Source organism: Vulpes vulpes, chromosome 16 (assembly GCF_048418805.1).
Source record: "Vulpes vulpes isolate BD-2025 chromosome 16, VulVul3, whole genome shotgun sequence".
In the NCBI taxonomy this organism is placed as follows: Eukaryota; Metazoa; Chordata; class Mammalia; order Carnivora; family Canidae; genus Vulpes; species Vulpes vulpes.
Window position 1 is genome coordinate 68,816,812 of NC_132795.1, and position 144,179 is coordinate 68,960,990.

A 144,179-nucleotide genomic window follows, 5' to 3' on the forward strand; every position below is an offset into this window, starting at 1 on the left:
GCCAGGAAACCTGGGTGGCTCAGCGTTTGAGCATCTGCCTTCCGCTCAGGGTGTGATCCTGGAGTCCCAGGATCAAGTCCTACATCAGGCTCCCTGCATGGAGCCTGGTTCTCCCTCTGTGTATGTCTCTGCCTCTCTCTCTCTCTTTCTCTCTCTCTCTCTCTCTCTCTGTGTGTGTGTGTGTGTGTGTGTCTCACGAATGAATAAATTAAAAAATCTTTAAAAAAAAAAAAATCAGAATGCCTAGCCAGGGCAGTAATGTGCAAGACGCCAAAGCCCAGGCTGGGTGGGTCAAGAGTTATGCCTGCAATAAACAGAAGGGGCTGAAATCAATGGTTCTGGCTGCAGAGTCACCTGCCCTAGACCTCTAGGACCAGACTCCAAAGTGCCCCAGCGTTGAGAGTCCCTGGGTTGTTAGATCATGAAGGGCCTCATGTACCATGCTCAGGAGTGAGCTCTTACTCTCACGGGTGAGGGGGAACCACAGAGGAATTCATTATGGAGAATGTTGGACTTTATGTTAAAGATCCCTCGAGGGCAGTAATCTAAAAGGAATGTGAGGGAGAAGTCATGCACACTAAGGGAATCAGGGCACAAAAATCTGAAAGGCCTGTTCACTATCAGGTTAGCTGGTGATGAGTGTCGAGACATCCTGCCCTATCTGTGTTAACTGGCCGAGAACAATGTGGGCATTTATGGGAATTTGGGCTCTGCATATTCAAATCATTAAGACACCTTTTCCTGAGGACACTTCTTTAAGAAATTTAGACATCTGTGGGGAGAGAGAAGTCAACCCACTTAGGGGAAATTTCAGGCATTTGGGAACTGATTAGAGAGGATAACTTTTTATTTGGAATGTATAGTAAAAGCCAGCATGGTGATTCTGGTGCCCTATTCCCCCTGGAAACCTTAGCCGTTAAGGAGTCTCTGAAATAAGGTTACCACAGCTCTAGCCAGGATGATGTACAGTGTGGCTCTTCTCAGAACAGGGTAATGGACTGAAAAAATCATTTTTCTGTCCTAAATTTTTATTTTTCCTGAAGAACTTGCTAGTTACATGGTAATAATTTTATTTAGCAATACAATCCCTTTAAAGTTATAATGAGGTGCTATCATTTATTCTGATTGTAGTTTTTGGGAGCTATTGCTATATCCTGATGTATATGTTAGGTCAGAGTCCAGAAGCACTTGAAAATGTTAACCTTCAGTTATGCTTACAACACATTCTTGTAAGAACAAGAAGCTCTTGGCTTTTCAAACCATATGCTAAAGCCAAATGTATACATAATCTGAAATTTATTGCACATCTTTGGCAAGCAAATCATTTTAAGATGACATCTCATCAGTACGATTTATTTTTTATCAAGTACACAAATACCAACTTATTTTATTTATTTTTTTTTAATTTTTTTTTTAATTTTTTTATTTATTTATGATAGTCACAGAGAGAGAGAGAGAGGCAGAGACACAGGCGGAGGGAGAAGCAGGCTCCATGCACCGGGAGCCTGATGTGGGATTCGATCCCGGGTCTCCAGGATCGCGCCCTGGGCCAAAGGCAGGCGCCAAACCGCTGCGCCACCCAGGGATCCCCCAACTTATTTTAAAACATTATTTTACTTTAGATTTCTCATTTTTCCCAGATCGCCTAGACGCACCACTTTACAGACAGGTGTGCATGAAGACAATATAGACAATTTTTGTTTTCCTGATTCAGTACATTTTAAGAAATAATGCTGATTTTAATTTGGAATTGGATACTCTTAAACAGCTTGTGCTGTTCCTCAAGGGGAAAAGATAATTATAAACATTAAGGAAGGAGGTATTAATTATTATCAGTAATTATATAGCATAAATTATAGCATAAAAGTGGACTATAGGGATCTTGTTAGAATAAAAAATTGTATTTTGATCAGTCTTGATTTAAACTATACTATATCCTGATAAATAAAAATCCTTTTTCAAAAGCATATACTATGGGGGAAAAAAGTAGTTAAAATACCTATTAATAGTTGTAGTTTACAACACTGAATAGGAAATGACCTTTCTTTGGGCTTATCAAAGAATCTCTTCCAGTTTGAATCGCTGGAACTCAGGTGCTTCCCCAGACTGAGAATTATTTTTTTTTCTGAGAATTATTTTATTGTGTGATACCTTAGACCCACCTAAACCTATCCTGAGTTTTCCTAATGGAACTAAAACCACATGAACTATCCAGAATGAACTGATATAATAAATGCATTTGCTGCTGACTATGGAGTCTGGCCCCTGTGGGTCTGACGGCACGTGAATGGGTACGTGTCCTGGGCTTGCTTTGGTCTGTGCTGCCGGCTGAAACACAGGCCTGGGCATCACGAAGCCAATTTCTGACAGAGTCAGGCGGTCATGACAGGGTTAAGGGTGAGCATTTTCTCCTGGCCACCTTCAAAGCACCTTCACTGTGCCATCTTTTTGGAATGAACAAAACAATCAAGTATGCCAAGTTGTAGCACATTCAGAATAACCTTCCAGCTAAAGGTAAGAACTTAAACTGGATGCCCAACAGTCAGATACTTATAGTAGCAAATACAGTAAACAGTTTTGAGCATTATCTCAGAATCCTGCATAATGTTTAAAAGCCATTTGGTAAAGACAGTGGATGAAAATAATTTGTCTTGCTTGGGTTGGCTTGGGAAGGCAGCACTTAATATTCCAGAGCATGCATTATCTTTGAACCCTTTACAAGAGTCTGTTTACATGTAGAATATTAATGGACCAGTTATAATCTTCATTAAGTTTCTTTAACACAGTAACAGTGTTTACCCTGTTTGAAATATTATGTGTATTTGAAGCTAAGGCACCTGAAATTTTTAATACTTTTAAATTCTTACCTTTCACTAATTCCAGCTATATGACCCCAATTTTAGCACAAATGAGAATGGTTTTGATATATAAATGTAAAAACTGGAATTGGGGGCTGTCCTGGTTTCTTGTGATGCATTATCCATAGTGATTAAATATTTTCATCTATGTTTATTCCATTAAATGTTTCCACTCCACACTGATTTAACACTTAGACTTTTGTACATTTCACAGAAACCAAGAAAAATTCTTTGTTGGTATACATATATAAAATTTCTGTTTGGCAATCCAAACTCTGGACGCGGAGAGCCTCATTTAAATTACAAATTTTGTTACCACATGTACTGATGACATAACAGGACCCAGTGAAATAAAAAAAGAAAAGGGAGAAAAACATTTGCATATTTAATTCAGGGTGTTTTGTTACAGTAGTGAAAATCAGAAAAGTCACCGCCGATGTGTCTGGCATCCTGTCTACTGGCCATCTCATGGAGGGACATTTCCATATCGTACAAGGATAACAGATCCCCATGAAACATCTGTGACATAAAAGCCCTGAAGTAGGTTCTGAGCCGTTCAAAATCATCAATATGCTCTGCAGATTGAAAATCTGATAATCCATTTACAGTAGATACATTAACTCTACACATAGAAACACTTCTTTCTCTGACCGGACAGGTAAGAGAACTGACCACCATTATCGACTATTTTTAGAGGTAGTAAAATAGAATTTTCTTTGAAAAAAATTGTAGAAAGAAGACAAAAGGGATCAAAAAACTATGTACCATTACAACAGTAGAGACGTTCAAAACTAATCATGTGGGTGCTTCGTCTGCACATCTGTAGTGGGTGACCACGTTTAAGGATGTCAAGCCACATGGAGTGAATGACATTGGAAAAAAATTCTGAAGGGAGGTGTCATTTCTCTTGAACAAAGAGCTGTGGTCACAGCCAGGCATCAGTTACCCAAATGGGCTCTCACTGCCTTACAAATAGACTGAAGAAAGGACCTGGTTAAAATGTCAGATATAAAGTAACAGCAAGCTACACATTTTGCTCTAAAAGTTAAGCACACACATACACACGCAAAATCTCAGATCATCAGACAGTTGAGTCATAAGCCTTTCTCGTTCATCTTGACAAAGGGAATCAACATACAATGTTCAGGCTTGGGCAGATAATGCCAATAGCTACTTCAACCAGACAAAGAAATCTTTTTAATCACTCTTCAGAGAAGAAAGTCAAGTGTGAACTTTGAACTATCAAAATATTACAATTCTCACACTTGTTTATAAAATGCCAGTTTTAACATAAACATGACTTGGGTAGTGCAACAAATGGAAAACATACTGAGACATGTAATAAATAACTTCTCTATGCTTTTTACATAAATAAACATTCCCCTTACCCACCACGAAAATTAGTAAAAGCCAAGGGAATTTTGTCCCAGATATTCTGGGGTCTTATCCACAAAACGCACATTTTTTAAAAAGTATCGAGCTTTGGAGTCAATTTCTAGTTGTTTGCTAACTGGCCTAACTGTTCCCAACAATCAGCCCTTAGCATTACAGGTAAAGAAATAAGCCTACACTTTGCAATTGCAGGTAGTTCAAGTCAAAATTGTTAAATACCAAAGACCCATCAAAATTCTATAGTCACACTGGAACTTTGGTTGGATCAAGTATTGCTTGCATTAGCGAGTCATTTACAAAGGGTCAGGGATGGGTCTCTACCACAGAATATTGAGACTGTTTCAATATTTAAGGGTTTCATATGCTCTCCTGTAGTGTCTAGAACTTAATAATTTTATGAGAAAAAAAGTATGGAGAAAAAACAAAATGAAGTCCCATTTATTTTTCATTGCTTTTGTCATTCAAAAATACAAAAATCGTTAAACTGATAATGACATAAGTGCTTTTTTAAATTTACACCATGTCCACCAGATTCTTTATTGACTTTTAATCAGTGTAAGCTAAATTTGGTATACCTGTTTAACAAGAAATGTAAAAAGATTTTCATATTTTCTTCTTCGGTTCCAGAAAATTAGACTTATTATAATATTCAGTATTCTAGGACACCAGAAAAAAATCAGGAACTTTATTTTTAAGGTCATTTTACTTTAACCTTTCTTTTCAGATTTCATTAAGTTCTAAAAATTTACTCTTGGCATTCTCAAAAATATACATCCCATCTCTTGATGAATCACATTCCTATAATAAAATTCTAAGTTAAAAGTCATTTTAATTTCTTTTCAGCAGATGAAATATATATATTTTTAATATAAATATTTTCAGTTAAAATTAAGATATTTGGCACAGAATCCTAAGCTTACAGTTTTCAAAGGTGTCTATACTGCTTTCCACTTATCAACGTGGAAGAGTTTGGGAAGGAAATTGTACCTTGTATGTTTATCTTTTCCTCTGCCTCACACCCAACAATCTTAGCACTATTCCAAGACTGTAGAAGATAAGAGAAAGGGTAAAAGATTTATTTCTCCACATTGGTGGGGGTAGAGGAGGGAGATAAGAGAAGCACTGCTGGGGATTTCTGAGTCCTGAATCTTCCTGTTTAATTTATTCATGTTTTCCCACTAACAATCCAATGGTCGTTTGTATCCTTTGCTGCACCTCTAATGTGCTCTCAGTAGACTATCGTGTGGCCTCATTTATATTTAAACCCAGACATTTAGAGTCTCATTCCAGTCCAGTTTTAAGGAGTTTTTCAGGGGTTAAAAAAAAAAAAGGCCAATAAAATCTACAGCTTGAGACAAAAATTCAAATATTACTCTTTAATGATTATATTCCACTTCTTGTCTTTCTGTTGTACTTTTAAAAAGTACTCAGATGAGTAGAATCCATTTTTATATGAAGAATTTGTCACTACTTTATTGAGGGGCAAGAAGTAACAAATTACAGACTAGTGCAAAAAATTAAAAAAAAGAACTCCTACATTCTCCAAAGTACTTCCTGAATAAATTTCAAAACCCGAACTCTCACCAGTTTATTAAACATTGGACTATGTTTATCTAAATGGTCTGCTTGGAGCTTCTGACCTGTATTCAAAGTTCTAGAACGTTCTAAGAAAAATTCTAAAGCCGGTAGTCATAGATGGGCATGAAAGGGAATCTCCTGCATCCTCTTCCCAGTATTGCACAATATAAAACCTGCCAACAAAATGTAAGCAGGTGTCTCCCCACATATACCATGAGGCCCACATGCTGGAACTTCGTCCAAAGCTGCCACCAAGTCTGTCACCCATCATGTCACCCACACAGTCTTTCTCTTTGCACCATTCAAACACAAACAAGAGATGGAATCTATATGTTACCCTCAAACGTACAGTAACAAATAAATTAAATCCAGTAGACTCATTATTTATGGGAATCTGCGCTATGGGAGCCAGGCCTCCTCATCTGCCTAGATGTTCTGACTCCCTCCCCAGCCTGAGTTCACCAAGAATCCCTGCTCCATGCTGTGCTCGTCCTTTACCAAGTGGTCAGCAGCTCAAGATGGGGAAACACCTTGACTCTGAGCAGATGGCCCACCATCCTCCGGGAGCTACCCTTTACACCTTGGAGAGATGTTGAGTATTTTTAGCGCCCTTCGCTTAAAAACTGATTACAGATATCCATAGGTTTTCATAAATAAAATGTGAGGCATATATGTATATATTAAAATTTTCACCAGCACAGGTGTGTTAAAAACTTCAAGTTCTGTCATTCAAGTTCAATAAAGGCACACAATTTTCTTTCTTTAGGCTTGTGAAGAATACAACTGCTAGCAAAAAGTCATAAAAGGCATTTTATAGGGCTTTTTTTTCTTTGATTTTTCCTCTTCTTGGGTTAAGCATCCATCCCATAAATCAATGGTATGACTCTTCTACCCATAGAAAGGATTTAGATGCATAGAGGGTATGAAATGGATCCCACTGTTGTGTCAGGTTTCAGAGTAACCAACGCCAGGGGTGCTGGGTCAGTCACCCCAGGTCTGCTTTGGCCATTTCCATTAAGGCTTCTCACTTCCAAATCGCGCTTTCCGGTTGCCAGGCTCCGATGCCCTCCGGACCAGCCTGGGTGGCGGCTTGGGTCGGATACCTTCAGTCACACTGTCTTCCTGCACTGGGCCAAACTGGCCTTTGGAGAGAAGGGGCTGCCGGAGCATGCCTGGGGTCTGGGTGCCCCCCTCTTTGCTGTGGGGAGCTGCGGGGGTACAAGGCTGCCCCTGTCCCGAATCAACGTCTACCTCATTCTTCCATTCCATTTTACAGGACTGCGGGGCTTTCTTTGAGAACTGTTCTGGCAAGAAGCGCCTTGCTCGGGGCTGCAAATTGAGGACAGTGGTCCCGACATCTGTGTCTGAGTCACTGCTATTGCCACCTACCACAGAGCAAAAGAAGGACAACATGGGCATGCGTTTGAGAGAGAAGGGATTGTAAATGACTCGCAATGCATGATTGGGGCCAACACCTGCTGAGAATTGGGCAGTGGAGAGTCAGAGGGCTCACTCTCTCTAGCCCACCAAACCTGGGCATAAGACATCATCTCTGTGGGCCTTAATGTTGAATGTTCACACACTGAAGAGTTCACTGTGCCAGACAACTGTCCTAAGCACTGTTAAACTCATTAACCTATTTAATCCTCATAGTTACCCATCTGACAGGTGGAGTAACTGAAGTTCAAGAGACAGTATAAGTGGTGGAGCTGGCTATCAAAGTGAGGTGCTCTGGCGGTGGCAGCTGTGTTCCCACTTGCCCCATCAGAACAATCCCAGGAGGGCTCAGCTCTGTGTCTGGCACACAGAAAGCAAACCAGCACTTGGCTGCTATTAGGAAATTCTTGTCTTGATCTGGAATCTCAGAGACAACCTTCTTTATCTCCTTTATATTTTCATAAAAGGGCTGTAGTACCAATATGCACCCTCCAAACAATGGGGAGATACATGATCAGATCTAGCTGGTTGTCAGAATTCAAGTCCTAGAGAACTGGGTAGGACAGCTGGTGGGAGCTGAGATTCTTGGGGCAAAAAGAATGTTCTGGTGGACACACGGTGGTGACAAGGCCCACTGCTCTAAACATTCAGGCCTCCCTTCTCATTTCTCATCTCACCAGTCATCACCACCAGCTGTCATTTGACTTTCCTCTTCTTGGTTAATTAAATAAACAAGCAAAAATAAAGGGGTAGGGGAGGTAATTGTTACATCCCACATTTTAATAACATGGTACCTAACATACTTCCTCTGGGGTTCACAGTAGATGGCTTGGAGTCTATGCAAAGATTATCATTAAATAAAGAGATATGAGACTTTATGTCAAAGCCTTAATGATTTCAGGCAGTAAAATTTATGGCTGCCTTTATGAAAATATATGGAAATTGCAAAAATTTAAATACACCTTTGCAAATTTACAACTTGCTGTTTACCTGCTCACTAACCACAGGTGACAGCATTTGCTTTTGCTATATCAAATAGAATCATTATAGAAAATAATGAACTCATTCATAATGTGTACAGCAGCTCCATCCAAAAAGCTTATAATGCTAATAATAAGTCACCATATTATTATTTTAGACTTGCAAACTATTAAACTCATTGTCCTCAATGAAGAAAAAGAATGGGGAAATTTCTCTACTTTATGAATATTAGGAAATAAACTTACTCATTCTGCTCCAACTGAAATCATTACCTGTATTGGAAATATTCTTTTTCTTTTGTAGCTTTTCTGGAAGCTTTGTATTTTTTGGTAAGGATAAATATCGAGAGGCTGAAGTGGAAGCCTGTGGAAAACATGGAAAATCTTATTTAGACTATGCAGAGGTCAGTTACTGTATATCAGAAATTTAAAATTTTACATCAAACCCAGATGTTAAAAATTAAAATTGTACTTCTCTATTATAAAATTACTGTGTGAGGGGCTGTGGGGATGGTGAATAAAGTTCTGAGCAATAATTATTTCACTTAAAACAACTAAATCTCTTCTAAAATGTAACCAAAATCAGTATTAAGGAAAATGAAAATAAAGTGGGACCGTTAGAAATAAGAATAATGAAATAATAATGAAAACCATTGAGTCTTCTTAAAGAGAAGCTATGGAAATACCTATTAATAAGAGTACTACTAAAAAAGTAGAACCTATACATATGGAAAGAAAATATATGAAAAATGTAGCATATTTAACTTTTAGTTACTTTAGTAAGTCTTGAAATGATAGAATGAAAAGTATTACCATAGCTAATTGGCTGACAATTCAATTGTGTCATACTTTAACTTTTAATCAGGGCTGCCACATTTTCACATTTAAAAAAAAAAAAAGATAATCTACCTGTTTACATATTACCATTTTAGTCTCTGATGACCAACACAGAATATTACTAAAAATGAGATGCAATCCTAAAACTAATGCAACCTTGTATGTCTGTTATACTCACAAAAATAATACTAAGATGCAAATACTGCTGTGAAGTCAATCAATTGTAATGTCATTTAAAAATGATTTTCCTTATCTTGTTGACAATGCCTTGGGCCAAGTGAGAAGGTGAACATTCACACCCCCCAACTGCTGTGATTTTGCAGTTCTAGTAGCTGCAGCTTGCCTATCTTCTGGCTACAACCTCTCCCCAGAGAGATCCAACGTGACTCATCAAATGAAGCATGGTCCAGCCATGCTGTTTAAATTTGTAACTTGACCCTTCCTTGTACCCCCAGTCTCCTTCTCCAAGCACTGTTTTTCTCCACAGCACTCCCTGTCTACTAACATAATAGATAATTTACTCGATTGCTGGGCATCTTCTCCCCACTAGGATATGAATTCTACAAGCAAAGATATCTTGGTCACTTTCATTCACCAACATATACCAAGTGCCTAGAACAGTGCCCAGACACAATAGGTGTTGTAGAAACATCCGGAAAGACTTTACAATTAATTCCATCCCAGAATTCCTATGAATCAACCCTCAGTGGCCATCCGGTCACATGAGCCTCTGGAATGGCTGCTGACTCTACTCCTGGAACCCTTCCTCACCGCAGACAAATGGTTAACAAACGCCAGTTACCCTGCGCTCATGGTTCAAGCTGCTGTCTTTCCTGATGCTTTCTCGCAAACTGTGCCTTCGTCGAATCAGAATCTCTTTAGCTTGTCGCTCACTTGTGTCGGTCGTCAGATTGTGTCTGTTGTAAGACAAAGTCTGAAATCAAAACACAAGAGACATCTTACAAGAAAAACTGATTGCTACCCCAGAGATTCCCAAACTTTACTGTGCTGCTTTGGCTCTCTGTACCTCAGCGAGGCACTTAACAACCAACATGCAGAGCAGAAAAATAAATTTTAAAAAACTATAAAAATTAATGTGTATGGGAGATGAAAAAAAAAGGTTAACAATTGTTCAAAACTTGAAAGCATTTGTCTTCTAATAGAAGTTTGCCAGTTATCTTTCATTGAGAAGTGCGATCTTCATAAATCAGAATATGATGGAATTCATCATCATTCATACTTTGTCTACCTTGAAGTACTCTGTATGTATTTAGCCATCATTAGCAGCTGGGGAAGAAATACAATTCATCTTTACACATTCTTTACTGAATAGGAATTACCAGTACAAAAACAAACCACTTTGAGCCACTTGGTGGTGCCATGTCCTTTCGATTAAGAACACTTCCTTTCAACTGGGTTGTCAAATTGAAAAGGCTGTTGCTAGAACACACATTAACCATGTGCTAGACAGTAAAATTTCTAAACCAAGCCTCTGAGTGACATACATTTTTAGTTTTATAAGTTTCCTATAATGAATTGCAATTAGTAATTAGGTTCATTTTCTGATAGAATTAATATATATTTCTTGGGAATATTCCTGTGTCCTGAACTATATTAAATTTCAAAGAAATATGAGAAAATGTTAGAGAAGAGGGCTCAAGCCTGCCTCGAGAAATCTGCTAGCTAGATGGACCTCAAAGGCTTACGAAATAATACAAATCATGAAGTGCTAAAACTGTGTGGTATGGTGTGCACTCCGAGGGCTATCCCATTTAAAGACAGGTCTGGGGATAATATGGAAGTTGTTAAGGAAACCTTAAAAATTGGAGGATGTGGAACAACTAACAGGAACCAGTGGGACGTTCCACGTAGAGACAGAAAAGAGAGGAACCCAGGCCAAGGAAGGAAGACAGAACCTGGGCATTTGGGGAGGGAAGGGAGATGTGAGGTCAGACACAGCAGAACTGAGAATTAGAGATCCTGAATTCTGAAAGAATAATTTAGCCTATAAGCCACAACTGTTGCTTGTTTCATTTTAAATAAGAGAATGCTGCCATTAAAGGTGCTGTGAAGAAGGCGGCGGAGCAACCATAACTCAGGAGGGACTGGGGATCGCATCTGGGGAGACCAGCTAAGAAGGCACAGAAATGACCCCAACATGAGTGAGGAAGGTTTCTGACCAGCTATGTGGTCTGTGTGCCACCTCCCCTCCCAGTACTTTAATTGATTCATCTATAAAGTGGAAACAGTAGTAACACCACTTGGAAGACTGAGTTAATATATGCTGAAATGGGGCATGGCCAATTGTATGCATCCTGGAAATGTTAGCTATGTTGTTAGCCAATTGTTAGAAGGAGGTATTAACAATGGAACAGCACTTAGGAGATACATTAAAGGAAGAAACTATAGTACTTTATGAGTAATGAAAATTAAATACGTTTTAATAAGTTTTCTTAAAGCTCTTAAGTTTTCTTTAAGCTCTAAAGAGATTTTATTTATAAAAAAAAAATTAAATGAGAGCCACAACTAACTAACTCAGATGCTTTTATCTCCAAATCCACAGTAGCAGAACTCCTGGGGACTCCCACACTTTCCCCATGGTGTCTGAGAGGGAGTGTACCCTAATAAGATAGGACTCTCAAAGAAGAGAAGATGCCTGATGTGCAACATGCAAAAGGCTGGCATAAATGGTTGGGCAATCTCTGCTACACCAGAGTAGCACGAAATGAGAAGGCATATTTTTAGCCAAAGGCAAGGAAACATTTTGCTAATAAATTATTCTCACTCGCTGACGGATTTGATAGAGATTTCTGGATAATATTTCTCGAATTTCATCCATTTCACCAGGTGTGAGCTTCCTTATTTTTTCTTCCCGGCAATCACTGTGAAAGGTTAGAAAAAGAATATATTTTACTATTCAACAGATATTGAAATCATATTTTTTCCTTTTTGGAGATACAATATCATTTAAGAAGAATCTTAACTTAAAGAATAACACTTAGGGAGTATTCAATATTTTTAAATAACTCCAGGGACACCTGGGTGGCTCAGTGGTTGAGTGTCTGCTTTCCGCTCAGGTCGTGATCCCGGGGGCCTGGGATCGACTCCCACATCGGGCTCCCGAGAGGGAGCCTGCTTCTCCCTCTATCTTTGTCCCTGCCTCTATCTCTGTGTCTCTCATGAATAAATAAAAACTCTTTTTAAAAAGTCTAAAAAGTAAAATAACTCCAAATTCTAAAACTTTTCAGTGTCAAAATTATTCAAAACGAGTTTAATCATGCACAAGTTTTCAGAGTCTGTTCACGCAATTACTTCTTTTTTTTCCACGCAAATATTTTTTAAGGAAGAAAAACTGTAGTAGCTTATAATGCTGTCACTTTATTATTTTTAATACTCTCTAATAAGGTAATATATAATTGGGTTTGTTCTAACAGAAACTCAATTACCTACATTTTGCTATCAAGGCCTAGTCTTTTAAACACTTCATTAGAAATATTTGCAAAGACACCATTTATAATATGTACGTATATACAATCAATCATCATTATTCAAGGATTTCATATTTGCAAAGTCACCTAAACATGGTGTCAGTACACATGATACTTTTTCATAAACATGCACTAAGTGGGGGAAAATTTGAGTTCCCCAGTGCACAGGTTCCTAGATGAGGCTAAATATGATGATGCTCTGCCTTCCTGTTTCAGCACCTTCCTCTACTGTAAACAAATATCCTTTTCACAGTCTATTTAATGACACATTTTTCATATTTCCGTGCTGTTGGTGACTTCACTATTTTAAATGGCCCCCAAGCATAGGTCCGAAGTGCTGCTGAATGTTCCTAAGCAAAAGAAAGCTGTGATGTGCCTTCCAGAGAAAAGTCATGTCACATGAGCTTTGTTCAAGCATGAGTTATGGTGCTGTTGGCCATGAGTGGAACGTTAATGAAACAATAAATATTAAATAAGGTGTCTTTATTTTTTTTAAAATAAGGTGTCTTTAAATAGAAGCACACATAAAATAAGGTTATGTATCAATTGGTTGATGAAAATGTTGTGACCAGAGGCTCACCAAGAACCTAACCCTGTATTTCCCTTAGAAGCAAGGGTTCAGTATTCACAAATCAGCATTCAGGGCAATTTTATAGAACATAACTACTGCAACAATGAGAACCAACTGTATTTGTACAGTTTTATCCTAACTTCTTCAAAAAGGCCTTGGGGGGGCCTACAAAAATATATAGTACAATAAAATACATAAGAAGATAAATTAAGAAAAAGCTAAGAAGTTTATATATATTAATGCAGATTTTTAAAAAGATTTTATTTATTCATGAGAGACACCAGAAAGAAGCAGAGACATCGGCAGAGGGAGAAACAGGCAGGGAGCCCAATATGGGACTCGACCCTAGGACCCTGAGATCATGACCTGAACCAAAGGCAGATGCTCAACCACTGAGCAACCCAGGTGTCCCTATTAATGCAGATCTAAACAGAAGATGGGCTAGGAACACACCAATTGAAGAGCAAAGTTCTCTTATTTTTTTTTAAATGCAAACTTGTTTACAAAAAATAAACATGATATTAATTACCTATGCCCATAAGGTAATGGAGAAACACAAAGGAATAAACATAGAAATCTAAGGCTTCATCAGGGCAGACTTCTGTAGATATATATGATTCATTTTCACCTCAACCTCAATTGCTTGGGTGAGTTTTTAAGAAGCATCTTCTTAGACTAAGGCATTGTTATTCATTTTTTTTTTTATTATTTATGATAGTCATACAGAGAGAGAGAGAGAGAGGCAGAGACACAGGTAGAGGGAGAAGCAGGCTCCATGCACCGGGAGCCCGATGTGGGATTCGATCCCGGGTTTCCAGGATCGCGCCCTGGGCCAAAGGCAGGCGCCAAACCGCTGCGCCACCCAGGGATCCCAAGGCATTGTTATTCAAATTGCTGTCTAGGTTTCTAATCAGGTTTTTGATCAGCAAAGTTAATTCACAGAATTTTTAGAAAGACTTAAAAGGTCAAGAGGTAACAATTTTGGAGCAATGGATCTTGCATTCTTATAACAATGTTCCCACCAAGTTGTATCCAACAAATGTTTGTGTAACTCTAGTGTTAAGTGCACAATGAAGCATACATTTAAATTTATTCTATTGGAATATAATACAGAAATAGAAAAATATGTGAATCTGCCACGTATGGCTCAATGAACTATCACAAAGTGAATGTACTTGTGCAACCACTATTCAAGTAAAAAAACATGAACTAGAACCCCAGAAACCACGTCATATTTTGCCCCCCAATAATCACTACTTCCTCCCTCTTTGACAAAAAACAACCACTATCCTAATTTCTGAGTTGACGGAACAGTTGTACCCAAGTCTGAATTCTCTATAAATGGAGTCTTTTAAATGCAATAAGTATATATATGGATGGATAGATGGATGTGTTTTTTAATAATAGTCTTTTAAACTTAGCTTCTTTTGCTTAGGCATTGCATTTAGATGCATCTGTGTTATGACATGTAACTTGGTCTGTTCATTTTACTCATTGTATAATATTCCATCACATGAATATGTAATGATTTGTCCATTTTACTGTTGATGGGTGTTTGCGTTATTTCTAACTTTTGGATATGACAATGTTTTTGTAAGTATTCTCTTATACGTATTTTGGAACACATATGATTATTGACCATTTGGATACCTTCTTTTGTAAACTGCCTGAATAAGTCCCTTGTCCATATTTCCATAGGACTATCTTTCTTTTTTTTAAGACCTTTGTCAGTTTTATGTGAGGCAAGTATCTTCTCCCATTTTATGGCTTGCCTTTCATTCCTTCAATGAAATCTTTTCCTATCAAAACAGTAAGAGGATATTCTCTCATACGATTTTCAAAAGCTGTGCTGTTTCAATGCTCACATGCATACCTATGATACTCCTTGGCTTGATACAATGTGACCTAGTGGTCAATTTCACTTTATCTCCATATGGATCCCTAATTGACCCAGGACCAGTTTTTGTTTTTTGTTTTTTCAGGCCATCTTTTCCCTACTGCTTTGTACTACTGTAAACTTTGCCATTAGTTAAGTATCCATATCCAGTAAGTGTAGGTCTACTCCAAACTCTTACTTCGTTCTGCTGGTCTCTTTGTCCTTTTGTCTTTGCAAAAGACACTGTCTCAGTCATGGGAGCTTTACAGAAAGTCTTGCTACCTAATAGTGTGAATCCTTTAAATTTGTTCTTCAGTTTTGAAGACAATCTTGTCTTGGTTAATTTGGGCCCTTTACATTTCCATAGAAACTTTAGGACCAGACTGTCTAATGATACACACACACAAACACACTGGGATTTTTAATGGAATTGCTTTGAATCTATAGATCAATTTGAGAAGAACTGAAAATATGGCAAATAACGGATTGATTTTTTACTCTTAAGCCACCCTTATATTCAATTATCTGCCATCCACTTGTGTCTGTTACTACTCTGTTTTTATCTTTTTTTTCTCTAAGTTTTCAATAACATTTCCTTATTTACTCACATGCTTTTGATTGGTTGCTAGACATTATGCATGAAAAATCATGGAGGTAGTTTAAGACTATCATCTTATTTTCCTCCAAAGAAAAGTTAAGTTTATTTCTCTCAATCAGCTGGGATAAAAGTAATATCAATCTCAGATTTCAGCAATCATGAATTGAGATAATTCTAGGCTAGACTTCTCTTCTTTGAGGGTTAAGTTGTAGAATTCTGAAGTAATAACCTATAGCTGAGTACAAGAGCGCCTCCTCCCTGGTAGGTCCTGATTTCCAATTGTATGTATTCTCAAAGACCAATCAGTCTATCAAAACTTCTGTTTTAGCCTTTTAGACTTTTCTGTGATCCAGGGAAGAAAGGGCACCAAATGCCGGTTCCATCTTCTTGGACTTCCCTTCTCTGTTGACTCTTGGTCAAGAAATTCCTTACTGTACTGGTACTTTCCAGCTTTTAAGCAGATTTTTAAAACATATTTGTCTTTTTTTTTCTAGCTGTTTTCATAGGATAGTTTCCTCTAGAACACTTAATCCATCACTGTCAGAAATATAATACCTTATTTCCTCCCTTTTCACTTCTAATTTCCCCTAAAGAAAACATTTCAAGACATGTGGAATGATCAATATGGTTGGTATTCATTTATCTAACTATGCAGTTGACCATTAATTGTGCTACCTACTTCCATAACCTTAAACCTTTGCCTTTGTTCTGCTTACTGCCAGCTTCCAAAAGAACTATAAACAGAGCGGAAAACTAAGATTTTTTCTTCTGTGATCACAAAGACAATGGCTCTCTTTTGTGAAGCTGAATAATTGAATTATCCCTTGCTACAATTGCAAATGGAATAGTGCATAAGAAAGATCATTAACTTGTAAAGCTAGATGGCAACAAAGATCAAGTCTTGTCCCATTTTCTACTTGAAGAAACTCAATCTCAGGGCAATAGATGAACCAGTCTAAGGTCACACAGTGAATTACTGCAGGGTAGGACTATAAACCAGTTACTCTGTTCAATCCACTACTGTTTTTAAGTGCAGTATAATACCTTTACCTCCAAGCCATCCTGATCACTGTTTCTTTTTATTCTGGATTGTGTAAACTTCCATAATTTTAATAGAGGATTTATAGTCTTAGTAAAAATCCTCCTAGTTTATATGGTTGAGTGTGATTTGGCGTTTCCTGTCTCATTTCAGCTCTCCCATAGACAGTATTTTAATTAAGTGACATGTATTTTAAATGCATTTCAAGCTCATCAGTGAAAGAAGTCAGCAGAACCCATAATTTCTATCATTTTTTGTGGTAGGGAAGGATTGATGCTTACATGATAAAATGACCTACTGTTAACTGAGCATTTACTGAGGATTTGCAATAAGATTCTGGGTAAGTCACTTTATTTACCATTCTGAATCTTCATTTCCTCATTTTTAAAATTAGGGAGACACAGTAGATCAGTGGTTCTCAATCCTGACTACATATTGAAAATATCTGAAAAAATGACAAATAAAATATACCTACACCTAGGCCTTATCATGGGCCTGGTCATCGTAATTTAATGCTCCTAAAGTATTTGTGATATACAGCCGGGGTTGATAACCACTATACCAGATGATCCCTGATGTTCTTTGCAAGCCTTAAAATATGATTGCATGAATAATTCATGAGGAAATAACTATAAATTACATGCATATTTACAATAACACACCTTAAGATATTCCATTTCAAAATACTTGCTAAAGAGGTACTTTTACAAAGCAATGAATGACCTCAAGAAAATATAATACAGGCATAATTATCCTAAATATGACAAAGTATTTTCTGACTAGTCAATTCTAAAATAACATAACATGATGTTACCTGATGTGACATAACATAAGGTATACATTTCGAGGCTTCACATTTTAACCAGAATCTCATTCTTCCATGAGGTCTAGGACATGAGTGAAATTTGTTACCATCACTGGTCTCAAAAAACTATTAAGACATACTTAGTAATACTAACTTTAATTTTCAAAACAGTACTTACTTCAGAGATGCAAAAGAAGGAACAGCACTTATCATCCCCGTCTCCGCCATCTCAATGGCATGTTTTATTTCAAGCTTTTTATATAAAGACACAATGCTTGATTTGGGTTGGTTTTCTCGAATCAAAAGCTTCCGCAGGTATTTGTCATCGAACTTCTTAAACCTGGAAATAAAGCAAATCCAAGCTTCAATTAATTAATACTACAATGACCAAAAAACAAAATAAAGCAAAACCAAAACACAAGCCTGTTTTACCATCATTTCTACCACACCCAGGGATAAATTGAGTAGTAGTGTTTAGCTTGTCTGATTATATATATTTTCATATGTGCATACCTGAATATATACATATGTAAAAATATATGTATATGTAAATGTTACTATCGGTACATTTTTTATATAGTCATGATAGACATATATCTAATATTCACCAATTATATATTAAAATATATCTGTATATTTAACATTTGCGATTTTGCTGCTTCTCCTTTCAGCAACATTACTCAAAAGTATTAATATTTCCTACGTCTATTCCTCTCCTCTGATTTTCTCTTGAACATTCACAAGTTAGGCTTTTGCCCACAATACTCCACTGAAGCTACTCATATTGAGGTCATCAGTGACTCCCACAGTGTAAGTCCAATGGCCAATCATTAGTCCTCACCTTTCCTGACCTCTCCTGCTTAAACACATCACCTTCCAGAATGTCACACTACCTTAGGTTCCCCCTACCTCTTTCTCAGACTCTTTGGTTGGGTCTTTTTCTTCTTTCTGGCCTCTTGATCCTATTTACTTCCACTCACTCTCTGGCCATGTTGCCCAGTTTCATGATTTTAATGGCATCTCTGTGCCAGTGACTCCCACATTTGTATCTCCTGCCTCAGCCTCACACCCAAGCCCCAGAAATGAATATTCAGCTGCCTAGTTAACACCCCCACTTGGATGTCTAGTTCTCAAACTTGATGTTCCCAGATTGAATGTATCTTCTCCTGTAGTCCTCACCATTTCAATTAATGACCACTCTACCAGATCAAAAAACCTGATGCCACCTCTGATCCTTCTCCTTCTTTCACATTCCACGTTATGGCCTGAATGGTGTGCCCTTAAATATTCACAGGTTGAAATCCTCACCCCTAGTACCTCAGACTGTGACTGTATTTGGGGATGGGGTTTAATATGAGGTCATTAGGGTGGTTCTCAAACCAATAGGACTGTTGTCTCTATGACTAAAGGCAATTTGGACATAGACACATAAAGAGGCAGGAAGGCAGCTATCTGCAAGCCTAAGAGAAAGGCCTGTAACACATGTTTCCCTTGCAGCCCACAGAAGGAACCAACTTTGCTGATATTTTGATCTTGGACTTCTAGCCCGCACAATTATGAGAAAATAAATTTCTACTGTTTAAACCACCCAATCGGTGGCACTTTGTTGTAGCAACTCTAGAAAACTAATACTCCATATCCACTCTGTTGGCAATTTCTGTTAGTTCCACCATCAACACACACAATCAAACCATGCTTCTTCACCCCTTCTATACTCCTATCTCTTGGATCTACCCTGGTCTAAGACATCATCATCCCTCAGGGGATTCTTGCAACAGGCACCCAACTGGTGTCCCTGCTTCCATCACAGCATTCCTACAGACTACTCGACACAGTAGCCAGAGTGATCCTGATAAAATATAAGTCAAACCACCTAAAACTCTACATCTCTCTTGAGAACGTGTACAACAACCTGGAGACCCTACACAATTTGGAGCTGCCTATCTTAGCACTGGGCTTCTCACGTCCAGTCACTGGTATCCTTCCTTCCCTGGAAACTCACCAGCTCTGCTCCCAACCATGGGCCTTGATACCTGGTGTTCCTTCCACCAAGAAGATCCTCCCCCAATACACCTTCAGGGCTCTGTTGCAGACCCTCCGTTTAAGTCTTTCCTCAGCAGTCATTTTTCAAAAGAGCCTTTTCCGTCCATCCCATTAGAACTGCATGCCTCCTCCCACCACCTGGATTCCTATTCTACCTGCAGGTGTATTTTTTTCCATAGCAATTATCATTTTCTAACACGCTATACAATTTATCTTCCTTTCTGTCCTCTAGCACTAGAATGATACATATGGGCAAGAATTTTTTTTTCCACTTTTTCCCATATCCCCAGTGCCTAGGACAGTGCCAGGCACACTATAAGCGCAGATTGTAGAACGGATCATTTGGTCTCAATTCCTCCCTGTATACGATACCCTCTGCCATAATACTTGGCAATGTCCTTCCACCATGGCCTAGGTGGCCTGTGCTGTCCTATTTCCTGCCACTGGCCCCAATAATGTTCCCTGCTCTGGTCAGTGACCTCTAGCAGACAAGACAATTAGAGCAGAGGCTTAAAATGAGCTTGCATATTAAGCTTACCTCTCTTTCCACAATTATCATGAGAAGGATATGGGTGGAGTGACTCTTTAGTCCCAGGACAAAGGGGAATGCCACATGAAATAAAGTTCAGTCCCTCCAGTCACATCAGAGAAGGCCAGCTGGGATCAGCTGACAACCAACCAAGCCTCTGAAGCATGAGCAAGCCAGGGCCGCATCAGCCCAGCACAGCCCAGATTCTGGACTCTCAGACTCGTGACTCATGGGCTTTAATAATGTGACTGTTGTTTGAGCAGCTAAGTATCAGGGTGGTTTGTTATGTAACATCATTATGCTAACAGGTAAGCAAAACAGCATGCAATGAGTATTTGTTGAGAAAGAAAGAAATGCATTACAGTGATTACCATTAGCCCAAGGAGGTTTACAGGTACACCTGTGCTATGAAAGGAAACAAGGTGAGCCCACATTCTTGTTACTAGTCCTTTGTTTCTACACTGGAGGGTGATGAATAATTTAAGAGTCATCCATTCAACTGGCCACTATGATAGACAGGGGCCAAGTTTTTTTGAAGTTTATTCTGAATTTCACACTAGGCCATTGGGCCAGGACTCTTTAAACTTCTGTTATTTTTATTATTGTTTTGGCTTTTCACTGGAGAGAAACAAAAGGAAGAATAAGCATTAAGGGCAAGAGCATCTGACCCATTTAGCATAGGAACCCTGTACTCTATTTTCACACCTTTCATTTCTCTGCCAACCTACACTGAGGCACTCTCTTTCTCCATCATTAGACTCCTTTTACCAAGTTTGAGAAACTTGCCTAATCAAAAAGCCTTACCGTTTCTCCAAGGATCAGATGCCTCACAAATTCTCTGGCAAGACCACTAGAAATCCACAGCATTAAGGATTCCAGAAGAAATGGAAAGATACCCAACATACCTAAAACAATCCTCTTCTTTATATGTGATCTTCAGTAACATCAACAATTATGTACATACCAGAGATAGGATCTGAGCAGAGCTAATTTTAAAAATGACCTGCGTCAGCACCAAATTCCTCCATACTCACACACACTTCTCTGCTCTACCTGCGATATACAGTGTGCTTGACAATCCAGGGAATTATGTGAACCTTACCTGGAGAATGTCATGCATGGAAATATACAGGGGTTGAGTGAAGTATGTACGCTGCAGAGAAAAATGTGAGACACATAGCCATATTACCTTTCAGACATGAAATCAGAGTTGGCTCTGATTACCCTGGCAGGTCCAATTAGCCTGGCAGGCTGTAGATGTTTGCCTGCACAGACTCAGGTACCCCAGAGACACAGTATCTCTGCCTGAAAGATAGAATGTAGCCAGACTTTCCCTGAAGTTCTTTTACCAAAGGTTCCAGACCAAATCCACATGATCACAGAGTCTACTACTTTCTCCTAACACTGCCCCAGGGACTGCTGCCCTGATGCCTACATCTACTCATATCTATTTACCCTTGTCTGGGAGGCAGAAGAGTGGTATAAATCCTTAACCCAGTCTCCCCATTGGAAAGGGACCAACTGTTCCGGGTGACTGCTCTCTCTTGTCCCTCCAGGGAAGGACTGATGATGGAATGCTGGAGAAGGAAGAAAAGCAGTCAGGTGGAAAGGGAGGATGTAAGTGGAAAATAGACCTGGCTGAGGATTAAAAAAAAAAAAAAAAAAAACCAGAATGGGAGGCAGAAAAAGTCTGAATCGCTGGCTTGGCAAAGACAAGGATCCATCTTTGTTAGGTAGGAAGGTCCCGGGGACGTAAAGCAGGGTGGCATAGAAAGTCACAGGGCAGATGGGTAGGGTTCTCTCACCTACCTCCTGCCTTCAAAAATGTAAATTCTGCCCAAGATAAATGGTCATCTTTTTCCCATATTTTTACAATGGAGAGTTTAGTTTGCTTTATTACTTTCTGCCCCCATGTAACTAACTGGGTGCTCTCTCCATACGAATAAAATATTTTTTCTTTACATATTACGGTAACACAAGGTCCAAGAGGCTTTTCCATATTAGTAAACAGTGTGATCAGGTTTGTAAAGGTTGTTTTAGCACTTAAAATCTCTGCAATGCATCTCATCACTTAATGATATCTTACATACACACGCACATACACACACATACACACATTTGCTGTGTGACTGTTTTGTGGCCTTTATTATATTGTTAAAATTTTAAAGTCCTGAGTCTATGGTTTATACTTCTCATATAATCCAGTATCACGTCAGAACACGTGAACAGACAATGAGCACTCAACAGCACCCTTCTGTTAAACTACATACACTGGGAGGCTGGTCAACTTCACGTAAATTTGCAGAGGGGAGGGCCAGAAACTATTAGCAAGTGAGGAAAGCCAAGGCAAGAAGGCAAGAGGGAGCCACCAAAATAGAGTTTAAATCTGTCATCTGTCTCCTTCCAAAGGCCTTCCAAGTTATCGGAATATTTTTAAATCCCGCATTTAAAGTTTAAAACACTGGTTTTCAATGTTTTTTAGTGTTGTCACTTCTTTCTAGATAAATATGATACAAATAACCTGTTTGGATCCTGGTCGTTTTTAATTGTTCCTTGGTAATTCTGAGCATTCATTTAATGACTTAGTATTTTTCACTATTTTTGGAGAATAGATAAACATTACCTATTCACCATGCAATAGATCTACACTGTGGTCATCAGTTGTGTATACTTTCATAACACTGTATGTATATTTCCTCTGTCAACACCCTTGGATACACTTTAAAACACTTCAGGTGGTTTCACATTAAATAAAGTCTTATGTTATGGCAACTAACTACATTTTCAGAAGCTAAATAGAAACCATGTAATTTCTCAAATGTGAATCAACAGTTTGCTCACATAGTTTGTTGGTCTTAATGTAAAAACCTTGGCTGGAAATAAAGTGCACACTGATTGATTTTAAAAAAAAAAAAAAAACACCAGTGATGTGCTGATAAATGTTCACAAATTGCTTTATGGGGATGAAAAAAGGCCCTGGTTTATAACATTTGTCAGTTCCACGGCACACCCCCACCATGGCTGCCTCGAGCTACCCCTACCCTTGTGAATGAGGCTCACTGTCAGCTCCTGGGGGCCAGGTGAGCCAGCTCCTACACTTCGTGGTCCCTGACCCTGCTGTCAAAATCAATCCCATAAGTCTGCTTTTCAGTTTATTTTCAAGCACATACCTAATTCTGCCCAGCTAGGACACCTCGTCCATTTCAACTATGAGATCCTTGAAGACAGGCACTGAATTCTATTTATCTACCACAAAGCCATTTAAGATTAAAACAACAACAACAACAACAACAAAAAGAACTAGATAGACACATTTACATAAGCACATATAATCTTTAAAAATTTAGCTTTAGGAATATTTGTTACTTCTATTTGTTACAATATTTGTATTTAAAATGTATTTGTAAAATACTTGTTAGTCTATTTATAATATTAGGTGCTCCAAGCTCTGCATCTGACAAAGCCCCTCAACATGTGTGGGAGAACAAATAGGAACAGAATCCTCAGTTTTTCACCAAATAGACTGCATTCCTCAGCCTCCCTTGCAGTGAGAAATGCCTACATGGCTGAGTGCTAGCCACAGAAGGCCAGGCCACGTGTGTAACTGGAAGAATTGCGTGAAAGCTTCTGATAACTTCAGTTAAGAGGAAGCCAGTACATGTTCTTTGTCTCCACATTATCTTTCTTCCTACATGCAGCCTGGACCGTATGCATGATGGCTAATGCTGGAGCACCCATTCTGGTCTAAGAGTCAACCTTGGAAATGGAAGATGTTAGTGGATTCACCAGGACAGAAGCGTCCTGAGACCATGAGGTGTGTGTGGAGCAAAGTTCATCTATTACACCTACATTAGCTACAGAGCTCTGGCTTCTTACAGGGGAACAAAATAAGCCTCTATCTTGCTCCAGGTCTCTGTGATTTGCTGAACTTTATCTTAAAGGACACACTATGGCACAACACAGGAAAGATTTTGCAACTCTGAAAAAAAAACACAGGTCAGTAAGTCCTGCTTCCAGAGTGAGCCAGAGCCACTTCATAATATAATGGCGGAAGACCTTCTTACTTGTCTCTCCAAAAGTTGTGACCCCAATGTCCACAAACATCTTCAATCCCAGTCTTCACATGATCAAAAAACTAAAACAGAAAAAGTAGGCTACTGATTAATTTTTACCCGAAATCAGTAATTTGCACTCTACTTATAGGATGCCTAAACTTCAAAGACCCTGACTGTTTTTGCTTCTTCTTGTTGTTGGGTTTTTGTTTGTTTTGTTTTATTTTTACTAAAAGCAATGAAACAATGATTCATCTCTAAATACACTGATTTTATTATATCAGTATTAGATAATTCTCAGGTTATTTTTCTCCTCATAACAGTCTGTTCATAATTTCGGAAAATATGAAATATTATACTTTTCCAGTGGAAACATTTTCAGATTGAAGGAAGTTACAAGAGGGATTCCTTGTTCCTGGGGTGCCTGGGTGGCTTAGTGGGTTGAGCAGCTGGCTCTTGGTTTCTACTCAGGTCATGACCTCAGGGTCACAGGATTGAGCCCGAGTCAGGTTCTTAGCTAAGCAGGGATTCTGCTTGGGATTCTCACTCTCCCTTGCTCTTTGCCCCTTCCCTTGCTTGTGATCTCTCATTCTCTCTCTCTAAAATACAATCTTAAAAAAAAAAAAAGGATTCCTTGTTCTCGCATTCCCGAGGGGTCTAGCAGATTAATCTGGAGAAGGCACCCTGGGGCTGTGCTCACTCTACACCCCCCAACTCATGCCCTTCTTGGCCCTCTCTCCCTTTTCCCCTCTGCCATTTCCTTCTCTTTCAGGAAAGGAGTGCCAGAATATGCTGTCAACTGAATCCACCAAGTTTTTCTTCTATCATTTAAATCATTATTACTACATTAACACTTACCCGGCAATGGATTTCTTCACTGACTGCTTGCTGTTTCTTATTGGACCTCTTAACATCAAGAAATTCCACTAGTGGTCGGATAGTAATTCCCTGCACAGAAAAAAGCAAAGGTGTATCTTCTAATAAAATTAAGTGAAAAATTCAAGAACAACTTTTATTCTTCTGAGCTTTGGTAACCAACAAAAGATATCCTCCTCTCAAGATTTAACAGAACATATGCAACATTTTGTTAATTTTTCCTCCTCTCCAATAACTGGCATATTTTCAGAGGGCCATGTCCTAGCATGTTCTACTAGAAAACAAACAATGGACAAAGTTGAAGAAATTGCAAACTACTTCTAAGTAATTCTAAGAAACAGAGAAAGAAATTCCAGAAAACAATAAAGTATTATCCAAATAAGGGGATTCACCTACTTGCATCATCCATAGAAAACTTTTTAATAATTCTTATATTCATTATTTACTAAAACCATGCTAATGGTACTTCTGCTGCACACGTGTCTTTGGCATTTGGGATACAAAAAAGTTAAATGGTTAAGGCACTCAGTCCTAGGATTTTGTAGTTTTAAAGGGAGAAGGATATGCCAAAAACAGTTAAAAATATGCAAAGGAAGAATAAGAGAGACACAGGAAGCTGGTCCAGAAAGGCCTTATAGAGAGGCAACACTGAAGAGTAGTCTTAAAAGATGTTGAAAGGATATCATAGCAGGGACCAACCATGAGCAAAGAATCAGTGGTGAAAGAGGGTACAGAGGAGTTTGGGCATGTTTGTGAACTTGAAAAATGGAGAGAACCATAAGCTATTTAGTAATCTAAGAAGAGAAAAAAAATATTTCCTTAACATGATAAAAAAAAAAGCTATCTGCCAGAAATCTATAGTGAACATCTGACTTAATAATTAAACATTAAAAGCTTTTCCATTAGAACTTGACACAGTCCTGCCTGTCCCAGTCAGTTAAATAAGAGAGAGGGAGAAGTATAGACACTAAAAATGAAATAATAAGATTTCTGTTGCCCATGAATGATCTAGTGTTTGTCCTAAAATATCTAAGACAATTTTTTTCATTTAAAAATACCAAGAAAAAATAAAATAAAATAAAATAATATAAAATAAAATAAAAATACCAAGAAATTTTAATTAAGTGATTAAACACAAAATCAACATACAGAAATCCACCCCATATACTAATTTAAAAAAAGAATCAGAATAAACACCTACATGAAAGAAAATACATATATATAATTGACGTGTACTAACACATAATAATATGTAATATATATTTTACATATTACATAAGATGTGTATATACTTATATACATGTACATATATATATATAATATGTAATCCTATCATGGAATGCATTAAACCTTTACAAAAAGAACTATAAAACTTGGTAAAAGGATATTCAAAAGATCTGAATTTTTAAAACACAGTTCCCAAATGGGATTACATAGCAATATTATGTTGACAACTTTATCTCAGTATTTGCAATAAAATTCCAGTGACCTTTTTCAAAGGATTTTTATTAACAGAACTTGAGAGGGCAGCTCTAAATTAGTCTGGAGCAGTAAAGGTAATCAAAAAAATTTAGGAAAAAAACAGTGACAGGAGAACTCACAGATATCAAAACAACCAGCGAATATACTTAAAATTATAACACAGTAGCACTAAATTGGGCCAAGTGAAGAGGGGTGAGAATGGGTGGTCAAGGAAGATCCCTAAGACTCCTGCGTGGTAGCAGGTGGCCGGCCATTCTTGACATGGGGAACACATGCATGGTGGGGAGGGGGTAACTGGATTGTGGGGGGTGGGAGGGGATGCATATATTGAGATAATGTTCCCTGCCATGCATTTGATTTCATCTCACCTTTCTGCATGTCTTTATTTAAGAATGCTTTTGATAATGTAAACTGTGACATACATACACACTTTTTTTTTAAGATTTTACTTATGTATTTGAAGAGAGAGAGAGTGATAGAAGGCAAGCACAGGCTAGGTAGAGGAGCAGAGGGAGAGAGATAAGCAGACTCCCTACTGAATGGGGAGCCCGATGCGGGGCTTGATCCCAGAACCCTGTGATCATAACCTGAGCTGAAGGCAGATGCTTAAGCCACCCAGGTGCCCCCATACACGTTTTTCAAAGGAGGTCATTCAATGTGCTCCATCAATCCAGCTTCAGGCATTTTTAAGCTTGACTTTATCTTTCTGGAGTGTGAGCCAATTTTGACCAAATTTGGGATAAGACACACCTTATGTTCTATTTGCAATTCAGTCTGCCACTTTGAAATAATACAGGAGGTAATAAACAGTTTTCCAATCAACATATATTCTGTAATTTTTAACTTATGTAAATGAAAATGGGTGTAAACATGTGGTTTACTAAATTCCAGATTCCATGAAGCCACTGGTTTAATTACCACTCCAGGAAAAAAAAAAAAAAATCAACAAAATCAATCCAACGTTGAAACTACATAATGTGTTCTAAGGATGTTAACTGTTGTTTCGTATGCTTTTTTTTTTTCCTATCAGTATTCATTTAAAAAAAAAAAAATTCTATGAGGGCCCAACAGTTGTAAATATGGGACAGAAAAGTAAAGATAGGACACAGGCCCCAATCCGGATGCAGACTCCTTCCACTGGATAGATAATCCTTCTAGATTTAGAAGTTAATGCACCATCACAAATTAAACAACAATAAAACAAAACTGATCAACTACAGGAAGCAAGTGTGGCTTGCTGCCTAGAGCAACTCCAGTTTCTAAATATATCACATATTGTAGTTTATGATTAATAAAATATATTGGTTATATGCCATGGATCACTGACACTGCCTCTGAATAACCAGTATTTAAACAGCTCCTTTAAGAGTCTCCTATTTGCTCTCTGAAGTATTTGCAGTTGTCATGTCATGTCAACAGGAATGATGTGATAGGTTCCTCTCCCTCTTTTTCCTTCCTTCCTCAATCCATCTATTTTGGAGGCAGAGGACATGACATCTGTGAGTGTCATATTAAGTTCCCCAAGCTGGAAGCTATACTCTAGGAGCCCTGGGTCTTGGGGTGGAAGAAATAAAGGAAAAGCAAAAACAAAACCAACAACCAACTTTTGAGAAGGCACCTTATTTTATAACCACATTGGAAAATTTCCAATTCAAGTCAACTGGGAAGCAGCCTAACAAGGCTTAGAAAAATAGCTTGTTACCATCCAAGTAGGTTTAAACAATAAAGGAACCCTTGGTTTTCCATCAAACCATTGAAAAACATATTTGCAAGATACAAATGAAATGTTTACCCGTTCATTTGGCTTTGGCACAAACACACACAATACCTCAGGGCCAGACCTGATGGAAGGGAGTCATTTAACAGCAGGAATGAACAGGACAGCCAGGTGAGCTATGTTTTCCACCTGTGCCACCTCTGTCTCCACCTGCCCTGCCTGCCTTTTTTCCTCAAAAAAGAACTGCTGTCTGGTGAACATTCTTTTGGTTTGAGCTTTTGGAAGAAAAGGATTTCTTGTTGGTTTTCTTTTTTTAATTAAATTTTTTTGGGAAAAAAAAAAGGTGGGAGGAACTACCTTATATTTCTCTGCTATGTAGTAGACAACTTCTAGAAAAACTTAAAGGAACTCTCTAACAACAACAACAACAACAACAAAAATGTCGCTATCATTGCTCTACTATACCATATCCTATGATCACAGACTTGATCACAGAGATCCTAAGCCTGGTTGCACACACAGTGTTTATTGTTGAATGGGTAAGTGGGCAAGAACCATATAAGTGGTTTTTCATGCTCTTTGTGCCATCTCCCAGCCTCTTTCTTTCCAGACTTAACCGCATTGTGCTCAAACTGGCTGTCAGATGTGTCTCTTCCCCTAAATCATGGCTTTCTCTTTACTGTGCCACCAGCAAGCACTCAGGCATGTTCCTATGGCTCTCATCTTTGAAAAACACAAACAAAAGCCCTCTTCTGGCACACATTCCCCTCTCACTACCACCCCTGTCCTCTCCCAGACCTCACCAGACTTTGTCTTGTATCTCCCGTCTCCAATCTCTCTTTATCCTTCTCCCTGGAATCCAACTGATCAGAAATTCCTCACCATCTGACCCAGCGCTCTTGTGAAGATGTCCACTCATCATGGGCTTGCTGCATCCAGTAGTTCGCTCTCTGCTCCCACCTTGCCTGACTGTGATCCCATTTGTCACAGTTGCTAGAACTCTCTTCTTCCTGAACATTTTTTTCACTTCTAGATGAACTCCTCGTGATTTTTCTCCCATTTTACTATTCACCTTTTTCCTCTCCTTGCCTAGTTCCTGAACATTTTCATGACTTCTCAATATTGGTACACTTCCTTTTCTATACTCTTCCTGTGCTTGCTCCTGAATTGCTTCTTTCAGACTCATGTTTTACAGATCATCTATATACCAATGTGTCTCAAATTTCTATTTCCCACTCTGTCTTCTTCCATCAATTCTAGACCCATACGTACAATTGCCTCGCCAGTACCTCCACCTGGATGTCTAATAGGCAGATATGCATGTCCAAGAGGTGTGTGTCTAAAACCAAACACCTGATTCTCCACCCTTCAAACCCAATACTCCCTGATGCTAAATTAAACATCACCTTCTTTTACCTCGTTGCTCAGTCTCAAACCCTGGGAGCTATCTTTGTACTTTCTTTTACAGCCTAAATTATTTATATACATTTTTTTTAATCTCAAAAAATCCTGATCATCTTACTCATTTTATTGTAGTACCAGAATGAATGTCTGTTAATTCCAGAACTCCATTTAGTATGTTAATTAAATATAGGAATGTGTCATTGCTACACTATCTACATATCTTAAATATGACCGTTCATTTGATAAACTAAAATACAATGCCTATAAAATAGTTGGCATCATCACCCTAGTTTGACAGGCTAAGTCAGCAAGGTTTTTTTTTTTTTATTGGGGGGGAGGGGCAGAGGGAGAGGGAGAGGGAAAGAGAGAATCTTTAGTAGGCTCCAGGCCTAGTGCAGAGCCCCACGTAGGACTTAATCTCACCACCTTGAGATCATGACCTGAGCTGAAATCAAGAGTCAGACACTTAATCCACTGAGCTACCCAGGCACTTCCAGAAGTATTTGATTATTGGGAAAGGTCTGCCCACCCTGGGTCCTGAGGTCCCACACACTCTTCCAGGGTAGGGGTTTCAATGATGCAGTGCCTCAACTGCCTTTACCCAGGTCATTTTTCAGGGTTGCATTTGTAATGAGCAACATTGAGAGATGAAGTCATGTCACCCTCGAGACAAAGAATGATAGATCCTCAAGCCCTGGGCCAGTCTCCTGTAATGTTGCCCGCTGCATGTGTAGACATCCATCCTGAGACCTCTGTGGGGGGCGGGGGTACCTGGGGTGTGGAATACTGACACAAACCAACACCCACCTCTGACTACTGCTTTTGCCTTGAGTAACAAAGCCCTTTGTCTATGACGCAGGAGTCAGGTGTCTTCTGCAAGCATCCATGGAGATTTTACAGGCAAGTTAAACTTGTTAACTTGCAAATAGGGTAAAATCTTAGATACTTCATACTTCTGGACAATGACTTACAAAAGACACAACACAGATCTGCCATGGAGGCAAAAAGGGACTGTCCTCTCTTGAATTCCAGTCAACTTTGCTACCTGCTGGGCTGCTAGATGGATTTCCAGAGGGTCTGCTACATGATTATAGGGATTCATTAAATAATGACCAGATTGTTGGAGTGTTCTGCAATCATTTTTCCTTTCAAAGAAAAGAAAAGTACATCAAAAGGCATTGTCTTTCTTCTTTCAACTACGATTTTACTTAATGTCATAATTAAAACAAAGCAAATCATCAGGTTAAATCATCAGGCAAGTTGTTTGCATTAACTACTATGTTTACATGCAAATTTCTTCTCTATTGCCTAGGAGGAAGGTACCATTATCTGGATCTTTAATTTTTATTTTTTTATTGGGAGGGGAAGGGGCAGACAGAGAAGGAGAGGGAAAGAGAGAATCTCTAGCAGGCTCCAGGCCTAGTGTAGAGCCCCTAAAGTCAAAAGAAGCTCACAGAGGTTGTTCTGGGCAATAACTATCAGAATATTAACCAGAATGTCAACCCAGGACAGCCTTGCTCCAACGTCTGTGTTTTCTACTACTGGACTCTACCTTGTCCCCAATCTTGAATATAAATTTAAAACGAGAGACAGCTTATATTTTATGTAATGTTACCAATCTTATCTAAAAGAAAATGAATTCACGTGCCCAAAGAATCACAATTGTTTACTCATTAAATATTCTACAAGCAAGACTGTATTCTGGTAACATGTTAATGTTCATCAAGAGGTTACTCTCCTAATTATCAATATGATTCAAGGAATGTTAAAAAAATTCTCATTATAAATCTAAGTGTCAGATAATAAACCATATGTCACGTGGAATTCTATTCTAGAAGACAGTGCTAACTCAATAATACTGGGATGGAAGACCTACTGTATAAGAAATATTGAAATAAAAAGGGGGGGAAGACATTTAGAAGTTTAATGATAGATCCATCAACATAAAAGTTGTCACTTGAAAAAGAATGCATAGTCCTTAATCAGAAGGCAACATGTTATGCATAGATTACAATTAATTATTCCTACTATGTTTATAACCCATTAACTATTTTCTTTCAGCTTTTCTCCAAGTTCCTTAATTATTGATGTATTCTGAGAAAAAAGATCCTACCTGAAGGGAGTGTTGTGTGCATTTGTGTGTGTATGCACATGTGTGTTCATAACCCAGAGCCTCTTAAGAGCCAGATCCATTAGTCTCCAATCTGTACACACAAAGGGGTGGGTCAGACAACAGTGCAGGAGATTACAGTTTGTGGAACTACAGAAATTCCTCTTCCAAGTGAGCATCAGACAGAGCTTTGCCAGCTTAAACCTAATTAGAGAAGACTGTCCATGGGGTATGCTTACAGACTCCAACTATGGACTCCCTGAAAAATCTCTAAAGGGTTAATTTAATATGTTTACGGTGCCAAATACAGCCAATACATCTAAACTACTCTGTTTGTAGCCTCTGTTTTTTTTTCATTTGTCACATCAAAAACTGTTAATCACAGTTAAATATTGATAGACACACTATTCATTCATTCAAAGTGGGTGCGTAGGCTTTGAAGATGGGGAATCTAAACTTCACCCATATCTTCTGGTTGATTTACAATTCCCAAAAGCCAAGATATTATAAATAGAATAATGATACTCTATATTAATCACCTACGCACACATTCATTGAAAAACAGTATACTTTTCTGTAATTCTTTCCTTTTCCCTACGCTATGCTTGTTCTGATTGAAGAAATGTGATTTTATGTCTGTTGGGTCTACTAACTAAAAAATTTCAGCTTGTCTTTTGTATGTCCTCTCCTGAATTACATCTTCCCTTCTGGTCATTTTTCTTGGATTTTACAAATGCATATGTCCTTGATGCCAGAGGAGGGGGCTGGTTCTGCACTATAGATGTTTGAGAAACACTTATGTGGATGATTAGCAGCTGATATATACATCTCCAAATGACCCAGTTCCTAGTTACACTAGACTAACATGGTTCTATTTTTGTATTTGACACCTTAAGTTCTGAGAGCACTGACTAAGCCTTGGCAGGGATCGCTGGGAGCACTAAGGACAAGGCAGCTGGCCTAGGAGAGGTGGTGAGTCACTCACCCCCGCCTGACTGTTCCCCTCAAGCCTGATGCTCTAGGGTGCTACTGAGAGATTAAAAGGCTCAAGGCAAAATGGATTCAATGCACCATTCTGCCCCAGGTAAAGTGTGGGAGTAGCAAATTGGAGGACTTTTTACAAGGATCCTATAAACACTCTACTAAAAAGATAAAGACAGGGGCATTTGCTTCTCTCAGGTGTATAAGAAGGCCATAGGGTATTTGAAGCAAAACTCATATGTGTTCCTGTAACTGAAACTGTTACCAACCATGACCTGGTAAATCACGTCTCCTGAGTGAAGTCACTGGCATTCAGTAGTTCTGAGCACATCTGTGGGTCAGAGTCCCAGGCTCAACCTCAGCTTTTCTCATTGACATTCGTGTGCCCTTGGGTCAGCCTCCTTTCTCTCTTTCTGCCTCACAGGGTTCCTTCTCAAAGGTTTGTTTTGTGAGGATGAAATGAGATAATACACATAGGGAAGGCCTTGTCCGAGTGCCCGGCACAAGTAAGCCATCACTGGTGGGTACGTGCAGTAGGAGGGCACTGGTGATAAAAATAGTAACAGGAAGTGGCCACTTCTTGACTTAGGACAGGGGCTCCCAAGGCCTTCTTCTCCAGGATTCCTCACACAGGACAACCCACTGTCCCCAGCACAGGAGGTATGGATGGATGAAGGATAAACTGCTCTTCAGGGAACTGATGAATGGCAGAGGAGGAGGAGCACAGTGAGTCACAATATTGAACAACGACTATGCACTTTATTCAGAGGTACGAATGAACTGGCCCCCGTTCTACCTTTTACTATCTGTGCAGACTTGGGAAAGGCACTGGAGTACAGGCTCGGTGCCTCAGTGTCCTCAGTGATAGAGTTCTGTGCCACAGAAGTGTTATGAGGATTAAATGAGATTATATAAAAAGAGCTTGGGCCTGAGTCAGCCACCTAGAAAGTATTCTGTGATGAACTGTTAAACAGAAAAAAAAAAATTTTAAGTACCTCCAAGGGCAGCCCCGGTGGCTCAGTGGTTTGGCACCGCCTTTAGCCCAGGTCCTGATCCTGGAGACCCGGGATCAAGTCCCACGTCAGGCTCCCCACATGGAGCCTGCTTCTCCTTCTGCCTGTGTCTCTGCTTCTCTCTCTCAATCTCTCTCTCTCTCTCTCTCATGAGTCAGTAAATAAAATCTTTTTTAAAAATAAATAAATAAAAAGTACCTCCTGAAGGGGCGCCTTCAGTTAAGCAACTGACTCTTCGTTTCAGCTCAGGCTGGGATCTCAGTCTGGCTCTGCACTCAGCAAGGAGTCTGCTTGTCCCTTTCCCACCCTCTCTGCCCTTCCTACCTCTCTATCTCTCTCAAAAAAGTAAATAAATCTTTGTTCTTTTAAAAGATTTTATTTTTTTTTAATTTTTATTTATTTATGATAGTCACACAGAGAGAGAGAGAGAGGCAGAGACACAGGCACAGGGAGAAGCAGGCTCCATGCACCGGGAGCCCGACGTGGGATTCGATCCCAGGTCTCCAGGATCGCGCCCTGGGCCAAAGGCAGGTGCCAAACCGCTGTGCCACCCAGGGATCGGATCCCAAGATTTTATTTATTTGAGAGAGAGAGCATACAAGGAGGGGGAAGGGTAGAGGCAGAGAGAAAAGGAGATTCCCCCCAGAGCAGGGAGCCCGATGCCTGGCTCGATCCCAGGACCCTGGAATCATGACCTGAGCCAAAGGCAGATGTTTAACCAATTGAGCCACCCACTAAATAAATCTTTAAAACAAAGAATAAATAAATAAAAAGTACTCCTAAAAATAGACAAAATAAAAATAAATAAAAAATAAACAGTTACCTCCTGGCTTTTCCCCTCTGTCATTATCACTAGCCCTTGGCCGCCTTCCTCTTCTCTCCAGTCTTAAGGTTGGGCTGCCCTAGAGACCAGCTCCTGGTCCTGTGTACTGGCTTCTTTGATATATGTTCACTCCTTTGAGAATCCTGTCAGGCTCAGGATTTCAAATGCCAGCTCTGTGAGGATGACCAAGCTGTCTCCTGAAGTCCAGACCCAGCCAGGATCCTGCCGCCTACTCATCCCTCTGCTTGTAGGTCTAATTGACACCCCTCACCTGGCATGCCTGTGACTGAGACCCATCCCCTCCACCCACACCCCTCCCTTCTCACCTGAGAGGAAGTCTCTCCTCCCAGCTGCTCAGGCCAAAAGCCCCAGAGTCCCCTGGGACAGCTCTGGCCCTCACATCGATGTCTAACCCATCAGGGATCCTGTAGGTTCCACCTTCAGAATGGATCCAAGGATCTCAACCCTTCTGGGCGCTGGTCTTGCTCGGTGATTGCACTGGCCTCCACACTACGTTTTCCGTGTCTATACTGTGTCTATACTCCCTTAGGAGCCTGTTCTCCCAATGTCCAGGTGATCCTTTTACAAAGTCAATCAAAACACATGCTTCTGTACAGAACCTGATGGCTTCCATTCGACGTGGTGAAGAGCCAGTCCCTACGTGGGCTTGTGTGGCCTTATCCTATGTAGAACATAGGATAGTGAGACTCCCCCTCACTGTTTTCATCCTCATCTCTCCAGCCACACTGGCCAGGAACGTACTGCCTGCATACCGTTGGTCCTATCTGCCTGAACTGTTCTTTGGCTTAGGTAATTCCTTCACTCCCCCACCCATAAGCCTTTGCTCAAATGTCATTTTTTCATTGTCTTCCATGACAATTCTATTTAGTGAGTGAACTCCCCCTCACTCACCATTCCACTTCTTATTGCACAGCACCTTTCACCTTCTTATCTCCTCTATAATATTTACTCACTTAGTATGTCTAGTGTCAGGCATCTGGCATCCCCTCTGGGATGTAAGTTCACAGGGACAGGGATATTTCTGCATCTTGTTCACTCACGGATTCTGAGTACCTAGAGGGCAGTCTGACATATAGCAAGAGTCCAATACATATTTACTACATGAGTATCTGCAAAATATAATCCCCGAAGGGCTGGCTTATTGACTTAGAGATTGATAGACAAAGTGCGGATCTTGATGCCAACCTGCATTCTTCCTACCACACTTTCTGTCTCTGGTACTAAGCATATATTCACGCATCCCACCCTTTCAAGGGACACACTGCTATGCAGTCAAGTAATGTCAAATTGCTGTTGGAAGGTCATCACACAAGTAGCATTTAATGAGTACATTTACTAGGTCAGAGAGTTCGACAAATGACAAGGATTAGTAAGCTCAGTTCATAAGTTTCCAGCAGTATGCTTAGATCACTTAGCTGAGTTTCCTTAAATAAGAATTCCTGCGCGTGGGCCAAGTGACCAAATTGGATTCTCTTAGGCCCCTGCATAATCAGGTGACACAAGGAAGCAATATTTTCCTTAACATCATAACCACCAGAGCTTCGACAAGCCTTTGCCACTTTGCCTCCTGTAAGAGGAGTTCATCCAGATAGCCTGACAGGTCTTGTCTCCTCTCCCAGTAACCAGAGAGACTTTGCCAGAAGAGAGAGTTTTACTCACCAGGATGAAGACAGTAAAGAATATGACAACAATCGCCGCTGTAATGAACAGCTTTTTCCTAGGAAACACAGCAGCAGGTAGGAGAAACACAAGCGCAAAGCAGATGGCACCTCGGAGCCCTCCATAGGCGATGATGAACTGATCCTTAAAGGTCAGGGGGATCGTCCGGAACCAGTTAATGACCTGAGTCAGGACAAAGACACCTGAGAATGAAAAGCAAAAACCAAAGAAAACAGATGGTGTGAGTCCAGAACACGAAACCAGTGAGACTCATTCTCTGGGCTTCTGTGACAGGACAAAGCATCTAACAAGCCCCACGGTCTTTTCACCCTTCCTTGGTGTTTGTTGTTCTGGGATAACAGGTGAAAACGTGAACTCAAGGAGGCCAAGGGAGGTCAGTCTGATGGCAGAGTCATGAAGGTACTTGGGGATGAAAAGAATCCATGTGGAATGGGGGAAGATGAGGAGGAGAGGGAGAGGAAGAAGATGAAGTAGCTGCAGCCAAGGGCAAGCCATGAGAAGAAGCAAGCCCCATTCTTCTAGTGAGTGTTGCCGGATGTCCCTTTGGGAAACAAGCACCATTACCCAGTGCTCTCCAGATGAGACAGAAGGCAAGTGTGAAGCACACGAAGGCCCAGTTCCACTCGTGGTTCTTCCCAACAGTGGACACGCCCATGAAGATGAAGATCAGGGTCTCGCTGACACTGCTCAGCATCTTCATGAAATACTTGATGGTTGTGTAGGACTTTTGAGATACGTTTTCTTCCACATACTTATTCATAGTCATTGCACAAGCAGTGATTCTGCAAGAGAAGATACAGCTTCTATATAAACATGACAACGGGCCTAATCGGCATGTAACAGTCAGCATTTAAGAGCTAAGTGAGGCCTCTACCCTTCCGCCCGTCACTAGAACATTACTGGTTGACTTGTATAAATGAATGTGATTTGCATCGTTGGGACCTAACTCTAGAAGTCTTCATCAGTACCAACTGGTTTGAAATTCTCGGCTCCGCCCAGCTTTGTAGTCTGTGGGCATCGGCACCTGCCAACATCACAAGGAAAGCAGTCCACAATAAACTCAAAACCTACTAACTTCCTATAAAAGCAGTTTCATCTTCTCCATCCCTCTAGTGCCAAAAATGCTAAGGCATTGCCTAAAAGCCTAAACTTGAAACTAGTCTCCTGCCTTTTCTCCCTTGCCACACCTCTCCTGTGCACCCCCCCCCACCCGCCACCATCTCATTGGTCACCAATTGTTTTTTACCCTTCATCCTGAGTATCTCTTGGACCCACTAACTCTTTTTTTTTTTTTTTTAAATCCCAGTGCCTTTGTTTCCACTTCTGGAAAATTCACAATGTATTCATAGGTTCTGAGAACACCCAAAGAAAAGAAACTTTTTTTTCCTGTTTCTCCCATAATCTCCAAAACTCCAGGACCACAGAGCTCTGATTTCCCCTCCAACCATATCTATTTTAATAGAGCATGTGCGCATTCTGGTAAGGGAAGGGCTCTAAGGTCACAGCCACACTCCTAAGGTGGACATCTGAAGCTCTTCACACTCTTCCCTCAGTAGACAAATCCAGTTTCACCTCCTACTCCCTCTCCACCCAGCATACACCATATGCCTCGACTATAATTTCCCCAATACGCCCTGCTCTTTGCTATCTTCTTGCCTCACTCTGTGCATAAGCTCCTCTCTGGCTGAAATGCTCCCCTGACCATCTCAAAAGTCCCTACAGAGGGAAATTCAGTATGAGGTGGCTGACAGCTCATCCCAGGTTCTTTTTTTTTTTTTTTTTTTAAGATTTTATTTATTCATTCATGAGAGACAGAGAAAGAAAGAGAGAGGCAGAGACACAGGCAGAGGGAGAAGCAGGCTCCAAACAGGGAGCCTGACGTGGGACTTGATCCCAGGTCTCCAGGATCATGCCCTGGGCTGAAGGCAGCGCTAAACGGCTGAGCCACCCGGGCTGCCCTCCCAGGTTCTCTCTAAAGAGACACTGATACCAGACATCAGCTGTAGCAACATTTGTCTAGATATATCTCCTGAGGCAAGGCAAATAAAAAGTAAAAAAACAAAAAATACTGAGACTATCAAAATGAAAAGCTTCTGCACAAGGAAGAAAGCAATCAATAAAACCAAAGGGCCATCTGCCAAATGGGAGATGTCTGCAAATGGCACAGCCAATAAAGGGTTAGTATCCAAAATATATAAAGAAGTTATATATATTTTACTTCTATATCAATACCCCCAAAACAAATAACCCAATTATAAATGGGCAGAAGACATGAACAGACATTTGTCCAAAGATGACATACAAATGGCCAGCAGACACATGAAAAAATGCTCAACACGACTGGAAAATGCAAATCAAAACCACAATGAGATATCACCTCACACCTGTCAGAATGGCTAAAATCAAAACCATAAGAAATAACAGGCTTGGCAAGGATGTGGAGAAAGGGGAACCTACCACGTACTGTTGGTAGGAAGCCAAACTGGTACAGCCACTCTGGCAACTAGCATGGAGGTTCCTCAGAAAGTTAAAAATAGAACTATTCTATGACCCAGGAATCACACTAGTCAGTATTTACCTTAAAAATACAGAAACACTAATTCAAAGGGATACATGCATCCCCGTGTTTATAGTACCATTATTCACAATAGCCAAACTATGGAAGCAGCCCAAGTGTCCATCAATAGATGAATGCATAAAGAAGAGGTGGTATGTACATACAATCAAATAGTCCTCGGCCATAAAAATGAATGAACTCTTGCCATTTGCAACGACATGGATGGAGCTAGAGAGTATAATGTTAAGCCCAATAAGTCAGTCAGAGAAAGACAAATACCATATGTTTCACTCATATGTGGAATTTAAGAAACAAACAAGCAAAGGATAAAAAAAGACAAAGAGACAAACCAAGAAACAGACTCATAACTATAGAAAACAAACTGATGGTTACTGGAGGGGAGGCAGGTGGGGGGATGGGGAACATAGGGGATGGGCATTAAAGAGTACACTTATCATGATGAAAGAAAAGTTAAATGGTAAAAAAATATATACATAGACATGGATATTAGAAAGTATCAGAGGACTTCATTATCAGAAGGTGTTCTAGGTGAAGGAAGACAGAATTTGAGTGAGCGTCTGCCTTCCATGAGTGATCACCATGCTATAAGCCAACTACTGGTCATGATCTGTCAAGTTTTCCCCATTCTCGTAACTTCAGAGCTACAATGACCCTAAATGCACCCTGCTCCCAAACACTGCATGTAGTCCTCCTTACCCTGAGATTTTATTTTTATGTTAGGAAAATCCTCCTACTGCAAGCACAAGGAAAGGAAGAAGAACACAAACCCAAGGGCTCTCTGAGTGAAGACCTAAACGGGTAATCATGAACATATTTCCCTGCAAGAAAAAAGATCGGTTTCATATACACAAACAAATATAAATTTGTTTGTGTGCCCCTATTAAGAGAAAACAAAGACCCCACCAGGTCAGGACTCGTACATTTAGCCAAGATGTCACTGCCCCCAGAATGAGTGGGTACTTCTTTTGGGTGTTTATGAGGGAGGAATGCATAATTCATGTGGTTCCCAAAAGAATGAGTGCCTTATTACATAAGCCAATAAATTTCAGCAACCAACCACAAACACAGGGCAAAGCCTTGAATAGCCGAGGGCTTATATAATAATAGTCAACCTTTATAGCACCCCTGCTCTGTGCCAGGTACTATGCAAGCGCTCTGTGTGGATTATGCCAGTTAACTTCATTACAAGCCTCTGAAGCAAGTTCTGTTATCATTCCCATTTTACAGATGAGAGAACAAAGGCAGACAGAGGTCCACTTATTCAAGATGACACTGCTAATAAATGGTGGTGCCAGGATTTTGACTCAAGCAGTCGGACTCAAAGCCAGCACCGCCGAGCTCTGTCCAAGCTCTCACTGAGCCTGGTTACCTCTGATGGGGAAGAAGTCTTACTCCTCTGCCAAGCCCTTGCTCAACCTTTCTCAAGTGCAAGACTATCTGTATTAGGTTCCATCAGCTGCAGTAAGAAATTAGCCAGAACTTAGTGACTGCAACACTTTCAGGGGTCAGCAGTCTAAAACCACTTTCACTGGGCTAAAATCAAGGCGCTGATAGGGCTCTGTGCCGGGGAGATTGTTCCTCACTTTTTTCCAGTCTGGAGGCTGCTCCCATGCCTTAGCTCACCTTTGCCTCCTTGGCCACATCTCCCTCTGACCTGACCTTCCTATTACCCTCTCCTCAGTGTCTGTGTGATGCTATCCAACCACTCACCTAATCCAGTGTCATCTCCCCATCTCAAGACTCTAACTTAATCACACCTGTGAAGTCCCTTCTGCCATTAAGGTAACATGTTTACAAGGAGGGTCTAGGGATGAGAATCTTTAGGGGCCCGTGTTCAGTGGATCACACTATTGCTGGATTCACCTCCCTGGTGTGATGGGCACAATCAAGCACGTGTCTCCAGAGGAGCGTGGCCAGGGTTGCTCCAGTGTGCTTGGTGACAGAAGCAGCTAACAGATGCTCTGTCATGCTGACTTGAATCAAAGGGCTAGAACCTCCACCAGCAGATAAGAGACAGGGGAGAGCAGAAGGGTACGTGGCATCTCTCTGAGTAAGCCTACGCTAGGGCATCTTGCCAGTCCCCCACTGGAATAAAAACCATTGTTAACTACGGTTTTGAACACCTTCTCCTTTCATATCTTGGTTTGATTTTTCCTTAACCAGACTTGAAAAAGTTAGATTCACCCAATATGAAGGCAAAAGCCCAATTAAACTGATTAAGATTCTAAAGCATATGTTTTTATAAAAAGAGAGAGAGAGAGAGAGAGAGATACCCAGCAACACAAACTAATGGGCTGCTCCTAAATTTTATCAAGTTGAAGATTTGTAACAAAAATAAATTATGATGGTCATATTACCTCCTGACATGCTCTAATGCTATGCAAAAGGTGCCTCCAAATGATTTTATTACAGAGCATTTAAGCTTAGAGACAAATACAGAGAATAAACACCAAAGTACCCACTACCCAGCTCTTTCTAATCCTTTTATTTTTAAAAATAAAACATCAGCTTTAGAGTTTAAATCCCTATGTTTTTCATACCACCCCATCTCCCTCTTTCCCTCCTGGCATTGGCTTTTCTTTTTATCATTCAAAAAGCGATTTTTGAAAGGCTGAAGAATATTGTTTTTGCGTATATGATAAACATTTCCCTCTAAGACCATGTTTCCATCAGTCACTGGGCAAAACGTAAACCATACGGGTAAAGAGTCATTTTCAGTTCATTATGTGAGCAATTCAATAAAAATTCTATTCAGAAATTATCAAAAATAAAGCTTTGGTGTAAGAATAAAAAGAATAAATGAATTTTACATGAATGTCCACAGGATCGATTTCCACTGCTCTGTGTCCTTAACGTGACACCAGCGGTGATGTTCATGTCTGCCAGACACCTCGCTGTAACTTAAAGCTATTTCCTACCAGCACAGTGAGACCCTGCAGAGAGAAGAATGGCCCCAGTGGGTACCAGAGGCCTCTGCATCTGGGAGTGCCCCGCTCAGGAAGCCTAGGCATGTCTACGACATTGATGCACTCTACGGGCTGGGGACAAATGCTCCAAAGGTCCCTGTTGTGGTCTGCCACATACAGCTTAATGCACGTGGCCCCTCAAAGCAAAGGCCAGCAGGTGTTTTCATTGCAAAGGTTTTTTTGTTGTGGTATACTCTGACCTGAAGCCAAACCACCTCACTGCAATACCATCACAAGTACACAAAACTACCAGTTAGGGAGGCAAAAGCAATACAGTCTCCCAGAAGTAGAGAAGAATAGAAACCTTTCTCCCTCTGCATTGATCATCATCTACAGCTATTAGTCTTAGTACCATAAATTTGCTTCTTCTTTATTTTTCTAAAAGAACTACATGAAACTTATGAGATGGGAATGGTGCTGGCTGGTGTCTGACTGCCCTCAGTCTCACTGGGTCCAAAGTGCCTAGCCAGGAGTGTCCTTGGGGACAAGGTCATGTAAAAGCATATCCCAGAAGCACTGTCTTTACAGAGAAATGGGATTTCTTCCTCCATCAGTAATGGAAACTCATGAGGATTTCATGCCTGAAATCCATGGCTTTTCATTCTGAACATCGATGCGTTAGATAATATCCACAATAGAATAATAACCTAAAGAGACTCTTTACATTTTAGAAAATTCTAGTTGAATTTTTTTCTTTAAAGATTTATTTTCCCGAAAGAGAGAGAGAGAGAGAGAGAGAATGCACACATGAGTGAGAAAGGGAGAGGGAGAGAGAATCTGAAGCAGCCTCAGCACCAAGCACAGAGCCCAATGCAGGGCTGGATCTCACGACCCTGGGATGACAACCTGAGCCAAAATTAAAAGCCAAACACTCAACCAACTGTGCCACCCAGGCACCCTTCCAGTTGAACTTCTTAACTCTAAAGACCCTTCATATATAGAACTATTGCCCTTTAGCAATATGACCTTACTTTTACTTGCCTATGTCACGGAGTCGTCCCCCTCTTTCCATGCATGTCTCTCTTTACTAGTCTCCATATTTAGCTAATAGGATTATGAAGAACCATTTAATATCAACCAACATTTTCTTAGCATCTACTCTGGGTTGAGTTCTGTGCTGGGGTCTAGGAAGATAAAATCAAGTAAGACACAGCTTCTACTTTCAAGGGTTCACAGTCTCAGAAGAGAAAGGGTCACAAAAATATCATGATAGAACAGTGCAAATGTCAGCAATGGAGATGAGAAACAAGGCTTTGGGAGCACAGGGAAGGAAACCACTACCTCTGCCACAGAAGGGGGTCCCTTTGAGCAACATCTCCATGGCTAAGTGAAGAGCTCACCAAGCAGGAAGAAGAAAACCAAGAAAATGAAGTGGCCATGTGCAAAGGCATGAAAGAAAGCAAGAGACAGGTTGGCATACTCAGGAAATGGGCACTGATTCTATTAGCCAGAGAAGAGAGGGATGATGATGTTAAAGGGCAAGGATGAAAGGAAGTATGGGCCAGATGATGACAATGATACAGCTATACACTATGTAAGCTTAGGAGTTTCAACTTTATTCCAGAGGCTGGAGGGATAAAGTGAGAGTTTATCTTTGATCATATAATTAATGTCTATTTCCCCAAATCAACTTACAGTTTCATGAGAAAAAAAAAAGTCTCATTGATGTTTAGCATAGTGCCCAACAGGTCATTAATATGATTTGAATCAATGACTGCATCAAAGAATTGTTCATGGGGATGGTGGTGTGGTGTGGACATATTTTGTGTTTTAGAAAGAGAACCCTGAAGGAATTATGGGGAACAGATCTGGAGGGACACGAAACTAGAGGCAGGAGTCAACTCATTTCCTGCACTGGTCTTCATTTTGTTTGCAGAATCCATTGTAGCACCTACCTGGCCCACAAAATATCCCAAAATATGTCTCTGTTTTGACAGGTGTCAGCTTCCATTCTGTGGGGCCACATGGAGGTAAGGTATGTGCAGAATGCATGGGTGCTTTCTGCTTTGTTATTACCTCACCTCACATCACATCTCAACATAAGTGTATGGTGATTATCACCAATTTAGAGACCGAGAAGCTAAAGCACTATAATTAGTGGTTTTTACGTTCACCAGCAGTTGAGGTTTTCTTCATCGCTATGTCATGCTATATACAGCACACAAGAAATTCATGCCAGCCAATACCATCTCAGCGGTGTCTTTGGGGGGGATAAATAGACTTTGTATTTAGATGATCTGTCATTTGACAATTTCTGTATAGAAAAATTTCAACAAACACTTTTCTCTGTACTACTCCATGAGTCCATCCCACCAGTCCATGAAGCCACTCTTCCATAAATGTTCATTTCCTTCTACAAGAATGTATGCGTTGAAAGAGCAGGACTAGCATTCATCTATGTTTACCATGGTTCCCTGCATGTCATGGTACTGAGATGCAGGTTCAAATTATACTGGCTGATTTTAGTTTAATGAAGGTCCAGAACCCTTCATTTAGATGGCTGTGATCTGTAGAACCAAAGGGACCAGGATTAATAAACTGAAGGCAGGTAGAGACAGCAGATTGCTCGTTGTGAAGATAAACAATATATATCTTGTCTGTTTATGTTCATGAGGTGAGGCCATGCCTCAGGGAATTCAGTTTCTAAATACAAGTGCTTTCATTTTTTTCAGGTGTGGTCAATTCTCTAATTTCCATTCCCAGATGAGGAGAGGTCTTCTGTAATCAGAACTGCTTAGAATTTGAGTTAAACAGATAAGAAGAATGTTGCAAAGTTCTTTTGCTCCTATTCTATCTCTATATATGAACTTAAAAAGTATGGATCCAATTGTAGACAGTCCAAATACGGTCCAAATAGAGTTGTATATTCTCAAGAAAGACTTTGCCAGATATGAAAGCATACTCCACTAATCAGTGTTAAGCATTAGGAATGACAAAGGACAATTAAAAAGCTTTCTCTGCATTGATTAAAGCCAGGTCTTATGGTAACTCGGGGTAAACTGTATGCTCTCAAAATAAAGTATTCACTTATGTGAGGTAAATTACTTATTCCAGGGCATGAATTTACCATATAATGGATCGCCTCTTCTAAGAAACCTGACAACCAAGAGAGAGTCTGATATATGAAAAAAAAAAGCAAACAAAATTTGTTTTTGCTTTGTTTTGTTTTGTTTTGTTTTTGAGAAAGTGAGAGTATGTGAGTGGGGTAGGGGCAGGGGCACAGAGAGAGAGAGAGAGAGAGAGAGAGAGAGAGAGAGAGAATCTTAGGGAGGTTCCATGTCCAGCACAGAGACCAATATGAGGCTCCATCTCATGACCTGACCTGAGATCATGACCTGAGAGAAAATCAAGAGTTGGACACTTAACTGACTAAGACACTCAAAAATTTGTTTTTGAGAGGATCCAAGCATAAAAATTAAACTTTTCTTAAAATACAAAAAAAAAAAACAAAACTTAAACTATGATAAATGCCTGATTATTCATATAGTCTTGCCCATTTCCCAGATTTTCCACATCTTTTGTCTCTTCTTCTTTATAGGTTTTCAACTCAATTCAACTAATGTTTACAGTTCACTGACTGACACTTAAGTCAGTCATGATTTTATGGAAAGAGCACATACAAAAACACAGCTCACCGTCAATAGTGTAATGACACACAAAGCATCAAAGGACCCACAGAGTCCACTGACTTTAGTTGGAAAATGTTGGCAAAGGCTTTGTGTTTCTTTTATAAAAGTATGGCTTTTCTTTAATTATTAGAAATTCTTGGAAAAAAATGCAAATTCCTGGGCTCCATCCCAGACCTACAGAATCAGAATCTCTGGCTGGGCCCTGGACTTCTGTAGATGTAACAACCTTTCCAGGTGATTCCTAAATACATCCAAGGTTGAGGTAAGCAAAAGGGGTTATAGGCAGCGGGTTCAGGGGAGGAGAAGTGAATGAGGGAGAGCTGAAACTTGAATCATTTTATTTACAATTTTATTGAAGAGTGAAAATAAGGGCCAACATGAGATGTGAGGACTTTGCTACCTAATTTTTCTTTCCCTTCTCCCAATTTCCATTACTTGTGCTGGGTGCAGGCTCCATCTCCTCTTGCCTGGATTAGTAGGTAGGAGTCTGCACACATTCCTTTCCTGACGTGTCTCCACCTGGGTGCCTTCACCCTGCTGCCAGCAGCTCTTCCGTCTCCTTCTACCCAGACAGGGATTCCCTGGCCCTGGGGGCATCCAATGAACCCGAGGCCATGACGGCCACTGTCACTTCAAGTGCTATGAAAACACTATCAGTTTTCTATGTAATGACGCAAGAAAGCTTTGGAGGCACTCCAATCTTCACTATGAAACAGATGTACAATTGTGTCACCTCTTTGCTCAAAGCTTCCAAAGTTCTGGACTACCTACAGAACAAAACACAGCTAGGCCAAGCCTCTACTACCTTTCTCAGCACCCTGAGGCTCCACTCCCTGGATGTACCAGAGCTTTTCAGTTTGGAGTCCTCAGCCCCACACCAGCCTCAACACATAGTGCCCTTCTCTTCATCACTGAGGCTTCAACTCAATATATCACCAGGCCAACCCCCACCATACTATAAAGGACTGAGGCTTCCCTGATACCTTGTCCTCAACATAGATTATGAGGCTGGTCCACTCAAAGTAAATTTAACTTGACTGCCTTCTACCAGTACTTCTCATGCCACAGGGCTGGTCAAGTGACACCATCTGATCTAATCACAGCTCTCCAAATCCCTGAGCCAATCACAATCCTTCCTTTGAAATGTCCTTTGACAGGAGCTGGCAGGTAGGACTCTGTACTCTGTAGAGACAAGAGCTGCAGAGATATGAAGCCCAATCTGTGAGCCTTGTTTGATGTTTTAGAGATGGTTGGTCCAGCAGAAGGAAGATGAGACACAGAGAGAAGTGGTTCTGGCCTGGGGTCCATTCACCCCAAAATGAATTTATTTATATGAGCCAAGGAACCTGGTCTGATTTGCGCTTCCCTGAGTAGCCAATAATCTGGTTTAATCTGGGTTTCCCTTGCTCACACAGAGCCTCCCTCTACTGTCTGAGCTTGAGCTCCTGCTTACAACGATCTCAGGTGACTCAACTTCTCTTGACTAGCTGAGGATTAACTGTGAGGGTGCACATGGGAAAAAGAATCTTAGACACTTGACCAGGTCCCCTGGGAACATCATAAAAGACCTGAGATATGATTGATGTAAGGGAAAAGTGGCAGCAAAGAAGAAAGCACACTGAGAGAACACACTACAGCATCAAAAGGAGCGACTCGCAGCTGCTCTGTGCCTAAGACACTAACAGAAAATGCCTCTGGGTTTACACCAGGCTAGCTTCCTCCCCCACACAGAGAACTGCTGAGAAGTACGCCAAGATCTGTTAAAGCAAGTGAAAGAGAAGCAGGTTTCCTTAGGGCACCTATCCTGTTCTTGAAAGAGCCCATCTTGACTCCCATGGCTGAACTCGCTGATGAAGGGAATGGCACCCTAACTTGTGTCGAAAGGCCAGTGTCCTACTCAGAAGGACTAGCTGGGAGGTACCTACACGTGTCCTCTCAGTATCAGCTTTCTGAAAACATTTTCATTAAGACAAAAAAGGTAATTACTTCTCAGCAATTATACAACATTTACATTTCCTATTTACAATCCTATTGCTAATGTTTTGGCCTATGTATTACTAGGAAATAATTTTAGCCTTACTATTGCAATTTACTTACACCTGAAAGTCTGAAAGAGAGAAATTCTACTTTAAATAGTCAGCTCGGAAAAAAATAATAATAATAAATAAATAAATAGTCAGCTCGGGACAAAGAGTAACTTAATGATGCAATGACATAATCATTTTTACTTAAACACTGAGAATGGTTAAGAAACAGTCAAAAGAAAAAAATGAGAATAAAACCAGTATTATCCAGTTGCTGGTTATTATCTAGAACCTCCATTCCTCAAAAAGATCTCAGGGAAGGGGTCCTTAGTTCAGGAGAAGTTGTTAAAGTTGCATGTAATTTAAATTCACCAGGCAAATACCAAATGTGTTCCCTAGAATAAAGGTGCTTGAAAATGACATACCTAAGAGCCATGAAAGCCCTTCAGTGAGGAAAGCCCCAAATTAAATTATACCATTTTATTCATTTGCTCTTAAGAAGTAATCCGTAAAATGAATTTCACAAAATGAAATTATTATTTTTTTTATGAGAAAGAGAGAGGGGGGCGAGGCAGAGAGAGAGAATATTAAAACAGGCTCCATGCCTGGCACAGCGCAGGGCTTGATCTCAAGACTCTGAGATCATGACCTGAGCTGAAAATCAAGAGTCAGATGGTTAACTGAGCCACTCCCAAGGGATCCTAAAATGAAACTCTCTTATGCTGGCATTTATTGTAACAGCTCTTTTTAATTTTTATACTGTTTTCAGGTACTATGAAATACCCCATATGCTATTTCCTGCATTCTTACCGTATCTGGAAATACCTAATTACAAACTGGGTAAGTGAATCATATACCACTCCTGTGGTTGACAATTCACGGATTATATGAATGATATTCCCCATATAGATGATTATGATGTTCTTAATGTTCTTTTACTTATAAGAAGATGAGGCATAAAAATATATTATTTTGAACACTGAATAAATATAATTTCACTTTGTGAAAAATGTGAAATATCCAACCTCAGGGAATCTGTTTCAATGGACTTTGCTCATTCCTATAGCTATGGCAACTTGTTCTCAGGGAGAGTCCCATCCCTCACCCAGGTTTTGAAGAGTTTATATCACAACCACCAAATGTGGATCTTGGGGTAACATTTTTCCTTTGTTCACAGTTGCTTCTGCCTTCCCTTCAGTTATTCCTCTTTTGCTTTCTAATCTCCCCTACTCTCAAAGAAATGTTCTTTATAAACAGCATGATTAACATCAATGAAGGGAATGCATTTCTATTCTGTTTTTTCCTCCATCTTTTCATGCTTTTCTTTTCTTTTACTTCATCAAGAGGGAAAAAAAAAATATATTTCAACAAGTCTTCAAATATCCCAATAGCAAAAACTAAAAACTAATGGTGAGCCCTGGAGAAAAATGCTAATAAAAATATATAACACAAGTCACATTTATATTTTTTAATTTCCTAGTAGTCGCGGTTAAAAGTGTAAAAACAAACTGGTGAAGCTGATTTTCATAATGTATTCATTTTACTCAACAAATTCCGTGTCAACATGCAATCAATATAAAAATCATTAATGGGAATTTCTATAATCTTTTCCTACTAAGTCTTAAAAATCTGGTGTAGATTTTAAACTTAGAGCACATCTTAATTTAGACTAGCCACATTTGAAGGACTCAAAAGCCATACGTCACTGATGGTCATCATGCTGGACAGCAGCGAGGAAAAAAATGACAGGCCACTGATTCTGCACCTTCTTCAGAAAAACCAAGCAAATGCTGGAGTCTATCAACTGAATCTATTTAATTTAACAGTTTAAACCATTAAAATAAATCTGAGTAATTTCATGAACCACTTCCACTACTATGAACAAATATGGCATGATCTCATTCATGTAGGGGAACTAAAAAAACCAAAGTCATAGGGGCGTCTGGGTGGCTCAGTCCATTAAGGTCCAATGCTTGATTTTGGCTCAGGTCATGATCTCAGGGTCATGAGCTCGAGCCCCGAGATGGGCTCCATGCTCAATGTGGAGGCTGCTTGTCCCTCTCTCTCTCTGCTCCTCCCCCCTGCCCTCTCTCTCTCTCAAATGAATAAATAAAATCTTATATATATATATATATAAAAAACCAAAGTCATAAAAACAGAGAGTAGACCAGTTGTTATCAAGCGCAGAGAGCTGTGGGGTGGTGGGGGAGGAGATGAGGGAAATGGATAAAGGTGGCCAAGTATACAAACTTCCCCTATAAGATGATTGAATAAGTTATGGGATTTAATGTACAGTATGGTGACTATAGTTAATAATATGGTATTGCATACTTGAAAGTTTCTAAGGGATTAGATCTCAAAAGTTCTTACCACACATACAACAGTCACTGTGGGATGTGATTGATGTGTTAACTAACCTAATTGTGGTAATCATTTTGTAGTATATACATATATTAAGTCATCATGCTATATACTTTAAACGTACGCATGCCAATTATAAAGCTAGAGTGTGTGTGTGGTGGGGGGGAGTTTACACTTTCATATTCCCTTCTGCCTTTTCTAGTTTTATCCCTCAATTGAGGCAAAGTTGTACAAAAGGAAAAAAGAAATAAAAGACATGTGAGTGGTAATAAAAAATAATAAGGGATCCCTGGGTGGTGCAGCGGTTTGGCGCCTGCCTTTGGCCCAGGGCGTGATCCTGGAGACCCGGGATCGAGTCCCACATCAGGATCCCGGTGCATGGAGCCTGCTTCTCCCTCTGCCTGTGTCTCTGCCTCTCTCTCTCAATCTCTCTCTCTGTCTCTCATGAATAAATAAAAATCTTTAAAATAATAATAATAATAAGCTTTTCATTTGTTTTTACTGTTCCTTGAATGTGCCCAAGAATTAAGGAAGATAATGATTTATTTTCTCATTACTTGACTAATCTCATGCCTCATTTTACTACCTCCTTCCAAACCCCCACCATTTAGCATTTGTGTTTCAGGTGGTCACATGAGATTTGAAAGAGGTCAGTTTGGGCCAGTCAGAGTCACAGTGAAGGCATGCACCAAAATAAAAAATAAAGCTTTGATTTGCCAAGGCAATAGAAGGTATAATGAGCCAATGAAAAGCGCAGAGCCAGTGAAAACCCAGAACCAGAGATCTAAGGCTACCATCTTGGTCCCCTCTGTCCTCCCATCCAAACTCTACTCTCCCTGCTTTTCTTCAGAACCCAAAGGGTTGATGCTGTGAGTCAAGTGGCACTGCATATTTGAAAGTGTGTGATAACCATGATGCTCTAATTCTGAGGGCTAGAGCACGATGCAATGTGGGTTAACATAGCAGAACAACAAAAGTATGGTTTGAGCTTCTTCCCACTTCATCTCCACTTCCACTCCCCTCTCTCCTTCCCTCAATAAAGGAGCCCCCGTTATAAATGCTGTGCACTGCTCTTGAGAAAACAGACCCTGTCACCTAGAGCAATGAAGGATATGAGAGCGGGAGGCTCTTCCTGGAATTGTGTTTACTGAAACCCCAAGCATCAAAGTCTAAATAATTTTCGCTTCAGTAGGTTAGATGGGTAGATGTGTGTTTTGGAACAAAGACATGGTAAATGTAACCAAGGATTGATGCTTGTTAATTGTGGCATAAAGATTTGTATCCTAGCCTGCTTATTCAGCTGGGAGATGTTCTATGTAAATCTGAGGTATAGATCAGAGCCCTAATGAGAGGACAAGAATTTTTGTCAGGCTCGTTCACAATCACTTGTGCATTAAGTGTTACTATCTGTCACGAATCTACCAATTTGTCCAATTCGTACATGCCAAACAGCTGACATCATACAAATACTAAGATACACTGGATTGTACCGGATGAATCTGAAAATCTGAAATTAGTGTTAAAGAAGTGTGGTACCCAGCATTATCCATGCCTCATTCTTACTGTGCAGCTGATGTGAGGGTGCACCAAAGCATTCCCTGGAACTGACCTTTGGGGCAGTGTTGATAGCAGTGAGACATTTTAGAGACTCAGAGGGAAGCCTGTGGTAGAGGCCAGAGCTGGTACCTGCCTTAGAAATGGTTATAAGCTTTGCCAGTCACATTTGGAAGTTTGTAATAATTGGTATTTTATAAAACAGAGTACCTCTCTGTTCATTTAGCTGATGCTGTTAGAAATAAGAATATACTTTGCTTATTTAGAATCAATTTCTGTCCATCTCTATATCCCAAAATGTTAGTGTTACAAGCTCTAAAGTGCTATAGGGAAACACGGCTTAGAGAGGAGGAAGGTGCAAGTATAGATAGGCTGCAACATGCATGCCTAAAAGCCAAGTGGCACCAAACCTGGGCCTGTCCTTAGAGCATCCCTCGTCCATTCTTGACCTGCCCTGCCTCAAGAGCTCCAGCTGGCCTGCAATGAAACCAATAACTAACTTTCAAGTGTTGGCTGCAGGATAAGCTAATTCTTATGCAACAGACACAGTACTTAAAGGCCATTTCTTCCTTGTGGGGGGGGGGGGCAGGGGAAGAGTATGAGGGAGTACATTTGAAGTTTGAAGTTCAAACTAGAAATAAGCTGATGTGATCTGCTTGCTCTCTGTTTCAAAAGGCTTTAAGACCAATTGGATTTGCATGGAGGCCAAGCCAGAGAGTGCATAATAGCTGATGACTTGCAGGCAGGCAAGTATTTATTCAGGTTACATTATCCAGATTGATTTGTTAAAGCTCCAGGTCATATTTGTACACTGAGAAAAACATTCAGTAAACATGAGACAAATCTGGGAAAAAACTAATAAAAGAATCCTGTCTTACATACATATAAATACACCTATATCTGTACCTACATAAGAAACTTGTATAAGGTTTTATGATTGTCCTTCAATGTGGTGTACATTTTCTCCCCATAGGGACCAGGTGGAAGCTTCAAAATGGTGAACGGAGACATGCTTTCCTATTTTTCTCCAAGTTTGAAATGGATGACAATTACCAGCTCATACAGAAAGAAACAAGAAGGAGAGAGAATCTGGTCTTCACATCTGCAGTGGTGACTGCCTTAGTCCTGCTAGCGTGGCCTGCTCCTAGATTTCATGCCTGAGCTTACCATTCTGGAAATTCCTACTAAAAGTCTCGCTTAAAAATTTTTATTGAAATGTACTTGCTTTTCTTTTCTTAAGTGGATGCTAGGACACACGCTGGCCTGGCCTGACAACTAGAGACCTGTGGTCTAGGCCCAACTTCCACAGACTCATCCGTAGCCATGTTTTTTGCCCATCTGAGCCTCAATTTACTCATTCATCAGACAGGACTAATATTTACCATTTCCTATTTTCTTTACTGCTAGAATAATTGAAACAGCAAATGGAAAACATCTTATATACCCCCCAAGAGAGGGAAGACTAAGGAATTATGAATCTGTGAAAACAAATAAGTGAGCCACCTGAGTGGCTCAGCTGGTTGAGCATCTGACTCTCAATTTCTGCCCAGGTCATGATCTCAGGGTCATAGGATTGAGCCCTACATCAGGCTCCATGCTCAACACAAAGTCTGCTTGTCCCTCTCCCTCTGCTCCTCACCAGCTCCACCTTCCAAGCCCCCACCCCCACTCATGCTCTCTTCCCCCCTCAAATAAACAAATAAATGTTTTTCAAAGTTAGAAATATTGGGTGCTTACTCTCCCCTATCCAAAGGATGACCTAGCCATTTTTTGAAATGCCTAGAGCACCTCAAAGAGAAATCCGCACATCCCCACAGGCTGCAAGCTGCCGTGGAGACCAAGCATCCCCTCCTTTGTGACCCTGTATTTTCGATGTCTTATTGACTACAATACAGGAGACTGTGCTGGGGTACAGATGAGGACCAGAAAAGGTGCCTGCCATTCACAAGAAGGGAATAAAGTCCTATTTCAGTTCACTTCTTTATGGATCTGATTTAAGGAATTTTTTGGAGGGGAGGGAGAATCATCTTAGACATTTGTTTTTGTGTCTTTGGTTAAAGTAAGGGGACAATGGGGACTCGTCAGTGTTTTAACTCTGAGTATTTTTCTGAAACCAAGAGTCAGACCTTCAATTAACTGCACCTCCAGGAACCCCTCGAAATAGCTTTCATAAGACAGAGGAGCAGAAGGTAGATAGAACGCCACCTCGTATTATGTCACTTACTTATTTTTGGTGAAAATCCCATCACACCACAATTCCATGACGCAAAATCAATAGTTGCAAGTAGAGTTTTGTGATTACCTGAGGTACATCGCTTCCGACATCTCTCCAAAGAAATGAAGATGCTGCAGTCCTGCCCAGAGCTTTCCTATCTAAGAGACTGATTTGCATTTTGAACCCAGACCCCACTCTTCTGTTCTGCAGAAGGATGTTTCTTTTCTTTCTTTCTTTTTTAAATTTATATTCAATTAGCCAACATACAGTTCATCATTAGTTTCAGACGTAGTTTTCACTAGTTCATCAGTTGCATATAACACCCAGTGCTCTGTTTTGTTTTGTGTTTAACCAGACTTTCGTGTTAACTTCCTGTTCATTGAGTGTGATCTCAATCTAGGACGGGCTGCCTAAGAGCCAGCCCAAGACAAAGCTGAAAGCACAGGGGGTCAGAGGATTGGATCTGAGAGGCAATCCAAAGGGGAAGGGAGAGGAAGTAGAGATGGAAAGAAGGAAGGAGAAGAGAGAGACAGGGAGGAGAACTTGCAAAACTCAGGCAGGCAGAGTCACGTCGCTACACTGTTTTACAGTTTCTGAGAGGGGCTTTACCCTCTCTGCCCCCGGCTGCCTAACCTCAGTGCTTCTTTTCCTTTCTGTGTGGCCACCCACTTCTCTTAAGCAAACAAGGGAAATTACTGAGCATGCTCATCATGTCACATGCCTTCCCTCCCATTTACCTTAAAATTTGTTTTTAAATGGCAAAAGAGTGCAATTATAGAAGTATGATAGGAATCCTAAACTCAGTGCAACTGAAATGTGGAAAAATCACTAGTTCTATAAAAGAAGTGCACACCGGTATGCAATTTTAATTGCATCGTTACAGTGGATCCTCTGGACCAACATCCCAAGGTCAGGACGGTACTTAAAATGTGGAAGTGCATGTTGTTCAAAGCGGGGGTCACTCGCATCTACAATGTACACCATACAGAAGCAGCACACAGCACACGTGGGTGAGTTCTGAATATCATGCTAATCGCCTCACATTAGAAAACAGGGCATTACTTCTGAGAACTCACACACTCCAATGTCAATCTGTCCCTTCACTGGCTATCAGCAGGTAATGGGTGTGCATGGTAATTCCAGACCCCCAAAAATGTTTTAAACCTCTCATAATATCTCATTTAAGAGTTACCTTATTTTTAGCGCACTGTGTGCAATGACAATATTAGTTCAAATGTAATAAAGGACCTTTCTGTATGCTAAGCTGTAAAATAAATGTTCACTTTGAAGTTGGAAACAGAGGGGATGTTTTTCTTCCACCAACAAATCATGCAGAGAATTATCTGTGCTGTTTACCAGGAACACGGTGTCCTATTTGCCCCTTATTTCCTAATTCCCAGAGCGAGTAAATGCATAATAATCCCATCTTCACGGGAGGTCGGGATCTTGATGAAGCACCAGCCTCCAATCTCTGTGGACTCTGGCCCTCATGGACATCGCTAAGCAAGATGCACCAACCCCAACTCCTTCCAACACTTTAACCCCCATCCCGTACTCTGGGTCTTCCCATCACAGTTCCTGCCCCCAACCTCAAGCCAATTGACACATGTATTCAGACAACCATATGAGTGTTCTAGAACATTTACTGCTTATGCATATGGTCCAAATATATTCAAGGTACTCACACAAACTGCTATTAGAACACTGCTGGAATGCAGCCACAAAGTCCCACCCCCATCATTCTTTAGAGACCTTGAAAGTGCTCACACACTTTCAAAGACACTGGTCAAAGAACAGTGAAGCAACTGGAAGTCATACAAATGATATGAATAGCAACCAGGAAGATACAGAACATTTCATGACTGGGTCAAACTGGATTAATATGTTGCTTTATTTAGGTTCTCTGTGAAACAGAAAACCATACAGCCTTTACCTCATGGCTAGCATTATAATGGGTCTCACTCTCCTCAGGGAGAGGCACCTGACCTCTTCCACCACAAATCTAATCTGCTTCCCATACAAAAGAGATGAAAGACAAATCGTCCTTAAACAATGCCTGAATCAGGCTGCAGACCTATGTTTACCACTCAAAAACTTGATATATAGCTGGCCCTCGCATAGAGCCCAGCACCTACCGAGCTGTAAGTATCTGCCAAAATGAAAACGTATAAAGGCTTTTCATTACTAAGTATTTCTCACCAACCCTATATGGGGTGTGACCATAATAAAATAGACTTGTTCTTGGAAGCTTTGTTACAAAAACATCCACGCCCAACAAGGAACCTCCTTCAAAGGGATGCTCGGAAGTCTAGAATCAGATCCCAACACCACCCATCTTCAGCCCACTTGCAGAGCTTCTTGAGAACGTCCTTCCAAATCGGTTAGTGAATGATACACTAACTGCATCTGTAATAAAGAATTTCTTGCTTTATAATCATGCCTCTTTATTTAAAAAGCTAAAGCCAGAATGACATGATTACGTGCCTTATTCATTGGATTCTGCTGTGAATGACTGAACGCCATTATTTCAAATCAAATCTAGCACACAAAGTGAAGGTTCCCTACCACTAATATCATTCAAATGAATATCCATAAGCAATTCTAGAATTCCAGATGCAGTTTAGGTGATATGACCTTGCTGGAACAAGCACAGAACTTCCCACATGGACTACCCTGAGTGGGCATCAAACTCAGAAAAGTTTTCGTGCCTGACAATCCACCCTGACAGTTTATTGTCAGTTTTCATATGAGAGTCAAGAGATAATTTTTAGGTAGCTTTCCATTCTAGTATGAGATCACTTTAGTATAAATTTAGCGGAATTTCTTCATTTCTTTGACACTAAGAGTAAGGAAAATTCATTTTTAATTTTTTTGAGAATTCAAGAGAACCTCTTTTATAAAACTTATTTGACCTTAGCATCTTGGCTTAGAATACTTAAATTTAATGAAATTAAGTGGTTTTAACAAGGAGGTAAATACTTACGCCATGATACCTGAGAGGTGAAACATTTCGGCTGTTATATAGGACAAATAACTGTACAGGAAGACAAAGAGTGGCTCAATCACTCGGATGTTATGCGTGAACCGAGTAGTAAATGCTGCTATAAATCCCAGGAAGATGCCAATCAACACCCCACCAATTCCCACAACAAAGAAGTTTGCAATTCCAGCAAACACGTCAATGGTCTCAATGGTTTTCATCTGGCAAAAAGACTTGAACAAGTTGTACAGGACCTGTGGGAGAAAGAGAGGCCATGGTCAAGACTCCAACTTCACTGTTTTCACTACATTCACAGAAAAATTCAGCTGGCCTTCTAACAAGGACATTTCTTCTGTACACCCAAGTTGATGATCAGTGACAATCAATGTATTGCTCTCTCTCATGCTTTAATATGATATTGAATAACTTTGAACAAAAAGCTATGATAAAAGTATGTTGCCCGGAAAGCTATTTCTCAAAGTGAGAGAGAAGAGAGTTCGTGATTATGATGCCACTGACTCCTAAATATTATTCTTAAGATACCATCTAAAAGATAATTTAAATGATTTGGCTGCCATCCAACAGGCCTTGCTGTGTTACCGATGCTGGGGAAGTAGTTGGTCAGAGAGAAAGCTGGTCAAGCTTGCTGTGAATTTAGTAACTTTGCAAGGCTCTCTTATGGGTCTTGCCATGGAAGGGGCCCCAGCCATCAGTACAGGTACCCCACCTGAAGATATCTTCCTCCCAGGACACTGAGGTCTTCCCTCTTCACTTCACCCCATTCCCCAACCCCCACCCCCACACACACACATCTGCTATAACATGAGATCCAAAGCCTCTTTCTTAAAGCCAAGAGGCAGCCACCTGTGCTGTATACATGTGTGTGTTGTGTGTACGTGTGCTATAATTTCATACATATTTTGTCCCTTTTTAAAAGTAATGAGCCTCCACGGCTGTTTGGCTTCTGAAAAATCCACACAGTCTTTACATGGTCTTAGTCTAATTAAGCTTCAAAAATGCTAGGCACTTCACGTCTGTTAGGGAATATGCTCACAAGCCTGTTTCTAAGGGCCACTGTGCCAACTGAAACAGGAAGTGATGGCTTAGGCCCTACCACATGTTTTACAAAGCCAGCAGGGAAAATATGAGTCCAGCAGGTGCCCTGCTTCTTTTCATTGTGTTATTTACAGCCAGAATCTCCAGGGGAGCTGGCTGGCAGGACACTGGGATGAAGGCCTTTTACGGTACAGGCCGTGCTACACCTTTATTTGGTTTCTGAGAAACTAAAATTGAACCCATTGGTCCATGGTCACGCAAAATGTCAGACGCGATACGAAAATCCAGGTCTCCTGACCTTCTGGGTGAGTTTTTCAAGGTTCAACCATGGGAGGATGAGTCAGGTTCTGCCCCTGGGAGCCAGAGTGTGATCTGGGGAGAGTCGACTCCACTCTTGGCCTCACGGAAGGTCCGTTAGGGCCCACCACAGCTGCAGGTTTTTATGTAATTTTTCCGTCTTTTCTGCTGGATCATAAGCTCCTTGTGCTCAAGGTTCATTCCTTATTATGATTTGCCTTTTCCGTGCTGCCTGGGAGATGACAATAAATGTCCGCCAACTTTGAAGAAAGCAGCAGGTTATGCTTAGATGTGAGTGGGCTTTTCTTTTCTCGTGATCGTTGGCGTGACATCCAAGAGCATTTGCTATTGTACCGTTGAGAATGACTTGAGTAAGAAGGGGGAGGAAAAGCAGCTCCTTCCCCTGAGGATTTCAATGCCTTGAGAGTATCATCACTTGCCGGAAGAGAAACTGATGTGTAGCAGCAGCCACTTCCGCTTCCGGCCAGAGGCTTGCTGCACGTGGATCCTGTGAGCATCTGCAGCCGTGGTGTCTCCCGGAGGTCAGAGATGTGCTATATATACCCCTTGTCTCCGAAGAGCCAAGGCCGAAGGGTGACAGTCACCTGCTGCCAGAGGAGAGAGCCGGGTTTCCCTGCCAGCCCACTCTGCACAGACAGCGCCCCCCCAACAGCCCCAGGCCACTTGGTCCCTGCTGGTCTGTCCCTAGACTCCCAGGCTTCTGCCCCCCCTCCCCACTCCTGCCTACACGGGCAAATCTCAGCTGCCCTGGCTCCCATGCTCCCTATGGCCAATGCAAGACTCACTTCCTTTAAATAATGTTATTCCATTTGTCACTCTCAAGTTTAAAATCCTTGACTTTAGGAAAGCTCAATATCTGGCGGCAGCTTCTTTCTTCTTCTTCTTCTTATTCTTCTTCTTCTTCTTCTTCTTCTTCTTCTTCTTCTTCTTCTTCTTCTTCTTCTTCTCCTTCTCCTTCTCCTCCTCCTCCTCCTCCTTCTCCTTCTCCTTCTTCTTTTAACTGCTTTCCAACACCCTTCAGCCTAGGAGAGTCAAAGCACAGCTCCACAAAACATACCATAATTCATCACTGCCCCTGGTTCCCTCCTTGTGGTTTCTTTCAGGAAGAACCCAGCCCCTAAGCCCAGGGAGACATTATCTGTCTTCCATGGCCCAGCTGAAGCCGCTGCTCCCCTCAAGAGCCTTCCTGAACTCCTACAGCTCCTTCAAATCACCTGTTGCCCTCCTGCAACAAAGGTGATCTTCCATACCAGTCAGGCTTTGGGAACCTGCCATCTTGCATTGTGGGTGCTGCCTCCTGGTTGCCCACCTCATTTCCCTGCAAAATTAAAGAGTCCTCCTGCAAAGAACCCGCATCTCCTCCTCCTCCTCTCTTTTATCTCCCTTCCCCTCCCCATCAAGCACATTTATGAGGCTTCCAAAGGAGACTCAGGCCTGTGTCCCTAAGGAACAACCTCACAGTCATAGTCTTTTCGGAGGCGTTTTCCTGGAAACTCAATCCATCAAGTCTGTCAAAGGGGCAGGGTGGTTTTAATCTCTTTAGGTTTTGCAGAAAACAAATCTATCAAAGGCACAGGCTGGTTTTAAATATCTCCTTAGGTTTTGCTGAGTCATAGGCACTGAAGTTTCAGTACATGGGCCAGAAGCTCCAGTTCGATCATTCTACTGCCTCAGATGCCAGGGCAATGTTACGGGGCAATGTCTTAGGTAGAGACGTTGCCTTGACAACCAGAAAGCTTTCCATACCCTCCAACCCGCCTTACAATGAACCTGATACCCAGTGATCAGCACAAGATAAAATTCTTTTAGTTACCACTGGCCATAATCCATAGTTAGTTCATTCTAGTTAAATGCTTTCATCGTAACACAAGGGAATCTATGTAGAAAAGTACTGTTGGGGTTATAAATTACATCTGCATATGCATATATACTAGGTATGTTGGCTACAATTATGTCTCTAGTTGCTCTGTGCAAAATTGACCTCAACTTGACAACTGTGTTTTTCAAAGACCCAGATACCAGCACTGACTTTATTTTATAGTGGGCTAATTCGACAGTTGAGTACTTTCAAATCATTCTACTCATTATTGTGATTTCTTAAATACTTATATAAGCACCCAGCTAGCTCAGCTGGTAGAGTAGGAGACTCCTAAAATACATACATATATATATATATGTATATGTATGAATTAGAAATTATCTATTTTGATCTTTGATATAAAAGGTGTGAGACAGTGAAATCATGTAACACACAAAGATGCAAACAATACCAAGTTCTTTATGAGAATAGCTCTGTTCCAGAAAAATAGCTTTTGGGTCACTTTTTTTTAAATATGAAATACAAGAAACAATCATTTTTGCATAGGAATTTTAAATATATTCTACTATTTGCAAGAGCAAAAATGAGTAGCAAGTGGTTACTGTTTATCTTCCAGCTTCCTGAAGTTAAATACCAGTGCACAGCACATAATGCCTGGGCGATGAAGCCCGTCTGCTGCCCGGTTCCAAAGAGCCAGTTCTCCCTAACCATGCCTCGTTGTGGCAGATTGAGGAAATTCTTTAAGTCTTCTTGGAAAATGCGTTAGATTATTCAATGGTTGCATTATTAAAATGTTCTAGAAATGATGTTGGAAATGACCACGCGAGCTTAAGTCACTTGATTCTGCATGACTGTGGGATGGCAGGGCTGATCTGACAACTAAGACCCTGAGCAATCCTGGCCTAATAAGGAAAATTTTGAAAAGTTTTCCTAAAATATTTATGGTAAAGGAAAGCACAGAAATTCTATTTAAAAATCTGACCTTTGCTCCTTCAGCTGTCATTTCTCCAGCTGATTCCAATCTACACAGCCGTGGACAATGGCACGGCTGGACTGCAATTTATACAGCATTCATTTCTCTTCGCACCAAAACATTTTTACGGTAGGTTTCTCCCCTTAACGCTGCTCCCTCAGTATTGTATCTACCAAGATTTGGGGACAGAATGAATCGCATTGACCTTTAATTTTACTCCTCCTCCAGACTACATTTTTAACATGAATTCTTCCTGTTTAATCTTTACCCTTCTCATTGCAACTCCTAGTGACTCATCATCTTCACCGTATGCAGCAGGGTCCATACTTTTCATGCCTTTCCCTACCCCGTGAGTTCCTTAAACCTCTCCTAGAGATAAGACGAGAAGTCAAAGAATCCATGAAACATGGATTCTACCTCTGTACTCCAAGGGTACCTGACTAGGAGGCAAAATGATGTTTTTTTTTTTTAACAATGTGGTTCTAATCATTCCTAACACCTGATCCATTCAGTCCACTATTCAGGCATTTCAGTGACTATGATACCAGGAAGCTTCTTCTTCACCTTTAGGAGGGCAAAACCCTCAGGCATGCCTGCTAGCTTGTAGGTATGGGTCCACGGGGCTCCGAGCCCTGGGTATATAACGTGACGAAGGTCCACATACATGGGAAATTCTTACAGTCATTCTGACTTACAGGCTTTGGCCTGTAACAAGGGCTTCTACATCTAAAGAGCAGCCACGCCCTTTCTCTGTCCTTGCCCTCTTTCCTCTATTGAACAGTACCCTCAATCTGGCCCGCTGCCTTCTCTGGGTCAGGGACTCCCTCTCTGTCCATAAAATCACATTGGATGGCTTGGGGCCTCTTGACAGGAGGCAACAGATGGACCTCTGAAAAACCTGGGGCCTTTGCACACTTTGAATGGTGGTTTAGCCAGATTGTTTCCTCAGGTCTGATTCCTGACAAACTCAAAGAATGGACACTGAGGTTTCTGAATGAGAATTTTTTTTTTTTTAAGAGAAGGGAAAGCAGGGTAAAGGCATGGCGTATCACACTGAAACTGAGCTGGACTTGCTAGACTGCCCTAGAATGAGTGCAGCAGGGCTGTTACTATTTCTTTATAAAGTTTCCTATACAAGAAAGAGATCCAAGAAATCCTTATTAAAAATGTCCACATCTAAAAAAAAAATGTCCACAATCTACCTCAACAAGGGTAACATGTATCTATCAAACCTAAATCACCATGAAAACCTTGATGCCTCTGGAAATTAGAATTACAAAATGTCTTCATCACCATGGTAGTCTCTCAGTTATAATTTAAAATTGCTAAGTCAAGGACAAATCACTGTTAATGAATAATGGAATAAATGGAGTGTATTTTGTTACTTGAATGAGGTACCTTAGCTGCCTTAAAATAGCTATCTTAGCAGCTATTCTAAAAAAACGGGATTTCCTTATCAATTACTTTCTACCCAATAACGTCCACAGGGAGCTAATGGACATCCTTCAAAATGACATTTTATGCAGTTTGGGGGTCTGCATACAAGCTCATGGAGGGTGATGTTGGTATCTATGCAGACTTTTAAATGAATCAGGAATAATATTTTAATGAAAGGAACTAATGGAGGGGGTACTATAAACTAGTTACCTAAAATCTTTTAATATTTTTCTCTGCCTCAAGTGTCTTACCTACCAAATGAGAAAAATAATTACTACATAGTTGTAAAGACCCGAGCACAATGTAGGCATTCACAAGAGGTTCACAGCGATGCGGACAATTATGCATCATCACTGCAGAATAGGGGCCAGCATAAAACTGCATCACTGGTGCTCCCTAACTGGTTTACTGATACAGGGTCACCTGTGTGTCTTTCACTGATGAAGGAACAACCTGTAGGCCTCATTGGTGGTAGAGAGAGGCTTCCTTACCACTTCTCCACATTTTGCCGGAGCTCAGGAAGCAGGGCAGAGGTAAATTCTGTTAACATTAAGATCATAACAGCCTCTGACTCTAATTATGTGTTAATTAGTGAGAATTAAAAATAAATTTGCATTCTCTGAATAAATACCCAGTTATGGGGAAAATGGTGAGGACCGGAAATCAGCTGGCTGAGTAGTAACAGAAAGTGAGAGTGTAATGGAAAACTGGCCTAAAATAACAAAATAATAAATAAACCATCCCCAGACACAGAATGGCACTTGGTAGGTATTGTTGTTTCATTTCTATTACACATAGTAGACTGCCAGCATCACGTCTCACAAAGAATTCTGGGACCTGAAGTCCTTCGAGTCTGATCAAAGCCCATCACTTTTGAAAATGCCAAGTGAGAAATCTTCAGAGGTAGAAAGGCCACGATCACTTTGATGCCCCCCTGGCACCAGCAGGACCTTGCAAGTAGAGACCAGCTACATAGATTGTGCGACCCAGTGCAAAACAAAAATGAGGGGCCCACTGTGTAATAATGAATTTAAAAAGTCAACAGTCAATAAAGAGAATGTTACACAGCATTTCAAGGCAGCAATACCAGAGCATTAAGCTGAGTGAGGGGCCGTCTCAGTGCAGAGCTGTGTGAGGGTCTCACCTCAGCTGTCATTATCAGAAAGCTGACGCAGACCAGTGGCGCCCAGTGGTGTTGGAGGGACGCAGCGTGAACATGCTACTCACCACTGTCACTGCATCATTCAGCAGAGACTCTCCGAAGACCAGGATGTAGAGCTGCTCATTGACATGAATGTTCTCGAAGACAGCGAGCACGGCCACGGGGTCCACAGCTGAGATCAAGCTGCCGAAGAGCAGATTCTGGAGCAGGGTGATGTCACTCAGGCCAAAGGCTTCAATCTGGCAGATACCATACAAAGACACCCCGATGCCAATGGAATTCCAAAGGGTCCCTACCACAGCATACCAGAATATGGTGCCAATGTTCTCAAAGAATGGGCGTGTGGGCATGAAATAGCCCGCGTCAAGCACAATGGGTGGGAGGAGATACAAGAAAAACACATCAGTCTTCATCGCCGGGGGGGACTTTTCATCGACCCCAAAAATAATCCCTCCTAGCAGCAGGCCAACCATTATAAGAAGGCAGCTCTCTGGCACTATCGTGGGCAACTTGTGATACAGATGGAAGCCTGTAAAGGAAAAAAGATAAAGAAAAAACATTTGGGTTGTGCAAGACATAGGGCGAAAGTAAATTGGTTCTCTTTGCCAGAACTGATAGATTCTATCTCAAAACCTCCCAGGTGAGCATAATCGGTCGGCTACAGACTGGCTTTGCAGAGTATCATGCAAAAGTCAGATGATCTCCTTAAGACTATTCATGTTGTATGGGGTAGGCATAAGTGCAACTTTACATCAGAAGTTGAATGACAGGGATCCCTGGGTGGCGCAGCGGTTTGGCGCCTGCCTTTGGCCCAGGGTGCGATCCTGGAGACCTGGGATCGAGTCCCACGTCAGGCTCCCTGCATGGAGCCTGCTTCTCCCTCTGCCTGTTTCTCTGCCTCTCTCTCTCACTATCATAAATAAAAAAAAAAAAAAAAAAAATTAAAAAAAAAAAAAGAAGTTGAATGACAGAGGTGCATAGTTCTTCCACAGCACGGCTGTCGTCTAAATTCCAGTGAAGTGTTCTTAAATACAACCATGTGATTTTATATTTGAAGCAGTTTTGTGATTTCTAACACATTTTCAAAGGTGATATCTCATTTCATCCTCACAAAAACTTTAAGAGGAGGCAAGGCAGTTATTTTCACCTTTTCAGATATATTTATTTAAGTGGAAACTGAGGCTCAAAGAGATACAGAGTCTTGTCAAGGTGGTCGGATCACACACCAGCTTTCAGGTTACCACTGCCCCCTCTGGTACTGAGAAGAGTTTGCAACGTATTTAATACTTTTACTTTCAGGGGCACCTGGGTGGCTCAGTGGTTGAGCATCTGACTTTGGCTCAGATCATGATCCCAGGGTCCTGGGATCAAGTCCCGCAGCATCAGGCTCTCTGCCAGGAGCCTGCTTCTCCCTCTGCCTGTGTCTCTGCCTCTCTCTGTGTGTCTCATGAATAAATAAATGAAAATCTTAAAAAAAAAATTCTTTTTTTAAATTTCAGGGCCGCCTAGGTGGCTCCAGGGCTTAAGCTTCCAACTCTTGATTTTGGCTCAGATCATGATCTCAGGGTCATGAGATTGAGCCCTGCATCAGGCTCCTTGCTCAATGGGGAATCTGCTTGGAATTCTCTCTCTGCTCCTCCATCTGCCCCCTCATTGCATGTGCTTGCATGTACGTGCATGCATGATGCACGCTCTCTCTCTCTCAAATAAATAAAGAAGTCTTTTTTAAATGTTTAAAAATTTCAGACTACTTCACTTGGAACACTAAGTATGTTTAATTTTTCAGAGGTCTGCTCCTTCAGGGACAACCCAATCAATGCTTTGAAGACACTTCAGCCAATTACGACTTGAGAGATGTAAACCACCATGACCTCCAGGCTCAGAGCTTCTAGTCAAGACCATGGAACAGATGTGTTTACGACCCACTGTGAGGAGACCCCACACTAGTGCTAGGGGAGGAGGGAGGGAGGAAATCAGCTAGGGCATCACGGAGGAGGCAGCCTCTGGTGGGGCTTCCTGGAAGGACAGACAGACATTAAATACACAGAGAAGGCACAAAGAGCCTCCCAGGAAGTGAGCAATTGGAGGAAACTATCCATCTCCTAATTCATGGGGGAGCCCAGTGTGGCTGTGATGCAACGACTGTGTTGGGGGGAGGCAGGCAGCAGGGGGAGATGGCACACGGGCTGACAGGGAAGCAGGTTCACACATGAAGGCCCCCTGATAAGGCTTCGGGGGGACCGTCCATACCGACACAGCAGCCCATCCTGAGGGCACCTCGCACGCTTTAGGATGAAAGCAGCATGTGGAAGTTATCTGACCTACAGGAACGTGATGTTAAAACGTCAGAATGTGTCCTTAGAAACTCAGGATCACAGGGAGTTTACTAAGTAAACCCTTTAGAGCCAACCAACCGCACTAAAGACATGGCATGGAACAGCCTGTGAAAAAGAGCATAAAAGGAAACGTCATGATCTCAAGAGCTCTGAAGGATTTCTAAATAATAAAGTGAACAGTTTGGGGTTTCAAATCACCCCACCAGCACCGATGGTTTTCTTATCCAGGTCACAGAAGGCCCCAGTCATTGCTGGGGGAAGAATGTACTCAGCTGGTTGGGCCGCTCTGCCCCCATGACCTCTGCCCTGCTGACCTCTGTGCCGAACAGAGACTCTAAGGGGGTCCCCTGATGACCCCATCTTTGTAACCCCTCCTCACACTGAGTCCAGCTTCTACATGCAACGTTCCCTGTGTGATAAGGATGTGCCTGCCCTGCACGGCCCCCTGGAGTCTAAGGGAAATGAGCTCCTTTCTGGAATGCAGGACACGAAGGCCCAACCCAAAGGTGCCATGTGCCCGGGCCTTAATGGGTGCCACGTGGCCTCCGATCCAGTCGCCCACACTCTGTGCTGCCAAGGAGAGGTGACACCCAGGCCCGGGTCCGGGTTGCTCACCTGCAAAATGGGGACAAATGTGCCCGCCACGACAAGGATTGAACAATAAGGAGTCACCACTGTGCCTGTGACGTCACAAAGCCCCCCCCCCCCAGTTTTGGTTTCCTCCCCCTGTCCAACATGAAGATGCAAGAGGAAACAGTTCTAGAAAAATGCACAAAAGCAAGGAATAGGATGTGCACAGATGGACTGGAGAGCAAGCAGCGCCTCTTGCACCCTGGCGGCTCCCCACTCGTGCGCCGGCCTCTCGCTCTCCTCTTCCTCCACCCGGCCCGGGTCCCAGGGCTCTCTCCCACACGGGTGCCACCTCCTGGCACTGTGCTGAAAGGAGGCCCCCATTCCTAAGGAGGGAGCGTGGGGAACACGGCCGATGGAAGAGAGGAGGAAACAGGCTGCGTGTGTGCATCTTGCAGGACCAGGCCTGCCACGCTCCAGCGCTGCGATGGATCCTGACCAGGACCCGCGAGGGCGGACCCCAGGGCAAGGCAGCGGCAGACGTGCAGGATGCCCTCAGACAGAAGGGCCACCGGGACAGGAGACCGGGGGAGCAGGAGGGGACATCTGGCTGCAGCAAATATCAGGAAAGAGCAGCGACAAACCAACCCTATGTTTACATTTCAAAAACACTGTTCTCCTCTCCTTCATGAATGCTAGGTCACCCTTGCCTGAAACTGGTAGTCACTGAATCTGCCCAGCCCTTCCAGGAGCAAGGAAGGATTAAATGAAGGTGGTCACCAGAGACCTTAGCTCCGTGCTTTTTGGTGAACGTAAAAGCAGAGACGCTGAATCTTCGAACACTCTCTGCGACCATGGAAGGTTTTGTGTGTAAGTGTGTATGGCTTATAAATGACAGGAGTCCAACGGACCAGCAAAATAATGAACCAAAAGTCTTCTTCAAATTCATTGTTCACAGAGTAAAACAAGTAAATCCATTATTTGCAAATGTGCGTTCATTTACAGCTCTCCCACTCCCAACTACTCAGAGGGTAAGTCAACTTGAATCGAATTTGCTCTTCAGAGTCATTTTTTAAAAAGATTTTATTTATTTATTCATGAGAGACACACACTGAGAGGCAGAGACACAGGCAAAGGGAGAAGTAGGCTCCCTACAGGGAGCCTGATGTGGGGCTCTATCCCAGGACCCCTAGATCATGACCAGAGCCTAAGGTAGATGCTCAACCACTGAGCCACTCAGGCACCTCTGGCTCTCCAGAGTCATTATCTCAACAAATGTTATGGATAAACAGACCACTTACAAGGGGGGGGGGGGTAAAGTTTTTGATGGTTTTTACAAGGCTGAACATGAGCTACCGCAAGTATAATCTACTGGTCAGTCCAGAGGTCATCTAACTTTTCTCTATAAAAAGCCAGATAGTAAATATTTCCAGCTTGCAGGCCATATTTTACTCTGCAGTTGTAGTACAAAAGGAGCCAGAAATAATACCTAAGTGTATGAATGTGGCTGTGTTCTAATGAATCGTTACTTGGGGACATGGAAACTAGAATTTCCTACTAGTTTTCATGTCACAGAATAGCATTCTTCTTTTGATTTTGTTTAACAGTTTAAAAATCTAACAGGCCATACAAAACCAGGGTGGGGGCCATGCTTGGCTCCTAGGCTGTGGTTTTCCTACCCCTGTTTTAGTTTGTTCTTTGTACTTTTTGCTAACTTCTACTTTGTAGTATCTGGAGCATTGTACTCATGTCATTCGCCTTCATACAAAAGTCCATGAGGATGGGTACTTTAAAATTTTACTTTAATTGCTATAGAAATTCACCAACTGGGAAGGGGAATAGGATTGGACTCTCATACAAAACATACAGTTAAGACAATCCTCTCTTAGAATGAAGCTATTTTCATTTCTTTTGCACACAAGCGTTGAAACGAATTGAGCTTAAAAGCTAATTAAAGATCTATGGATAGCTAAGTACAAAGCCATTGATTCACTCTGTTTTCTCATCATACTTGAAATAATCTATTGGTCAAATGCTGAGAAGAGAGGACAGGAAGCTTCAAGATAGCAGGATAAACAAAAGAGCAACAATGTAAAAATCTGAATCCCTGAGAACCACCACCATCAACAACAATAACAAAAAAAAGCTATACAGAATAAGTCTCAAAAATGATATACACTTCTAATTACCAGGAGACACAGCCAGAAGAGAAAGGGGGAACCTAGCAGAGGTGAGCAGGGACAAACCCCTCAGGAGAGGAAGCACATCCTCCAGGTGCAAACACAAATTATCCAATTAATGTTCCATATTTTACGAGAGCCTACAGAATAAATAACGACATGTATTCGATCTACAATATTTTCCAAGCTCAGGTTGAGTTGGGGACAAGTACCCTTGGAAACAAAGTCAGCAGAAGCAGTGTGATTCAGAACTAGCTTCCCGGGCTGCTCCTTCTTGAAGCAACCCTGGGAAACACTGGATTTAACAAAGAATATTCTAAGATAAGTCATGCCTCTTTGGCTGGCGCTGGGGAGGGGGGGGGGGCGCTGAGGGGGAGGAGGTAAATATTTACAGGGTACATTGAACTTGTTTTTAAGTATTAAGAGAAATAAGCAAGTGCACTCAATGGTAAAAATGCTGGGTTCATCTATTCCCCTGTATATAGCAACCAAATACACATTTTTATTTTTATTTTTTTTCAAGTACACATTTTTACAAAACAGAATTGCAATAAGCAATAGATAAGGAGAAACAGGAAATAGTGAGAAACATCATTTTGATCTGCTACAGCAACAAGCTGCCATCATTGCATGATAATACTAAGTAGACAAAGACTGAGTGTAGGAATTCAGTCCTAAAAATAAATGCAAAGTCGCCTGGGTGGCTCAGTCAGGTAAGCATCTGCCTTCAGCTCAGGTCCTCATCCTGGAATATCAGGATTGAGCCCCACATCAGGCTCCCTGCTCAGGAGGGAGTCTGCTTCTCCCTCTGCCCCTCCCCTGCTAATGCACACTCTCTCTTTCTCACTCTCTCACTCTCAAATAAATAAATAAAATATTTTAAAAATAAATAAATAAAAATAAACAGAATCAAACTGAGTAAATAAACAATAAAAATATGGAAATAAATACATAAAGACAAAAAGAATTAACTGATTCATGTCAGTGACCCAGTAACACATTCTTACAACATTTAGTCATATGCTAGAGCTAAAAGATACATTTAATTTCTCCCCACTAAAAAATAGTGCAACTATGAATACGACGCCAAACCTTGTCTTACTGTACTTTGCCTTCTTGTGTTGTGCAGATACTGCATTCTTTATAAATTGAAGGTTTGTGGCAGTTCTGTGTCCTTGAGCAAGTCAACTGGCACCATTTCTCCAACAGCATTTGCTTACTTCATGTCTCTGTAGCACATTTTGCTAATTCCTCCGATATTTCAAACTTTTTAGAAATATTATTTCTCCAACAGCATTTACTCACTTCATGTCTCTATAGCACATTTTGCTAATTCTCCTGATATTTAAAACTTTTATAATATTATTATATTTGTTATGGTGATCTATGATCAGTGATTGTAACTTGCTCAAAGCTCAGATGATGGTGAACATTTTTTAGCAATAAGATACTTTTTAATTATAAAAAAAAAAAGGTAGGGGGAGACGCCTGGGTGGCTCAGCAGTTGGGTGTCTGCCTTCGGCTTCAGGGCACGATCCTGGAGTTCAGGGATCAAGTCCCACATCGGGCTCCCTGCATGGAGCCTGTTTCTCCCTCTGCCTATGTCTCTGCCTCTCTGTGTGTCTCTCTTAAGTAAATAATAATAATAAAAAAAAAGATATTTTTAACTTAAGTATATTATTATTTTACATATAATGCTATTGAACATTTAGTAGTAGACTACAATATGGTATAAATATAACTTTTATATGCACCAGGACACCAAAAAATTCATCTGACTTGCTTTATTGAACTAGTCGCTTTATTGTAGTGGTCTGCAATATCTGCAATACCTCTGTAGGGGTTTTAAAAATGGTCCCCTTATGAGGTTACAAAGAACTTATCATAATAAAATAATTGGGAAAAAGATGAAAATATAACAGAAACATTAAAAATCTGTTGGAATTATTCCAAAGCAGAACTTAGATGACATTTAATTTTTCCAAATGACATGACTACTTGCAAAGAAAAGAAAAACAAAATGAATACAGTCTGTCCATGAAGAATTCTGAAAAGGAACAAAGACTTATACCCTTCATCAGACTGTTGAATCCCTTCTCTGCACAAGGATCTGAGGGAGCCAGTATTGGATCCCAGGTGGGCTATATTGTCCATAAACTTGTATTTGGTACAGAAGATAAGATAGGAACACAAGTAATTATCATACATGATAGGAAGGAAGAGATGTAGTAAGTACCAGAGGAGTAGGGAAGGGAAGGCAATTACAGATGAGGAGATTCAGGGAGGTGACACTGAGATAACTGGCCGTGAATATTTAGGTTTCAGGGGGAATGAGGCACAAGGAAGGCACGAGGAAAGCCTAGGCACCATGAGGAAGGCATGGCACAACGACCTGGCTACAAAGTGTGTACAGCAAGGAAGAGATGAACCAATCAAACAGGGAGTGGCCACACCACAGAAGGCCTGGAGGGCTAATCTCTGAAGACCTGCCTCTGTTCTTTGGGCAAGGGGGAACTAATGAAGGTGTCTCTGAACCATCCTTGTCTTCCATACATGGAGTGAAGGGGCACAAGCCCACCCCCCCACCCCCCAGAGAATAGAGACTGGAATTTGGAAATGAGGTGATGAAGCCTGCCAAATGAATTGGATTTGATTAGCCATCAGTGAAAATAAATAAGATGTTGATGCAAATATGTGACTAAAAAGGCTAAGAGCCCAAACTCCAAAGGGATCTATCTATACACAATCTTAGAAAGGGAAGTCTGAGAGGAGGCTCAGCACAATTACATAGTAATGAAAAATAACACTTATATTTTAACAGGGAACTGCTATATTGCAAAATGATATATGATAGGGAAAATTCAGAAGCAATACAAATGATCAGTGTCATCCAATCAAATTTCTCATTCATTATACATTATGCTGGGACTCTACTATGTGCCAGGTATCATATCAGGCATTAGGAATGCAGCAGTGAGGGGGCCCTAGGTGGCTCAGTCGGTTAAGCATCTGCCTTCCACGCAGGTCCTGGTATTGAGCCCTGCATCAGGCTCCCTGCTCAGCGGGGAGTCTGCTTCTCCCTCTCCCTCTGCCTGCTGCTGCCCCTGCTTGTGTTCTCTCTCTCTGTCAAAGAAATAATTTTTTTAAAAAATCTTTTAAAAAAGGACTACAGCAGTGAATGAAAGAAAGCCCCTGCCCTGGAAGGCTGCAGTTTAATGGGGGGCAACAAGAAATGAATAAATCACCCAGTAAATTCATAGTGACAAGTAGTGATGAGCCCTACAAAGAAAGAGAAGGGTGAAGGCACCCAAAATGCCAGGACAAGGTGGTACTTTCTATCAGCCCGATCAAAGAAAGCCTCTCTGATGGGTAACATCTGAACAAAACTCTGTACGAATGGAGTATGTGAAACATGGTGAAAGAACAAGGGCCCTGAATTGGGAGCACCCTGACCAAGGAACCCAATGTGGCTGGAGCATGCAAAGTAGAGACCACATGGTAAGAAATGAAATGGAAAGGCAGCAAAATAGTAAAGCACATGCAGCATGTGGTCATAGGAAAGACTTTAGATTTTTTTTTTTTTAATACAGTGGTAGCTACTGGAAGCTGCTGAGCAGAGCAACATCACGATCAGATTCATAATTCTATAGGGTCATTCTAGTTGCTATTGAAGAATGAAAGCAGGAATACTAGTCTATCAGTAACCCAGGAAGGAGATGATGGTTCTCATTAAAGTGGTGGTGTATATGAGAGGAAGTCAGATATGGAATATATTTTGACAGTTTCTCCAACACAATGTGTTGATGGCCTGGATGAGGGATGTGAGTGTGATCCTGTGGTAAAACAGAATATATATATATATATATATATATATATATATATATATATATATATATATATATATATTGGTCTCCATCCCAAGCTCCAGGCCTTCATCTCAAGCTCCTAAAAGCTTTGTAATTTCCTAAGTGATAGAGATGCTAGGAGCATCTTTCTATTATTTGGCCTTTAATCACAGTTCTTGACACAGAGCTCTTAAAACCCTTGGAATTTCCTGGGTCATAGAAGTGTCTTTGGTTCTAATGAGGCAACTCTTTGATTTATTGCTGGTCAGTAAGAAGTCCAGGGACTTACAACTGGCATCTGAAATGGGAACAACCTTGTGAGCCTTTAACTAATGGGCTCTGACACTAACTCCATAGATAATGTCAGAACCAAACTGAATTATAGTACACCCAGTTGGTGTCCTCAGAGAACTGGAGAATTGCTCAGTGTAGAAAAACCCACACATCTGGTGGCCAAAAGTGTATAAGTGTAGGGAGAAAAACCAATGTTTTTCTCTCCGTGAGACAGATGAATCAAAGATGAATCCAAGAGTTTGGGGAAATTCCATATAGACTGAAGAATTTAGCATTAAAGGAAAGAAAGAAGAATCTATAAAACACACAAGCAAATCCCATGCTGCAATCATCTCTCTTATAAAGCAGGGATATATTACAATCAGTGACCCAAAAGTAAAGAATATTAGGACAGAACTTAGGTATGCCTGAATTATTCACCTTTTAAAGACTGGATGGGGGGGGGGGGACAGGTAAGAAGATTAAAGGAAAAGAAGCAACTTCAGCTTCTAGAAAGATGGAGTATGCATTTTCCTCTATTCCTCCTACTAAGTAAAGAGAGATAAAATCCCTAGACATTATATACAAAACAAATATAAGGAGATTCTGAAAAGTGGACAGAAGAAGGAAAACCAGCTAGGGACCTTGAGATCTGAAGAACAACACAGCTGTGAGTTTCTTGGGTTTTCTTCTTGCCTCTCATATCTCAGACCTGAAGAAGCCATCGGGCTGAAAATGCCACTGATCACAAACAAAAGTCCCAACAAAAGCCTACTCTGTCTATACTATGGACCAGGAAAGAAACAGCAGGGAAAAACAGAAAACTTTTGGGTAATAGCTTCTCTACTCGTGAATACCAAAAAAAGAAACTGTGGTCCCAGTCTTGGCCAAATATGAGTAGGAAATCTAGATTCTATGACCACTAGACTATAAGGAAAACCTCAACTTCCCTATAGGGGTATTGTTAGAAAAGAAAAAGTAGGGAGGTCACCACTGGGTGGTAACTCCCTTCCATGGTGCCAATAAAGATGATGTGGAAGATCTAGGCTTCCACCACCTGCAATAATGAGGCATCCCACATCCTCTTCACTGATGTGGGTCAAAAGAGGCCAAGTGGAGTCAGGATTTGCACTTACACCCAACAGAAACAAAGCCACCACTCCACTATAGTGTCAGTGAGAGCGCCAGAGGAAAGCAATTAGATATTCCTGACCCCAATCAGCCAAATAGGTATCAGGAGAGAGCTAGTAAGAATACAGAATTGTCAGCCCTCATATAGTAAAGAGGAGCAGTCCATTCCCCACAGGTAGTCCATGCAAGCAAAGGGGGAACCTGAAAATCTACTCCCAACTGGCAGTAATGATATGGCACCTCCCTCTCCCACTTAATATCATAAGAAATCATCTAAAACAGAAAGTAAAAATAATATTCAGAGTCTCATAACTAATACCCCAAATGTTCATGTTCCAATAGAAGATAACTCATTGTACCAGTGATCAAGAAGATTGTCAAACTGAATGAAATAAGAAAATTAATAGATATCACTATCATGATGACTGAGATGTGAGATTTAGCTGACAAAAAATTTGAATGCTGCCATGATAAAAATGTTTCATGAACAATTAAAAATATACTTGAAACAAATGAAAAAAATAGGAAGCCTGACCAAAGAAACAGAAGATAGAAAGAACCTTATGGAAATTTTAGAACTGAAAAATATTGAAATATAAAATTTAATTATATGGGCTCAAGAGCGGAATGCGGTAGGCAGGAAGGAATTCGTCAACCTGAAGATAGAATGATAGAAATTACTCAATCTGAACAATAGAGAGAAAACAGACTTAAAGCCTGAGGGACCTATGGATATACAGGCAAAAGATCTAAGATTCCTGTCATCAGAGTCCCAGGGAGGGTAAAGAAACAGGGAAGGGCTACAAAAGTACTCAAAGAAATAAGGACAAAGAACTCCCCAAATCTGGCAGGAGACATAAACTTACAGAATCAATAAGTTTAGTAAGCCCCAAATATCATCAATCCAAAGAAACCTACATCAATTCATCCCACAAACTTTTGAAAATATAAAAAAAGAAAAAAATCATGATAAAGCCAAAGAGAAATGACACCTTCTCTACAGGAGGGAAAATAGAACATCAGATTTCTTGTCAGAAATATGGAGATTATAAGGAAGTAACACATTATTCGTGTGCAGGAGAGAAAAAAAAAACTGCCAACCCAGAATTGTATATCCAGTGAAAATATCCTTTAGGAATAAAGGGAAAATCCAAACCTTATCAGCCAAAGGAAAACTAATAAAATTTGTTGCCAGCAGACCTGCCTTAAAATAATGATTAACAAAAATTCTCAAAAATAAAATATGGAATCTTAGAACATCAGAAAAGAAGAAAAACACAAGGAATAAAAATATGGGCAAATTCTATGCATTTTTCTTCTCCTCTTAAATCTTCTAAATTAAGTTTGACCACGGAAGCCAAAATTGGAACACTCCTTGATGTGGTTCTCAATGTATACAGAGAAAAGGTTTAAGCTGACTATATGACAAGTTGGGGCAAATAAAAAGATGTAACAGGAGGTAAGGTCTACACTTCACTCAAAGTGGTAAGTGACTACACCAGATATATATATATAGAGGAACCACTAAAGAGGTTACCCAAAGAGGCACTCCCCAAAAACACTATACATAAATAAAAGTGGAGTTCTAAAAAATGTTCAGATAACCCAAAGGAAGGCAGGAAAGGAAAACAGAGAAATGAAAAACAGAAAAAAAAAATAAAGTCACAGATTTAGAACTCACAGTATAGTGAAATTCTAAAGAATGTTCAAATAACCCACTAGAATTTCACAGTATAGCGAAATTCTAAAGAATGTTCCTAACCCACAGGAAGGCAGGAAAAGAAAACAGAGAAGGAAAAATAAAGTCACAGATTTAAACACACATACACACACATATATGTATATATGTAAACATTCCTACATATATATATACATATGTGTGTGTGTGTGTAAAATGTAAATGGTTTAAATGCATCAATTAAAGACAGCTGTTAGTAGAATAGATGAAAAAGTATCACCCAACTATATGCTGTCTACAAAAAGCTCTCTTCAAATACAGGGATATGGGCTGGGTTGAAAATAAAATAACAGATGAAGTTATATCATTAAACATTAATCAAAAGAAAGTAGGAATAAGCTTTGATGCAAAGAAAATTACCAGAGACAGGAAAGGCCATTACATAATTGTAAAAGGGTCAATTCATCAAGACATGGCAGGCCTAAATGCATATGCACCAAACAACAAAACTACAAATACATGAAACAGAAAGTGATGGAATTAAAAGGAGAAATAGACAAATACATGACTTCGATACCCCACTCTCAATTAATTGATGGAATAACTAGACCATCAATTCTATAGAGGACTCTAACCAACAACAGCAGAATCCACATTTAAGAATCCACAGAACATATATTGAGATAGAACATATCCTGGGCCGCAAAAACAAACCTCAATAAACTTAAAAAGAACTGAAATCATAGACCATATATTCTCTCATCACAATAGAGTCAATAGAAATCAGTAACACATACAATAAAAAAAAAAAAACAGGAAAATCTCAATGTAGGCACTCAACAACACTCTTCTAAATAACCTAAAGGTCTTCACACACACTAGGATGGCTATAATAAAAAAGACAGGTAATCATAAATATTAATGAGAATGTGGAAAAACAGGAGCCCTCATCCACTGCTGTTAGGATGTAAGCTATACAGCCATATTGGAAAACAGTCTGGAAGTGCCTCAAAAAGTTAAACACAGACTTCTTTGGCCAGGAGATTTCATTCTCAGGTACATATCCAAAGGAAACGAAAACGTGTCCACATAAAAACATGTATAGGAACGTTCATAGCAGCATTGTTGATAATAGCCAAAAGATGAAAACAATCCAAATGCCCATCAACTGATTAATGGATAAACAAAACATGGCAAAAGATGGAATATTATTTGGTCATAAAATGTTACGACCTATTGATACATGATATAACATAGACAAACCTTGAAAACATTGTGCTAAGTGAAAGAAACCAGTCACTACAGACCTTGCTGACATCAAAATGAGGATATGAACAACTTTACAAACACATCTGACATCTTTGATGAAATTGACTGAGTCCTTGAAAAACACAAACAGCCACAATTTACCCAACATGAAGGGGCTAATTTAACAGCCTTGTAACTAGCAAAGAAAAAAAAAAAAAAAAGCTGAATTTGTAATCTACAACTCCTAAAAAAACCCCAGATATTTAGGCATAGATGGTTTTACTAGTGAATTCTACAAAATAATGCCATTCAATATAATCTCTTCCAAAAGACAGAAGTGGCAGGAACATTTCCTAGTTGATTTTATGAAACTAGTATTACCCTGATATCAAAAGCAAACAAAGAGTACAAAAAATAAAGCAGCAGACCAATGTCCTTTATAAGCATTATGATATGATAATTTATAATAAGAAATACATATTTGTTCTTCAATGCCTTTCCTAGTGCAGAGCTTTGTTTGATAAGAGGGCAGTCTTGTGGGACTGAGCCCTTAACCTGAGGGATCTGACACTACCTCTTGGTAGATGGTGGCAGAACTGAGTTGTAGGGGAACCTATGTGGTGTCCAAGAATTGCTTGGTGACGCTGGAACTGGGTGCAGGATTGTGGCATAAATGCAAAAATCCTTAGCAAGAAATTCAGCAATATATAAAAAAGACTTACACATTGTGACCAAGTGAGGTTTATTTCAGGGATGCAAATGGGGCTCAGTATTCAGAAACCAACCAATGTAACCCATCAGATCAAGAGAATAAAGAGGAAAAGTTATGCGATTGATGCGGAAAAAGTGTTCAGCAAAAATTCAACGTTCGTTCATGATACAGATCCTCTGCAAACTACTAATAGAAGGAACTTTCTGAAATTGATAAAAGATCCTCTACAAAATCCTGATTCCAAATGCCAAGTTGTAACTACTGTGCAAAAAAATACATAGATGGCAGAAAGGTGGCCTGCTGACTTTTACAACACCAAGTTGGTGCTCGAGACATATATGTCGGAGAAATGACTGAACAGCTTGTAAATCATTAGAATGGAAACCATGTATATGATGGAAAAATCATTGCAAAGAAAATCTTCATCCTTTCTAAAAACTGATCAATAAGTTACATGATCACTTATTCTTTTATTGACCCACAAGCATTCCCAAGCACTCACCATTATGAAGTGTACAAGGCACCAGAGACAAAATAGAGATGGCTCTGTGTCCACGGAGTCTACCATCTACAGGGACAAAGGACGTCAAAGAAGTTGTTACAAATGTTATGCTTGTTATGAAAAGGGAATACAAGTCACCGTGGAACCACTGCAAGGTCTCAATTTAATCTTGTCTGCCCCACTGGAGAGGGGCTCCTTAAGAAAATGAGGGGGAGGAACTGGCAAGGCCCAGAGACATGGAAGGGGCTTCCAAGCACAGGGAACAGCAGGTGCAAAGCTCACTAGGGTGGGCACCAAGTGTGGCCCGTAAGAGGCGCTGCGAGAAATCCAAGAGAGGGTGAGAGTAACGTGCCCTAGGCCTTGTAACCCATAGTTTGGATTTACCTCAAGGTACTGGGAAGTAGTAATACCCAGTACGGGCAATGATGTGAAGGACAGGTATACTCTCCACAAAGACGTTTATAAAACGTTTTGAGAGGACAGAGAGGACTCATGGGCCTCTGTGTCCTCAGTCACATTGTGCAGAGGCTGTTAGCAGACTACCTACTGCAGCAGGGTGCACAGATCCACTTGATGGTCTGCTTCACCCACTAGGACACATTCTCAGGGTGGTGGCAAGTTCTTCTCAATTCTGCACTCCTTCGGAGTGCGCTGCCTACTTCGGAGCAGGTGGACAGAAATGGCAATAGAGAGAAAAGCTCTTTACCTTCCCGTTGGTCTAGCTCTTCTCCTTGAGGGGTTTTAGTCCATGCCTGTGGACAGACACAGCACAAAAATGCACCACATGTGCATGCCGTGGCTGGGGGTGTCAAGCACCTGACAGCAAGGATTGTGGGCCTCGCCTTTTATCACAGTCTCCACTCACATTCTCAGTTCCAATGTTCCTATCATCTTCTCTAATCTGCAGTTTTGCTATTTTATTTATCATGGAATGCCCCGCCAACTGGTTTGTATCTGATTACCCTAAAGGTTTATGCTTTCATCACTGATGGTGATTTCTACCTTCGCCTCAATTTCCCTAATGTTGTAAGAGCTCTGCTGTTCCTCCTTAAAAATCTTCACTCCCGGGATCCCTGGGTGGTGCAGCGGTTTGGCGCCTGCCTTTGGCCCAGGGCGCGATCCTGGAGACCTGGGATTGAATCCCACGTTGGGCTCCCCGTGCATGGAGCCTGCTTCTCCCTCTGCCTATGTCTCTGCCTCTCTCTCTCTCTCTCTCTCTCTCTGTGACTATCACAAATAAATTTTAAAAAATTAAAAAAAAAAAACACACATTCAAAGTGTTTCTTATAAAAAAAAAAAAATCTTCACTCCCAGAGAACACAGAAGAACAATTACTGTATGATCCCACTTCCATGAAGTATCTAGAGATGTCAGATTCACAGAGAAGCAGGGTAGTATAGAGGTTCCCAGGGGTTGGGAGGATGGAGGATGGAGGAGTTATTGCTTCATGGGCAGAGTTTCTTTCTGGGAAGATGGAAAAGTTCTGGCGATAGGAGGGGTGATGATTGTACAACACTGCGAACGGATTTATTGCCACTGAATTGTACTCGTTAGGGTGAATATGGTAAATTTTATGTTATGTGTATTTTCCCATGATAGAAAACAAATTTTCATTTTTAGTGTCTCACTTTGCTACTCATTCTTACGAAATAATTATGACACAACAAAAGGAAATATTGATATAGCTGCACAAACACTGCTAAGCAAACAGGTATGAAAAGATGTAGCTAAAACTGATTTCTGCTGATAGGCACTGCCACAGGGCACATAACCCAAAATAACCAACTGATCAGCTGACCCACAGTCTCTGAATGGGGCCTTGAAAGGCCACTCTCAGAGTGGTGATGTAAAACGTGTGTCTGGTATTTTCACCGCAGACATCCTTGCCACAAGCATTTTCACTTGCAGACATTTTTGTTGCTAACTAATTGACCATAAGGCAATTCTGCTGTAAAAGACAGAGGAACTGATTGACACTTTGGTTTTTCTCCATTGACAAAGTTCCCATTTTGACATTATCTCACTCTTGGCTAGAGCCCATAATGTTCTATACAGGGATGAGCAGACACGGTGGTCTTAACAAAGTGGACGATAACTAATGTATGGACTGGCCAGAGAACACGGTGATAAAACTTACTGGAAATGGGAAATAAGAGAGGATAAAGCTGGACTGTGTACTACACCAGAAAATAACACCTCAGTTACAATGATAACAAAGCCCAGTTAAAAATGCATTACAGCATTAGTATGTCTTGTACATTCCCCGTAGAACTCTGGAAAGTCTGTGAACTGACATGTGACAATATGTCAAGAATGAATAGCAGCATAGAAGCCTTTCACAGCGCAATACAAAGGCTCGGTTGCAAATGTTCATCCTAGTATTTGGAAAACTGACACCTCTCTAAATGAAGGAAGACATTAATAATGAACTTTATCATTAATTCTTTCATGTTTAATTATGTCCTTTTAAATGCCCCTGTTTTATTTTTCATGGCTTTAGCTTTTATGGCAAATATCTTTATGGCACTTTAATTTTTCCACGTTGCATTATGTCCTCTTTAATGAATGTTCCTGTTATTTTTCATGATTTTCTCTTTTATAGCAAAATTGCCTTACAGCCAATTAGACATGTGGCAAAACGCTTGCAGCAAACGAGTTTACGGTGAAATGACTGAGAACCACAAAATGTGCAAAGCATAGGCTGTCCAAAAATAAAAAGCAAAAAAAAAAAAATCAGATTTCTCTGCAATGCAAAGGGTAAAATAACTAATTCCTACAAAAATGCTAGCAGCAAAGTATCAAAGAACGGACATGCCTGAGTGAGGTACAACATGCTGCTGTGACATCCCAATCCATCACAGCACATATGTCTATTACGGCAATACTCCTATGGGTTTATTCGAAATGATGCTCAGTGAACAACAGCAAAAGATGTTATTTGCTTTTATTATCTTTGAAATGGTTAAATTCACTTATTTTTATTTCACAGACACATTTTTAAAGGAAAGCACCTCTGGTAGGGGACCTGGTCATCTGCTGAGACCCTAAGACCAGATATTCTTATTTAAATTGACAAAACAGACATTTTAGTGAAGGGAAGTAACGCTTGTCTTGTTTAACAATTGTCAGGATAGCATCTGATTTATCCACAGGATTTATCTTTCATAAATAATGAGGTTGCTGTGTGACTCGACTAAATGTCAGAGGCAGCGTGAGAGGGATGTGCCAGCAGCCTGACCTCCCACACCTGTGCTGCTCATTCAAGGTGTAAAGCGGGAACACCTTTAACTTAGAGATTCCATAAGGGCCTCCCCGTTTTTATCAATGCTAAGAGGACGTCATCACTTTTACTTATTTCTCTTTTTGTGATACAATCACATTTGGAGGATGGTATTCATTTTGACTGTTATTAATTTCACAAGTTCCAACCCATCCTGAGCGCATAAGTCAATAGACTGAGATCCCTCATTTATAAGCAAATATGAAGGGTAGAAGCAACTTTTCAAGTAACGTGAAAAAGTCTGGACCAGAGGTGACACAATGGACCATGGGCCCATTGTGGCCCACAGACCTACTTTCTTTGCTCAGCTGATGTTCTTGAATATTGAGCTAGCCTCTGGAAACCGAGAATTTTCACACCTAAAATGCTCTGGTTAGTTTATCTTGAAAAATCAGCAGACTGGGCCCTCTGTCTCCCAATTTGTGCAGGGAGGCAATGGGGTGGAGCTGGGCGGACGCTTCCTGTCGTCAGGGCAAGTGCTGGCTCTCCACTTTGCCCGCCAGCTTCCCCCACCCCTGGCATCCTCCTCCACCCATCTCATAGGGCCACACTGTCTGCTACCTGACTAGACTGCAAGTCCGAAAGCCAATCTTCAGAGGCTCCTAAGACAGCAATGGAGATGAGGGCGGGAAACTTTTCATTCTCTTTCTCTTCACCATTCTTTTTAGACTTCTGACTACAAATCTTGAACTGAAGCAATGAGAACACAATTTAGCACCATGATTCTGTGGCTTATAGGATTGGCTTCCCATCTCTGAAGCAAGTGAGTAGGGCTCAGCTCCTTGGGGGTACCTCCCCGTTCTTACTGGGCTGGTTTCTGTCAATGGGACATCCTGACAGGGCCTATGCAGCACACTTAGAGTTGGTTCACATTCAGTCTCAGAAACAGAGAATTTCTGGAGGGCACTGCCAGCTGTGGGCTTTCCTCTCTGTTGAAGATAGCTGCCTCCTCATCTGACCCCTGAGCCAGGGCTGGGCACAGGATTGACTCATGCCCTTGCCTCATTACCACTTGCATTAAACCCTTTCTTCAGTCTCACTCATTATTTGCATTCCTGGGCCATCTTCAAGATAAGATCAATTCTCAGTATTACATTTTCCTTTCTACAAGAAGTCGGGCCAAAAGCCTTAGCCCATAACCAAAGGGCTGGAAAAGTATTTTGGCTGTGTAGACTATGCAAACATCCATGAGCAGAGAGTTCATATTCAGTTTTTAATTGGCAACCCTGTGATGGCTCACGATGGACTTAAAAGTTGTTGTGTGTGCGCATATGGCGGCACATGTAACACACGCAGACACATGCACAAGAGCCATCTGTGAGTCCTCCTGGTTTGCCACACCTCGTGGAAGACACGGTATCCAATGCTGACTAAGACTTTTATGTCCCACAAAAGATATATTTACTGGGGCCAACTGGAGGTGCTGCTCTCAGAAATCTGGTGAAGAAAAAAGAAGAGAACCCCTCTCTCTCTGGATTCCAAGGGAAGTCATGAACTGAAACAACAGCAAGCTCTCCCTTCAAAGGACAGAGAATTTTTTGATTCCACAGATGGAGGTGTTTGGGAGGAATGATGCCCTGAGCAGGAAGGGGGCACTGAATCCCTTGGCTCTCAGGGGCCTGGAGGGTGAACAAATGGCCCAGAGCCTCTCCACACTTTGCTGCCCATGTCAATTTTGGGCAGGCCACTCCCGAAAGGAGTTCTCCTGGCTGGGAAAGATGCTGAGCCACAGTGGCGAGCATGCGGCTCCCAGGCTTGTGCCTCACAGCATATCCACAGTCCTCCAATATCTCTATAAATAATCAATTCCATGACGTGACAATCGCAGGCCCTGGATGCTCCTTGGGTACTTCTTGTGACCAAAAAAAAATGCACTATTTTCCCAAGAATTTTAAGAGAGACTGTCGTGCAAGAGGCTAGCTAACTAGCATCTACGTAAAGTACACCTACCATAATTACATTGTGTAATGACCTTATAAAAAGCAAATCAAACTCTTCCTTTCCAAGATAAGAAACTGTGCTTAGGGATCCCTGGGTGGCGCAGCGGTTTGGCGCCTGCCTTTGGCCCAGGGCGCGATCCTGGAGACTCGGGATCGAATCCCACGTCAGGCTCCCGGTGCATGGAGCCTGCTTCTCCCTCTGCCTATGTCTCTGCCTCTCTCTCTCTCTCACTGTGTGCCTATCATAAATAAATAAAATTAAATTAAAAAAAAAAAAGAAAAGAAACTGCTTAAAGAGTCAGGAAAGCCAGTGAAGAAAGAACAAATTAAAATAAACACTGTGTTTTTCTATAAATTATATTTCTTTTTTAAATTTTTTTAAAGATTTTATTTATTTATTGAGACACAGAGAGAGAGAGAGAGAGAGAGGCAGAGACAGGCAGAGGAAGAAGCAGGCTCCATGCAGGGAGCCCGACGTGGGACTCAATCCCGGGTCTCCAGGATCATGCCCTGAGCTGCAGGTGGCCTTAAACTGCTGCGCCACCAGGGCTGCCCTCTTGCTTTTTATTTAAAGTTATTCATGGTTTCCAATTTTATATTAGAATGCTTACCGCTAACGGGTTTTCAGAGGATCAAAACCAATGATGTACCTCATCATCTTGGTTACTTCCTGCCGGAGGAGACCATCTTCGACTACTTTCTTTTAATGCATCACAGTCTCCTTCTTGAAGCTACAGGTGGGATAGGCCAGGGGGATGGATTTCAAAGATGTTCAGTTCTTGCTATCAGCATGCTCAGATTATGATGTCCTCTGAGTTTTGCAGAATGTTCTGTGAGCGCCATGCAACCAAGATGGAAGAGACATACCGCCCCATCCACACAACCCAGAAATTGTAACTGGTTTGGGTGTACCCTCACCGCCCACCAAGGCAGCAACCCTTGCACCAGGAAGTAACAATGATGCTGGACAGTGTCCCAAGTATTCTCGCATATTTTATGTCTGGGTGTGAAATATGTGCCTCCCCATGCCAAGTAAAGTAATCCACAGATACCAGGGGAATTTCTCATGTAGCCAGGTGGGAAATAAGATCCATGCTGTTAAAATGATGAGAGAATCCCTTGGACACGCTGCAAATTCTTATTTAGAAAAGTCCTCGACTCATGTTTCTCATGAAGTACACATAAAGTCATCGCAGAACTCGTTCTGAATCTGTCAGGACGGCAGGTGTAGATGTTACAGCTCTGAAGCAGATTCGAAGGCCGCATGTTCTAAATATCTTTACTGAGTTTCACCCCCTTGTGGCTCTGGGCCCACACTTTTCTCTTTCTGTCTTTATTTTTTTCCCCCCATTTTAGTAACACCCTTTGATGATGGAGATTGGCCAAGAAAGGGTTAGATTTAAACAGATCCTTCCGAGGGTGAAAACTTTCCCGGGTGTAGGCATTATTTAGAGGGAATGACAAAATCCAAGGAGTTAGGCTCTGCTAACTATTCCTGAATAGACCCTCTGAGGATCGGGAAGGAGGACAGGGAGGTGGCCCCAGGATCCGAAGTCCAGGAGAGGTGATGAGGGTTCTGGTGTACTCTACCCGAGAGTCAAAACTTTCCCTGCAGGTCAACAGTTGAAAGCAATTTCTTTTCTATTGCCCCGGGCTAGACGTTAAATCCCCAGATTTGCTATTCTTTCAGCCATGTGCTAGTAAATGATTTAAGCCAATTTTGGTTTTGTTGTTTGCCCACCGATCATTAAGTTGTACACGGTTATCCAGGGAGCCTACCCCACCCACTCAACCACCTTGTGTTGGAGTTTTATATCCTTTTTGGTTTTTATTCCTCTGAGAGCCCAACTTCTAAACAAATTTACCACTTGCTTAAAATAAATAGATCAAAGTATAGCAGAGGAACCCACAATTGCCAGTAATTGCTACCTAATTTCATTTTTCAATTAAGTGGTTGCTAACACTTAGCTGTAGTCCCCAGTTATTTACACGGAGGGGAGCTGGGCGCACACCAGCGGCTAGAGCTAAATTAAGAAACTGCCCTAAAAAAAAAAGAAAAGAAAAGAAAAGAAAAGAAAAAAGAAACTGCCCTATTTGGTAAATTATACTATTTTCTAAACCTCCAGAATCATCATATTTTTGTTCACTTTGCCTCCTCTCCAGCTTCCGATGACCAACTCGGTGGTCTCTACACATCCATGTTTCTTTCCATTTGCTTGCTGTTGTAAAGGGCAGGAGAATTTCAATTCTTAAGATGTACAGATCATAAGAATTCTATGGTTCCACCATCATCATAATCATTACATTTTAGTAAAATAATAATCAATACTACTAACATATTTAGTGGAAAAATGAAAGACTGAGGTCCTGCCAATTATACATGTTTGTTCAGAGATTCAGTAATAGCAGTAACTCCCCTGGTTTCAGTGGCTTCAAAACACAAAATTGAGGTGTGCCTGAGCAGCACAGCCAGTTAAGCGCCCCACTCTTGGTTGTGCCTCAGGTCATGATCTCAGGCAGGGTCATCAGATCGAGCCCCACATTGGTCTCTACACACAGCATGGAGTCTGCTTCAGATCTTCTCTCCTTCTCCCTCTGCACCTCTGCTTCTGCACAAGTGCGTGCTCTCTTTCTCTCTCAAATAAATAAAAATAAAATCTTAAAAAAAAAAAAGCAAAACACAAAATTGAGACATCAAGACCAAATGAAAAGAGACAAAAAAAAAAAAAAAATCACCGCACAGGGAGTAAAGTCATTAAATACATAAATTAGCAGTCTTATCAACCAAATCCCTTTAGCAAAACCATTAGCATTCACCCACTGAGCTTAGAATGTAAGCATGTGAGTGAATGATAAATGTCAGCAGTAAAACAAAACCAAATGAAGGCTCTTGTGAGTATCAGAATAGGCTATAAATGTAAAACAGCTGAAAATACAAAACAGTACTGAGAATGGAGACATCATTAGTTTTAACTGTATGCCTCCTAAGCGCCACCAAAGTAGACAAAAACAAAAGGCCCAAGGCCCCCAGCCCCAGAGCCTCTACTTGAGAAGGGAGGGACAGTGAGCACACACAGGTGACTAATGAATAAATAAACACATGTCAGATAGTGATAAAGGTGCTGAAGGAAGGCAGCCCACACACCAGGACCCAGGAGACCGGGGCAGGAGCTACTTCACACAGGCATACATATACTTTCTAGTTCTCTTAAAGATGTGAGCTCCTCGGGCCAGAGGCAGCATTTTCAGCCCCTTCCAGACAGGTCACCAGGGGATGCACAAAGAATGATGCCATTCGCCTAAGAAGACTGGTGGAAATGAACAGTGCATTCTTGTCAATCCTCAAGACCCAACATTTCAACCAGATGGAAAGGAGCAGTGACAATTTCCACACCATCCTGGTGTTTCGTTCGAGAAAATGGACACTCAGCCAGTGTGTGATTCTGCCTTAGAATACTGCTCACATGCAGGGCCAGTTGACAGTTTTTAAATGGTAATGATTACCTGGGGCAGCACTTTGTTTTAAAATCCTTTCCCCCCTCGATTCCTAAAGAAACAGTTTAAAAAAAAAAAAAGTACCAAAGGACTTGGAAATGATCCGCTGAAACACATTTCCCCTGCCTGTGTGTGAACTGACATATCTGGGGGCCCTGGGGGCACTTGAATATCCCTAGCAGCTCAGAGGGTGTTGGGAGAAGGGCCAACAAGAAAGCTCACAGAGAAGGTCTCACCGGACCAGGAGCCCTGTGTGGGGGGCCCTCTCTTCAGCCCCCCACCTATTACACCTGGCTGTTCACCCTTTAATTTCCAACACAGGACCCTGGGACCAAACAAAGCGTGTGCACTGCCTTTCTTTCCCATTGCAAATTAACTTACAAAAGCAGATAGATTTTTTTTTTTAATTTATGCAACACTGACAACTGAACTATATATGATCTATATATGCCGGGTTAAACCCAGGCATAACCCCAATAGCAGGTGACAGAACCATCCAGGTGATCTAACAACTCGCTACAGAATAACTAGAAAAAACAGACTTTCCTGGTGCGATGGCTTTGTGCTTTGGAGGCGGAAGCAAGACCTCTGTTCTTATCCAACCACATTTCTAAGATCCGAAGGTGGCAAGTTTTCTAAGTGCATTAACTGTACCCTCACAACAACCTAATAGAGGAAGCTACTACCATTAGCCTATTTTACAGATGAAATGATTGAGGTTATAGAGGTTTATTAACTCACCCAAACTCCCCAGTGAGCAAGTGGCAGAGCTCAGATTTTGGGCAACAGAGCTGAAGTTACCACCCAAAGTATGTGCAGTAACAGTATATATTTTACAAGTAGAGAGACCAAATAAATGATCATGTGAACTAGTGTATTTGAGAGTAAAGGGCACTCTATTAATGCAGGCACTAGGATATTGAACTCAAATCATGGGTATCATGGACAAACCAGGGTGCACAGTTACCTTAATTACCACATAATTAAGCTGAGGTGAAACAAAAAGTGTCTCTGAATATTATTTAGTGATTTATTTTCTCAGCACTTATTTACTGAGTACCTGCTGTGTGACAAGCACTGTTCTAGATGGCGAGTCAAACAGACAAAGTCCTTTCCCTCATAGAGCTTCCATCCTAATGAATGTCATTCATGTGTACACATGTATCTGCAGGTGCATATGTGTGTATGCAATTCAACACATGTGCATGCACGTGCAACCACAAAACAGATTTAACACCTTCTCTCCTGGAAACTTGTTGAAATTGTACTTTGGCCTATTAAGATTTACATGGTAGCCCAAGTGATGAGTTGAACTCTTATCCTATGAATCTCAACATGTTAAATCTACATTTTTTCAAAAGCACTAGAATTCTATATTCCCTAAGTTATGCATGATGGCAAAAACCAGACTAAGATTCAGAAATTCTAGACTCAAGTTCCAGCTCTGATACCTCTTATGAGTCTTGCCTTCCATACCTCCCATAGCTCCTTCCATCCCACCAGTATACAGAGCTGTGGTGAGTTGAGACTAATGTTATCCGTGGAGTCAAATGTGCTTCCATACATTATTTCAGTTGGTCCACACAATGGTCTTGTGAAGTAAACAGGATGTAATTATCATAGTCTGATTTTATAGTGAAAAACCTGAGACAGTCAAGATTAAGGTTAAGAGTGTAGGAGATAAGGCACATTGAGGTGCTCTGGAGACCACAGACAGATGCCTAGAACTTAACATTCTTCTCCAGGGTGAAATACAGTGGATCGATGAAGTACACTGGCCACGTATCCCACATCTACCACTTAAGAACTGTGAAACCCTGGACCAGTTACCTAAGCTCTCTCAACCCATTTCCTCATCTATTTTTTAAAACGGGGGGTAATAATGGTGCCTACCAACCAGAGTTGCTGTGAAAATTAAATGAGATAATGGGTTAGAAACACTTGGCCCAAGTGCCTGGCATGGAATAATGCTTCATCCTTGTTAGCTATTATTATTTTATTAATGAAACTGTGATAGAGGGATTATCTGGGCCCACCCATCTCCACCGTCCAATGCCACAGTAAAAGACTCTGCTCGGCTGCATTACACTGATCAGATTTCCCAGCCCCAGGATCCCTAAGAAAGAAGCTTAGTAATAGGGAGTAGCAGAATTGCCAGTGGCAGAGTCACAGGAATATGGTGAAACAATTGTTCCACGGCTTCGGACTCCATGAGGAACTTTCTATGGATCACTAAATTTTTAAAGCTTCTTTACAGCACTTTCACATATAGGCAGTCATGTGCAATCAGTCTCATTTTCAGTTGAAATTTCTAAATACAATCGTCAATCTGATTTTTCTTGTTTTACATGTGAGCCTTTGTATGTCAACGCTAAGTAATAACATGAAACTCACCTTTAAAATATGATTATGTCACAGACACATCACTTTCAAAGGAGTTCCCATGTCCTCCCCTGGAATTATTGAAGAGAGAAAGGAATACATACATCTTCAAAAATTTTACAAATCAAAATCAGAAAGCCCTTGGACAGTGATGAACAATGTGCAGGATTGTTACAGGAAGTACATCAATTATGATTCATTACATTTAAAAGATGTAATTGCAAGAGAGTAACCTGTAATTGTGCATGCCTCATTTGGAATGACAATACGCCCATGTGTGCACATCACTTTAATATAATAAACACATGCTTCTCTTGGCTTAAGTTTCTTTTGCTATAAAAGTAAAATCTTTGTAATAAATTACTTCCTCCCCTACAGACTATCTCATATTATCCCTATGGAAATTTTAAACAGATGGGGCAGATACATATCCCTACTTCTACTAATTAAATCTGAGAACCAAATAGTTGAAAACTTGGCAGGGTCATACAACAAAGTTGATGGCAGAACTCAAATTGCAATAGGGTCTTCCTACTTATAATCTGAGGACACCTTTTCCAAAACTTAGGTCCAACACTTCTTCAATTGATGAGTTATTTCTCTTCTACCCAACCAAGAAAACAAAAAGATAAAAGCAGAATAGTCACATCTTCACATCCTACACATGGAAAAACTAGGAAACCACATATTACATTCACCTTACCTTATTAAAGAAAGTCCATTATGATAATTTAGGGGTAGAGCATATTCATGGACTTTAAACATTATATAGCAAGCATCTGTTTAAAAAGTGCCAAGTAAAATGTCACTGAGCCATCCAACAATGTGAACACAGATAAAGCCACTTCTTACTTCAAACATGTAAGATTACTATCTAGCCACATTCAAAATAAAGGAAAATGTCTGGAAGGCCAGAAGTAAAGAGAGGAATCAAAGCAAGAGATGACAGTAGGATTTTAAGCCACAGTGAACTAGGTGGATTTCAGACAAGTTACTTGCCCTATGTGCTAGGACTCAGTGTTCGAACACCTACATGAAGACAAGAAATTTGACATCAGACCAATAAGGGAAGCATTCATGCATAAATTCCTGAGTCTCAAAGAGCTACTTTGTGCCAAATAAATAAATACTAAAAGATGCCTATAGCCAAGGAAAAATAGAAGGAAACACATCAACTCTTTATGGCCTTGGACAGAGGGAAAATTTACCTGTGAATTGTAAAATTCCAGATTTACACCACATACAGGTATAAAGTCCACTTGAATCATATAGGAAAACCAAGCTAGTACTAAAAGCCAGCCACTAAAACTCTGGGTCCCAGCATGAAAACTCAAAACCATTTTTCTAAGAACCATTCATAACTTAAGGGAAACAAACCACTTCCAAGTAAACATCCCCTGCTGAAGCTAAGCTCACAATAAAAAACATAATCTATGTAAGGAAATAAATATCCAAAAGGGAAAGTCAGTAAATGTGATAAACATAGGAATGTGATTAACATAAGAACAAATAAAAATAACAGAAAAATCTAAAGAGAAGCTATAAAATGAGTATAGTTTAAATAAATGAAAAAACTGAAGGAGGAATAAAAAGTAATTAAATAGTAGAAAAGTATGAACAAAATGCAGATACACTTTAAAAAGAATCAAAACAGCATAAATGAAAATTAAAATTAAAAACTCAATGAGTAGGTTAAGCACAGAAACACTCTAAGAGTAATGGGGTACTAGAAAAAAACATCTGATTAAACTACCAAAAATTAGAAAACCAAAGAGATGAAAAACACGAAACAGCATTAAGAAACATGGAAATACCAAGTTCCAAAAAACGAAAATAAAATAAATCAATACCTAGACACAGTGAAGAAAGAGAGGAATATCAAAAATAACCAAATGAAGATTCTTCAATACAAGCAAACAGAAAAGTCAGATTAATTCCAAAGGGCAATGAAAGGGACAATATAATTCTCCTCAGCAACAAAAACGGTCAGAAAGTAATGAAATAATGTCTTTCAACTAATAAGTGATAATATTTCCAACCCCTATACTCTGTTATATAATTGTTCAAGAGAATAACCAAGATGAAGACATCGTCAAAGATTAAGAGAATTTATCATTCAAAGGCCCTCCCTGAAGTATCCACCAAAGAACATATTCCAGTAAAAAGAAAACAACTGGGGGAAAAGGGGAGACAGAAGAAGTAAATTTAAAAAAAAAATGGTAAGCATGTTTGCAAATGTAAACACTGCTTTTAAAAATTAAAAACTAACTTGGAGGCAATTAAATACAAACCAGGTCTAAGAAATAAATCCAATTTGGAAGAAGTTAACTATAAACCAGGTCTGGATTATAAGACAAAAGTTAAAATTCTACAATAGGCAGATAAGCTGTCAAAATTTTTAAAGTTTAGAGATGCCTGGGTGGCTCAGTGGTTGAGCCTCTGTCTTCAGCTCAGGGTGTGGTCCCAGGGCCCTGGGATTGAGTCCCACATCAGGCTCCCAACAGGTGGCCCTTCTTCTCCCTCTGCCTATTTCTCTGCCTCTCTGTGTCTCTCATGAATAAATGAATAAAATATTTTTTAAAAAATTAAAGTTTAAGTATTACTCAGAAAGAGGATAAAACAGTAATACAAATACTATGCTTACCATGTTCCAAAAAAATATTTTAAGATTTTACATATATTAACTAATTTGATTTTTACAACAGCCAATGACACTGGTACTTTTACAATACCCATTTAACCAATAAAGCAACTGAACCCAGAGAGTTTAAGTTATGCACACAATATCATGAAACTACAAAATATGTAGGAAAATGCAATTGGGATGTAAGCCAAAGCAATCTGGCCTGGCTCCTTTAAATCAGGTAATCAGATTAAAATTAAAGAGTAACTATAAAAGGAAAAGAAACAGAATGTATAATAATATATAAAATATAAAGGGAAAAAAATGACCAAGCCAAAATATGACAAGAAAACTAAAGACACCAAGTAAAAGACAGTAAAGAACAAAGTAAACCCACATATAATACTCATAATAAATGGAACTGCACTTCTTTTGAAATTACAAGTATTATTAAAATTTAAATTCAAGACAAAAATAAAATATACCAAAAGGAAAATTATCTAGTTGATTGACAGTAATGGTATAGGAAAAGATATGTCTGGAAAACATAGATGTGGAAAACAGATACAGAAAAAAGATGTGTAAAATCTAGTTTTATTTTGAATAGTAATAGTAGTAACAGAAAAAACAGACTATGAGCCACAAAAATATTATTGAAAATAAAGAAATTCATAACTTAATAGTTAAAGGACAAATTCACTCAGGAGATATAATATTAAACTAGTATGCACCTAATAACTTAGCATCAAAATATACAAAGCAAAAATTAAAATTATAAACAGTAATTGGCATCATGATCTCAGAGACTGATTTTAATGTATCATATAACCTAATAAAATAGCCAAAAAAACCCTGGTAATTCTATTAAAGATCTAAACATGATAATTACAAATTCAATTTCATCTGTGTATGTGTATATGCATATGTGCACATGTGCCTTTATACAATCCTGTACCAAATAGGGAACATAAAATCTTTTTCAAGAAAACATGGAAAATGCAGTTTAAAAAGGACCATACAATTAGGTGATGAATCACTGAATATTACACCTTATGTTAGCTAACTAAAATTTAAATAAAAATTAAAAAGGACCACATATTAAATCACAGAGAATATCCCAAGCAATATAAAAATCAGTATCAGGCTTGTCTAACCAAAAATGTAATAAAATATGAAAAAAATTAAAAAATTATCATATAGCTATATGTTCACTAACTAAAAATTATACAATTCTAAATAATTGTTGGGCTAGAATTAAAAAAAAAAATCACAAGGCAGACCTGGGTGTCTCAGTGAGTTAAGCAACCAACTCTTAATTTCAGCTCAGGTCTTGATCTCACCACCAAGAGATTAAACCCCACATCAGGTTCCACACTCAGCTCAAAGTCTGTTCCTCTGCCCCTCCCTTTGCTCACATACTCCCTCATTCCCTCTCTCTCAAAAATAAAGAAGTATTAAATAAATAAATACAATCTTTTTTTAAAATCACAAGGAGATTTTAAAATACTGAAAACTAAATAGTGAAAACTACACATCAAAACTATACAATGCAACTAAAATAGGACAAAACAAAGTATTTCTAGCCTTCAATACATAGATTGCCATTCCTCTAAGATATACCCATCTGGATCATGAGAAACCACCCTTAAGAAGACTTTCTTTTAATATTCCTACTTCAGCTCATGAAGCATTTCTTTGATTTCATAAAGACTAAATTAGATTTTACAGACATTAAATTAGTGACAGAGTGCCCCTGATAAGATACATAAGATACATCAGTCATCTTTCCAGCTTTATCACTGATATGTTGTATTAAATTCTCATCTCAGAATATACATGTTTTGTCGGTTACTAGCAAAAATGATTTCATGCAATTTATTAGGAAAGTACAATTTCATCTGCATCACCTCCCTGAATTCTTTAGTCTTTGCCACTCTCTTATAATTTGCAATAAAGATGAATTTACATAAACTTAGAATTACCATGACTATGCTTTGTAACATAGTCTTAAGTGTCAGTTTATCATAGCTTTGAATTTAATGAAAACAAGTAAATAGCTGTATTTTGGAGAAACTGATGAAGACAAATGGCTTCTTAGGAGTTATAATAACTAAAAAACTATTGAAGTAGTTTTGTCCCTGTTAATAAGACCGATGTCATTTGAACATAAGAGTATGCCAAGTTTAGAGCACAGGAGTTTATAAAAATATTTGTCATTGAAATTATTGAAAGTAATATTAATTATGTTTTCAACTGTAAGTGCTTTTTCAGGGATTAATTACCCTTGTATAGTGGGAATCAATATGTTAGAAAACCAGTGAATTCAGTAACTAATGAGCTAAGCTCTAAATTCAGGAATGGAAAAAAAAAATAACAAAATACATGCCAATACAGTAGGAAAAGCTAAATAATAAAGAGAAAGAATTGGTAAACTAAAACGAATCAAAATCTAGTTCTTTGAAAAAGTATATAATAGACAAACTTCTGAGAATTTTTCCAAGGTAAAGAAAAACAAAAATAACAACATTAGGAATATAAAGGTAGGACAAAACATGCAGATAATGTAGATACTTTTTAAATAATACAAAATAATTTCCTTCCTATAAATTTAAAAACTCAAATTAAATAATGATTTTCCAGAAAAACTAAAACATAAATACTAAAATTGACTGAAGAAAAGATAGATAAGCCAAGTAGAACTACAAATTTTAAAGGCAATTGAATTACTGATAAAAATCTATCCACATACAAATCAACAAATTCATTTGGTTTTACAAGTAATTTTTTACAACCCTACAAGAAATAAATATATTTATACAAAATGTTCTTTGTATAATTTTAGGGTTTCATAATATGTGAAAATTTCTGGAAAAAGTATCCCATTAATGACAATTATTATTGTCATTGTGGAAGTTGATACAGAGAGTAACATTTTTGGTGAAAAATTACCTGTTACATTAGAGGGCAGTGATAAAATTCTAAAAGGCACCTAAAATGATCTGTAGAAAGAATACAAGAGAGCTGTTTACACAGAAAACATAAAATATATGGTTAACCGAAAGGGAAAAGATGGAAGCTTTGAGACAAAAAGAATTCAAAACTCTCCTTTTAGCTTTATTAAGAACAAACACATGCCATCAGGAAGACAGCTTCAGAAATTTGTTCAAAATGAGATGTGGTTCAGAAAAATAGGTAAAAATCATGAGATTAATCCGCTGACCAACCAGCTGCTGTTATATGCTTCAGGAAAACCAAATACAACAAAGAGAACCAGATCAAGAGATCAAGGTCTCAGCAAATACAGATAGATATCAACTGTAGAAATTATCTGGTTTCATATTTAAAATCAGGACAGGCTAGAGCCCAGAGGAGAAACCTTCATGGACCAAATTGCTTTGCCTTTTCCTTAAAACAATACTACAAGTTATTTAATGTCAAGACAACAGGGTAGAGGGAAGTGGAAAATTCTGCATCCTAACCCCAAGTTTAAGGGTTAGGGAAATGAACAGGGCAGAATGCATGCTGACACCTGGAAGAGGCAAACAGGCCAGCTCAAGCCTCCAAGGTAAGTGAGGGGACATCTGGGAAGCCACTGTGGACAAGAAAGAGAGTTCCGTTGCTTTAAACAGCAGAGGCCGAGTGCTCTGGCCCTGAACTCTGATAGAGGGAAGAATACATGCCCAAGTTCACCCAGTTTAGGACAAATTCCACTGATCCACTTCATGGGCAAGGAAATCAGAGAAGACCATCTTAGAACACTCCAGGAAATGTTCCTCTTCTTAGTTCTTTGGCTATTATTCTATGCTGCAGAACTCTACCCCTGTGTATAGGATTTACCAAATAAGGCGTGTGTTTCTGTTAAAAAAAAAAGTCAATAGTTATTCAAAATATAAATATTCAAAATTAAAAGGAGCAATACAAGTTCACATGTGTAAGGATCTAAGTGAAAAACAAATTGGGAAATGTTTCTTCCCAAAATTCTAAGACTGTTCAAAGGTGTACTAAATTTGCTATGTTTATATTTATTTAACCTACTTCACATATGCATTTGAATTGTCATCATGACTACAGAACTTTGTTTTTGACCAAATAATTCAGAAACTGAGTTTCCCTGATACTCAGGTAAAACAATGAAAAGTTGAATCATTCAACACTCTGCCAAAAATGCACTTGCTCACTTCTGACTGCAACATTTCTAAGATTATATTGTGCTGCTATCTAGCAAACTATTCTGAATTTACCATCAGGAATGATATAAACCTCCTACAGATGTGATTAGGAGCCTCCATTTGGGGCACCCTGTTACCTTTATTTAGATTAATCACTAGCAGTGGGTCTTCATGTTCTCTGTGGCAGGTAAGTTCAGGTACACTGGGTTCACGGCATAAAAGTGCCCCAAATAGAAACCACAGCATATCGCATAAGTTAACACATGTGTTATCTCATCGTGTCAAGTCCCCTGCACAGCTCAATTCATCATCCTGCCCCAAATATGAGCAAAATAAGTCATATAAGTAGTCATATAAGTCACCCCAACAGTTTCTCCAGTGCAGAAGTTAAAATAGAATTTGAATGACTAGATATGGCTCAATGGGTTGGAAAGGCAGTACAAGGACAGTCGTCCCCAAAGCCAACAGAAAGTTTAGGGCCTAGGGGAGTAGGTGGGGGATATCTGGGCATTTCCAGGCTCCTCAAAGGACAGAGGACCCTGGAACATCAGGAGGACAGGGCTGGACTATATACAGGAAAAACCTAGGAAAGACCTCCAAGGGCCAGCTTTTGGTGCTGTAAAAAATTACACTTGCTGCTTTGGGAACTATACCCTTCACCCCGCCCATGGCAATCTCCACTCAGACACTTCTGGTTGGGACATATGAACATCTGTCTGTATTTCTATTTCTGTGTCACCCCAGATGCAGGAGAGAAAGAGAAGATAGTAGCCAGTGAAGTTGAGAATTTGGTGGGAGGCGTGGGCTGAAAGATCCAGAGAACAGCAAGTACCAGGGAATATAACACATCTATCTATCTATCTATCTATCTATCTATCTATCTATCTATCTATCTATCTATCTCTATCCTACCAATGGGCAGATCAATAAATACAACTATGAACTCATACAAGCATTTTAATAAAATATTACACAATTAACATAAGGTCAAACAAGATGAATAGATCATGATAGAAAAAGACCAAGTATGAAAAAGCAATCCATGCAAATAAGAACACTTGGAAAAGGCTGAGCCTAAAACAGAAACAGAGAAAGGCAGGAGGTAGCCCAGCACAGTGGAAAAGGAGACACGGTGCCAGAGCACTGCGTGAGGCTACTGTCACTCCTCTTCCACTCCTGCTAATGATGAAATATTCAGCGCTTCTTCCATGCCCAGGATTTTCTAAGAATGTTAAACATAGGTAGTCTCATTTAATCCTCATATAAGAAAACAAGCCTCCAGGACAGACACAAAGATGAGACATCAGGCCGACCTGGGTGGAATCCTGGCTCCCCACCCACCAGCAAGGTAACCTCCCCACTTCTGCTTCCCTGCATAGGAAACGGGGTAATCATCCTTACCCAGGATGGTTGTGAAAATTAGAGATAATGAACTTAAGTGCCTACCAGCGGCTGTTATTAGTGTAATTAATTAGATTAAAATAATTGAGAGCGAAGAACAAAACAAAGAGTTGTAATTGAATAGAAATGGCAACCACGAAGCAGTAATGGAAACAGGGCACACAAGCACTAGGCCAGTGATGGAGGCTGGGAGAGAGAGTGGACAGGGCTCCCCACTTTGTATATCTGTGGGCACCTCATGTAAACTCCCTGGAGTTTCAGTTTCCACCTCTACCAAGTATATGTGTGTGTGTGGGGGGGGGCGGTATTAATATCTGCTCTTCCCACCTGTTGTGAGGACCATATGTGGAGATAGTACCTGAGCTTATCATTACCGGCAACAAGTTCATGCAAATGTGCATACCTGCTCGATAGGTGGGGAAATCCATTTCCTCTGCTTCTATTTCTCAGGTGGAATTAAAGCACACAACTAATACAACCATGTCAAAGCCAGGCAATTGCAGACTGCAAAGTCCTTAAACACAGCATGTGCCTCCTTTGGTCAGCACTTATAGAATCAAATTAGCTTATTCTGCCATGGAGCTTACCTACCTCAACTTCCACCCCTGTACAAACCATCTCTTCTGCTTGCTTTGTGCCTTCCCCCCCCCCCCCAAAACGAATGCCTTGTTTATTTCTCTCTGGAACGTTGTTCCCTTTCATCTCCAACTGACATATCCTGGTCATCCCTGAAAACCCCATTTAAATGCTTCCTTTGCAGGAGGAAGTGATTTCTGCCTCCTACACTGCCACATTATCTTTTCTGACTGGGTCACACTACTTAGCACTTCCCTGTATTACGGCCACCGGTGTGTGTGACATCTCTCCCGCCAATCAATAAGCTGGAGGGTGACAGGCAAGGTGTCTTCATCCTTTATGGGGACCTGCCTTACTTGAACAGCACAGGATCTTTCCCAGGACAAATGCAGAAGATGTATGCAATAACGCAGACGCTCTTTTGACCTAGTAACTTCTCTGAATCTTAACAACAGTAGTTGACATATTTTAAAATGAAAAAGAATTTAAAATATCAAGTAAAAATAATGTAAAGCCCCATGATCACAACAAAAGTTTATGTGTGGGGGGGTGGGGGGAAGGGGTTATGAAGATAAGAAAACACATTCTGAGCCTCTGCTTTCCAAATGAAAGTTAAAGAGATAGTTTGGAAAGTGGGTTATCTTTAAATATGCATCTCGTTTCACTGGCCTCGGTCACCTAAGAAAACGCTTCCTGGAGAGTGACAGCCTCGGCCCAAAGGAGGGAGGAGGCTTGTTTCTGTCGCAGCTGCAGGCACTCGGTCGTCCCTGGTCCCCTCCCAGGCACTTCATTAGTCAGGTGCATGGCGGGGTCTGCGTCGTGGCCAAGGCGCCTCTCTCTGCCCAGAGCATCCAGGGCTTTCCCGCTGTAGCCTCCGCGCTAGCCTGCGCCTCTCTCCCGATGCTGCAGCCTCTCCCCCTCGCCTCCTCCCTCGGCAGACAGGTCTGTCCCACTGGGCATGTGAGGCAAAAGCAAGCAGCGAGTCCCCAGCGGGGTCTGTACGGGGCTGAGAGTTTGGGGCTATTTCAAGGCCAATGCCCACTTAGGAAGCAACGCGTGAAAATGCTCTCCCCGGGGTCCCTTTGGCACAGAAGCTGCGCTGCGCTGTCGCCCCTGCCCCGGCCCACGACCCGGTCACCCGGCGGGCTCGGACGCCCACCCGCGGCTCCTCGCGATCGCCCCACCCCCGCCGGTGGACCGGCTCGCTCACCTATCTTAGCCAGGGAGGCCAGCAGGATCCACAGGGTGATCTCGAAGGGGATCTGCACGTGGGGGTAATCCAGGGTGAACACCGGCAGCCGGCTCTCCTCGGACGGCGCGGTCCCGGGGGCCACCACGCTCGCGGGGCTGGGCGGGCTGGAGCTGGCGCCCACGGCCCGCGACGCGTCCAGCAGGGTCTCGGCCAGGGCGCCCGCCGGCCCCGCCACCTGCAGGAGCAGCAGCAGCAGCAGCGGCGGCGGCGGCGGCGGCGCCCGCAGGCTCCGCCCGGTGCGCGCCGGCTCCATGGGGTCGGCTCCCCGCGCGGCCCGCGAGCCCCGCGCTCGGCCCCGGCGCGCTCAGCGCATCGCTCCGGGCAGGGCAGCGCCGCCGCCGCCCCCGCCCGCGCCCGCGCCCCCGCCCGCGCCCGCCGCGGGGCCGGCTCTGTGCCGCCGACGGCTCGGTCCCCGCCGGGCGCGCACCCTCGGCCGCCCTCAGCCGCCCTCCGCCGCCGGCCGCCGGCCCATGCCCCGCGCGCCGCTCGCCGCTCGCCGCTCGCCGGCCGCAGCTGCAGGCCCTGCCCCGGGCGGCCCGCGGGCGGGGGCGGGGCGGGGCGGGGCGGGGCGGGCGCGGCGCCCGGGCCGCGGGGCGGGGGGGCGCGAGCACCGGGGCCGACGCGCCGCGCACCTGCCCGAGCCGCGGGCGACGCGGGGCCGCGCTCCGCTCCGGCCGGCACCGCGCGCCCCGGCCCCCACCCCCGGAACGCGCCGGCTCTGGGCGGGACGGCGCGAGGGGCCCGGCAGTCCCCGCCCCGGAGGCCGCGTCGGGCGTCGCTCCAGCGACACGGGCCCTTTCCCCCGCGGGCTCCGGCGACGGGGCGCTACGGGCCCGGCCGGGAGCCGGGGGGGCCGGGGCGCACGGGGGGCCGCGGGGGCGCACGGGGGGCCGCGGGGGGCCCGTTCCGCGCCGCGCCCCGGGGAGCTCCGAGCGCGGCCTGCGCGGGGCGCTGTGCGCCGCGTTCCCACGCCCCCGGCCCGCTTGCTCCCCGCGCGGGGCGCCCTCTGCTCCCTGCACCGGGGCCGACGCGCCGCCGCCTCCACTTGTCCCTCCCTGCCCCCGGCCACGAGGAAGGAAAACGTCTCCCTGCGTCTCAGGCTTCGAGGTGCACATGTCCGGGAGCTGCAGCAATATAATTATTTCGCGGAAAGCCGGTGATTTGCCTCGCTCGGACCGACTTGCTCCGCTAATTACAGGCCGCCTGCGGTTAAGAGGGGAAGGAGAGGGCGCGCGAACCTCCGCGGGGGCCTCGGAGAGCGTCGGCGCCGCCGCTCCCCCCACCCCCACCCCCCACCCCGCGCTCGGAGCCTCTGCCCGCTGCCTCTTACTGTCCCAGCATCTTTATCACCAGAAACTGAAAAGGAAAGGACATAAAAGCAGACCAGGTGTCGCTCGATTTCCCCTTCGATATTTAGGAAATGAAATCCTCTCTCTCTCTCTCTCTTCTCTCCAAATTTTTTGAATATCGAAACGTGACTCCTACCGTTAAGCACTGGGCATTTCAAAATTTAAAGCGCATTTCTTTCTTTCAAAGTTCTAACGTAGGGAATCCATGAGATGTCAACAGAGGACACAAGGGGAGAAAGAAAAGAAGAAAGAAAAGAAAAGAAAGAAAAAAAAAAGAAAGAAAAGGAAAGAAAGAAAAAGAAAGAAAAAAAGAAAAGAAAAAACACTCTCCACCTGAATCGATCGATGCATATAAGAAGCAGTCATCTTAAGACTTTGAAAATAATGCAGGGACAAGCCCAGGATAAAATTAGAGAAGGATCCTAGGAGAAGACACAGAGTACTTCAGTTAACATTTTATAAAGCATTAGTGTTTCAAAAGTGCGACAGAATTGAATGTATGGACGTCCTATCTTCTTAAAAAGAATCATTGAACCATCCAAAAATCTGCCTCCCTATCTAAATTCACTGGAAATAATAACTTTGTAGAACTGTGTAGCTCAACATGGGAAGCTCCATGCAAGGCGCTTTATCTGTTTCTTTGTCGATTATCACAAAGCCCCAAAGAGATAGACACTCTTGTATCCATTATCCATTATACATTCTTGTACCCACTTTGTAAGCAAAGAATTTTAGATGAAGAAATGTTTAAAAACAAACAGATGTATCCAAGTTTACCAATCAAAAAGGGTCTAGAAGGCATTTAAACAGCCTGTCCGTGCTAACATTGGTATCAGCCCACCCTCTAGTTGGGAACCAGTTACCCGTAAATGGCGGGTTATTTTCTCAAGGGCCTTTACATATAACAGTAGAGGATAATTTAGGGAATGTCAAAAAAAAAAAAAAAAAAGCCATAGCAGAATAAAGTTTTATTTGCAGTAAGCAAATCAGGCCAGTTCTACAAGTTTGGTGAAATAATAATAGGGCAAGGACACATGCAGACAATAATTTCTAGGAGTTTGAGTCACATAATGCTTTTAAAAACAATTTAAAAACAATTGCGCATCAGGGTGCCTGGGTGGCACAGCAGGTGGGCATCTGGCTCTGGGTTTCAGCTTGGGTGGTGATCTTAGAGTCATGAGATCCAGCCCTCTGTCGGGCTCAGCACCGAGTCTGCTTTAGATTCTCTTTGCCCTTCCCACTACTATGCTATCTCTCTCTCTCTCTCTCTCTCTCTCTCTCTCTCTCTCTCTCTCTCCCCTCCCTTCCTTTCTAAAATAAATAAATATTTAAAAGATTTTTTAAAAGAATGTGCATTATAAACAAGAAGATGAATGATAAATCTACATTTCTGGGATCTTACTGCCCAGAGTAACTGTGGAAATCATAGACTCTAGTATCACTTTACTTTTATAAATCTATGTTATTGTAGTTAAAGATTATCAACATTTTCTCACATTTACAAAAGTACTCTTTTATAGAAATGGAAGATGAAAGACACAGTTTTAAAAACAATCTTTTCATCTTTCCCCTAAAGCAAAACAAGAGGGCAGCCCAGGTGGCTCAGCGGTTTAGCGCAGAGCCTGATCTTAGAGACCCAGGATCAAGTCCCACGTCCAGCTCCCTGCATGGAGCCTGCTTCTCCCTCTGCCTGTGTCTCTGCCTCTCTCTGTGTCTCTCATGAACTTAAAAAATAAAAATAAAAATAATAAAAAAGCAAACAAGAAGGAAGTAAGCTATGCCTTCATGCTGATGAGGACTTGACTGAACCATTTTTTTCAAAGGGCCCTATGACTAGGACCTCAACCCCTGAGTCCTGAAAGGACCTCACCCATTACTGTACCCATGAAGTAACCGAAGGCAAGATCATGTCTCTACCAAGTTAAAATCCTTCAGTGACTTATCTGATTTGACCTCTGCCTTTCACTCCTACTACCTCACTCCCCCAACCTCCAGTACCAATGCTCTATGAACTCTGACCAAAATCCCAGGCTCTCTCTCACCTCAGGACCTTTACACATTCTGTGCTTTCTCCTCTCTGCCCTTCACCTTGTTAATTCCTCCTAGGGTCTCTGCTCAAAGGTAACTGATGCAAGGGTGTCTTACCTGACACCTGCCTTTCTGGACTAATTAGAGTCCTGTTTTATGCCCTTTGATACTTCTCTGTCTTAGCACTTAATCATTTTACTCCCCCCCAAAAAAGCTCTGTGAAGATAAGGATGATTGATTTGATTCACTTGTTTATCCTTAGTTCCTAGCACAGTGCCTAGAATAAATATCACTTAGTATGTATTAGATAGATGACAGCTCTCCTGCCTCAGGAATATGGGCCCCAGGCTTTTCCATGGTTGTCTCAGTGGCAGGACAGACATGCACAGTTCCACATGAAATGTTTCCCTCCAGTGATCCCTGGTTCATATTTTATGATCTCACATCTCCTTTTTTTTCTACCCAAATACTTTGAAAATCCAATCACATGACAGGATTTCTAAACACGTTCATTTATTATAATTACCTGATTTGAGCATGACCGTCACATAGTAGCACAGAAGTGTTTACGAGGATCTTATAAACTTTCAGAGAAACTTGAATCTTTTTCTCTGCCCTCTGAGCTTAAGGGGTCTATTGGAATATTAGTGTATGTAGTGGAGTCCTGTAAGGGCACCAACCCTGCATCATACAGTCATCAAGCCAGTCAGTACCCCTGGCATCACTCACACTCACCAAGAACTTTAGAATTTAGCTTAAGAGAAAGTGCACGTTTAAAAACAGTAATGTGAGCTCTGCAGGGAAGCTCAGGATCATCGTGCCTAGGGCAAGGCTGTTCTTAAACCCCTGCCTCCTGCCCTGGAAAGCTCTGGAGGTCCTGGGATTTAACTTGGTGGCTTACCACACGGGACTCGGAGCTAAGCGAGGTTGTGAAGCGTTGAGCCCCCAGGAGCTTCTGGGTGGAGGAGCAGGCGGGGATCTCCATACCCTAGCACACGACTCCAGAAGGTTTAGGGTATCAACCCCACTTTCCAGAAGCAGAGTGGAGGCTGACCCAGAGGAGGTGATGTGTCCGTGGGTGGCAGTGGCTCCCTCGCACCACAGGGTGGCGCCAGCCCTCTCCCCACAGGCCTCAGCTCCAGGGGATCCAGGCGGCTGTGCGCTGGGAGCAGGGAAGGGCTCCCCGTTAGGTACTACTGAGCCCCTCCTAACAGAAGGCTTAGAACTGACATTTCGCACTATATATTTTGTACATATTTTTTTATCATATTCATATTTTAAGTTCTCCTTTGAAACCTGCGTAGTACAACCACTGACCCTTAATTTTAGAGTGAGATTTCAACCCAAAATTTCTGCCTCTAAAAAGTCAGCATTTGTAGTATCATTGACTTGATAATCTTATTATTGTATTTGAAAGTCTTAAAGTCTAAACGACTTTCGTTTTTGTTTTGTTTTGTTTTGTTTTTAAAGACAGTCCTCGACAAAAATCCAGAGCCCTCTTCTCAAACAGCGCTAACGAAGATCATGCGGTGGTGTGAATGCTTAATGTGGAATTGTATGCTTTTTTCTCTTTTTAGCCAAGATACTTGTTTCATGTCAGTAGAGAGTTGCTTTGCTATCTGAAAAGCTACGTTCTGCAAATTGAAGGTAGATAAACAAGAGTGGTCCTTTTATTTTTTTAAGTATATTTTTTAAAGATTTTATTTCTCTATTCACGAGAGACACACAGAGAGGGGCAGAGACATACGCAGAGGGAGAAGCAGGTTCCCTGTGGAGAGTCCGATGTGGGAGTCGAGCCCAGGACCCCGGGATCACGACCTGAGCCAAAGGAAGTCGCTTAACCACTGAGCCACCCAGGCATCCCAAGAGTGGTGCTTTTAATATTGAAATCTACTGGTATATTTAAAAATAAGATTCTGTCTTCAGATATTCAACCACTAAGCTTTTCAGAGCCTCAGTTTTCCTGTGTAAAAGACTTGGAATAAAGAACTTTATGTGTCTTTCCAAAAGGCTTAATTAAAATCTAGGATTTGAATCTAATACAATTGTATACAAGAGGCATGCACCTACATCCTGTATTACCCTCCTCTGGCCCTGTGATGTCAGGTGTGGGAGGAGAGGTTCCCTCTCCTTTGAGCTCTATTGTGTTATGTCTCAATTCTGATATGCAGAGCACTCAGAAAGCAAAAAGACAACCTCCTGGGAACTTCTGAATAGCATCCCGTTAATATGTATAAGGCCTACCCATTCACCAATTCAACAAATATTTATAAAGTGAGACTGTGCACTTGCTAAGCTTTAAGGGCCCAATAAATAGGAGAACTTCAAGGGTTGGTAGGGAAGGGAAAATCACTTTCCCTCTACCCTTCTGAGGTTTTAGCAGAGACCTCTATAATAAAAGGTTAACAATAGAAAAACAAGTTTATTATCACATGTGCCTCATGCAAACATGGGAGCTATCCAGGGAAAAATGAGTCTCTCACCAGGGTGGCTTCGAATTCAGGATGAACTGCCATCTTTGTAGGAAAAGGGAAGGGGAGATGTAACCTGAGGGGTTAGGACTATTAGGGAAGATGAATGGGCCCTTAGAATAAGTGATGGGAGATGATAGTTTCATGACACAGTTTGTCTGGTGTCAGCTTCAGGTCTCCTTTTCCGTAACAAGTCAATCTTCCCTGGTTGATGAAACTCCCAGGAAGATGTATGGCAGTCAATTTCCTTTTGGAGAATCTGTCTTTAGGCAGATAAAGGGAGTTCAGAGAAAGCCTCTTCCTGCATCTGCTGTTTTTCAAATGTCCACAGCTCAAAATAATCAATGTACCCAAGTGGCGTATTTGGGGATGGCATATTCATTCTGCTACTCTTTAGGATCATGGCAGAAATGCTTCTAGAAACAGTTGGAAATGAAGAATACCCTTGCAAATGTATATTTTGTTTAGTATTCTAGAACTGCTTACCATACCGGAAATAGAAATCTGACTAAACCCAAGCCTGAAAATAAAGGAAGCAGAGTATAAAACACCAATCTTCACCCAAGTGTCTTTATCCACTTTCTACTGTTTTTTGATCTGAAGAATTCCTTAAAGCTTTTTGAGTTTTTATTTTATTTTATTTTATTTTATTTTATTTTATTTATTCATGAGACCCACAGAGAGAGGCAGAAAGAGAAGAAGGGTCCTTGCAGGAAGCCCGATGTGGGACTTGATCCCCAGACTGGGATCACACCCTGAGCCGAAAGCAGAGGTCAACCACTGAGCCACCCAGGCATCCTGCTTTTTGAGTTTTAATTTCTCTCTCCAAAGATCACTATAAAGGCATGCTTGTGCAGATCTCATTTATTAAGGGTTCACTCTGAGAAAATCTCATCAGCTGCATCAACAGTCTGAACTCTGGCCCAGACAGTTCACAGAGAACTGTTTCTCTGGATTCCCAGTGTGTACAAGGCAAAATAGAGCTTACATGCCTCTGAATCTCCAGTCTCCCTTCGAAAGTTCTCTTTATCAGCCTTAAAACTTGAAAACATCTTAAGGAGACAACATTAGTTTGAAATTGAACATGTGCTATATTATGCTCTGCCTATCTTTGACCTATATTTTCTTCATCCATCCATTCAATCATTTATTTGTACAACCAAGCCTCAAGTATTTATTTAACTTTTTGAGACTCTGTGCTAAGCACTCATTGTTGCAGGAAATAGACCATATGAACCTTGCCCTTGGGAACTATATACCATTATAGAATCAATAGACTATCCATAGCTAACATTTGCTGATGACATGCAATGAGATAGGCTCCTTCTCAAAGATTGTATCTACCATCTCATTAAATACTTTTGACACCTTAAGATTATAGATACTATTTGTAGAGCCCTTTGAAAAATGAGGAAACTATAGACAGAAGAGTTATAGAACTTGCCCAAGGTCAGCCAGCTAGTTGAGTTTTGAGTACAGGTAATTTGACCCTGGAGGCTATACTAGACTCTGTGCTACAGAAAAATGATGATGGTGATAATGGTGGTGATGATTGTAATGGTGATGATGGGTGGGGGTGGGTGATCATGATGATGGTGAGGATGGTGGTGATAATCATAATGGATGGTGGTGGTGATCATGATGGATGGAGGTAATGATGATCATGATGATGAATGACAGTGATGAATGACAGTGATGATGATGGTGGTGGGGTGGTGGTGGTGATGTTAAATATGATGTCAACATGAATGTAGAGCTTTCAGTATGTTTTCTTTAGTTACTGCATCCTATATGATGACCACTATTCCCCCATCCTCATTTAGATACAGGAAATAGGAAGTGCCACAAAGCTACAAGAAAATTGATCAAAAGTTATTCAGCTTCTAAGTGACAGAACTGAAATGAGAACAGAAATTTCTTTCCATTTTTGTAGGCTGTGCATACATTGAGAATGCCTCAAATGTGATAGAAGCCACAAGAGAAATAAATAATAAAGGTTATGGAATTCAGAAGTGGGGATCCGGGAAGAAATGGGGACCATTGCACCGAGGGCTCTGGAGGCCCTGACAAGGACATTGACATTTGCGCTAAGATGGGAAATCTTTGAAAAGCTTGAACAGAAATAAATGAGACCAACTGACTTTTATTTAAGCGGGATTTCTCCAGTTCTTGCCTTGACAATGGAGTTTAGGAGAGCAGGGACAAAAGCAGAGATGCAAGTTAGGAAACCTTTAAAATCAACCAGATGAGAGATGATGCTAGTTTGCGTCCACGTAGGGGAAGTAGTGATGGTAAAAAGTGGTTGGATTCTGAGTATATTTGAATTATGGGTGTATTTCGAAGGTAGAATGAACATTATTATCTGAAACACCAGACTTGGAGAGTGGGAAAAAAAGAAGAATCTAGAGTGACTGTAAGCTATCTTCTCTGAGCCACTGGGAAAATGGAGTTGCCTTTTAAAAGTTCTGTATTTTGGGTGCCTGTGTGATTCAGTTGGTTAAGCATCTGCCTTTGGCTCAGGTCATGATCCCAGGGTGCTGGGATCAGGCTGCATCAGACTCCCTGCTCAGCGAGGAGTCTGCTTCGCCTTCTCCCTTTGCCTCTCCCCCTACTCAAGCTCCCTTTCTCACTCTTCTCTCTCTCTTTCTCAAATACATAAATAAAATCTTTTAAGAAAGAAAAAAGGAGAAAGTTCTGGGTTTGTTTGTTTTAACACAGACAAGGAATTTTGTGGAGGAGGTGTTTTAGAGGGTGTTTATCAGGAACTTTGGAAATGGTAAGCTGAGGGTGCCTAGCAGACCTCCAAGTGGAAATGTCCAAAAGAGTTGAATATTCAGGTGTGGGACTTAGGAGAGAAGCTCAGAATGTATATATAAATCTGAGTCATCAGCTAATAGATTGGTGTATTAATTAGGGCAATACTGTTGCTACTACAGAAAAACACAGCCCCTAAGTGATCAGAGCTGAAACTCAAATGCAAAATCTTACTGGCTTAAATTAATAGAAATTTCTCAGTCCATTAAAGTCTGATCCATACTGGGGAATAGGGAAATCTCAGGGGAAGGGTTTCACACAGTCACTAAGGGATAGGCTGATCGAGGCTTGCCAATTGGTACCATCACCCCACTGGTAGAGAGGAAAAAGAAATGATGCCCATGGGAAATTTTTGAGAAGTACAGATTACTTCTACTCATATTCCATTGGCAAGAAATAGACTAGTAGTCATAATTAGATGTGAGAACTTGGAAATATAATCTCTGACTGGGCAGGTTTTTTCCCAAGCAACAACAGTCACTAAGGAAGGGAAAGAAAAAAAATCACTGAAGCACTATCCTGGTTAGATGAGAGGGATGGTATCTAGTGTGCAGGTGGAAGGACAGGGCTGGGCTGGGAGCAAGGACAGTCTATTCACAGCAGCAGGAAAGAAGGACACAGGTGAGTGAGCACTTGTGATGACAACAGCTTAACAAGTTCTGAGCTCATTGCTTTGATTCTTCAATGAGAGTGATGTTAATGAGAGCAGCATTGGAGATTCAAGGAAAAAAATGAAAATATAAAGCATATGTTCAAGGAAGAGTAAATGACGAGGCATATAAGTTATGAATTCCAAACACAATTAGATCTCACCTGAGGTTTATTTTATTTTTTTTATATATGATAGTCACGCAGAGAGAGAGAGAGAGGCAGAGACACAGGCAGAGGGAGAAGCAGGCTCCATGCACGGGGAGCCTGACGTGGGATTCGATCCCAGGTCTCCAGGATCGCGCCCTGGGCCAAAGGCAGGTGCCAAACCACTGCACCACCCAGGGATCCCTCACCTGAGGTTTATAACCAGAATATAAAAAGGGACCAGTCAGTTTAATCGTGTGTTTTCTGGATCCACATTCTCTTGTACAGGTGCAGGCATGTAGTGGGCAGAGATTAGATTAACCTATACTGTGGTTTCATAGTGAAGGCCAGGATTGATACGGTTAGGGTATTTGAAGGAATGAACCTGAGAGATATGAAGGGGCATGGAGAGTAGAAATTTTAATATTTGAATTTATTAATGGATTTATTTTCACATAGACTTAAATTTATGAAAAGGGGGCTGCAAAAGGTAAATGTAATTTGTGAAATGTGGTCACATTGATTTCTTCATTTGACAAATGATTATTCAACTGACTTCTTTTAGACTTTGGGACAGAGACTCTCATTGTACAACATGAAGTATTTTAACTAACAAAGCTCGTTTTCTCATGGGTTGGTACAAATCTTACATGGTAATTCAAGCTTAAAGACTTTTCCAACTCAAGAAGCAAATGAGCAGCCCATAAGAGACTGGTCTTAAAGACTCAAGTTTATATACCAATATAGATCACAATTTATTTTTGCACAGGCTTGGAATTTCTTCAGAATTCTGTACTTGAGTAAAAGGGGCTGTTTTATATTAAATAAATTATCCCTAATATGAATATATGTATAGTAAGAACTGTACAAATATATATACTGAATATATATATATATACACACAGTAAGAACTGTACAAATTTAGAGCAAGATTTAAATACCAATAAAGTATTTCCAAAAAATTTCCAGTGCTTAACCTGAGCTAGAATTTACCCAGGCTGTTAAAAACAATGCCCTGGTTTGCCCTAGGAACCTACTTCCTTCTGAGCCATAGACATTACTTAGGAGTAGTTTTGTCAATCCTACAATTCTGAGGAATATTATACAGAGAAAATCCTTACAGAAGACTTTATATAGCCCTTCATTATTTGCTTATGAGATAGTCCATGGCTCTCTTCCCTGTGTTCATTCATTCTCTGTCCCTGTCAATCTATGTGTGTACCCCTTCTAAGAATGTGAGCTGCTGTTGAGAGAGGCCATGAGTTTTGGTAGAATGGCAGTGTATAGTAAATACTCAGCCAGTGGTTGAATTTGGGTTTTTTTTCCCCATCTGGGATGCCCTTCCTGGCAGGTGTGCATCTCTGACAGTCGCAGCCCACCCCATCCTGGCCGCCAACTCTGCTTTTCTTTTTTTCTCTTAAGTATATTTTGACCTCTAACATGCCATATGATTTGCATATTCGACCCATTGAATGTTTGCTAAACATCCACACGGGCCCCACACCAGAGCCAGAATCTTGGTATTCTCCTTGATGGCTTTAGTACCTATTATCCAATGAGTGCCCCCAAAATCTTGAATTCGAATGACTGCTGCTCAAAGGAGGCTTCTGGTCCTCACCATTGACACACATCTCATCTTGCCACCTGGAGGGCAGCTAAGACTGGAAGGGGAAAAAAAAAATCACTGAACAGTTGATTTGCTGTCTGGACATGTCCTACTTAATTCTTAGAGAATTATTTTTCACTCTCTTTGTCCTTCTGTCCAGTGTTTGCTCTTTGCACTTTCATCTCAACTCTCCTTGGTCTTTATTACATGCTTTTTGCATTATTGTAAATTATGCCAATAAAGAGAAGGAAAGTGAGCCAAATGAAATGCTAGCAAGTCTGAGCTTGCAATGGGTTTTTTCTACTCAGGAGTGTGGGAGTGTCCTCCCAATTATAACATTGCCCTGGTGGCTTCCTCCTTAGGTGAAAATGACTATGTGGAATGCCAAAGGCAATTGACTAACTTGAAAAGTAATGAAATGGTCAATTTATGTGAAAGCCTCAATGAAAAGTAGTTAGGTACAACAAGTCAGGTGAATAGCAGTACCTTTGCCTCTCTGAATCCAAAGGAGTTATTACAGAACTTCCTTCAGAAAAGGAAATGTTTTTGTTCTCTTTTTAAGGTATAATTTCTTTTTTAAAAAATATTTTATTTATTTATTCATGAGAGACACAGAGAGAGGCAGAGACACAGGTAGAGGGAGAAGCAGGCTCCCTAGGGGAAGCCTGATGCGGGATTCAATCCCAGGACCCTGGGATCATTCCCTGAGCCAAAAGCAGGCGCTCAACTGCTGATCCACCCAGGCATCCCAACGTATAATTTCTTTTTACGGTAAATCTTTTTAAAGATTTATTTATTTATTTATTTATTTATTTATTTATTTATTTGAGAGAGAGAGAGCAAGAAGGGGGAGAGTCAGGGGGAGAAGGAGAGGGAAAATCTCAAGCCGACTGTGCTGAGCACAGAGCCCCAAGAGAAACTCGATCTCCTGACCCTGAGATTGCAACCTGAGCAGAACCAAGAATCAGATGTTCAACCTACTGAGCCACCCAGATGCCCCAGAAAATGAAACATTTTCAATTCAAAATGTAACCTCTCCGCTCCTTCTAGAAATGACACTGTAGGGATGCCTGGGTGGCTTAGTGGTTTGGCACCTGCCTTCAGCCCAGGGCATGATCCTGGAGTCCTGGGATCGAGTCCCACGTTGGGCTCCCTGCATGGAGCCTGCTTCTCCCTCTGCCTGTGTCTCTGACTCTCTCTCTCTGTCTCTCATGAATAAATAAATAAAAATCTTAAAAAAGAAAGAAAGAAAGAAGAAAGAAGAAAGAAAAGAAAGGAAGGAAGGAAGGAAGGAAGGAAGGAAGGAAGGAAGGAAGAAAGAAAGAAAGAAAGAAAGAAAGAAAGAAAGAAAGAAAGAAATGACACTGTGATTGCAATCATCTCAAGTCCACTGGAGTTCCAGAGCTGTGCATGCTGGTCTCTGAGGCTAAGACCATCCCAGTAGCAGGGTAGGTCCTCACAAACATTTCCAAATGAGTCAAACCATTGTACTTTAAACCTTAAATATACAAAAATTAGATCTTAAATTTACTATGACAATGGGAGATACAAAATGGATGAACCTAATAAATAGGAATGAAAGGAAATCAGGACCAAGACATTTCCTACCACCTCATGTAAGGGCTCCTGATGCTCCTTCTTAGAAAGGAAATTGGAAACTAATGCAGATCCATACTGCACATCACTTTTAATTTGATTAATATACTATTTTCCTTTTCAATTTTTACATTTTTAGAAAACAGTAAATATTTCTTGCTTATATCACAATGTCAGAGAAAGAATATTTTACTCACTCTGGGTTTAGAGAATTGAGATAATTCAGATATATTGTTTCCAATGATACTTGGTCTGGCTTCCACAGAAATTAAGTTTGAAATATTAAGAAAGTTTTACTCTCTAAAACTAATTTTAAGTACATATTTTGTGGTATGCACTCAATATATTTAATGTTCTTCCAGGTTATAATACAGATTTAATTTTATGAAAAATAATGGAACCACTTTGAAGAGATAAGTATGCCTTAGGCCAACTAACAGGTACATATAACAAAGTATGTAGTGAATAGTCTCCTATATCAGAGGGGTGCCTGAGTGGCTCAGTTTGTTAAATGTCTGCTTTTGGTTCAGGTAGTGATCCCTGAACCCAGGTAGGGTCCTGGGATTGAGCCCCAGGTCGGGCTCAGAGGAGAGTGTGCTTCTCCCTCACCCTCTGCCCACCTCCCCCCCCTTGCTCTCTCTCACTTGCTCTCACTCTAGAATAAATAGTCTCCTATACTAGAAATAATGATGATAATAATAATAATAGTACTCTCCTACTGCATTATAATAGTGTGTGTCCAATAAAATAGGCAAAGACTAAAAACATGCAAAAAGGGATTCAATGATGAAGGGCAGTCAGTATGGCATCATCAACATACATGACTAATGTATGTGCAATCACTGGCCCTGAAAACGAAATTTCACGTTGCAGTGAGGTTTCCTAAGAATTCTATTGAGGATGTAAAATATTCCCTTCTCTGGAATAATTGACCAAAAACTAGACTTGATTGTTTATCAGTGCTTATTACTGTTAACATTCCTTTGATAGTTCCACATAAATTTTATACCCATACTGATATTTCTGAGTTGTTCTTCCATTTTATAATTGTGAATATCTTTTCTATTCTAGAGTTAGTTGAGAAAAAAATGTGATACACATACGAATGCCTGAGTGGCAAAAAACAACAGCAACAACATAGTAATAGTGAATGTGCATGATACTTCTTAGGGTCCCTATGTGGGTACATTTTTATAGCTTCACAAACATCAATTTCTTTATTTTTTCATATATGCAATTAGAGTAATGCTGTCTCCTTTAGAGAGCTGCTGTCAGGATTGATTGTGAAAATGTATGGTTAAGTTCCCAGTGCAGGTCTGCCCAGAGCACACACTAAATAAATATTAACTGTCCTTCCTACATAGTAACTGGAAGTCCCTGGCAGCCTCAAAATTCTCTGTATCACATCATGTAATGCCTAATGACCACTGATATTGCTCAATAACACTTGAGTCTTACCTGAATCCCAAGGAATCCTAAGAATAATATTTAGACTTGGCATCACTTCACTTATGTAAAGTATGCCATTCAGAACTGAAGGAAATATAACTCCTTCCCACATACAGGTAAGAAATGAAATTCTTTGCCTTTATGTATTCAAGGGACTCAAATATTTTAATGATTCAAAATTAACTTGTGACCTTATTTCTCTATTTCTAATTAGGCACTTATGAAAATAATCAGCAAGACATGAAAATAATGAGGTTGAGGAGTGAGTAACAAAGCACCAGTTTTTACTGTGTACTCAGCCCATCATTTTCCTTTGGATCTTTTTTTTTTTTTTTCCTTTGGATCTATATAGGTACACTGGACATCCAGAATCACTAACTCCAATTGCATATGCAAATAAGAAATCAGTTTCAGTTCTACTAGACTTAATTTCAGGCCTACTCAGGTTTAAATTCAGGCCTATCCAGGTTTGAGTTTTAGATTAAATTCACATCTACATGGACTCATGGACTCACACCTACAATGACTCAAAAATGTGGACGCAGTTACCATGCTCAGGAGTTAACAGTTCAATTATCCAGGAACTCTGTGTCATCCTTGAAGTCAAAGGTTAGCAGAAAGGCCTTCCAACAACAATTTAGTAGAAAAACACACATTGTGGCCACCAAAGCAGCTGCTTGTGCAAAGTTACACTGGCCTGCATGCACACTGTTTTCCCAGATGTTCGTGTTTAGTTGTTACATCACAGGTATGAGCCAGATGACCCAGGCTTATAAACTGGAGCCGGATGAATCACTGAAACTGAATGGATTCAGATGCCTTTTTAGTAATACTTAGAGTGGGGTATGACAGTCCCCACAATGCTAAGAAGGAGAAGGAAACAGGGAAGTGAAATGTCCATGTGTCAGTTCTAAGAAATAACGTCTCCAATTTCCTAATTACACACACACACACACACACACACACACACACACACACAGTCTTTTCTATTCCAAGGCCTGCATTTACAGAAGAGTATGAGGTCCTAACACATGCACTGACTTAATAATTAAAAAAAAGTCAGTACCATATCCAAGAAAAGAATTCTAACCTGATTTACAACTTGATATCTTCCCATTCAGTTTAATAATCCTGGTAGCTTGATGAGCCCATCAGGTTAATGTACCTTGGATGTTTCTTGGTATCTATCTGGGATTGACTGGAAGTTTTCCCTGTGAATGTCTGGCCTAAATAAAGATACTATATGAATAGAACATAATCACAGATGTTGCTAAGACATAACAAGCTTCCATACTATTGGATTACCATTGTGAAATATTATATTTTTGTCAAGGACAGTGAGATTTCGGAGGAAAGAAATAGCTAGGGACAGAAGAGAAAGTGAAATGATTTTTTCTGATCCCAAAGAATGCAGGCACAATGTGATCTACCCTCCTACCTGCAGAGAAGAAAGAACTGCGGAAAGTTATTGTTGATTTACCGTGAAAATACTGGCTCTCTGAGAAGCTGAAATCAAATCTAGCTAAACCCAAGAAACTGTATTTTGCAACACACACACACACACACACACACACACACACACACACACACAAGCATATGCGCCTGCACATACCCCCTCCAGTTCAGCCATGGCCTGAGTCCTCAGCGGGAAAAGCCAGGCAGGGCCTTTACTGACACCAGCACCTGCTGCCTCCCCTGCCCTGCTGTCAGGACTCCCACAACCTTGCCTGCCCCCCCCCCTTAGGGAAAACAGCTGCAGAAGAGAAGTTTTCAGTGACTGAGAATAATGGTCTCCTCCGAGTCTAAAGCGTAGGAACAAAGGTCAGCTGCGATAAGAATCTCCATAGTTGTTGATAGGGAGGAAATAAAATCAGAAAAGAAATCTCCATTTTTCCCCCCTGTTCTCTGTTTACTCACTTAATGATGTCCTTACTATTCCCAGACTTCAGGTACCCATCTATTGACAAATGGAAAATTTTGTCATTATCTAGAAGAATGAAGTAAGGCAGTCATGCTCCCATTCCTACATGACTCTCTACTTTTATATATGGTCTCTGTTATTAATTGTTCTTAAGTGCATACTATACATTCATAAATGCAAGTCTGTATATTTATGTGTTTTGTCTTGCTCTTTGTATCTTTGCAAAAGACAGTAAGGGAACCGGAAATGATCCCCTGGGGTGGGCAGGGACTGTGCCATGTGCTTTTCATAGTTTTTTCTCCTGGTATATCTCCTCCTCCTCCGCCTCCTCCTCTTGTTCCTTCTCTTCTTTGGCTTCTCCTCTTCCTCCTTCCTTGTCCTGCCGCCTCTCCCCCTTCCTTCTCCCTAATGGATCTTTCCTCTCACATGCACAGGTACACACATGCACATGCGCACACATACACCTCAATTTGAAGCCATGCGTAGAGAATTCAGTGATGATTTGGTGACAGTATAGCTATATCTAGCTCACTCTGTCTTCTGTTTCTCTCTCTCTCCAGTGCTGTAACTTTTCTGCACCTAAACAAGGAGGCATGCTTCCTTTTTTTTATAACCGCCTCCAGGTCTCTTTGGCCCCAGGCTTTTATTGCATTTCAATTGGTCAAGAAGCCTCTCAGATTACTCTCAACTTCTCCCCATCCTGACCATTCTTGCCAAGGTCCTAGAAAGGTAATACAATAAGATTTTGGCTTGTAACAGTGCCAAGGAAAACCTAGAAGTTAGCCATCAAAGGGGAAAAAAGGATATGCCCACTCATCTAAAAGTAGTGGCCAAGCTGTGTTCATAGGAACACATTATTTGGCTTATGTTTAAATCATTTGTAACAACTGAGGTGGCTCACTGCCTAAGTCATATGACTTATATGGTGAAGACCAGCAAAGCATATGAAATATTTTGGCTCACTCACCCTGTGTATATTCAACTCAAGGTAAGAGGTAGTTTACTCTTCAGAAATGCCTATGGTGCAATCTAGCTTTCACTATTTAAGAACCAGTTCTTATAAACCTGTTGTTAAGACCTGTTGTTTAATTCAGAGACATCAAACGAAGTTGTAAAACCAGTTCCTCTATTAGACTGTACCAAGAAGAGCCCTACTTCTATAAATCTTTTCTTTTTTATTTATTTATTTATTTATTTATTTATGATAGTCACAGAGAGAGAGAGAGAGAGAGAGAGAGAGAGGGGCAGAGACACAGGCAGAGGGAGAAGCAGGCTCCATGCACCGGAAGCCCGACGTGGGATTCGATCCCGGATCTCCAGGATCGCGCCCTGGGCCAAAGGCAGGCGCCAAACCGCTGCGCCACCCAGGGATCCCAAATCTTTTCATTATATTATGTAGCTGTCTCTGTTCAGCAGACCTACAGTCTTCTCCTAGTACCTGGGTTCCCCCTTTTATAATGAAATTGCTCCCATTTCAAAAACTGATGACATGGGTTGATAAAGATGCTTTATCATAATTTGTTAATTTAAAGGTATAATCATGGGGGTGCATGGGTGGCTCAGTCAGCTAAGCTTCTGCCTTTGGCCCAGGTCATGGTCCTGAGGTTCTGGGATAGAGGCCTGTTTCAGGTTTCCTGCTCTCCCTCTGGCCCTCCACCCATTTGTACTCTCTGTCTCCCTCTCTCTCAAATAAATCAATAAAATCCTTAAAAAAAAATAAATAAAGGCATACTTATGTTTTCCACCAACATCTCAGCGTGCTTCTGTCCTGAAGTGTGCTGTACTCTGAGAAGTGGGAATCTGTTTCATCAGGCATTGTTGAACCTTGATTCAAAAGGCTGTGGTTGAAATAATACCTATTTAAAGGTGTATCTCCTAATGTTGATCCACATAGATTTTTTTTCAAAAATGTTTAAAACGTCATGGTAAATTTAAAAAAAGTCATGGTAAATTACCATACATACAGGATATGCCCCTAAAGTATTGGGCATAGAGAATAAAGTCCGTAAACAAACTAATCTTGTCCATTGAAGTCACCTGAAAACAAACCTAGGACTATCAACAAGAGATTGAGCAAGAGATTGCAATGAATTTGCATTGTTAAGGAAAACTCACTTTATTTCTTTACTACTGACTAAAGAGTTAGTTGTTTTTTGAGAAGCTGACCAAAAATATCTAAACTTCAGGGCTGCCAGTGTGACTCAGTTGGTTAAGTCTCTGCCTTTGCCTCAGGTCATGATCCTAGGGTCCTGGGAACCAGCCTAAGTTAGGCTCCCTGCTCAGCAGGGAGTGTTTCTCTTCCTCTGCCCCTCCTCCCACTTGTACTCTCTCTCAAATAAATAAATAAAATCTTTAAAAAAACTAACTAAAATTTTGAAATTTTCAATCAAGTCTAAGAACACTTTTAAAATACAAAATAAGAAGTTGGCTTTGAGCAAAATAAAACCATTATCCTCACATCTCTTGTTCCATTGTCCTTCTGGCAGGCACTGCACTTGACAGAGGTAAGGTAAAGTACATTTTTTTATTCTGCATAGTTAATATACAAAATATCCTTACTTCCCTCGAGAAACAGTATCATACCTAAAACATTTTGATGGACACTGAGTCTTAAATCTTTATATGACGCTACACAAACTGATTGAATAGAAGTGAACATACTTCTTTTACTCTTCAATTTTTCAATACACTAAGAGTATACCATAGCATTGATAACGTGAAGACAAATATTTGGATTATTTTTAAATTCAAAATTCTTCTGGCTATTCTTCAGTGAAGGGCCTTAAAGGTGAGAGGTAATCAGGTTACCACCAAAGGAAATGCATCTGTTATATTCTTGCTGTCTTCCTGCTACCTGAGTGAATCAAGCCAAATGTCTGCTTTCCCTTTATGTGCTTCTGAACAACGATGGAAAACAGAAAAGTCATTAAGATTTGGGACATGAGAAATTCACAGTACCTCACCACTCCTGAGACCTAAATGCTTTGAGGAGAACAATTAGGTTTTCTTCATTTTCTCTCCCATTTTTTTTTTCAAACTTGCTCTGCTCTCCTAAGGAATAATAGTTTATTTACCTCCTTCCCAAACCACTCTTTTCTTCTTAAAAAAAAAAAAAAAAAGGAAGGAGAGAAACCATCAAACCATCAACAAGAACTCTCTCACCTACACCAGATGAAGCATTTATTTGCTTCCATACCATCTCTTTCTCTTCTCCTACTGAGGAGGGCCTTGATTGCTATCTAAATTTTATTCTTCCATCTGAGCTTCAAATGTCATTCTCTTGGGTCTTGTCAGGAATGTCAGCATACTGATCATTCCCTTGCTCTTTGCTATTCAGCCTCTCCCTCCCTGCAGGTGCATATACACCCTTCCTCCATAGTCTTCCTCCCTATGGCTTAGGCTGCACATTCTTAGCCTCCCTGGCAAGATCCTCTCACCTGTCCACCCTCTCCTTGCTGACCTGTTGACTGATATTCTTCACCATCTGCTCTCTTACTTCGTATATTCTCCATGAGCATTTGCACCCTCTCCCTTAATGTTCAATTCTGACAATACTTGTGACCTATAAATACTTGTGACCAGGCCTAAATTCTCTACTAAATTTCAGGTTCATATTTACTGCTAAGTGGAAAGCAGTGCCTCCTAGATATCTCACAAGTGTTAAAAATAAGACAATAGATCCCAAACAGAGTCGCTTTTGCTAAGCCCCCTGTCACCAAACCAAGACTTAATTTCATTATAGTTTCAGCTCTCCCAGAAATGGAATATTAAACCAGTTGATCAGGAATAATCCCACCAACACTAATTAAGTAATCTACCAGAGAAACCCCTGTCATTCCCCAAATAAAAGTAACTTTGCCATAACCTTGCACATGCTGATATGCCTCTTCATCTTTCTTGTTCCAGCTTCCTTCTGCCCATATAAGTCTTCCTTCGTATACAATTCCTCGGACCTCCTTTCTGTATTCTAGATTAAATGATACGTGATTTCAATTGATTTTTGCTCATATAAACCCTTAAAATATTTCCTATGCCTCAGTTTACCTTTCAACCCAGGTAATATTTTAGAATATTCAATTCTAAAATATTCAATATTTTAGAATAAAATTTATTGATCTGTTTCTCCCACCAGCCCAATGTGACCCTTTCCTCTGGCTCTTATTTCATTAAACGTAAAACCATCAATTTGACTAGTCAAGAAATTTGGGCATTAAACTTGCTCTCTCACTCTCCATTCATCCTCCATGGAATCAAACTCCATGCCCCCTCACTGGGACTCCAAGATGTCACTGAAATTCATCCCCATCTCTCCACCCCTGCTACATCCACCCTTGGTTGTTGAACTATCACCTGTAGCTTAGACACTGCAGTGGCTTCCCTGCCTCCTCTTTCTCCATGTCTTTGATCTACTCTTTATTCTGTGGCCATAGTCACCTCTCCACTCAAACTCTGGGCTGCATCTAACTATTTCACTTCCAAGCCAGTTTGCCCTCCATCACTTCTTGCACAGGCTAATCTACTTCCTCTCCACCTTTGCCTTTTTAACTCCCATGTATTGGTTAGGCTTTGGCTTAGATGTCATTTTCTTTGTAAAACCTCCCTTCACACCAGAATTCTGGAAACTGCCCTTCTAATGGACTCCCATAGTATCCTACTGAATGAAATCTCCTACTCAGTTGTCTGTGTCCAATTCTGAACTTCATAATTTCTGCCTCTTTTGTTCACTGTTGTGGTTCTGAATCTAGCATACAGTACCTGGCATAGACAAAATATTCTAAATAATTATTAAATAAATTCACAAATTCATAAATGCATGGTTTTAGGACTAGTTGAATTCTAAATGGAATAAACTGGGCCTAGGGAGGGAAATCAAATGCTCAGTAAGACAGTGAATGAGGGCAAAATATTCTGTGAATTTTTCTTAATGTCTGTTTTCTATCACATATTCTTTAAAAATGTATTTATAAACTTATGATTTTTACAGGTTTTCAGCAGATTTCTTTAATTCCCATTCTTCACTCCTCCTTGTATCTATGCCGTTAATCAAGTAATTTTACAAAGGTCACTAACTGTGGGCCAGACACATTTCTTACTTCAGCTGTGGTCCACAGGTAGATGTGAAAGTGACACAGTGTTGGTCTGAGTCTCAGACTCAAGAGGCCTTGCATGTTTCTGCTGGTCCTTTTGTGGCTCAGCCAAAACCACGAGAAAAAAATGGCTGTGCCCACCTACTGATTCCATAGGAGACCCATGGAGCAGAACAACCCCAGCCAAGACACTTCAGCTGAATCCAGCCTAGGTCAGCTGACCTCAACTGACCTCTACCCTTGGTTGTTATATAAATGCTTATTGTTTTAAGTTGCTATGTTTTAGGATAGTTTTTTATTACCAAAGTTTTTGTGATGGCAATTACTGCCTGGTATATCTGTCACTCGAATGTTTGGGTATAGCTATTCCAGAGAATGGTTGTGATATGTACTTGATATTGCTCATTAAAAAATAATAGTTTTGGAAAAAATATCTACAGTACCTATATCTAACTAAAGAATTGAATCCAAAATACATAAAGAACTGTGCTTGCTTTGAAAGTACATATACTAAAATTGGAAGAATACAGAGTAGCTTAGCATTTCCCCTGCACAAGGATGAATGCAGATTTGCAAAATGCATAAAGAATTCATAAGAAAAAATACAAACAACCCAATTTAAAATGACCAAAAAAATAAAACCCCACACTTGAACAAATACTTCACAAAAATGTGTGCAAAATAGCCAATAAGCACATGGAAAACTATTCCACATCATTAGCAATCAGGGGATGCAAATTCAAACCACAATGAGATATCATTTCACATACATTAGTGGGGTTCTTATAAGAAAACCTGACAGAACAAATGTTAATGAGTATCAGAAGCAACCAGAAATCTCATCTATTGCTGGCAGGAGTATAGAAATGTCCAACTACCACACTGGAAAACTCCTTTGCAATTTCTCATAAAGTTAAATTTGCCCCATGACCCTGAAATTTCACTTCCAGGTGTCACACCTGTAGAGTAGGATAGAATTTATGCAAAGTAAATATATGTTTACAAAAGGACTTAGAGAAGAATGTTCCTGGTAGCCTTATTCATAATTGCCTCAAACTGGAAATGACCCAAATAACCGTCAACAGGTAAATGAATAAACACACTGTGGTAAAGTCATACAGTGGAATGCTTCTTAGTAAAAAGGAATGAATTACTGACACACACAATTTAGATCAACTTCAAAAACATTATATCAACCCCCCCCACCCCCGACCAAGAAGGCACAAATTTTGTGATGCAATTTGTATGAATTTCAATAAAAGGAAAACAAATCTATGTGTTAGAAACCTATGTTCTGTTCTGTTTTGTTCTGTTTTGTTTTAGTGGAAATAGTGTAGAACTGACTAGAAAGAAGTTTGAGTGTTTTCTGGGGTTTTGGAAATACTTTCTATTTCCTCAGATGGTGGTTAAACAGGTATATACAATTGACAAAACTCTTCAGAATGAACACTTAAAATCTATGTATCATGTGTAAATTATACAGCTACATCCATAAAAGATTGTTCTGGCCAAAGGGGATGGGGAGAATGTATACACAGGTGAGAAAGAGACACATACAGAGAATAGAAGAGAAATAATCAAAACTTATGACTACACTTCAGGAGGGCAGTTGTAGTGTTTTGTGACCATTTGATAAGGGATGATAAGGGATGGTGCTCTCCGTATCCACAATTTAATAACAAAAAGAAATGGTACTTTCTATGGGAGATGTGGTATTTGTGAATGAATGGCTGCTACATATGTTCTGAGGTAGTTGCTCTCCTGAAGACCCATGCTGCAGTAAGAACACTGAAACCACCGAGAGCACAGGAGACTACAAATTTTGCATAGCAAGACATTGCTGTACAAGATATCACAAGGTAAGTAGACACTTGAGGCAGATGTGGTGCTTTCCTGCCTAACAGTGCACACATAGAACTCTCGAGACTTCACGTTTGCTTGAATGGAATGGCTTTCATCTGGGCTCTGCACCTGGTGGAATTTCAGACCGGGGCAGCTGTAGCTACTTACTTGGCACAGGTATTTTTATTCGGTACTGTCTTTGGTGCTAGTGTAGGGAAGGGAGGAAATCTTTGCCCTCTACCCACCTAGGTTCTCCAGCTAGAACCTGAAAACAAACTGACAAAAGACATATGAACAAGAGAAAAACAGAATTTATTAATATGAACAGTATGTATATGGGTGGGAGAAACTCAGTGATGGGCGACTGAAAGGGGTGGTGCTGACGTGGACTTACATGGCATCTTAACAAAGAATGACAAATTTGTAGGTAAGTGACAAGACAAAGGGAAAGAGGTTGTTAGGTTTCTAGGGGCTGTAGACTATGAGAGGGTGACTCTATGGGAGAAACTGATGGAAAAGGAGGGCCCTCTTAGCAAGGTTTGTTTGTGCAGGTCCACTTTGGGGCCAAACTTTCCATCCTCTAAATGGCCATAGAGCTTCCCTGGGAAAAGGGGATTTGGAGCAGTTTTCATTTTCAGAAGCTTCTGCTTTGAGTCAGATGAGAGAAACTCTTAAAAGTCTTCTTAAAAATAAATAAATAAATAAATAAATAAATAAATAAATAAAAGTCTTCTTGTTTCTCATTATACCAAAGCAGCATATTTGGAGGTGGCATAGTCATCCACATTAGCTAGTGAGCTGAGACAAAAGTATTTATATTTAGGGCTGAGTCATTTTTACGAATCTTGGAACCTGGAAATCAACAAACTTCAGTTTCCATCACTATGTTCCATGCCCCAAACCTGAACCCCATTGTATACCATAGTATAATAGTTTTGTTTTAAAATGCCCCAGTCCTTAATGAGAGCTGATAGTACTGCCCTCCAGATGGGTTCACTCTAATCACTCTTCTTTTGTAATTTAGATTTAATACTTTGCATAATACCACTGATGAATTCCTGAGGAAATTGTATATAAGCCATGATCAAATCATGTTCATGCACTGGAAAGACTCACTATTTAACAAATTCACTATTTAGAGGAAAATTAGATAGAACCTCTCTCGGTACAATTGGGCCAGCATCTGTGGTTTCAAGCAGAAGGAATACATTGATTTTCTCAAAAAGGAAACGGATGCTTGGAGAGATAGCTGGGGCTCAGAGCAGTAAAAACTTATGTTCCAAACCAGACCAGGGCCACAGAGCTCTGGAGTGCTGAATGCTAAGAACCACAGCCAAAGTCACAGTGCAGGCACCAGACACTCACACTGCAGCTTCCACCATGATGACTGTGGCTTCAACCAGTGCTCTTGCTCTTGGGTCATTCTCCTAAACATCAGTTCCCCCAGAGGGTCCAAATGTCCAAAGCACTGTCCTCCACCTGCGACCCCCTGCATGGGATTTTATTTTTAAGTAATCTTTATACTCCACATGGGGCTCAAACTCACAACCCCCAGATCAAGAGTCACCTGCTCTAATGACTGATCCAGCCAGGCACCCCTGAAAAGCAATCCTAACATATACCTGCAGAAGAGATTTACAAAGGTGATCTTGGCAGCATTGTTTATAAGGCAGAAGGCAGACAAGAAACCATTTGCATTAAGTGTCGATCAATACAAACCTTGTCAAATAAATTATAGTACCTCTAAACAATAAAACAATGTATAAAAACCTTGTAGTTATGAAAAGATCTCAAAGAATTTCTTAAGTGTTAAAAAAAAACCAAGCTGTAAAACAGGGTGGATGGTATCCACACATTCATTAAAATAAAAATGTTAAAAACAGAAGATTGGATAAAAGGGAGGCATGTGTAACATCTATGCTGTATACATGCATAGAATTTTCTTAAAGGATTCACAAGAACCTGTCAATCAGCTTTTTTTCTGGAAAGGGAATTACAGGTTCGGAGTAGAAAAGAGCACCTTTCAGTGAAAATCCTAGTGAGGGGTGCCTGGGTGGCTCAGTGGGGTAAGCACCCAACTCTTGGTTTAGATCCAGGTCATGATCTCGGGATTGTGGGCCTGAGTCCCATGTCAGGCTCCATGCTCATCATGGAGTGGGCTTGCTCCTCCCCTGGCTCAAGTTCTCTGTCTCAAATAAATAAATATATAAATAAAATCTTTTTAAAAATCCTATTTATTTTTTTAAACATGAATGTATTACTCTTGCATTAAGGTAAAAAAAAAAAAAAGGAATTTTCCATTGCATATGTTTGTAAGCTGAATATCCAACATTTTTCACTGTAGGAACACCTGCAGTAAACCCCTTAGAGAATAGTTTAATTCTTTACACAAACATAGATTATTACAAAATTATTAGATTAATACAAAATTCATAATAACTATAAGCCCTTTATATGAGGCATACAAATTAAACTTTACAATATACATGATGTTTACTGGCGGGAAGCTTCACCTTAGAAACTTGAAAACTAGGGATCAGAGACATCTGATCTTGAGACATCAGAACCAGCCAAAGTGGGTCAGGAATTATCACCGGCTTTGCAGATTCCTGACCAGACTGCAAATCCCCTTTTTGTCTCAGCTACTACTGATCTGTGAGATCAACTATATTTTCTACCTAAGATTCAATACAAACTTAATTAAAATACATTGTGTTGTTTTTCTCACTATTGATTAACTGATACCCATGTAGCTTTGTAGAGAAACTTGGCACTCATCAACTTGGCTCGTTCCATTGGCCAATTTCTTAAGAGATTAATAAACATCAAGAAATTTTATATTTACAATCTATAGTGAATTCAATAAAATTCTTGAATGTCAAATCAGAGATTCATTTTGAATTCTAAGGTGTTGGAAGTAAATTTCATTATTAGAGATGCAAAATTTTAAAAGTCATATTTTTAAAATTATCTTTAAGAGTATAGAATTGGAAAAAAAAAAAGATAGAGGTGAATGTGAAAAAAGGGAAAGTAAGTCCCCCATCTTGATTGTGTGAGAAGATGCAATATTCAATTATTTCAAACTAAAATTAATCGGAGAAGTTATCAAGCAAATAAAGTAGATCTATATACTCTTCCTGATATCAACAACTAACCATGGTAAGGGGCAATTCATTTAGAAAAAAGGGAAATCCAATGGTTTGATGACAGCATTTTCTTTCCAAGCATCTAAATTTTATTTTAGAATTGGTACTAAATAGTTTAATAGTATTTAGAAATATTTTTGAGCTTTATTTTAATAAACTAACTATCATATAGCTATTTAATAAACTAACTATCATATAGCTATTTTAACTATCATATAGCCAGATCTAAAATCATCAAAGACACTTAAAAATGTGTACAGTGCTAATTTGCCAAGTGCCTTTTGGTCACTAATTGGTGCTTTAAAATGCATTTGGAATATTTTACTAGGTTTTCACATTCCGTAGGAATGATTTAGAAGTTCTATTTTAAGATAATTAATCTATGTTAGTGTCCAATAATTTTATATGGCACCAAAACCAGAAAAAATAAACAAGTAAAACCACTGATATTCCACAAATTGTCTATAGGTGAGTAGTAATGACTTGCCAATACAGTAGATTTACATGCATTTTTCTTAAAATATTTTATTTATTTATTCATGAGAGAGAGGGAAAGAGAAAGAGAGAGAGAGAGAGAGAGAGAGAGAGAGGTGGAGACACAGGCAGAGGGAGAAGCAGGCTCCATGCAGGAGCCCGATGTGGGCCTGGATCCCGGGACTCCAGGACCACACTCTAGGCCAAAGGCAGGCGCTAAACCGCTGAGCCACCCAGGGACCCCCCTTTATGTGCATTGTTTAGTAAGACCTCTTTAAGTTCTTAATGACCCCAGGAAGTGCTTTCCCATCAAATGTTTTAATTTTTAAGTTTCAGTGATTATTTTTCCCCTAGATACTCGAGAGATCTCAACTGTAGCACTGATCTGCCCATGGCTGGTGCCTGAATGCTGTCACACATTTTGATCAGTATTATCAACCTGCGCAGATGTAGGGATTTGCAATTCTATGTGAGGCCTTCACCCTAAGTTGCCAAATTTTGCAAATAAATATACTGGGTGCTGAGTTAAATTTGAATCAGAGACAAACAATGAGTAATTGTTTAGTGGGAGTCTATCTGGCTTGTTTATCTGAAATTCAGATGAAACTGGGCACCCCATCCGGAGGAGTTTTTTGTTTTTTTTTTTAAGGCAAAGTCCTATGAAACTTTGTATTAAGATAATGTTGAGGACATTGCTTGTTATATCATCTAGTTTCTTTTTCACAAATAGACTTTCACTTTCAGAAGTGTTTTTGTTTTGTTGGGTTTTGTTTTTGTTTTTGTTTTTGTTTTCTGGTCTAAATACTAGGAAGACTTGGTTGTCTTCGGTGAAATTTATTTGTTTTTATCTTTAAGAGTCTGTACAGGAGCACTTGACCAGGCTACTTTATTCACTGTGGCTGCTAGCAGGTTAGAGTCACATCTGTGGCCCATACTGTGTTTATGCACATTTTTAGCCTCTTTTCTGGCTCTGTTTTCTGGCTTTATCTTTATTTTCCTTTATTCTGTTGGTTCTGCTCTATTATTATTATTATCTTCTTGGGGTTTGTATCATTTTTAGCACTCTTTAAAAGTCTTGGGGACAGGGTGTGTGAAGAAAAATAAATAGTTAACCTGCAGTCTTACAAAAATAGTTTGGTAATTTGATAAGGAAATTATTTGTTTTGGATTCCATCTAAAACGGTTTTGTGGCTAAAGGTCTATTTATTGCTATTAGGAGGTGTGCAGTGTAGGCCCACTGTGAAGGTGGTCCTGTTGGTGAAGCCCCTCAAATGTCAATGGAGTGAGGAACCAGGGTGTTTTTGTCCTTCATTCAGGGAAGAAAATATTCTAATTCCTCACCTGGCTGTTGTATCCTCTTTCCTTTCTTACCATCTCTAAAATGATCATTTTGTTCAAAGAATATTTGTGTTAATATTATATTTCTATTCAAATAAACATCCTATCTCCTGCTCTTTCTTTAACCTGTAAGTTATCAGTATGCAGATAAACAATTTTATACCTCGTTGGTAGGGGGGAAATAGGGCCATTGTCCATATGGGATGCTTTCTGTGTAGCCTCATAAGAGAGCTGAGTTAATTAGGCAGAAAGTTAATTGATTCAGTCAGTGCAAAGGTTGAAACTGAACCCCGAGTCTCCAAGTTAACTGTTAGCTGGCTGACCCCCGATAGCATAAGTGTTTATGATCTGATGACAGTATTCCCGTTTGTACTGGCTTCATAGGATGAATTTTCTTTTTTTTTTTTTTTTAAGATTTACTTATTTATTTGAGAGAGAGAGAAGGCAAGGAGGAGAGGTGTAGGGAGAGAGAATCTTAAGCAGACTCCATGCTAAGTGTGGAGACTGACGTGGAGCTGGATCTCGTTACCCCAATTATGACCTGAGCTGAAACCAAGAGTTGGACACTCAACAGACTGCACCACCCAGGTGGCCCTAGGATAGAGTTTTCTTGCCTTTAATTTCTTAAGTAGTTATCACCTTGACTGTGGCATCAAGAGCTGTCTCTTTCATTTCTTCTTCCCTCTGAGTTTACACCAAGCATGTGTCAGTACATAAACAATAAGAATAAATATAAACTAAAAGGAGTTAAAAAAAAAAACAAAACTAAAGTATTGTGACTATGTCTTCCAAAATGCAGTGTGGGTTTTTTAATTGCCTTGATTAGAATGCTGCGGTGACTCATGAAAAATCAATCCCTAGTACAAAACGTTTAAATCTTTGACTGTTGAAAACCCTGTAAAGTCATTTACAAGGGTGAGTTTAAGCTTGTGCCTCTCCGTGGTCATGGAGGGAAAAGATTCAGACAAGTTAACAAAAAAGCTGGGCCAGCTTACTTACGGAAACAGACCAACAGTGATGTTCTGCTTCCCGTGTTCTCTAAGCTCCTTTGATATTATTTCCTCCTCAGTTTTGTCCAAGACTGGGACTGGCTCACATTTCAACCTCAACTTGACTATTGTTAGTTACAAGGACTCCTATCTGGAATTCCTCACTGCACTTTCTGGTTTCATCAAGAGAGGTCACTGTGGCACTGCTACTAATAACAGCCTGGCCAGCTATTGGAACAATGGAAAAATGCAGTCAACAACCATGTCGTGGATGGTGTCAGGCACTACCGCCAGGCAGTAAGAACAAAGAGGTGCATAAAGGAGTCAGTCTGGTTTCACTGGAATGTAGAGGCGTAGGAATAGAGGATGCCAGGAAATATGCTAGAACAGTGACCATGTGCCAGAACATCAATGGCCAAACCATTGATGTCCTATTTACATCTGGCAAGTGTTGCCTTTAACGGTGTTATATAAAGTCTTCAACCCGAAGAACTATTTTTTTAAAAAGATTTGATTAATTTGCATCATATTTATTCTGTATTTCAAAATACCTTGTAGGCATGTCTTCAAACAAACAAGTAAACAACAAAAAATCCTCATGAATCTCTTTTTTTTTGTTTGTTTTTGAGAAATAAACTCACATGTATTATTACCTTTTAGAAACAGAAGTCGCTACAGCAATAATGGATAGAAACTCTATCCATTACTTTCCTCTAGAGCAGCAAGGTTGAGGCTCCTGGTTGAGACTCTTTTAAGAATCCCCATGGCTGGGCTTCATCTCAGGCCGATTCCATCAGAACCTTCGGCAGGGGGGCAACATCAGTGTCTATTAAAGCTCCAGGAGACTCCAGGGTGCAGGCCACGAATGAGAGCCAGTGCCCTAGGATGTCCTCAGCCCCGGTCATCAAATTGGGTTCATGCTTAACACTGAAAATGAGATTTTTTAATAAATGTGTTGTTAGGATTTTTTAAATCTTTTTCATGGGAACTGCTTGACAAATGAAGGGTCATTTGGTTCTAAAATTTTGAAAAATTGCACAAACTGAATGTAGGGCTGTTGCCACAATTAGTTTTAAGGAAATGATGGAGTTGTGAGCGGGTACCCTTTTGAAGGCTGCCAGCAATTATTGTGGGTCATGTGAAATGAGTTTTATGTCAATATAGTAGAAGCTGTTTTGTGTAGTTAAGTACTTTTGCCTGGTTAAATAAGCAAACAAAGGTGGAATCGGGAAAGGAGCAGAGTCTGATTTGCTTTGTGCTCGCCAGATAAGTGGCCTCCCTTTCTCTTAGTTTGGTTTAGAATAGAAACAGTCTCTCCATCTCTGCCCCTGGTTTGTAATTAACAGAAGCTGATTGTTAAAGAGATCTAGGTACATGACTTGATTTTTAGGACTTCTCTCTTAATCCGTGACTATTCTTTTCATTGAAGTGAGCTCTGAGCTATGTAAACGCTTACTGCATGATGAGAATTGGTATTATTAAAAAGATTGTTTTAAACATTTAGTTTATTGAAATCTGTAGTGATTATTTTTAATACATAAAAATTGCTAAAATATTTTTTCCATACCAGACACAGTACGCAAGGAGTAGGAGGAAATAAAAATGTCTGAGTAAAGTGAAAATTGTTCAACTCCATTTCTAGTGAAAGATCTCAAACAAAAGCAATAATTAAATTCATTTCCTCTATTAAATTATTTTTAAAATTGTAGCATGTAGTACAGGTGAAAATATGGATGGGACTGGTATATTTGTCCATTGCTGGAGACCACATAATGTGGCAAAAAAATGTTTGAAAAATAATTTGACAATGCTGACAACAGCTTTGAAAAATTCATACTCTGAGTAATATGAATCAATATAATACACAATGTTCTTAGTATTATAGTTAAATACTATGAAAGAATAATAAACTTTATAACATATGTGATGTTCACTGACAGGAAACTCGACCTTACAAACTTGAAAACTGGGAAGCAGGGAAATTAAATCACTGAGACATCAGAACCGGCCCAAATTATAGAACCACTTTTAAATATATAAATATAATAACATATAATATATGATATATGAAATATATAAAATAATATAAATATATATAATAACATCATTTTTTAAATCCACAAAAAGTAATACCTTTTCTGGCAACAAATTGTAACTACACATGCTGTGGTGAACATTGTGTAATATATACGATTGTCAAGTCACTATGTTATGAACTCAAAGGAGAAGAAAGTAATACTTTTTCTTTTTGTCAAAGATTTGTCTATTTATTTGAAAGAGAAAGAGTGTGTGTGCATGCAAGTGGGGGAGAGCAGAGAGAGAGAATCTCAAGCAGACTCCGGCTAAGTGAGGATTCCCACAGGGAACTCAATCCCACGAGCTCTGAGACCATGACCTGAGCTGAAACCAAGAGTCAGTCACTTAACTGACTGAACCACCCAGGTGTCCCAAAAAGTAATACTTCTTAAAATTAAGATTAAGGAAATAGAGCAAGAATGTATGTTTATTTAAATATCCACAAATGAAAATATTTGGCAAGTAATTGAATCTAAATGCTTAACAATACATTATATAAGACATTATATCTACATATAACATATTGAGATGTGTTGATATGTTTAAGTCATTACTTTTATGACTTAAAAATTAACTGTGAAGCAACATAGCAGAAGCTCATGCCATACATGTGATCAAGAATGAGTCCACACAAAGCTCAAGGAACAAAGATAAGTTACTTAAGACCTGGGTAAGGGTGAGAAAAAGTCAAGCAGCATTCAAGCTTTGCTATAATAGAAGGGACAATTATTACAGGACTTGAGTTGCAGAGACAATAGTTTATTTGGGGGGGGATTAATAAGGCTCTAGAATGAAGGAGGGGGCATCTAAAATGAAATCTGAGAGGATATCAGCAGGCAGATATTTGTGTAAAGTTTCTTAACTAGCTATGGATAGAACACTGGTCAATCAAAGGGGAGAAATCCATGAGTGCAGAAGGCATGTTGGGGAAGTGTGAATAAACCACTTTCTTGAGGGAAAAAAAAGTTCATACCATCTTATTCAGTGATTCTTCATGAATTCTATCTACCAGTATTTATTGAATGGTTACTTGGAACTTAATACTTGCCAGTATTCTGGTTAAAATGGTGAAAGAGATAGTCCCTGCATTCATGGGGTTCATATTCCACAGCGTGAGACAGGAAAGACTTGCTGGATTAACAAAAGTGCTATGAACTTACACTGGGTACACTAATATTGGGTGACTCTGCTTCCAAATATTTATTATTACATTTAATGATGATAATAAACTTATGAAGTAGAAATTCTGTCAGGCTTCTTTAAATTAGTCTGGTGGAGTTACAATCCAGATATCAACACCCAAATTAAAATTATATCCTGTAAGTAAATTTCCAACAGAGGAATATAGACCAGCAGGAGGAGGGGATTATAGTTTCTTTGAAGATGCATATAAACCAAGAGTGTATCATTCATGAGATTTTGTGCCCTTCTCATCACTGTCCTTTAGGATTTTATCTGGACCTTTAGACTTAGTATAAAGTCTTGCCATCCTTATTTCAGAAATTCATTCCAAGGCCCCTGGGTGGCTCAGTTGGTTAAGCATCTGCCTTTGGCTCAAGTCATGATCCCAGGGTCCTGGGTTGGAGCCCTGTGTCAGGCTCCCTGTGCCCCTCCCCCTTGCTTGTGTGCTCTCGCTCTTGCTCTTGCTCTCTCTCTCAAATAAATAAAATATTTTAAAAATTCATTTCATTTAATGAAGAACTGTTCACCCGGTACCTCTGATATGTTGAACGTGCTATTAAGCCCTGGAGACACAGTCAAATAAATCCTGCTCTCTGTCATCAGAGACCATGGAATCTAGTGGAGGAGGCCAAAGACTGAGTGATCAATGCTGATAGTAATGCACTCCAAAACCAAATCAAAGAATCAGGGCTAGCTTCCTGAGAGAAGTGTTATTTGAGCAGGGTTTTGAGGTGTGAGTAAGAATTAAGCAGGTTAGAAGAAAGTATGGCATGATAGAAAACATTCAAAAAGGAAGGGCACAGTGATAATAAAGATCTTATCTATTAAGCTCTTGTACTGGATATCATACATTTTACATGCACTATTTAATATTAACCTTATGAAGTAGGTAGTACTACTGTTACCATTGTCTCTACGTTAAAGATGAAGAAACTGCAGTACAAAGCTGGTAAGTGTGACCCTAGATTCCGATTTTTATCTCTAAAGACTAACTAGACTATTCTATATGTCATGGTGTTGAGGCCCTTTCTCCAACTACTGGATTCTGTTGGCTTAGCTATGCTTAGTTATTTTCTGTTCATTGATATATCTCCCAACTATACTGGACATTCCAGAGAGCTGGATGCCATGTTTCTTGTTATACTATGTGCATTACTTTACAGGTGTCCTGAGGTTTCATTGGACCTGTTGACTGAAGAAGAAGTGCCTGGCTTCAGCAAACCAGTGACTTTTTTTAAAAAGTAGAGGAAAAAGAAATCCCTTTGGGAGAGATTGCACTGGTCTCTTCCAAATGTTAGAGATCTGTCTGAACACTGTTAATTTTTTTAATTATTTCTTAATATTTCCAACACGCATCAATATCTCAAGACTGCTCTTTAAATATTTTATGTGATTTATTTGCTAATAATGAGTTGTCTGCATTTAATCCATAACTTGTTGGGTAATATATTTCTTTTATCTTGCAAAATGATCTCTTCCAAGCTGTGATAGGTCTTTTTCATTAGGAAGTAAGGCTGCATTGGTTTGCTCTTATGTACATGTTTTCCGCTGACTCTGAACTGAGAGACTAGCACTCCATGATTTCTATGGTGCCAACTGGTTCTCAGACTATAGCCCTCCTGGGGAATTTTTGACTTCCCAGATATACAGACTGTAATTATTTCTTCTGCCTCCCATGAAACCTTCTGTGCTGTTTTAATGTCTGCAGCTTAGAAATCAGATCTGCTATGTTTTTCTTAAAGTGTAGTAACCAGATCTGCATGACATGCTTCTAAGGTGATCATTTCCTCAAGGAGAGATAGCTTAGCCTGGAGAAATGAAGCCAGAGGAAGTGAGCATTTGTTTGCCATGTGACCACTCCCCCAAAGGGCCAAGTCACAATCAGGGACTCAATGTATGGTGCCCTAGGGCTTAGCTTCCCAGAGAAGGGAGGAGGACTACAGGCAAAGGGGACAAAGAAGGACAAAGGGAGCTGGGCCCAGGCACAGCCAAGAAAGAGAGAGAGCAGTCAAATCTAATCAGAGTTAGCTATGTAGTCCTGCCAGTTAAATGAATCCCTGTGATTTTTCCCCAGTTCAACTTTGTTGCCTATTTCTCAAAATGCAGATTATTGGGCCCCAGCACAGACCTGTTGGATTATCTGGGGGAGAAGAGAGCGAGTGTGCAGAAATCTGTGCTTTGAACAAATTCCCCAGGTAATTATCATGCACAATAAAGATTGAGAATCATTAAGACAAAATGTTGGTACAACGTTTTACAGGTGATTGCCCTTGCTCTTAAGAAAACATTTGGAATGTGCAAATGTCCAGAAAATAACCTTTTTAACCTTTCTACCTGTCCAAGTGCTTCTATCAAAAGACTTCCCTGAGAAGAAAAGGCAATGTAAAATTGCACGGCAAAAGCAAGATGGCACATTTTTGCATTCCTTTCAACTAAGCTTAAAATAGACTCCTAAGTGCTTTCTAGTTTTTGCTTCAATAGATTGCTTAAAGTGGTTGCTTTAAGTCAGTTCAAGTTCAGCTATCTACTAGTTCAGACCAATTTTTCTTCTGGAAAAATGGAGTCGCATACAGATCTGAATGTATCATGTTTTCTTTTAAGAAAGCCTCCCTTCTTATGTGAGTGAGAGGGAATTCCTAAAAACCCTTTCCAACTACTTTGATGTCAGAAACTCATTTTCCTTTAATGAGGCTCAGAAGTCAGGGCTCTGAGAGATCTAACACAGCAAAATGTAAGGTGCTTATTCTGAACTTGCCTAAGGAGGCATTTTGGTAAAGGAAGGGGGCACAGGGTGAGGTCTGGAAGGGAGGGGTGTTCTGAGCAACAAGGAGATGGATCCTTTAGAAGACCTTGACCCCCGACATCACTTCCCATGACCAGCCCCACCCTGTTACCACTTATTTCCCTCGAGAGTAGGGAACAGCCATTTGGAGACAATGGCTGGTGCTCCCAGAAACATGGCTATTTGGAGCTAAAGGACCCACTCACTCAAACCTGGCCCCTTGTCTCAAAGGAACAGAGGAAAGATTGTTTCGGTTTAGTCAGATAGTAGATCAACCCAGGGAAAACTGATTAGTCCCTAAAAGCCTTTCAGCCAGACTATATTTGCTATACAGAAAAAGAAAGACATTCTATTTTAGCTACTCTGTACCTCCTCCCGGAGCTGCCTTAATTAAGGGTCACTCCAGGATTTTCAGAGTTTTCTTTGGTGGCTTCAGAAGGGAAAGATAGGAGGTGGCTTTGAACAAACAGGAACCTCACCCATAAAGCCAATCTCAAATTTCAACCTCAGTTCTTTTGCCAGCTAAAGCATCCACATAGAGAAGGGAGCTGGCCATCGTGCCAGGGAATTCACCCTTAGGGAAAGACAAAACCCCAACAAGCAAGGACTAACAAAAGATTATCTCAGAAACAACCCTTCACACTGACTTTCAGAGTGAAACACACTCTAGGTCTTAATTCCTTATCATTGAAGATAATAAGACCAAATATTGGGACTTGGATCCCTATGGTGGAAGGGTACAGCATGTACTTCAGTCTAAGATTTGATGTTCTCCAAATTAAAGTCAGAGGTCAGGTGAAGTCTCTTGAATACTTGCATACTGATGACTCCCAAAGTCACTGCTGTTCTCTTAGTTTACAGCCTGGCTGTGCTTACCCATCTGGTAACTCTCCATGATCCTCACGTGTCACCTAGTGATTCTGTCCCTAGCTCCCATGCCGCCATGCCCAAGTCTGAAGGCATTTTCTAGGAGGATTTGAAGAAATGCCAAATGGAAAGTCAAACACGCAGAAAGCTTAGCAAGAGATTAACTCACAATAGATATATGTGTATTGGTGCCCTACAGGGCAGTGTTGTGCATGGAAAAGCTATTCAGAGGTTTCCTTTGGTTTTAAAAAGGTAATACAGGTATCCCTTGATTTTTGAAAGGTCATATTACCTCACTTTGCCTTTACAAAAGACCTACAGTAGTACTTGATTTCCTTAACCAAAAGAAATCCAGAAAGGACTTTTCCTTTTACAAAAGAAGGGAAAATAGCATTCATTGTTGGTTTTGCAGGAGCCACTATAGAGGCAGTTTGCACCGCCCCCCTCCCTGAGCTACACTCAGCATTTCACCATCATACCGCCTGAGCTCTGACCAGTGTCAGTGAGCATCTGGGCTTTATCTCAATTTGTTCTGTGCATCTGTTAGTAAGATGTGTGCTAAGGTATCAGAAGAAGCCTAAGAGAGGTGATTTTTGCGGTTGGGAATGCTCAAAACTTTTTCCATATAAATGAATAGTAACTGTTTCTTCGCTTTATGCCATTTTATGCCAGTTTAGGAAAGATTTCATGGGAGTACTACTTTTGGGTAGCAGAAGAAATCTATAATAAATTTACTAAAATTACAAATGTAAAATTCAGATACTCAGCTATTTCTCTAAACTTTTAAGGTCAGTCCACATTTGACAAATCAAACTTTAAAAAAAATTTTTTTTTAAATTTTTATTTTATTATGATAGTCACAGAGAGAGACAGAGGCAGAGACATAGGCAGAGGGAGAAGCAGGCTCCATGCACCGGGAGCCCGACGTGGGATTCGATCCCCGGTTTCCAGGATCGCACCCTGGGCCAAAGGCAGGTGCCAAACCACTGCGCCACCCAGGGATCCCGACAAATCAAACTTATTATAATTTTACTTCCATTGCCTTTTGTAATCTTACTAAGATGGCTACTTAAAAATCATGGTACTATTTCAATCATTTAAATATTCATTGTATACTGAATTTATAAGGCTAATCTGTTGTCTCATTCAGTTGAAAATCTGAAACAATACAAATACATAAAGTATCAATCATGAACAGATTTCTTAATTCCAAGATACCAGTGCCAAATATTAGATCTAATGAATATTTTCTATATTAAGTTTAAAGTCTTCTCATCATTGAAAGATAGGTATCCATTAAGGAGAGAATTATGGCATTTCACACGATTTGAAAATTATTTTCCTATACAATTTTCAGCAGTAACTTCTCACCTTGGTAAGCTTTTTTTTTTTTTTTAAAGATTTTATTTCTTTATTTGAGAGAGATCATGAGTGAGGAGGGGAGGGGTAGAGGTAGAGGGAGAGGATCAGATTCCTCTCTGAGCAGAAAGCTGGATGAGGGGCTTGATCCCAGAACCCTGGGATCATGACCTAAGCTGAAGGCAGACACGTAACAAACTGCACCACCCAAGTGCCCCTCAACTTGGTGAGCTTCTTAATGACGAGGGATTTCAGGCAGGACATGACTGATACTTGTCTCTGACTCTAAGCATTGTTATACCTGATTGTATGTGTGGTGGCTGGATTAATACTAGTCAGAAGGAAGCATTCAGATAATCTCAGAGATAGAATTAATTACACAAGGACTAAATATTTGGGAAAGAACCACCCAGATGTTGCACCATAATGCAGAAGGCTCATTAGATTGTATGCTTCTTTGGCTCTTAAGATATATAATATTTTCTCATTGGACTCTGAAGATCTATGGACCTGATGAAATGCTCCATTCTTTTTTCAAATACTCCTCTCTCTTACTGATATTAAATGATACCTGCTTGAATATTGACTCGCCTCTTGTGATTTTGAATACTTGATCATAATTTTCATAGTCATTCTGTTAACACTGAGATCTACTTTAGAATGATGTTGAGAGGCTTCCTGGAGAGCTGTTTGATGCTGATTCATAAGAACATATGTGGATCATAAAGGCAGTTCCTCTGGTGAGGGCTGACTAACTTTTCCATGCATCTTAACTGGTCATTTCTACCCTCATTTCCTGCCCCTCACAATCCTTGTTCTGGCTAGAAATAATTGCAGGTAATAATTAAGATCATATAGTAATGGAGCTCAAAACACTGAAGAGCCCATTGTCTGGTTTCATGGGGAAGATGTGCTCTATTCTGAAAAGCCAGGTAGATAATAGGAAGTGTCCACTGGGAGCTAAAATTTACTGCTCATATAATCAGAAAAGTAGAGTTTAGGAGATGTCTACAGATAAGGTAGAAGTTGATAGTCAGATGTAAGTACAGTGTGAAATGGAAGGAAACACTAAGCACTAACCAACCAATCAACTGACCAAAATTCGAGCCAAAAAAAAAAAAAAGTAAAACACTAGTGAGCTTCATCTCAAATAACTGAATTACCTGAGTTCCAATCTTTATTCCCCATTTACTAACTGTGCAACCTTAAGCAGGTAACTGCCCTGATCCTTCACTCATTTATTTGTTAAATGGAAACAAAACCTACCTCTCTGACAGAGATGTGTTGCGCAATAGGAAGACTTGACCCATGCTTAGAGCACCAGGAGAGTGTTTAAAAAAACAAAAGATTTGCTTTGTTAATGTGACATTTGATACTTCAAAAGAAAAATGATCGATGTGTTATTAAGAAATCATAATTCTGTTGCATTTCCTTATATACATTTTGTAATTAGCATTATTTTTGAATCATTAGCTTGTGTTCACTAGAATTTTTTTTAGTCCAAGAGGCCATTAAAGGCTCAGTTCCTACAGTTATTATGATAATTATATATGTGTGAAAATTAAAAGTTTGATAAATGTAATAGGTGGCTGATAATTTTTATGTCAAAGGGACAAAAAGTTAAAGTAAAATAAGAGTTTCATGGTTGTTTTACTTCCTCTACCTGCTAGGGAACGTTTTGTCTTTGACTAGTGACATTCAGGCCTCCTTCAGCTATACCAGCCTTATCCAATTGAATCCTAGAGAGGAAAACTTTAAAAGGGGGAAAAAATTATTTGTTGCAGAAAAGAAAGACTAGATGTGGAAAGAGAAAAAGTATGAAAAAAGAATCTAGATCTTGCATGGTGACTGGGTTTGAAACCTTTTGGAAGCCTTGAATAAAAGGATGACTTCAGATACCAGCACACTAAGACAGGTCCTCAAAGTAAGAGAGTTATGAAATTAATTTTTAAAGTGATTTCAGGCATTTGGCTTAGAATGTTCTTTATATCAGGCCTTTTCACAAGAGAAAAGTAAAAAACTAAATTGTTTTTCAGTAATTTGTTTAATTGACAGACTGATGTATCTTTCACCCCAAGTCTCCAGTGGAATGAGCTTGAAGTCAGAAGAAGCCATTTTGGCTCTGTGCCAGTTATATTATTATCATCATTATCATTATTTAATTCTGACTACATAGAGAAAAGTAAAGGGTATCATGGAATCCATGTAGGCAAAGAAAGTGAGCTCAGGCAATGAAGAACAAGGGCATCCAAATGAAAAACATGTAAAACATGGTATAAACCAGTTCAACAAACATGTGCTGAGCATCTGCTTTGTTCCAGACATGGTGATAGAGCTTGCAAAGTTCAGAAACAAAGATTTCTCTCTCTCTCTCTCTCTCTTTAAAATGACTTATTTGTTTATTTGAGAGAGAGAGAGAGAGCAGGGAGAGGCGCAGAGATAGAGGGAGATAGAGAAAAGCAGACTCCCCACCAGAGTTGAGCCTTATGTGGACCTCCATGCAGGCTTGATCTCATGACCCTGTGATCATGATCTGAGCTGAAATCAAGAGTCTGAAGGTAAACCAAGTGAGCCAACCAGGAGCCCCATAAAAGTCTCTTTTAAGAGGATCACAGTCTTATGGAGGAAATATTCAAATATCCTGGACATCCTAGATAGGAAAAGTTATAATACAGAGAAAGCATAGCAAAGATAAACTGTTATATACAGATTGGAATGATTAATTGTGAATAGAATTGAGACTAAATTCATGAAAGAAATAGAATAGTTCAACTGAACCTTGAGGTGGAGATTGGATTTAGATTGGCGTTTCTGAGAGAAAAGGGGAAGTTCATGACTTCATTTTGAAGTAGAATATGCTCTTCATATTCTGCTATATATAAGATAAAATTATGTATATATATCATATATAATATGTCTTAGTGAACACAGATATAAAAATCCTAAGTAAAATATTAGCAATAAAAATTCATCAACATTTTAAAAGATAATTTGTTACAATAAGGTTGATTTACTAGCAGCATACATACTTGGTTTAATATTAGGAAATCAATTAATGTAATTCACCACATTAAAAAGAAGAGAAAAACTCCATTAAAAAGTTGATAAAATGTGAAAATTAATCATAATAAAATTTTCTCATCAATATAACAAGGAATTTCTGTAATCTGACAAATGAACACTGAGAGAACTTATCCAAAAGTAGCCTAAAACTAAACCATCCACAAGATCACTGGATACAGTAGTAATTTAATTGCCTGGAAAAACAAAACTCAGTATTATTTAGAAAAAGCTAACAAAATATAGAATCTCTACAGCAGGGATGTCTGGGTGGCTCAGTGGATGAGTGTCTGCCTTTGGCTCCGAGCGTGGTCCCAGACTCCTGGGATTGAGTTCCACATTGGGCTCCTCAGCCGTAGCCTGCTTCTCCCTCTGCCTACGTCTCTGCCTCTCTCTGTGTGTCTCTCATGAATAAATAAACAAAATCTTTAAAAATAATATCAACATAGAAGGAAAGCTATTAAAAAAGAGAAGTAAAAATTATAGAAATGAAAAATACATTAACAGGGAAAAAATTGAATTGGGTCTTTAAACTGTTGAAAAGAAAAAAATGTCAACCTAGAATTCTGTGTCCAATGAAAATATCTCTACAAAAGAGAGGCAAATGAAGACTTTTTTTCTCAGTTAAACTAAAATTAGAAAATTTGACTCCAGGGAGCCCTATAGAAAATTTTAAAACTTCTTTAAGCTGAGAGGAATTGGTGTCAGATGGAATCTTGGATCCATATAAAGGAATCAAGAGGAGAGGAAATGAAGACAGTGATATTGGCAATAGGGAGAGATAATAATTCAGTGCAATGGAAGATATGTATGTGTCTATGTGTGTCTATACCTGGAAGGAATAGACACACATATCTAGCCAGTGATTTGTGATTTCCCTATTCAAGATCAAGTAGATCTAAGTGGACTCCATAAAGCTACACTTATAAATTCAAAGCCATAGTGTTACAGAAGCCCCACCCAAACTGTGAGCACTGGACGTTTGGGAGTGTGCAAATAGGTTTTAGTGACAAGCAACAATGTCATTACGTAGGATGAGTGGAAGGGAGGGAGCCAAGAAAAATCTTGGTTTTCAGAGCTTTCCCAACAGAAGACTCCTTTCCTACCACAGTCTACCACCACAACTTTTACTATGGAGTGGTTCTATCATTCTCCTGGACAAAAAGAGTCCATTGCATTCCCAGTTTAAATTAAAAGAGTACTTTTAAAAATGAAGGATACTAGTTATCAGATTCTTGAAAGGCCAAAGGAAGTTTCAATGGGGTTCATATTTTGCCTGGAAATGATCATAGCCCTTAACATGCATTGAACAGTGACCATTGACAAGCAGTACTTTAAATACTTTCCAAGAATTATATTTTCACTTCCCAACAGCTCATATGACCATTATCATTGTTTTTGAGATGAGAAAATAAATATCAATTACCCAACATCATAAATCTAATCAATGTTAAAGCTAATATGAAAACCCAGGTAGTCAAGCTCTAAAGCCCATAATCTTAACTGCTAGTATATATCTGCCTTCCACCTATGCAACACTTTAGCATCTCCTTTTGGGGGGACTTTTTTGCCCATATTTGATCACTGCAATTCTTGTTGTTTTTCTTACTTGGCATACATTTTCAGATAAAGCCCAGCAGCCAAAATGTTCATGTATCTGAGGAAGCTTTCATAAGATTGTGTCCAAATGTACTCTACATTCCTACTCTACAAAGGGTGTGTGTAATTGGATTATTTGCAAAATACTGAGGCACAAGTTCTCTTGACATCACATTAATATTAGAACACTGTTCTCATGTTCTCCAACCTCCTTTAATAAATACTTCCCCACCCTGTAACTCAACCTGAAGGCTTTCCTTGTGACCAGTGTGTGCAAGGATGGATTGCTACATTTTCTGAATATGGGTTGCTACCTCTCTGAGTCATGTTTATCCTGATTATTTCTTGGTTTCTTTATTCTCCTTTGTATGAGATATCTAAGTTTCAGAGAAACTCATGTTCATTTCCTTATCTTACACTAAACCAAACACTCTCTCAGCAAACCTATAGAATTCTTATATTTAACCAACATTGATGAAGTAAGAATTTGATATGTGTGACTCCTTTATCTGAGCATGTTTAAGGAAAAGCTGAAAATCATTTTGCTAAATGTGTTAGGTACTGCACCAGGCTTTAGAGAAATAAAGATGAATAAGACTTGGTAATTGCCCTCAAGAAGCTGCTGATTCAGTAGTAGACTTGTTAATGGACTCTGTTTATTCCGTGAATTTAGACAGATGCTAAAGAAGAAAACCCAGCCAGAGGTGGTTCAGTGGTTTAGCGCCGCCTTCAGCCCAGGGCCTGATTCTGGAGACCCGGGATCGAGTCCCACGTTAGGTTTCCTGTATGGAACCTGTTTCTCCCTCTGCCTGTGTCTCTGCCTCTCTCTCTCTATGTGTGTGTACCTCTCATGAATAAATAAATAAATAAAATCTTTAAAAAAAGAGAAAGAAGAAAGAAAGAAAGAAAGAAAGAAAGAAAGAAAGAAAGAAGAAAGAAAGAAAGAAAGAAAGAAAGAAAAAGAAAGAAAGAAAGAAAGAAAGAAAGAAAGAAAAGAAAAGGAAACCCAGCCAGAGAAGTGAGAACTCTGATATCCTGATTGAGACCCTATGGCTGCAGAAACCACATCTCTATATATGATGACTGAATGAACTGGCCCTTTATAAAAATAGTAAATAGCTGTTGAATGTCCCCCATGCAACAGACATTGTTTTAGGGTCTACATATAGTTTTTGAAAATCACCACAATCTCTTGAGGTTGTTGATTATTATTACCCCCATTTCATAGATAAGGAAATTGAGGCACAAAAAAGTAGGGTAACTTACTCAGAGTCACCTAGGTGTCAGGAGCAGAATTTGCATTTTTAACACCAAAATCACATGTCTTTACTAACTGGGTAGTCTCAGGCAAGTTATTTTCTTAAAAGTCAAACAACAGTATTTGTTCAACTTCAAAATAGTAACACAATTAGCTGAATTGCTATTATATTTCAAGCACCATTTTAGATTCTAAAAAAAACAAAACAAAAACAACAACAAAAAAACAAACCCAAAACAGTAAGCCTTTCATTTGTTGGTGTGTAACATTAAGGCTGTATATCAAGAAGCATAGCCAAATATAAATATATCTATTTATTTCTTAATCTATTCAATAATGATTTATTGACTATTCTGGTTTAAACTCTGTCCTAGCTAAAGCCAGCAGGTATATCTACGAACATTAAATTTTTAGGTCTCAAGAAGCTCCTACTATAGACAGAAGCAGTGAATAATAAATACATAAATCAGCAAATAAATGAAGCCAACTTACTGTGGTATACTCTGCTTTTCTACAACTATCACCACATGGTAAATATTTTTTTCATGTTGTAAAGATGTAATGGATCTCTTTATTTTATTTTTAATACTTGAAAATATATATCATCCTTTGAAAAGCCTTTGTATGTTGGAGTACATTCCCATGTTATGATATCTTCATTCCTGTGTCATAGAAAGAATTGAATATACACTTCTTATAGCCGTAACACAGATGGATGTAGGTTCCTCCAATCAGGTACATTGGCACTGGATTTGAGTTGAAAGGAACAAAGAAGTTGGCTCTGCAGACACTCCTACTTGCTGATATAGGTGAAGGTAAGGCATTTGTCTTTTAGGGATTATAAAGTCCAGTCCCTGATGTAAAAGGACAACATGGCTAATAGCAGCAGGACTACAGTGGAGTTCCTGGCACTTGCTGTCTACGGTCCATGATGGCAGCAGCAGGAACAGCAGCTTTGAAACAAGCCAGCTCTGTGGTGATTTTAGGCATTTTATGTGCATGTTGAGGCCTAGACCCATTTCTCCTTCTCTCCCACTGATACTATGAGCTACTGAATGTCAGGTAATATATTCCTTGTAAACTAGATAGTGGATTCTGTTGTTTGTGACTGATTCAGTGATTGTTACCAGCAGTGGGTGCAAGGAACATGCCTTCACTTAAAGGAGAAGCTGGTATTGCTTATGTGGCCTGGCTGAAACAGAAAGAACTGATTAGAATAAGAAGATGGGATTCTGGTAGCCCTGGTAGCACACAATGCTGGAATAAGTTCTTTAACTGTTGTCAACACTCACTCAGAATAGCATACCCTGTGCAGACAAGGCCTATGGGACCCAGTGGGTGCTGCCTTAGGACAGTAGGGAAGACATGAGGAACACAATACTAGGGGGGTTGCTGCTTTCCATTGTGCTGGAGGGTATAAAGGAAGACAACCTTAGTTTCAACATTTAAAATTCTCTGAAGACAGCAATGGACTCCTCAGGCAGGTTACCTAGTTAGTGCCAATCAGGGGATTCCATTTCTGGGAGAGCTGGAACTGTAACTAAGCTAAGTCCCAGTTTGATGATGTGGGGTTTAGCATAAGTGACTCCATTTGTGGCCTCTTGTCTCACTTTTCATGACTATATGAGTTGCTTAATTAAGACATCACTTAAATCCACAACTTACAAGTTCTCTTATGTAAAGCCATAGGCATTGCTTGGAAAAGAGTGAGATGCAGAAAATTTTAGTGGGCACATTAAGGAATATTTGAATCATTCAAAATGCCCCAAACTAAAAAACTCCATTGAATCTCCCTAGACAGAAGAAGCAATTCCTTCCATTCTACATGATAAAGGCCTACTATATTTGAAGACCATAAAATGCCCTAACTGAGCAGCTACTTTGCAAAGTAGAGCCACCTCTGTCACCATAAGTCCTTATCATGTCCCAGCATGGCATAGGGGGCCAATCTTTTTTTATTTTTAAAGATTTATTTATTTATTTATGAGACATAGAGAGAGAGAGTGAGGCAGAGACACAGGAGGAGGGAGAAGCAGGCTCTATGCCGGGAGCCCGACATGGGACTCGATCCCGGGACTCCAGGATTGTGCCCTGGGTCAAAGGCAGGCGCTAAACTGCTGAGCCACCCAGGGATCCCCCTATAGGGGGCCAATCTTAAGTGAAAGTTTTCTCCCCAAAATAATTGCAAGATATCTTCTAGTCCATTTTAATTAAATGAGGAAAGTATTTCCATGAT

General features: G+C 40.3%; 1 protein-coding gene, 1 long non-coding RNA gene and 1 other non-coding gene across 3 annotated transcripts; 2 read left to right on the forward strand and 1 right to left on the reverse strand.

Annotated features, from left to right (window-relative positions):
• Positions 1–3,226: 3,226 nt before the first annotated feature.
• On the reverse strand, positions 3,227–99,205 carry SLC9A2 (solute carrier family 9 member A2). Its single transcript, XM_025992764.2, has 12 exons — positions 98,814–99,205; positions 63,328–63,791; positions 56,501–56,751; positions 36,755–36,972; positions 36,170–36,372; positions 24,942–25,031; positions 24,096–24,166; positions 17,638–17,799; positions 11,868–11,964; positions 9,885–10,016; positions 8,519–8,609; positions 3,227–7,213 (listed from the first exon to the last, which is right to left on the reverse strand). The coding sequence occupies exons 1-12, from the start codon at positions 99,106–99,108 to the stop codon at positions 6,843–6,845; spliced, it is 2,445 nt and encodes an 814-aa protein (XP_025848549.2). The 5' UTR covers positions 99,109–99,205; the 3' UTR covers positions 3,227–6,842.
• A 21,252-nt stretch (positions 99,206–120,457) lies between these two features.
• On the forward strand, positions 120,458–120,565 carry LOC112915420 (U6 spliceosomal RNA). The gene has a single exon (XR_003234062.2). It is a non-coding gene; the product is annotated as a U6 spliceosomal RNA (small nuclear RNA).
• Positions 120,566–131,872: 11,307 nt separating this feature from the next.
• LOC140595872 (uncharacterized) lies at positions 131,873–137,107 on the forward strand. The gene is made up of 3 exons (XR_011997812.1): positions 131,873–131,967; positions 133,125–133,213; positions 135,525–137,107. It is a non-coding gene; the product is annotated as an uncharacterized lncRNA (long non-coding RNA).
• Positions 137,108–144,179: the final 7,072 nt, after the last annotated feature.

Excerpts from the sequence above, each read along its gene's own strand:
- SLC9A2 (XM_025992764.2), bottom strand. The coding sequence starts at position 99,108 with ATGGAGCCGGCGCGCACCGGGCGGAGCCTGCGGGCGCCGCCGCCGCCG. Across the intron at positions 17,800-24,095 it reads CACAACTTTTGGAGAGACAA|GTTTAAGAAGTTCGATGACA; the intron begins GTAAGAAGGTCT and ends CTTTATTTCCAG. Across the intron at positions 11,965-17,637 it reads CCTTCTTTTGCATCTCTGAA|TGATTGCCGGGAAGAAAAAA; the intron begins GTAAGTACTGTT and ends AACCTTTCACAG.